The sequence below is a fragment of the Camarhynchus parvulus genome, chromosome 19 (assembly GCF_901933205.1).
Source record: "Camarhynchus parvulus chromosome 19, STF_HiC, whole genome shotgun sequence".
NCBI classification, from domain to species: domain Eukaryota; kingdom Metazoa; phylum Chordata; class Aves; order Passeriformes; family Thraupidae; genus Camarhynchus; species Camarhynchus parvulus.
In genome coordinates this window covers 9425781-9565544 of record NC_044589.1, presented here as the reverse complement: position 1 = coordinate 9565544, position 139764 = coordinate 9425781, and the positions used below count along the sequence as shown (strand labels likewise).

Sequence of the window (139764 nt, the reverse complement as noted above, 5' to 3'; positions counted from 1 at the left end):
AGTCTCGGAGTCGGTGTCATGGTAAAATATGGAAGCTCACTCAGATAATGTGCAGTTGAAAATTTTTTTCCCGAGCCTTTACAAGCGACTGCACGTTAAGATCCCGCACACCCCCTTCTGCAAACTGCCAGCTCACTCCTCTACAGAGCCTATTTTTGAGTGTAATTTGTCTTTATTGACTATCAAATAAGAATTTAAACCCATAGTGCAATCAGTGGTAGAAGCCCCAAATATTTCTTCTTCGCCTCTAGCTTCACCCCAAGACAAACTGCACATGTAGGTTTATTTTTCCTTACCCAAAAGTCCTTTTGAAATATTAGAGTGGACACTTACTTTAAAGATACCACCCCACAGTGCTTTATCTGGGTCTGAAGAACAGGTCACACGTGCCTGTTTCAGGAGAGCTCTGGGAGCCCCCCAGTGCCAGATGCTGCACCAAGTGGGTTTCCTTGCCTGTCCCCTAAAAGCTGTGCACCTCCTCTGAGACTCCTCTGCACTTCTCATTCCTCACTGCTGTACTTCCAGGTGTTGGTTTCTATTTCTAATTCTCAGTCATTTGTCAGCTAAAGGCAATGTACATCTTCAGCTGTGCAATGTTTCAGTATTCTGGATTAGCTCAGCTCCAGAATGTGCTCCTAAGAACTTTTTCAAGAATCCAGTTCCAGCACCTTTTGGGAAATGCACTATTTAAAGCCCTGTCACCAGGATGCTGCCATTGTGGCACATTTGCAATGCATCTGCAAGGCATCAGCCAAAAGATGTAATAGTCCTGCAGGTCAGAGGTCCCATCTGAGTTTTTTCAGTAATGGCTGAAGTGGTTTCATTCCTCTCTAAAGCTAAATTGAAAGTTTTACTATCCCAGCTCACATATAGAGAGGAGGAGCAGGGTAAGGGTAAAGACACAGTGCTGAGAGATCAAGAACAAAGCACTCTGTGCTGTCTGCCTTAGTTTATTCCATCTCCCACTCCCCAAAAAAGAGTAAAAGTCAGAATTCACCAATCAATGCAAAGAGACACAGGTAACACACCAAAGTGTTGGTACATGGGCACACATGCACACAGGATCATAAGGCAGTGCCAATAATTCACATTCTGACATGGACAAACAACTATCGAGCTGTGACCACAGTCCTTCCTTTCCCTTAATCCTAATTGAAAATCCAGAGCCCTGCAACATCTATTGTGTTTTTTAATATCTCAGAAATAATTGCTAATCAAAGCCTCACGCGGCGGGGCCGGTAGGAAGTGGATCCATGTCCTCAACACAAAATTTTCATGTGAGCTGGAGGAGTGGGAAGATGCAGGGACACCTAATTTCCACCTTGCAATCCAGCTCCATCTGATGAAAAAGATTGCTCAGCAGTCAAAAATCAAAGTCACACTGTCCTGGGGAGAGCCGGAACGGTGACAGGTCCGAGCATGCCGGGAGAGCAGGCATGCAGGCAAGTGAAAATTTGGTCTCCACTAGGTGTGGAAAGTCAATGTTATTTGTTTTTAAAGTTATTTTAGCAAACATGTAGCTTTTGTTCTCTTATCAAGACTGATTGGACACAGGGGGGTTCCACTATGTTATTAACCTTACCAAGTCTTTGCCATTTTATCTTATTTTTAAAAATTATTTCTGTTCATTAGTGCCAACTCCACCAAAAGAAATCCAGTTGGTTTCCCCCAATCTGTGGTGGTTACAGCAGTGCAAGATTTGTTTCCTTTTGACAGAGGAAAGAAATCCATACAGAAAGAAAACAATTTAGTGGCAACTCTTTATCACTAAAATATTTAGCATCTAAAAGCATTTTTAAAGCTAACGCAGTACACACATAATTAACAGCTTGCCTCGCTAATTAGGTGACTCCTTGCTAATGAGGTAGCAATAAGCTGAGCAGCAGTCACAGAATGTGCAGACAAGGTCTTCCCAGGCAGTTTGCGACTTCTGTCAAAACAACCAGCAACACTTTTCCTTCCCAAGCAGCTTTTTCCTCCCCCGAAGCGGCCGCAGCTCGGGATGTGCTGAACGCGGCGCTAACAGCCCCAGGCTGGGGTGTCCCTGCCCCATCCCTGGCTCAGCGCCATCGCAGCAGCCGCAGTCTCAGCCCGGGCAGCATCCCCAGGTGTGCCTGCAGAGCCTGGACCACATTTACAGCGTCCAGCACCAGCGCCTCTGCCATCCAGCCCTTGCCTCTTCCACAGGGGCAGCTCCCAGCCAGGTTTTCTCGCAAAGGAAGGACAAACTCTGGATGTTTAGGTGTCATCACACACTGGACAATGCGCGAGACTCCGGGGCTGGAAACCAGTGTAACAGGACACATTGGAAGAGAAAGCTCAGGCACACACAAACCACAGCTTCTGCTCCCTCTCATGCAGGGGTTCAGCCTTACAAGCTGCTCCTTGACTCCAGATCCAGTGCATGGACAGGGGGACAGAGGCAAGGGAGCTGTCCAGGAATCCTCTCCCAGCTCTGTTCAATCATTATTATCATTTAACTATACCACAACAGCTCTGGTGCACAGAGGCACTCCAGGGAAAAGCAGTGTTTATTTTCTGATCCAAACTGAAACCACTGAGATAAAGACCAGAAAAGATGCCTCCAAAGATCAACCTTTTCCATGTTTTGTTGTCCAAGCGCCTCCCTGCCTTCCAGAAAAGTTCCCTCACACCCCTAGCACAACAGCTTGAACCTTCCCAGTGGCCAGCCCCTGTGGTGGTGGAGGGAGCCGTTACTGCATCGAGCAGGAGCTGCAGCTGCTCCGCTCAGAGGAGCAGTTCCAGAGAGCAGCAACAATTCTCATCAGTGCCTCAGAGCATCTCACACTCACAAGAGCTCAGCTCGAGTCAATATCCAGCCTCTTGGAAATAATTGTGTTGAACAGAGAGACAGCTGATGGCGACAGTTGGTTGTTTCTTAGTGAAACAGATTTGGGGAAATTCAGATAAACTTTGTGTCTGGGGTTTAAAATAAATAAAGAAAATAGATAGATGCAGGCCAGAACAGTAGGAGTGCAAGGGGGGGGAAAAGGCAACCATGTGTTCTTCTTTCAGGAAGAACAGGTTCCTTGCTGCCACTGACAGCCACAATTTTAGCAAGCTTTGTAGCATTTAACTCTCATACATATATTTTTTGGCCAAGACTGCAAATCTTATATTGCTATTTAGGCTGGGGATAATTCCAGGACCAAAGTGATCTTGAAATAACATGTTTTAAGATAGAAATGCTGCTTCAACTGTGAAAGGTGCTGTTAACAGTAAAATTAGAGTGAGCAAGGGCAGGAGCTGGACCATTTGTGCCTTCTACTGCCAATAGCATGTTTGTGTCAAGGTAACTGATTTCCATGGAGTGCCCAATACAGAATCAATAAAATCAACCTTCAGTGGTGTTGAACTTTGCATTGTGTAACGACAATAGCTCAAATTGAATTTTAATTCTTTTAATTATAATGGCGCTCAGAGGCCACATCACGAGAGGATTTGGTTCATCAAGGAAAAAGAAGCCACAACAGCAGCTGGCAAAAGATGTCAACATTAGATATTTGCACAAGTGTACAGAGGCATTCTGGGCTTTATCCTTGACAGAATAGCCAAAACCTGTCTCTTGGCTAAAAAGCAAGGCTACACTTTCTTTTCCAGGGGTTCTTCACAAGTAATAGCTGTTTTTATAAAGAAAAAAATATAAACCCTTAAACTCCATTTATACCATCCTTAAAAAAAATAGACAAGGGAGGGAGGGAAGGAAAGGTTAAGGGATTAAACTTTGCAGATGCTTTGCACAGCCTGGCTAAAGCTCTGGAAAGACCATCTCAACCTTTGATCCCTTTGGGGAAAGAAGCAGTTATTTGAGCAGGCTTTTTAGGAACACATGCTGGGGACATCTGTGTCAGCAGACCCTAATCAAGGCAGACCCATAGCGCTGGAGCAATTTGTGTTCCAGGATTCAGACAAGAATATGAAATTCCTGATGGGATAACTAGCTACCTGTAGGGGCATGGATGAGTTTCCTGGATAGATTGTGAATGAGTGACAGTTTAATCCAGGTTTTTTCCATGTCTGTTTTTTACAGGTTTTTTCCGTTCTTTAAATCTAGGAGTCTTTAAAAGCAATAGATGTCCAGGGCATCACCCAGAAGTTCACCAGCTTCAAGAGGAAAATTACTGTTTTGTTCTCAGTATTTCCATCTCCCCCTCTCCCAACTTGAAGTAACTTTAACAGAATTTCTCCATGTTTGAACATGAGTGGTCCGACACGAGGTTGAGAAATAAGAAAGAAGAGCATGGGGTTAAAAAAAGTTTAAAAAGCTCCACAGATGACCAAACACACCCTTAGTTTTCTTTCCCTTATCCCCAAATTATCCACACAGCAAAAAATGGGAGCAGGCAGTCCAGTTGTTTCAATAGCACAGACTAACACAGGCCTGTGGCACGAGGATAAATTTTGCCCTGAATTAACAAGAGCAAGAGTAACTGGAGTCTCAGAGAGCACTGTCAATATTTGCTCCACTTGTCATTGACAGAAAGCACAAATCCTGTGGCCTGAGCACATTTCCAAGCCCTGAGCCAAGCAGGCACTGCTCAGGGTGCTAATGAGATCAGCACCCTCAGAGACCTGCCCAGGACAGCCCCAGGGGTGGGACCAGCTGGGTGAGCAGGGCAGCAAAATCCCACTGCTGTCATGGGAAGTGCCATGACTAAAGTGACACCAGGCAGCAGCAGCATCTATTCCGTGATAGAGGTAAATGCTTCATGAGGACAGGTATTCTCCTGAGAGCACCTCTGTGCTGTGAGAAACATTTAGCATCTTGCTGGCTACAGCCTTACAGGAACCTTCATAAATTATCCTAAACCCTTGTAGATTGTTTTTTCCTTCCCATTGACTCCTGCCTGAGACACTGGCACTGACAAGGAGTTCCCAGGACCTGTGCTTCTGAAAGCAGTCATAGCATGCTGATGACACTTTCTGAGCTGTGTTTGTTAGAGTATGCACTGCATTCTGAAAGGCTTTCCTTTCCTGGATGCACAGACAGCAGTATTTCCTGGGCACATTACTGAACTTCTCCTTCCTCCCCCTCTAGCAGGAAACAACAGTGGGAAACTCTTCCAGCAGGATGCAATACCAGAGGCATGAGTCTAAGGTGGCCACAGTGATGAACAGGTGGCAGCCTGCTTCTCTGGCAGGGAAGTTCCTTCTGATTTACTAAATTCACACAGCAAACTCAGTGAACTGTGGCAACACTGCCAGTCCAGGCTGGGTCACCATTTCAGCCTTTGCAGCAGGCTGGGATAAAAAGCACCAGATCTCCTCGTGTATCCCCTCACACCCACACCTGGAACAAAGATGAGCTGCTGCCTGCTCTGCTCTCCCTGCATTTCTCAGGCCTGCAGGGGGCTGTCCCAGCCAGACAAGGCATCTGCAGTCTGGAGACCATCCCTGTGCAGAAACACCACTTGAACCCCGGATGAGCAGTCCCATTTCATTAGAGCAATCCAGCTGCACCTAATTCAAACAGCAATGAGCTTGCTGTCTGCTTTCTTACATTACTTCTTCCTGAATCCTTCTGCTCCACTCTACATCAAGGGGGGAGCAAAAAAAAAAAAAATTTCTTTCCTCCAGAGCTAATTCCCATACACTGCAATGAGAGAAATGCAATGTTCTGAGCAATAAAAGCTGGAAAGTGGAATTATTTTCTGCACCATTCAGATGGAAATGAAGCCTAGCCTCAATTCTGCCACCCACCTGGAGCCATGGTATGATCCTATGGATCTTTGGATCAATACTGCATCATAGCTACAAAACTAGAAGAGGGAAAAAGAAGAGGCACAAAATCAAGGAGTGTAAATTTTAACTAAATTAGTTCAGTAAGGGTTCCCCCCTTCACTCTTTGGAATAAAGTACAGCAGTCAGCTGGGGGACAGAGGGCGGCCCGAGCGTTTTCTTCCTTCAAAGACAGCTGGTGTTTAATTCTGAGGGCCATTATCCCTCACCCCAAATAAATGCATGAGATTATATTGCATATTTTCTGTTTGACTGTGTGTGGAGAGAACAAGAGAGAGCGATACACCCCGTATTATTTCTTAATGACTCACTAAATTGCGGCATCTCCGCGGGAGGAGCGGCTCGAGCCGCCTCCCCGGCTCCCATCCACCCAGGCACTTTGTTCCAGGCCACCAGATGAGTTTCTGCCCACACAGCAGAGAGATGAGGAACGACAGGGGGTTGTGTTTGTTTGCTTGTAATTTAGGGCTGCCTTACATCACAGCACGTAGCTGAACACGCCATCGGCAGGGAGAGAGGATGCTCAGAGGATGCTGTTTTCCCAACTGCCCGCTTCCCTGCCTCTCCAGGGACAGCTCATTTGTGCCTCAGGGACTGTTATTTCACGGGCTCTGCGACATGGGCTCCAGGGAAGCACTGCTTCCACAGAAACCACCTGAGTGATAAAAGGGAATCAAATCTCCTTCCACGGATTTATTTTGAAGTCAGAGGTTTTCTATCTGGAAACTCCACCTTGTTCCTCTTCTCCAGAGGAGACTCTGGCTCCTACCCTAGAGCTGGCCCAGACACAGAGAGCACTCTGCTGCAGAGGGCACACATCCAGGCACATTTCCAGAGGCCAGAGGAGGAGGAACAAACCGTCACAGCCATAAAAACCCTTCACTTTTTACCAGGCAGAAACACAAGAAGCCAAACATAGCCTGCTCTGGATGCAGGAACATCACATTGGTACAGCCACGTCCTGACCCACCTCACCCACACCCCAGCCCCAGAGAAGAAAGCAAGAATGCCTTACCTTTCCTGGGAGATGAACCACACGTGGGAGCCAAGGCAGCAGCTTTCCAAAGCACACACCAAGCAGGTCATACTGCAGCAGCCTGGCACAAGCACCCCTCATTCTGCTGGAGAGGAAGGGCTGGGCCCTCCTAGCTCCTCTTTTATTTCCTGGGTAATCACCCACAACTGGGGGTCCCATGGCAGCGAGTGGGGGCAGATTTGCCTGGCCCCTCCCTGCTGCCCACCCAGGCCCTGGCCTCTGCTCAAAGACCCATCCCCAGGGTTTGGGCAGGTGCACCAAAGAACAAGTTGTAGTGGTCTGATGTTGTGTCCTAGTTCATATCTGGGATCAGTGTGGTAAACAGGGCTGTATTTATCACCTTCCAAATCACTGATGTCCTTCTACAGCAGGGCGGTTCTTCTCTGCAGGTTGCTTCCCTCTTTTTCTTGTTTAGTCAGGAGTTTTACAAGACCTGATCCTCTCCTCAAGTCCAAGCTCCTGAAGTCCACTGAATTCAACTGCCTTTTGCCTTAAAAAACAAAAAGAAGTCCTTAATCTTCCTACTTGATGGGAAATGCCAAGAGATGAAGATCCCTGACATCCACACTGCAGTCCAAAAGAGCCCACAATCTGGCTTTTTTAGCTCTCAGTAATTCCTGAGTTATTCCATGGCTGTGAATGCCCACAGTTACCAACAGCGTAACGCTGAGCCCAAATTCTTCACAGCTGCACCCAGGATGTTCCTGCAGGGATCAGCCCTGTCCCTCAGCGGGACACTCACAGGCAGACCCCTGTCCAAAACAGAGCACAGAAGTTCATTCTCCTGGATTTCCTTCCAGGTTCCTAATCCAGGGTAATGTTTATAACCCTGGGTTTATTTCTGTGGTATTCCCAAACATTTTAGCTGACAGAGATGAACCTTCTGGTACCAGTTTATCTTTTCTCCTTCATGCCAGTATTTAATGCCTTCTTTCACCCACTTCAGTAATGAATCATCTGTTTGTGTATGATTAGGGTTATGAGCAGCTTGGTTCTTGTACAGTGGAACATTAGGGCAGGGATAGAGATGCCCACAGGACAGAGAAAAGGATTCATAAAGGGGAGACTGGGCTGATTCAAGAGAAATGCATTTAAAATTGCATTCGTGAAGAGCAACAGAATGAAAATACTTGATGAATATTTTAAGTGGCCAAATATTAACAGTGTGTGTGTATATATATTCACAAAACCAAAGGCACTGGTTTTAATGTCCAACCAATCATTATTTGCATCACTGCTGGGATTTATCTGAATTTATCTGAAATTAGGGGATGAGTCTGTGAGGTGCTTCAGTTACCTGGCTTGACTGACAGAAAAACCCAGACACATCCACAGGTTTCTTGAACACTTCCCTGGGCACTCTGTTCCAAAGCTCTACAATCCCTTCCACGACAATCTTTCTCCTGATACCCAATCTAAGCCTCTCCTGCGCAAGTTCAGCCATTTCCTGTCATCCTCTCTCCTCTGTGGGACGAGAGACCGAGCCCCCTCATCATAACCTCCTTTCAGGAAGCTGCAAAGAGCTAAAAGGGCCTCCTAAGATCTCCTTTTCTCCAGGCTGGACAGCCCCAGCTCCTTCAGCCCTCCTTCTTGTGCTCCAGCCCCTCCACAAGGCTTCCTCCACCCACAGACAAGAGCAGCATCCTCATTACCAAAAGCATGCGAGGCTTCTGCCAGCTCAGAAACATCTCACAAACACTTTTAATTAATTTTTCCAGCATGCAGGATGAGTAAACACACTATTGTTGATGCTGTCAGCTGTCTGATATAAGTCCCAGACCTCTTTCAGTTTCACTCAGAAATACTTTGACCTCTGTCAAAAACTCATTGACAATAAGGTCTCTCCAAGTAAATGTTTGCAGCAGCAACAAAGGAGGAGGTAATAGTCTGCCTGCTCTGCATACAGGAGGCACAATACTGCCTCGGATTTTTATGGTAATTTCTTCAGATACAGTATCAAGCTTTGGCGACTTCTTAACTGCTGAATTACAGTCCTATTTCTGCCAAGGAATCCTGAAATCTGGGTTCCAGGCAGAAAAACTCTTTTGGTAGATTTTGTACCATGCAAAAACCCCAAATACTTATTTATTTACGACCACTACACACATAGGAAAGGGTGGCCAGCAGCCTGTGAAATTATTGTTTGCATCTAAATGTAGTTAGCACAGCTGAGGACTTAATACTTGGCTAATGCCTGCGATCCTTATTAACATAAATATTGTCCCAGTCAGGCGGGATGGAAGTCATACACGAGATAAGATCTTGTCTGTTGCTGGTGATATGATCTCAACACTAGTCAATTAAAACTGCTGGAGTATTTTGTAATCATTGTCATATCAAATTACTGCACTGATGCATACTTTAACTAGGAAAAGTTATTACATTGCCACGTGGGGTGAGAGAAGGGCTACAGGAATCCTGCAGTGCTGGTAGTTTATGGAGACATAAAAATTACAGTGGACAGTGTTATAGTTATTGCAAGGACCACTGTAATTGTATAATAATTCTGTTTACACTTGTCCATCCTATTTTTCTTGCAGAAAGTTATATATGAAATGATTCTATGGGACTGTTCAAGGGACTAAGATATAAACCTTTGGAGATTGTTTTTCCTCACTCTCTCCTATGGCACTTTACAATGTGCTCTCCTTTGCAGAGCCTGACTTTGGGTAGTCAATATAACATATTCCTATAAGACTGTCAGTAGGATTGGTGGGGTAATTTGCAGAGGTTTTGTGGATCTGCAAATTGAGAATCAGCCCTTGGAGGATTAAGGTTTCAAATTTAATTTTACACTAATTCTAGGCATTTTTTAAAAAAACAACAAGCTTGGCTTTACTGCCTCATATACAAGGTTATTTACTTCTCCTTGGGCAGTTTTTATGGCTTGGGGAGGATCCCAAGCTAATGTAACAGTGCCCTGACTGCTCAGAGCTGCAGCAGCGAGGCCCTGGCTGACAATTCCACTGTGGAGCTCACCTGGAGCAAAAGCAGCCCCTGGTGTGGAGGTGCTGAGGCCCAATCCTGCTCCTCTCTTGCAGGAGAAGGTGAGAGCAGGCAAAGGGCATGAGGGTCACATGGAATGATGCCCTCCAAAAAGATCTGCCATTCCTGTCAATCAATTCCTTGGTTTTCTCATGCCACTAGTACTAGCAGTTTATATTTTTAATTGGAATTATCTCCATGAAACCCCCAGTCAGGGCCTTGCTGGGAGAAACACTACAAACACAAAGTTAGAGCAAGTTCTTGCCCCAAAAATCTCCACTCTGAAATCTCTGCAGTGTCAAGCACCATGACCATAAGCAGCGCACAGAAGATTGTTTTCTGAAATAAATTGCAGATTGTTATTTTATTTAAGAGGAGGAAAAAAAAAATTGGACAGCACTTGTAGAAACAAACAAGGTTTCACCTAGTGATAAAGGTAGTTATGCTCCAGTAATGAGGAGAAAGGGAACTTGCTATCAAGAATTAATGAGATCACAAAGAACAGGCAGGGGAAGTGAACGTTTTTAAAATGTCCCTGCTGAACACCAGGAATAATAGAGTGAGAAAAAATGGAGTAGATCCCTGTGGTAAAAACTATTAGAGGCGGCGAATTATAAAACTATTAACCAGAATGTAACTCCCAATTAAAAGATGATTTAACACTGGAATCTGATGGATGAATTTTGATTAAATGGAGAACTATTAGGAGCCCTGGGAAATGGACTTCTCCTGCCAGTTCTAAAAGTTAAAAGGCAGTTTGATATAAAAATTTATAAATTAAGGTTAATTACTTTAAATAACATGGCTGGAAGCAATAAAAAGAAATTTATAATATTCTCTGGAGTTTTAGGAAAATAATATAGATATCTGCACCTCTCAATGGAAAATCGAATTAGCATCCCCAAGTACAGGTTGACAAAGACAAAGGCAAAATAAACTGGCTGACAAAGGGGCTGAAGGACTCCTGGCCTTTGATCTGCCAAGAAACTGCATCCAGTGTCACAGTGACTCTGTTCCCAGGATTTTTTGTGTGGAGGAAATGCTCTTCTTTCCTTCAGCCTCTGAACCCCGTGCTGAGCACACTGCAAATCAGAGGATGGATGCTGGAGGAGGTGTCCACAGGGGCAGGCTGATCCTCCTGCCCTTGAAGAAAGGTTTGGCTCTAGGAGCTGGCAGGGAAAGTGGATATCAGGTAACCAGATCTGGGCTAGCAGTGGGAGGCAGTAGCCTAAAGCAAGGTCAGAGTCCTTCTCTTCAGGGCTCATCGTTGTTACTTACCAGCCTTTAAATACTGAGAGGAGGGATCCAGGCTGGGTGAGGAGCAGGCTGGTCTCAGGAGCTGGTGTGGGCTATTCAGAAATGTGGGGCTGGGGAGTGAGCCCTGCCTGGCTCCCAGAGACCCCCAGGGTCTGCCCCAGCTTCCCAGTGAAGGACAGGGAGCTCAGTTGGAGGAGGGTTATGTTACATTACAGCTGTTCTCGTGGAACACCCTTTAATGTAGAGAGAGTGTTTGGATAAGGGACTTAGTTCAGCTGGAATCTCCTTTATCCTTTCAAGTGGATCCCATGGAGGAGGTGGGGACTGAGGAGGAAAAGCATGTGCCCATGTCACTCCACATTAACTGCCTGAGCTGGATTGTTCCCCAGGGAAATGCAGCAGAAGGCAGCAGAGAGGAGAAGGCTTCTCCTGTGACAGCCTCCTGGGGCTTTTACACACCCGTTGCCAAAGGGGGTCACGGATGAGGCAGAAAGCCTGAAAGGTTTCCACAGATCCCAAGGGATCCCCTGAAAACTGGAATACAGAGATATTCTTCACTAATGGAAATGTCCCTTTGTCCCCTGCTCTGCTCTGATCCAGCTGTCAGGGATGTTCCTCTGAGCATTGCAGCCAGGACAAGAGAGCATTCCCCAAATCCCCAGAGGTCAGGTCACACCAGCTTCCCTCAGCCAGGATGCTGAGGAAGCTCCCTGCTCCTCTCCAGTGTCCACACCCTGTGTCCATGAAGATTCCCACAGGAAGTGTGGAGTGTGCTGCACGCTGGCTCCAGCTCCCAATTCACTGCCTGCCCAAAGGAAGGGGCAGATCTCTGCAGCCTGACCTGGGAGTCTGGAGCAATCCCCCATGAGCTGTGCCCCTCTCTCCATCAGCACCCAGCCCTGGGGAAGCCTGAGCTAGAGGAAGCATCCCTGCACCTCCAAGGAGATGTGTGCCCTGCCTGCTCGGAGCCTGGCTCCTCTCTGTGCCCCCTGAGTGGCTGTCTGCCCACCAAACTGTCCCTTCCCCAGCTCTGCTCTCCCACTGCCCAGCATACCCGAGTCCCTCCATTTACAAACACACTGTTCCAGGCTCCTCCTGTCACCTTCCTCCCCCAGTGCCCCCCAGAAGTAATTTTGTGCCCATCCACTCGGATCTGAACCCAGAATACCCTCCCCAGCACAACACAGCCCACCCTGCTCTGAGTCACCACTGTTCCACACCGTGATCAGAAACCTCTCCGCCAAGTGAGCAATTTTTTCTATTTTTGGTTCCTTTGAGTGTTGACCCTTGAAATTTCCAGCTCCTCCCCACCCCCTTCCCCACTCCCAGCCTCAGAGTCACCCCGTGCCCCCCGTTCTTTGTCTCGCAGGCTGGCCTGCCCCAGCCAGGGTAGCGCAGAGCTGCTCCTTTAAGGCTCAGTGCCTGTAAGTGATTACTCTTGGCTATCACTTTTTCTATATCAGACGTGTCATGGTGAAGAATCTTCAACCTTGACTCTTACAGCTGCCCTAATTATAGGACATATTTTTGGTGCTGTGTCTTTATTCCTCTCCGTGCTGGCACTCTGACCCCGGTGCTTCCTCCGTCGCGCTTGTGTTAACAAGATTGTCCATTCTCCAGTTTCCTCACTCTGATTTGTAACTGGAAATTACCATATCTGGCTTTCACTCACTGACAACCGTCACTTTAAATAGGCCTTTTAAAGTTAATACCATGTCCATTCTAAAGTGGAGTATTACTTTTCAGTGATGTTAAATGAGCAATTTAAGGAGCTATAGGCTTTTCTTATAAGAAAAATTAAATTTTATCTGCCACTTAATTTATGTATAGGGCTAACCCTAAACAAATCTGTCATAAGCTGCTGCCATCCCTAAAAAAAAATAATAATACAAGAATAACTCTAGTTAATGGTAGTAAAATACTGAAGAAATATATGGATTATTCATAAAAACACATGTAGCTCACACTTTTTAGAGCCTCAGGTACATGGTGCAGCAGGCATATACTCCTTTTTGGATCTCATTCAGTAGATTTAGTGGATCCATGGCCAACAGGGACAATATGAGTGGCTGGGAAATGTTTGATCAGTCATATCAGTAAACAAAACAGTTCCCATTGTCTCTGGGAAGGATATTTAGACTAAGAAATATTTTTGCTGAGATGAACAGACTCCAGCTCCTGCTGGAGAGGGCTGTGTCCCTTTCCTTCAGCTCCACAGATGATCATTGCAGCTTTTTGTCAAAAAAGACTCCACAGCCTGCTGAAAGGAGGGGATAATGATTCCCTGCAGGAGCCAGGGGAGCAGGAGCTCCATGGTTATCCCTCACCCTGCCATGCCATGCTCCCTGCCCACGCTCTCCAGGGCAATGCCAGCTGCCCCAGCTCTTCTGAAAGTTTCTCTTTCCACCCCGCTGCCTTCCAGCTCTGCCTGAAATCTCCCAGTTCTCACTGCACTGTGAGAAAAACTTCCCTCCTGTTTGGCAAACGATTTGAGAGCAAAGCTCCCTTCCTGGAGAAAACTCCTCTCTCTAGGCAGCTCAAGCAGCTCCAAGCTGCCTGAGATTTCGGTGTTCATGTGGGATCAACATGCTGGGCCTGATGTTTTTCCCTTGGCTTCTGAAAGGTCAGAATGACAGTGTATTGAATCTCTAAACACACTGATCACACAGCTCTGCTAGCTCACTAGAATCCATTAATATCCAAGATACTGGGAGCAAAAGGGAAAAAAACCTTCCTCCATGAACTTAAATCAATTAGCTGGGACTAAAAAATGTAGATTCTTGTGGAAGAATAAAAAATGGAAAACACCGGGCCTCATTATCCTGTCCCTGAAGTGCCAGAGGGTAAAATTATCTTTCATGATGATGTTCTGCATTGATTAGTCAAACATGTAGGAAATCATATTAAAGATTTGACACCTGATGTGGGATCAGAAGAGCTGTGTGCTCCAACAACACATGCAAATGTTATGGTATGTGCTTTGGCCAAAGGAAAGGAAGACAAGAGTGTGGAAAAAGAAAACTTGGAAAATTCCCTGTGGAAGAATCTCATAGATTTTAATGCTCTGTTCAAGGAAAAAAAAAAATCTCCTTGCATAGAAAGTCCTTCAAGAAGGTGTATAATAATTTCCAGATCACTTCCTCTCTGCTGATTCCTAATTATCCTGTGGAGCCTTGTACCACAGAAGCTGACTGGATGCATTGAGCTTCAGCAGGAAGGGTAAATTCCAGCCAGCTGTATGCAAAAATCAGGCACTCTCAAAGAGACACGCTACCAACATTCGCTGCAGATTCACTAAAAATGCCTTGAAACAGGAGATGGAAATCTGGAGGGGGATTGAACAGACAAACCTCACCCAACTGCAGAGAAGCCACAGTGCCGTGCACCACCTGGGAAATCAGGAAGGGGGAAAAAACAACTTTTAGGTCTTTACTGTCACTACCATGGTGAGTGACCTTGCCTGACTCCAGACCACAGACACAGCTCTGCTACAAGGATCTGCTGTTAATATTGGAGCCTTGCAAAGCACAGCCTGCCCAGAGTGGCTTCTCCAATGGCTGGTGAGGATCAAATGTGCATCTCCATGATCAAAATGCTGACTGCCTTCAAAGCCAGGAGAACCATCACAGGAAAACATTGTATAAAATCATTATAGGCCTGTGCTCTTATCAGACACCCCTAATCAGCAGCTCTGGGATCTTCCAGCACTCCAGGGCTCATTTCTACGCCAGTGTTAAGTCAATTCCGTGGCATGGATAACCCAAATTATTTGGCAGATTAGGTTGCAGGAAGCATAGCAAACGTTACTCAGAGCGTTTTTAAGACTGCTGTACAAAGTGCACTACAGTGATAAAATAGAGCAATGCCTAATTAATATGCACCAAAAAGCCCTATAGTTAAGCAGTTTTAACCCCTTCCTCACCATGATTCTTAAGGAGGATTTGAACAGAACACACCCAGGCATGGAAGGTCCGTGCTGCCCTCAGCAAGGTTCTCACCCATGCATTCCCATTTCTCCCTGTTGTTCCATCAAAACAGATTTATTTTTTCCCTGGCTTTCCTTCCCTCTCGTCCTCTGTGTTTACACCCAGCAGTGACTACCACAATCCCCTGTGCTGATGTGGGGCAGGGGCAGAGCAGATTTCAGGGTGCTTTATGAGCCCACACAGCTGTATTCAGACTGGAATATTTGAACTCCAAACCAAGCAATTGAACTCACATACAAATTGCTGCTGACAGTGTAACTAAATAAAAGACCTACTTTTCTAATCCCTGAGGCCAGTACAAGAAACCATGGTGAAGAAATGGGTATTTTTCATCCATCTGGCTGCAGTGACCACCATTAAATTTGAACATAAAGCTCAAAAGACCCATGTAGTGTCACCAAAAATCCTGGAGTGGACTGTCAGATGGTAATAAATCACTTGGAAATGACCTTACTGGTGAATCATAAACTGATTTCAGAGCGAAATTTTTATGAAAAGTCACTGAGTTCTTGCAGAGGGGAGGAAAGTTTTGAATTTTCCATTTCCTCCACTCTTTTCTCTCAGCACCCCACCCCATCCCACCAACAAATTAATCAGGTTTGAGTTCCCAGTTTAAAATTTCCAGGGGAACATCAGTCTGATTTGTCTGTATTTGCAGAGGGACAGCATGTCCTGTTGAAACCCCTGATTCCTGATGATGTTTGTGTCACCCTGGAGCCAGGGGTGACCTAACAGTGTGAGAAAAGCAGGTGAAATCTGCAGAGGATCATTTTACGGCCCAAAGTTTCAGAGAACCACTGACAAGAAGCCAATACTGCTGATGCACTTGCCTGGACTATTTAGACAAATGGACCACACAATGTAGTCCCACTGGCAGCTCTGTGAGTAGTGAGGTAGCAGGAGGCAAGAGCAGTATCCATATATTCCCAGGTATCTCTAATGTACACAAAAATATATAATCAGCATCAGCAGTCTTCATTAGAGTGCAACCAAGAATTATGGAGATCCTAACCTTGCAAGCCAAATAAATTATTGCCAGGGGATTATTATGTATTCTAACAATATCTAATGTACCTCTTTGTCTCTCATAAATTACAGGCCATGCTCTGGCTCCTAGAACACTCTCTGTCTCATGCATAGCCACTACAGAGCCTTTTTTCCCCCCTAAACACACACAATAGGATCTCTAATCAGCATGGGCTCTTATAGGGATTTTAATAGGTGAGAAAAACGTAATCACATGTTCAGTGGCCTGGTGTAACTGTTTCAATACCAAAGCAAATGGGCACAATTGAAACGTGCTGCTAAAGGGGAAGCTCATTTGGAATGTGTGTGTGTGTGTGTCAGTGTCGTCATTGGCATTGGCAATTTTGCTATTGTGCAGATTGTCTCCACAAAGTGTCTCCACACCATGTAGGCTGTAGTGGAGTCTCCACAATCGACTTTCTGCCTTTTAGTCAAAAATTGCCAATAACACCTGCTCTGCATTGACTTCTCCAACGTGCACTCAACAGTGACTCATCCAACTCAGCTCACTCCAGCACCCACACAAAAAATATCCCTTGCATTTTAGCACCTTCCACTCACAACCAATTGCAGATGACACCTGGCAAAGCCCTGGTGCTGTGTGTGCGTCAGCACGAGCTAAACTTGCCCTCAGGTGATCTTAGAATTAGCAGAACTCCATGCATTTGTCCTTCTTTGATGAGCACTTTTGTCCTCATCCAGGCACTGGAATTGGCTGTCTATTGTTTTCCAGCAGATTTATCCAGACATTGGATACCCACTCCAAGACTGTGATAAACCAAAAGGCACCACAGAGGAAGAAAGCTCTATAGCCAGAACCAGCTCTTTCATTGTCCATTTCTGCTGGGAGAGACATGAAAAATACGTTTGGGTTTGTGCTGCATTCAAACTGCAAACAAAACCAAAATTGCTTTTAAACATCCTATTCCATTTACAAGAGCACAAGGACAATTGTTTTGCATTATTCTCTCAGTCCCTTGTGCTTCAGGTTCCTTTTACCACTCAGACTGTCACATATTCACACATTCACATCCACCTTTAATATGAAAAGTCCGAGAAGGATATTGTGTATGATCCTTCCTGGGCTGCATTTTTAATATATATTAACAAGGTGATGGATACCCTGAGCAGACTGGTCAGGGAAAGAAAACGAAGGCAAGAAATATTCTCAGGGTGTTATTGATTAACTGTTTTTCAGAACAGAGGGAATCATTTTTAACTGGTTTAAACTATGATGGACTCAAGTGGAAAATGCAAGCAGAGTTAGCAAGGAGTATAATTGACTGGGCATGGAACTAAGTAACCTCTCAGCACGCTGGAAGTGGTGGAGCGAGGGGGGTTACAGCTGGGGCTGCTCGGAACCCTGGAGCCCTTTCTTCCCAAAGTGAACTCTGCCAGCAGCCACAGACAACGACAACAAGTAAAGGGAGGGGAAAAAAAAGGAAGGGGAGAAAAAAAAAAGGGTCCAGCCACTCAGTTACATGATCTAAATTCTAATCAAACATCATTTAAAGCATGTTTTATTTCAGCCTCTGGAGAGATAGTCCCTCCTGACTCCTCACCATGGCAACCGGTGTCTCATTTCAGAAGTGTCATGCCACATTATCATCTTGCCGGCTCACACACTCCTGCCTGACAAGTTCTCTCTGCCCCTTGTGACAACCGTTCCAGGCTTATGCTGTTTATTTTTGGTGTCAGGCTGGCCCTGGCAGATTGAAAGGCAACCTCAACCCCTTGAACAACAAGCACCACACCCCACTTGGCGATAAGAGATGATTTGAGAAGATATTTGCTTACATGTGTATAAGCAATTTGCCGCACGGCGCGGCCCTGCGTGCCTGCATGAGCGCAAGCACGGCCGTGTGCGTGCAAAGGGGAAGGCGACGGACAAGCGTGAGGCTGCCTGAGAAGGCAAACAATTCATTGCAGATCCCAGGCAGCAGATCTCATCACATCCTATGATTCACATGGAGCAATACGAAACACGGGCCAAAGAGGAGTTCTAGGGATGGTCTCCTCAGAGGCAGGGATGCACAGGCAGACATTGTCTCTGCAAAACGCCCTCGCTGCGTCACCACAGAGCGCGGAGAGGGACACGGCAAAGGCACTGCACGAGGGACTGGGACAAAACCTGCTAGGAATTGCCAAAGGAACATCCCAGAGACACTCTGGGCCAGATTCATCTCTGCTTAGTGCAGCTCTTCAAACCTCTGCAGCGATTTGTCTGAGCTCTCCCAGCAGAGATGGACAGGCTGTGAGTCCTACCTGCAGAGCAGCTGGGAAAGGCTAAAAACAAACGATGGTCCCCAAGACAGCACTGTGACCCTGGTAACAGTGGCCACACCAGGGCCACAGGGAGGACATCAAGAGCAGGGCTCTGGTCACAAACTCATAGTGACCTCTGGTAGTGAGGAGTGTTTGGGGCAAAGCTGGGATCAGCCATGCCTCAGGAGTTGTTCTCACCTCTTCAAAGATGCATGGGGAGGAAGGAGCCCACGATGGAAATGAACATGGAGAAGGCCAGAAGAGGAACGGTCTGAAGCCTGGCACAGCACTGCAAAACAAGGTGGAACAGCGTTTAAAAAATGGATGTGAGAGTTTCCAAACTGAGACAGCCCAAAGCAGAGATTCTCCAGCACACACACATCATTAGGGATCTCAACAAGCAGCACACACAGTTGGTGAGCAGCATCTTGCCTCTGCCAAAGCCTGCAATGTTCACCCAGCACGTAACCCGAAGAGGAATGGCAGCTAGAGCAGGGGATAAAAATTCTCCTGAAAAAGTGAGACATGCTGGGATCAAATAACTCTACACAACTGTTGTGCTTTTAATTTAATTTACAGGCACATGTCCATGTGCTGCTCTGGTTTTAGGAAAGAGAACCAAGTATGGGTTACCATGAAGTTTATGTGGGTCACAACACAATCAAAACTTGATCCAGTTATCTCAGAGAAAGAATCATAGACTGGGCAAAAACACACAATTAATTCAGAGGCAATCTTTCATCAAATAAAGAGCTAATTGCAAAACAGCTTTCATTAAAAACAAATAAACAAAGCAACATGTTAGTTTAATTTTTAATCCATTTTCTGGTAACTGTACCAGTGAAACACAGAGACTTACAATAGCAAGGGATCTGTAGACAAAACAGAATCATCCCAAGATACACTAGTGGCATTTTACAGAGTTTGGAAGAGTAGAGCTTGTAGATTTTTAAAATCATAAAAGGAGAATTAACATTGATTATGGAGCAGCAATGAAATGTCAGAGTTGCATGTTCCATAAAAGCTATAAAACAAGTAAATGCTACAGCAGAGTTTTCCAGGCAAGAGAAAAGGAAGACAAGGGGAATATTCCACAATATCCCGAGCTGGAAGGGACACACAAGCATTGCCAAGTCCAACTCCTGCACCTGCTGAGGACCACATTAAAAAAAAAAAAAAGAAAAAACAGGGTGTGAAAAGAGGATACAATCACTTCCTCACTTCCTTCATGTTTATTTCATGTTTATTTCATGTTTATTTCTTGCCTTCCCATACACTGGGGCTAAACAAGAAATACTGTGGGCCACTGAATATGGGAATTAGAGTGAGAGAAATCCCTTCTCTAGCCTGGTCTGTGCATTGCTGTAGCTGATTTTAAATCAGTGTTCATGGCATGGCAGATACTGACAGACAGAGACTGGCTTTTCCAGGAAACAGATAGGGCTTTCCAGGTTTTTCCTTCCAGAGCAGTGTTTAAAAAAATAATAATAAAACCAACCCTGGACCAACATCACTGGTGAAAAATACAAAACTAAAATATGAGTGTTGCTGCAACGGGCCTTCCTCAGTTCAGAATTCCAGGTTTACAGCAAGGCTATAATTTTGCAAACTAATAAGATGAAGTTGGTGGCGAAAGACGGTGGTGAGGAGAACGGAAATAGAGCCTGAGCTTTGGGGGAGAGGAGGAAGGAAAATGCTGATATTTACTTACTGCAGATGCAGCGCCTATAAAACCTTCCCGGGCAGCAGCAGCCCGAGGTGCCAGGCAGACAGCGACAGCAGCACGCTTGGATGAAGTTGTGCATTGTTTTGTGAGAGCAGCAGCACCAAGATTAATAACAACCACTGCATTTTTGGTGCAAGTTACAGGAACATCCAAGGCTGATGATGCTGAGCCTGGCACAGTGAGTGCGGCACTTGCGCTGCTGCTACCTGAGTGTCACCCCTGGGCTGTTTGTTGGTTTTTTCCCAAAAGGGAATGAATTTCTGGGGTGCTACCTGACCAACACCACATGTGGCTGTTCCTGCCAGACAAAGGAACTCTCCTCGCCAATAAAACCTCTGCAAACCTCCCCGTGAGTGGGCAACGGGACCTGTGGAGACGCGTTTAGTGCAGGACTCTGCCGGGCAAAGCCACCGGGGATTGCTGAGGAGAACACCCGCTCCTCCTTTGTACATCACAAACTCCTTGCGGGGATCAGACCCTGGAGATGTCCCGCATCTTTCTGGTGTGCGGGAAGCGGGAGGTCAAAGCCTCGCCGTCCGGGACCTCGCGCGTTAATTGCTGTTTGTGTTTGTTTAATGAGGTGTGGAGCAGCCTCTAGTGGCGGCCGGCGGCCACTTCGGCTCGGCCGGCATGGCGGCTGCTCGGCTGAGGGGATGGCGGCCGCTCTGCTCGGGGACCTTCACCTTCCCCTGCTGCCCACAGAGCCGCCACTCTCCCGTCTTCCTGCCACCCCCACAGAGCCATCACCTTCCTCACAGAGCCATCACCTTCTCACAGACACATCACCTTCCCCACATACCCATCACCTTCCCCACAGACCCTCCACTTTCCCACCTTCACCTTCCTCACAGACCCATCACCTTCCCCACAGACCCATCACCTTCCCCACAGACCCATCACCTTCCGCACAGACCCATCACCTCCCTCAAAGACCCTCCACCTTCCCCTCAGACCCATCATCTTCCCCTCAGACCCTCCACTTTCCCACCTTCACCTTCCCCACAGACCTTCCACCTTCCCCACAGACGTGTCGCCTTCCCCACAGACACGTCGCCTTCCCCACAGACACGTCGCCTTCCCCACACACCTGTTCCCTTCCCGCCTTTCCCACAGACTCTCCACTTTCCCTTCTTCTCCATGTCCCTGCTTTCCCCACAGACCCTCCATCTTTCCACCTTCCCCACAGACCCTCCATCTTTCCGCCTTCCCCACAGACCTGCCGCCTTCCCCACACACCTGTTCCCTTCCCGCCTTTCCCACAGACTCTTCACTTTCCCGCCTTCCTCATTTTCCCACCTTCTCCATAGATCCGTCGTCTTCCCACCCTCACCACAGGCCTTCCATGTTTCCACCTTCCCCACAAACTCATCACATTCTTACCTTCCCCACGGACTCTGCACTTTCCCGCCTTCCCCACCATCTTCCTGCTTTCCCCGCCATCTTCCCGTCCTGCTCCCTCATTGGAAAGTCCAACTCTCCACATCTGCTGATGGCCCTTCAATGTGCACTTACCTACTTCCGCAGTGCTTGGAGTTTTATTTCATTTGGGGGTATGTCAGAAATCTCTCATGGAAACTTGTTGCAGAAACACAGAAATTTGCCCGAGTGGCGTTTGCGTTGAACTCTGGCTTGCTGCTTCCCCACCCAAGCCAGGTGCCCTCAAACCCTGATTTGGTTTGTTCCCTTCCTCTTGTCCCTGTGCTTCCCTCAGTTAAATTCACCTCAATAATCACTTTGTCCTGAAGTTCTCTGGCATCACACTATCTCCGAGCACAAGCAAGTGCATTCTTACTCAGTGGTAAGAACCCATCAGCCACTTCCATGTCCTTCACCCATCACTTTTACTCCAGATTACACTTCCCCACTGTGTTATATCCAACCTTTCCTGCCACAGCAGAAGTTATGTCTTTTGGCTTTTCCCTGGCCTGTGATTTGCATTAATTCCTCCGAAAGCTGCTGTCAGTTTTGTTCTCCCTTTATTGGCATGGATCCCAATTTTTTAAAATCCTTGATGGTTTTCCTTAATTAAGCTCATAATTTCTCTTAACTGTTTCTCCATTACAACTCCAGATTAAAACACACTTTGGCCTCCTGGCCACGCAAGGCACCTTCCTCTGAACCACCACCTTTCCTTTCTGGAAAGCTTCCTTGGACTTGACACTTGTAGGATTTCTCCATTACTGGTCTTCAAAGAGGTTCTCATTTCCCTCAACAGATTTTTCATGTGTTTTGCTGACTTGGCTCAAAATCCTGAAGGGGGTTTGACATGGACCACATGCTTTCAGGGTCTTTTAACACTCTTAATTTCTCCGTCACCTCTGCCCAGTTTCCTTCAATATTTCTTCTTTATGCAAAAGGATATTTATCTTTCACTTTGGCATCTGCCCTGCCACCCGCCTTTGTGAACATGAAGGCAAAACTGTCAGGGGTTTCTTTTTTTATGTTCTTTTCCTTACACAATGTCTATCAATAACTCTCAGCAGCTTTTAGAGTCTTCCCAGTGCTGATCTATTATTCCTTTGGCCCATGCTACATTTCTTATTATTTATTATAACCATTTTCACCGTTTTCCCTTCATTTCCCATGACGGCTCATCTCGTCACTTCTTTTGCTCCCTGCTTCATTCTGAATTTGCAGTTCCAGGACCACATGTTGGCACATCCTTGTTCCTCCTGGCAGGCAGGTCTGCAGATCTCCCAGGCAGGCAACCAGCCATGCAAGGTGGGAGAATTCAAAGGCAAAATTCAGACAGTTTTGGTTCCACACATGAGAGGGAAGGCAGCAAAGACCTTGTGCTGACTGTGAAACACAGAATCACAGAATGGTTTGGGTTGGCAGGGACCTTAAAGCCCATCTCATCCCACCCCCTGCCATGGCAGGGACACCTTCCACTATCCCAGGCTGCTCCAAGCTCTGTCCAACCTGGCCTTGGACACTGCCAGGGATCCAGGGGCAGCCACAGCTGCTCTGGGCCATTTTATACCAAATGCATATATCACATAGATAATACCATATATTGCCTCTTGGAAACCTACTCTTGTATATTTCCCCTTTCCTTCCATTTCATTCTGATTTTCTTCCAACTTGCTGCTTCTTTTTCCCTCAAGAAAAATTTCTCAGTTCCCTTTCCTGAAACTCAGTTTATTTTGTGTGGTAGCAGTCACAGACTGTGGTTGCTACCTCTAGTCATCATAAAGTACCAGCCAGAATGAAACCATAGCTGTAAGTTTTAGTTTGTATTCAATGTACACTGTGAGGGCTCTAAAAATCTGTGAACCTCCGTAACTAATGCTCCCATCCCTCTCAGCAGAGCTACATGAGGAAAAGGTTTGCCTCTGTGAATTTGCAATTAGATACCAAGAGAATAAATCACTCCTTTTCCCAAGAAGCAAATTGCCCTCGCCTATGTAAACAAAATCCCTCACCAAGGGCTATTTCAGATTTTTTTTTCCACCTGCAACTTTCAGTAAAATCTTCTTTGGAAACCCTCTTTTTTTTTTTTCTCCCCCTGTTATCCTCAGCTGAATTTCCTTGCAGCTTATCTCTAGTTTTTAATAGCTGTGACCACCTTAACTCCTACAAAAGTAAGTGCTGAAAAGCCACAGCCCTGAGGGTCAAATAGAAATGTTCTTTATTTATAGGGAGCACATTTAACTGTCACACAGTTCCTGCCCATTTTTTGTGTCACCATTATTAATAGTTTTCTCCAGCCATCCCTGCCTCTGTATGTGCTCAGCGTTTGAGGATGAGCAGCACCACCTTGGACACTTCGTGGGACAAGGAAACCAATAAAAAGACATTCATGAAAATGACCATACCTAGGGAGATAAAATATCATTATGTGAAATGGATTTGCTGGCAGTCCTCACCAAATTTACCACCTATTAAATTATAGAAACCATTATTCCTTTATAGAAGAAAGTCTGAAATTTTCCCTCAAAGATATGTTTTATTGTTTTAAGTAGGGCTTGAATGCATTTTTTTTTCCTTGTGATAAATTCCCACACATGAATTTTCTTAGCTATACAACAGGTCCTTGTCCTGCTAATAATTCTATTGATGAAACAGGGCAGTACTTCCCTTTTCTGCCAGCACAGTGCACTCCCAGGAATACTTTCTGCAGGTGCCCCAAGGGAAGCCTTGCTGCCAGTTCCCAGCGGATGCTGGAACAGACACACATCCAGGAGGTGAACGTGGAGGGGAAACACGAGAAAGGCTGATCCCCTTTGATCACCAAGCATGGAAAAACTGGATGCACCTCTGCAAACAATATTTCCCCCCCACCCTTTTCCTTTTAAAACTTTGAAACACCTGCAGTGGGAAACAAAAGGTTAATTAAAAAGAACCCCAGTCTCTGCACTAAACTGATTGCTGGGACTCCTGCCAGCCTGGGAAGGTTAAAGAGCTCAAGCATGCGTGGGCTGCGGGGGGAATGGCTAAAATTTACAGCCAGCTCCCTGGAAAGTCACAGTTCAGCTGTTCTCCCGGAGCAGGTGCTCATGGGAGCGGGCCTGTCCCTTTCAAAGCGTGAAGATTGATGAAGCCTTCGCTCTCACCAACTGTAAATATACAACCAGCCTTGTCAGAGCAGGTTTGTAACATCACTTGCTGACAGCAAGAAATTTTTTTTAACCTCCTAAACATACACACGCACGCACGCCTACCCCATACAGGCGCACACACGCGCACAAAAGTACTAAAAAAGGGGATTTTCCCAGGAAACTGATGAAAGACAATAAATAAAATGGTGGGAAAGGCATTTTGGTTTTCCCTTGTTCAGAGAAGCAATAGATAGAGGACGTATGTGGGGTGATTTCATCCTGTCCTTCAGAAAACAGGCAACATCTTCCTCAAACTGCACAGCTCATGGGCAAGTGCTGTGCGGCAGCTCTGGAACTTCTGGAGAGCTGAAATCAGCAGGGCTGTGATGGAGGACAAGAAATCACAGAGATGATACAGCTCAAATCACCATTTTACTCTGCCCAGGTGCCTGCAGGCTGAGGATTAATGGGGTACAGAGAGGAATTACCTATTCCTAACAGATACGAATTATTCCTTACCGATAGAAATTCCTTGTTCTTACACTCAATAAAGTTCTGCACATTCGTGTTTAGATTGGGATTTTCCAAGAGGGGAGTCCCACACAGAAAAAGCCCAGCAAACCCAAGATGCAGAGGGTTCTCAGCCCTGGGGTCTCTCTTTCTGCTCTTACCATCATGCAGATAATACAAACACTCCTCTCCTATAATTAGTAGTTTCATTCCCTGAAGGTGCCATGGCAGAGGTGAGTCCTCAGAGAGCGTTTTCACCCAGAGAAGATTGTCCTTCCTGATTAGCTTGGGATGGGTGTTCTGGGCCTGGATAATTGGGTAAAGGGCTGAACAACACCCTGCAGGCACAGCTGCCTCCCAGGACTGAGGGGAGATGTGATGTGTGAGGGAGTAATCCACAGCAGAGGCAGACCAGCAGGACAGAGGCGGCTGCTTCTTCAGAGAGGAAATTATTTCCACTAATAACTTTGAAGAGTTGCAGACAAATCCAGCAGGAAAGAATAGTATTGGCAAGGCCTCCCTAAAGCCTCTGGAAAGCAGACAGACTGAATTCACTCCTGACTTCAGTGACTGAATTCCTTGGATGATTGGAAGCAGAATTAATATTCCAGTATGAGTTTCTTCACTGTCCCACTCCAGGATTCATTTTTAGCATTGCAGTCAGTTTAACTAAAATAATTCCTCAGCATCCTTTACTCAATTCTTTCCCAAGGAAATTCCATCTGTGTTATCAATTCTCAAAGGCAAAATTTCAGGGTAATAGAAAACCTTCAGCCTAATTTCCTAAATTTCTTAGGTTTGATATTTCCAGTGCGGTGTGGAGGGATTAAATTGGTGATTTTAGGAAATGTCAGTACATTTCAAACACCCCAAAATTTTACTGTGGAAAACAATCAGGTTTTGCTTGATGGAGTTTTGGGGCTTGGGTTTGCTTCACTGCTTCTGTTTTACTACTTTCTCCTGCTTATGTTTAATGGATTAGTAAAGACTGCTGTGTCCTGTAGGCAAAACCTGGCAATGGGTAATTTCGTGAAATTTCCAAAAGCCCTTTGGTAATCTCAATTTCTCCACGCCCAACAAAGCCCCAGCAGTCCTCACTTGCACACAGACTTGTCCAGCACAGAATTCATTTGCATTTCCTCCAAGACACTTCCAGGATGAACACACCTACGACAAAATCATGCGGCGGAGTGTTTGCAAACTGTCACATTCTCCCTTCTGCTTTCCCTTCTCTCCAACTCCTTGACTGACGTGGCTGTTTGAATTGCTAACACTCGGTGATGAGGACTGTCACTGTCACCTCGGCTGTGTTTGCCCAGTGCTGCTCACAGCGGGGTTCCCTCCCCGGCACAGTGCCTCACACCATGGCACATGCTAATAAAGAGGAAGAGAAAAAGGTACTTCCCTCTTTGCAGCAGCAGCAGTGTAACAGCCCTGATGAATAGGCCAGCCACTGGGAATGCTTCCAGAAGCTGTAAGGAGAGAAAGAAGTAATTTATTGCGAGTGCTACAAATACATCATATACCTGTGAATACAGGTGACCATCACTTGCTCAAACAGCTGGCGCTGTCCTTGGAGGGAAAGACCTGCAAGGTCTCTCTCTACCACAGTGAGCAGCCAACAGCAAAGTCCTCCTGAGCTTCAGGAAGAGCAGGCATTGATGTGTGCGTGCCTTACACTCCTTGGCAAGGCTGAAAAGCCTGAAATATGATTACATTTCCTCAGTAAAATTACATTTGGGTCTTCCCTGAGATCCAAAATGGTTAAAGCAATTTTTCCATCAGCTTCGTTATTACCCTTCAGACAGCATTGGCACTCACCTCCAGTTTTATTTTTGCTTATCCCTTCATTAAACTCTGTCTGCTGATGTTTCAAATCCATGGTTATTTACCTGCTCTGGCCCATCTCTGTCAGGCCAGATCTCCTTCTCTCCCTTTGCCACAGGATTCTCCCTCTTCCTCTGGAGAGGGGCAGTGAGGGAAGGGGGGCACCCACCCCCTTCACACATATCTGAAACCCCCCATCCCACCAGAGATGCTCCACAGGGTCCCTGCTCTTCTTCACACCTCTGAGATGGAGCTGTCATTACCTGCTCCAGCCTGGACCTGGCTGCCCCCCTGTCAGAGCTTCTCCGAGTTTCCAAGGGGTTTTCAGCCAGCCACATTCCCAGGAGCCTAAATTAATCAAGCTTTTTAAAGCCCTACTAAGGACTGCTCCAGTTTTCATCCACTAAGGATCAGACCAAACAATCTGCTGGTTTTTACTCCCTTTTGCCAAGGAGTTGCAAGGAGACCAGCCTTGTCTCCCATCCCCCTCACCCTGTAGCTCCCTGTTCAGAAGTGGTACAGGGAGAAGGAGGAAAATGAACCCAAATCACTGCTCAGCTCCTGTTCTCCCAGCCTGCCCATCCCACCCAGTGAAACACGTGGCATTAAAACTTCTGCAGCTGAGAGGATCTGATTATTTTTATGGAAATTTGCTCCAAGTTCAGAAGTGGATCAATGACAATTTCTTGAGCTGGCTCCATTTTGAGTACCAGAATTGACTTTTGGAGAAGCTGCTTGATTTCCCAGCTTCCCCCCACCAGAAAAGAGATTATTGCATAGGCATGTGATGTAATTCAGCTCCAAATAGGGTCTGGGCCTTTTAGACCCCAATATAAAACTCACCCAGGCTCCAAGGAAAACAGCAGAGCTCCCTTCTATTCCCCTCCTTGTCACACTCAGGCCAGGCAGAGATGGGAGTGAATCCACCTGCTAATATTCCATACAGCACACAGACATAAATGGCAGCTCAGGACGTGGCACAGGAGAGACTCATTTTGGGCAATTTAGCTCAACTACTCCTTTTCCCAGTTCCCCAGTTTGCCCTGTTTCTATTACCCAGCCATGCCACTTCTTTGCTTTTATCTTGGCTTGCTGTCTGCCTGTCTCTCTGCTCATTCTCCTTTCTTTTTCCATTTGAAAATACGTTTCCTCTACTTCTACTTCTTTTACTGGAATACAAATCCCTCTGTTTTCCTCTCACCCATCACCTGCCAGGTCTCTGCATCTTCTTGTCACCACATGGGCAGCAACCCACCAACTTTTTTGACGAACACAAACACAGCCCCTTTATTCCTTCACTTAACATCTGAAAATCATCCTGGGGGCACCAGAGGTAACAAAGATTGAAGCTCTTAATGCAAATTCCTGGCTCCAGGTTAGCACAGTGCAGGGCTTTCTGCAAGGCCTCCATAAAGAGGCTTTTAATTTAGCACTAATAGGGAGGTTATTGTATGTTAAATAAATACTAATTGATTATTTAATATATATGCATTGAGGGTTAACTGCTATGTAATGAGCTCCTCTCCATTAGCAGGGCTGCTGAACATCAATTAATATGGGTTTTATAATCAATTGATATTTAACATGCCCTGTTTAGACTTAATGGGCCAGCATTTCCAAAGTGGACAATGCCAAGAGTATTTTCTTTTAAAAATTAAGAAATATTTGTCAGAAGATTTACAGTAGGGTGGGAAGTTATGAATGTACTGAAAGCTCAGCAAATCAGCTCTGCAGAACTGGACACAGCAGGGTGAGTCTGTCCAACCCTGAGAGCTGCACAGAGCAGAAACCTCTGGAAATGGGAGAGGGAAGCCACATTCCCTTAACTTCTGTGGAGCCTGGACTTGTTTTTCTGCAGAGAGTTTCCCAGAAAGTGCTCTGCCCCATTTCAAAGCTTTATACCATGGCATGAGCTGGGCCTGGCCCCCGTGTGATCCCAGCTTTGCTGTCCAGTTGCACTGACACACCCTGGAAATGGGATGTGCAATTCCTGTTTTGGAAACCACTGCAAGATAAACATGAGGGACAAGGCTTCCAAGGATGACCAGGGGATTTAGACACTCAGATTCCATTTGTTTTAATAAGCATCACGTCTCTAAGTGTCCCAACTGCCTTTTAAAACATCTCATGGCAAAGACTTTATTTCCCTTTGCCTCTCTTCCCAAGCACACACAGATAAATCATGTGCAAGCTGTTTGTGGTATACACCAGGGAGAAAACAAAGAAGTTTCTAATGAAAAGAGTGATCATAATGCATTTACAGCCATTATCTAACACTATTTCTTACTCAATCTCCTTACTGGCAGCTTTCACACGGTTTCACGATGCAGCAGTTTAGCTTAGCTTGCCAAAAATTCAGCCTGGAAGAGAACATACAAGGAAGCACATTAGGCACAGAAGCCTCAGTTCCCACCTGAGAGCATCTTTTTCAGGTTTGCACTCTGTGGTCCCCAGCTAGAGCCCTGCACCCCAGCAGCTGAATGCTCCCTGTAAATATTACAATATTCCTCGTCAGCAGGGCTGGGGCTTGAGCAGCACCCAGGCAGGGTCAGGATGCAGGTAATAAAGATTGGGAAAAGAACAAAGAGGTGCATGTGGCCAGATCAGGGTTTGAAGTCTACAGGCTGATTTATGTCATCTGAGGATCTGGCCCAGTTAGATCTAATTTTAACATCCTTGACAAATTCCCTTTAACACCAAACTGTCGAAAGGGAATCTTCTCCCCGCCCCTCATCCTTCCATCTCCAGGGCTGTTCCCTGTGACAACACTGGTCCCCAGCAGTAATTGGCAGTATCATTCTATTATCACTTATTCTTAAGGCCTGAGGATTTCGTCCCTTGCAATTTTCCTGTTGTACAAACTCCTGTCTATTAGCCCAAGACGTGTGCATGTTCGTGCATTTATTCCCTGCGTGCCTGAGGATGCAGACAGGACTAAAACCCAAAAGGGCCCTTGTCTTACCAAAAATTAAAGGAAGCAAGAGAGCTAATCACTGATAACACATCACTGGGGGCTGCAGGAGGAGGTACCTCTGGTGTCTCCAGCAAAACAGTGGCAATTCTGCTTATAAGCATTTTAAATGGATGATGATGCTAATGAACTTAATAGCATCACTATCCAAGGACAGCATCAACTCATTGCCATCCTGCATTTTGCAGAAATAGCTTCCCTTTAAACAGTGTGCCCCTGCTTTGAACAGTAATGGTTTTTAAAAGTGTCTTAGCACACAAAGGCAAAATCTTTTTTGAAACAGGGTGGAATTGGTTGGTGATTATCACTGAAAAGCTGGCAGCCACCAGCTAACCTTCTAACAATGAAATATGGGAATTTACCTTCATGCTTCAGTGCTTGCTATTCAGCTGTCTACCAGGGTCTAAATCAATGATTCTACACCCTCCACTCAAGGTTTCTCTTTCAAATGCTGCAGATATGACCTTAAGTTCATCATCTAAACAATGCAGTTCACGTTTAATTTCATTAATCTAAGATCTTCCATAAAATTGCAATATGGCACCATACCTTTCAAGTACCTTCATTAAAATCCATGTTATTTCTAAATCCTATGCATATCTATGAGGTCATACAGTGTTTTATTAAAATGGATTTCGAAAGGCTCAGCTCTTTTATCACCAATTGTCATAAGGTAGTTTACAATAAAAAAAAAAAAATTTAAAAACCCTAAATCCTTCCAATCTCTTAGGGAATGAGCAGATTTGAACATTTCTGCAAATTACCACCTAAATTTTTAGCTTTTTTTTCAAGGATTTGCAGAGGGGAAAAAAAGGAAATTATTGAGCCCTCCTCGTTTGTGCATTTTCTGCTGTTTACTATGTCTGCTGTGTTACCCTCTTGATACAAGCGCGTGGGGAGGCAGCCTGGGGAGTGCAGAGGGACCAAGGGTGCTGCTGTGAGACATTTCACAACTGACACTGTAAATTCAGTCCCTGCCCACACACTGGGGCGAGCCAGCAAAGTGGTCCTGCCTTCCCTCCCTCCTGGAGCATCCCAGATGTGCCAGGCCCGGTGGGAACAGCTCAGGGATACAGAAACAATCCCAACCTCCCAGGCTTGCTGCACTTCTGGTTTGCAGCAGTAAATTCTGCGAGTCTGGAGCCTAACAAAGCCACTGGAAAACTTCTCTGTGAGCATGGACGCCATTTAGACCTCACACATTAAATAATAGCAGGTGAGGCTGAGTTGGAGCAACCATTTCTCCCTCCTAAGTTAAACCTGAGTTCAGCACTCACCCTATTGAGCTCTTCTAGAAAAACCCGCCCCTCCTGTTAATGCCAAACAAAAATCTGGCAAAATCTAATGCAAACATTGGAGCCCTGAGATTCTTCACAAAGGTAAGGAGCACATCAATGACAACATCTGTCCAGAGATGATGTTCCATCTCTTAAGCAAAATATTACGCACCCTGAAGAGACAAAGCTGTCCGGTGGTCCTGCTCTCACCCTCTGCACTGCTCTACCGAGCCTCCAGCAAGAGGTGCTGCTATTGGGGTGTCATTTGAGACAAACCTTCCCCAGCAAATATTGCAGGGTGAACACCAGAGTCAGCCAGACAAACTTTCTGACAGTCTGGAAATTAGAAATCTCCATGTGCTGAGCGCTCAGAGCCCCTCCTCTGCTCGAGTGCCCCGTAGCGCCAGGTAACAGTGTTTTAATCATTACATATTCATGAGCCATCCCCACTTACATCATGCATATGTATTAGCCTATTTTACATAGTCACACCCCTTAGCAGAAGCCCTAATTTGGTTCTTTAGGGTGGGTTTTCACGCCCGGTGTCATTTTTAGGTCCGGTGTCCTTGTTCCTCGCCTCCTGCTTTTCAGTGAGCGCAACATCATCATTATTGTGCACAGCTCCTGCTTTGCCGGCCTTGCAGAGCTGGGCTGGCCTCCTGCTTGCGTTTTGCATGGCTTCTGTTTGCCTGACTTCCATCCTTTATCTGCTTCTGCAAGGCTGTGCTGTTCTGCTGCCCTTATCAGAGTCAGACGCTGCTCTGTTCTGTCCTTATCACTCCCAGGGAGCCGTCCCCGGCTGCAGAGCCACGCTCACGGTGTAACATTACTCTGAAGAAGCAATTACAGCCAGCAGAGCAAGGAACTAAAGACAGGTCACCTAAATGAACTGAGGGAAAAGTACATGAGAAAACAAGAAAATGTCTTCATCACTTTTCAGGCTTCAAATTGGAAAAACAGGGATCAATACAGCAGAACTTCATTTAATGGTGTGAAAAACAATCCACCCCAAGACAGGCAGGAATCACTTATTGCAAAACAAACAGGCCAATTAGGGCTGGGCAGGGCGCTGTGGGACGCCAGCACTGGGGCCATTCCTGCAGCCCTGAGAGGGCCCACAAGGGATGGATTCACCAGGGAAAGCTGCTCCGAGGCCTCAAAGCAAAATATCCCCCAAAACGGGCAGCCTGGCTGCATTTTGCTGATTTTTCTCCCCTCGTTTTCACATCCATGCTGCTTCCCACTCAGTTTGAAACACTGGGCAGCTCTGGCTGATGCAAGCACTGACGCCTGGAATGGGAGACGGGGACAGAACCTCTCCCTTGATACCCAGCCTAAACCTCTGTCAGTGTGAAGCCGTTCCCTCCTATCCTCTCACTCCAGCCTCTTGTAAAGTCTCTCTCCATCTTTTTTGGCAGCTCCTTCAGGTGCTGAAAAGTCACAGTTAGGCCACCCTGAAGCATTCATGGCCTTACAACCTTTGGTGTCAGAGTCCAGACCCCTCAGCCCGCTCCTGCAGAGTGGCTGTTTCTGCACTGGGAAGTTTTCTCTGGAGAAGCAGCAGCTCTGCTCTCAGGACACCTGAACACAGACATCTGCCACGGGAGCATTTTATTGCTTTTCCTGTCATTGCCACTGCCAGGCCCTGGAGCAGATTAAACAGATTAATAGAAGTGATGTAGAGGGAGTGTAAAACCCACCAGGCTCTGCTGTGGGCCAAGTGAAACGGGGAAAGGAGGGTGGAGCTGACATTTGCAGGAGTAACCTCATGTTATTAAAACAAATTTGGCATGAGGGGAAAATACGTTTGCTTTGCACATCATAATGGCTACAAGAGCATATTCAAAATCAAATATTTGTAAGGCAGTAAGTTAGTGGGGTTTCAGTGTTTTCTCCTCCCCTTTGTCAGTCAAACGTGGTCCCTGCATTGCTGTATCACAGGGCTGCTGCTTTAAAAGTACATGAGAATGCAGAGTGGACATCAGCTCTAAATCTTAAAATCTAACTGGGAATTTATATTTGTCTTCAGGAAAATAATCAGCCCCAAAACTCTGGATGCATTTCCAGAAAACTGCTACACACTGCAATTTTTCTCTCTTTTTTCCCCTTTCTGACGAAACATTGGTTGTATTTTCTCCTTTTATTTATTGGAGTGCTAAATGGATTATTTCAGCAATAAATCAGACCCTTTCATTACATTTTTAAGGTGTTGTCACTGTTATGAAGTACAGTGTGCCATCAAAATTAAGCTCAGATTGCATTACCACCTATTTTATAGGTAGAGAATTACTTGATGGATTTTTTTTCCAGCAGTCTAAGCACTTTGTGTCTTCCCTTCCAAGCCCAACTGTGTCCCTTGCTCCACAGGCATTTTCCTTCACAAGCTATGAAATTCCCATGCACATTCTCTCCCAAATACCTTAGGTTTTAAAACAGAGGGATGATATTTCTTTTAGCCCAGGCTATTCATGTAAAGCACAGGGAAGTCAGGGCTGGGAAGGACCTGAGCCCCTCATTACAAACCTGGAGCAAAGCAGCTCTTCTGTGAATCCCTCCTGCTGGAAGGGGCTGCTCCATTAGGACCACTGGAATCTGAGATTAAAGTTTTACAATAGCTGTCCTGAATGGCATCTTTATGATATTATACTTAATATATAATATATAATGCTGTCAGCGGTAAAGAAAGGGATCCACAATGCACCCAGGGTGCTGCTCCATGGCCACGTTGTGCTGGGAACAGGCTGAGCTGCACAGGCCAGAGCAGGTGGGCAGGATTTTGGGTCACACAGGTTAAATTCACCCCCTTCCCCCAGTGCTGCCATCCTGCTGGGTTTAAGGCGGCACTTCAGAGAAGAATTTCTTCTAAAGCTTCAAAGCAATAAACTTTTCAGCATTCCTCCTCCATGCCTTGCCTTTAAATTGACACTAACGTTTTTGCCAGGAGTTTTAGAATCCAGAATGTCCCAAAAGAAATTAATAAAGAGTGTCTCACCTGAAAATTATACAACCCTCTCCAACCTCCACCGTGCCTGTTCCTCCTGCACCCCCCTGATGTACACTGGGAGCAATCCAAAGAAATCAGTGACATTACCCTCTGGTAGCCTGGTGACACTTATGTTCCAATCTTCAGAAAAGTGACTGCAAATCTGCCTGGTGCTGCAGAAGTAATTTTAGAAAACTAGCTGCTGCACATTATGGGCGACACTTTGTGAGCTGTGTGTGTCAGTGACCCACTGCTGCATCCTCTGGCAGAGCTGCAGAGCACTTCATCCATCTTCCCTTTCTGGCAAGACAAAATCTTATGTATTATTTAAACCTTCCCTTTTTTCTCCCCCTCCTCTGATTGTCCAGTGCAGGACAATGTCCTGCAGCTCCGTGCAGGGCCTGGGGTCAGGGACTTGGCTCTGAGCTCCCTCTGAGCGAGGTGTTGTGGCTTTGCAGGCTGCAGAACTTGGCACCTGCCAGGAAAAAGAGCGATAATTTCCTTTGAGTGCTTCAGGCTGACTCTCCCCGAGTGCCAGAGGATGACGTGAGTGCTCGGAGCTGGTGGGGAAGGGCCGGGCACCAAAAATCCCAACTACTCCCAACTCCAAAGTTTTCTTCTTCATTAAAGACAGAGCGGAGGACCGAGCTGCTCAAGGAGTTAAATGTATTAAGCAATTTACAATTAATATAGAACTCATTCCAGAGATATCTACTAGAGAGTACAACAGGGCAATTAACCCACTAATACACTAGGCTATTACATCGCTATGTCTCTTATTTTAGCCTGAGGTGATTTGAAACGCATTGGATTAAAGGATATTACAGGAGATAGCATGAAAAATAGCTTAATGTAATGAGCCATCCCGTGATGTCTGCTATTAAAGATGATTTGCAGTTGAAAACTACAACATAGAGTAGTTCAGCCATTTAGAAACATGAGTGTATTTAACCCTTTTCTGGCCTGTGTGTCCCTTACTGGAGTCGGTGCAAGAGTTTCTCCCTCTCCTCCCCCTCACTTCAGATGCCTTTATCTGAGGATTATCAAATGCACCTTATTAAAGTACAATAGTATCTTTGGGAGATTGGTGCCTGAGGTTGATAGAAAACCAGTAATCTGCTAATAACTTTTAAAAATAGATCCCCGAGAGAGTAAATAGGCAATTGGACTGGAGACACGTCCCCGAAATGGGAACTTGTAACAAATTTCTCTGCTAGCCTTAGGCCTGTCATATCAGTTCCAAACGGTGACCCAGGCACAACTGGGAAACAAAAGCACCTTATCTGAAAATCTATAACTGCACAGAAGCAGCAGCACCCAGGGAGGGGAGGGCGAGCAGCTGGAAAAGTTCCTGCCGTGGAGTCTGCTGGCTCCAGTTCCCAGGAAAAATCACAGTGCTGGGAAAGCAGTTTCCACCTGGACAGTGTGCATTTCTCTTTCTCTCGTTTCTGCGCCTTCCTCTCCCACTGGAATCGCAGGGAAATCATTGAATTTGTGCTGTCAGGCGTGATGGGTTTTGTCTGTGAGGCAGGTGAGGCTCTGCATACCCCAGGCACAGGCTCTCTCTCTAACAACCCCATTTACACAGAAATAGAGGTGAACAAAACTGGCACTTATTTTCCCACCAGAAAAAGGGAAGGTTGTTTCCCCATGTCTCCTGTGAAAAAGTTTGTCTTCTACAAACAAGAAGGAAAAAAAAAAAAACATGCACCCCATTAAAGACATCCCAGGGGGACTTGGGGAAGAGCTGTACATATAAAAATATTATGAAAATATGAATTTTCTGGGCAGATTTGCAGTGAGGCATTACAGAGCTGGGTAATCTCACCTGCCTCGACAGAAACAATCCTGCAGCCACTTCTCACCTTCCCTACCTGCCATCATCTCCTTCCCCATCCCATTTTGCCACAAGGTCCTGCAGATCTGTGGCAAATATTGGATCATCCCTTTTCCTTTTGTGATGTCCTCCAGCCTTCTCAGAGCAGCACTTCCTCCCTGAAACCCAAATAAAAGTGCTTGGTTGTAAAAATAGAATATTTTAGGAGGATCAAATGAGGATTTTCACATTTGCATAAAACCAGAAAAACAATTAGCAGTGCAGAACAGCCTGAAGTGATTACACATCTCTTGGAAAGCACGGAGGTGCTCTTCACACAAGGGATAACTGCCGGGGGGGCAACAATTGGATGGGTGCTATCAATACTGCTCCTTCTCTGAAAAATCATGTGAAGAATGGAGGAAAAAAGGGGAAAACAAAAAATAAACGAACCAACCAACAAAAAGCACTTTCAGGCTGAGATTCTCCCGGACCTGAGCTGACACATTGCTGCACCAAAATGGAAAGAGAAGACAAGAAAAGAATCCATTCCCCAGCTGACCTCCCTCTGCATCCAGCATTTTAAGCAGAGGGTGGTGCTTCCCACAGACCTTTCTGCAGGGGGGAGGCGGTGCTGGGGCCCTCTTCTAATCAAAGAACTTGTCACTGTCACTTTGGTGCCAGCAGGTGCCAGGAGCAGCACCCAGGCTGCCTGTGCAGCTCCTCACGAGCGCTGGCTGCCATCCCCTGCTCCCAGGTGCCACACTAACCTGTCATTTCTCATTCCCATCCCAGGCAGGGAGTGATGTGGGGGAAAGGGAGAGGATGACCAGGGCTTTCTGACCTTTTCTCCTTCAATTTGGCTGCCGTGCTGGGCGAGGAGGGGATGGCAATCACGCTACGTGGAACCGACAGACCCATCTGGGTGTCACGGGCTGACGGCAGCAGTGGCAGTGTCACCCAGCACGGGGACACCGTGTCACTCTGGTGGGAGCAGGGCTGTGCTGGGAGCAGCTCTGAGCCTTCCCTCTGCACCCCACTGCTGGCCAGGGCAGGATTGTTTCATTGTCAGCACGTTCATCTGAAGTCTTGCTGCTCTGTCCATTCCTTTCCGAGGGGGATCGGTGTCTGCTGGCAGAACTCCTCCTGGAGGGGTAAAACTGAGATTTCTGCACCACTTTGTAACTCAAACGGAGGATCTGAGATGAGGAAACTGAGGCACAGACAGCTAGAGATTTCCCAATGCCATGCCCTGCTCCCTCCAAGGCTGTGCTGCAGCCACGGGATGGACAGATGGACGCCCAGGGACAACGCCTGCCCTGCAGTGCCACCCCCAGAGCTGGCCCAGCTGTGCCCACCCCCCCGAGGGAAGAGGAGAGGTGTCAGTGCCCCCACAGAGCTGTCCCCAGCTCCTCCTGATCCCTGCCATGAGGGGAGCAGGGCCCAGAGCAGCCAGCCCGTTCCACAAGGAGCCAGCCCAAGGCACTGCACCGTGGTGATCAGCAGAGCAATTAATTAGCACAGATTCCAGCAGTAAAAATGGCCAGACAGGCGCATTCAGAGCCAGGACTGGCATCTCTTACCAGGTCAAGCTTCCAACCCCTTCTCTGCCTTCAGGGCAGGGTCCTGGGATGCCCCTTAGGATCCTTGGTGTGGCTGATGCTGAGCACAGATTTTGGCCACAGGAGCCCAGGGGCTGAGCCTGCTGCAGGCAAAGCCCTGGAGCTGCCCTGGCACAGCTCAGCCCTGGCACCACAAACCCCCCAGGCCTGCCCAAGGCCTCTGCCCTGCCCTTGGGTGGGCACTGGCAATTCCCATCCCTCCAGGCAGCTCCTCCAGCCGGCAAACACACCTGGGTTTGGGAGGGGATGGGGTATGGTGAGCCAGACACCACAATACAGGGGATTTTTACATTTCCTCACACCCAAAGTATCAAACCCCACACAAACCAGCTGGACACGCAGCAAAGAGCAGCCATGGCATCACTGGAGTTCCAGGTGAGAGATGCAGGACTGAATATTCCTGGTTGGCATGAGGCAAAGCAGCTGAATTCCCTAATGCTTGACTGGAGAAGTGCAGGAAGGCAAAGGGGGAGAGGGGAGAGAAGTGAGGGAGAAGGGTTTGAACAGAAAACTCCCTTTTTGGAGGGTAGGAGGGATATTAGTTGGTAACAGCAAGAGCAGAGATTTTTGCACTCCTATAAATCATTATTACTGGATGTCCCTGAGGGGATGAGAAGAATGAATCAGTTACACACACACACAGTGCCAAACTTTTAGATGGAGGAAGAAAAAAAAGAGAAAGAAGAGAGGGAGGAAAAAGAGAAAAGAGGGGAGGAGAGGGAAAAAAAGGGAGGACATAAAAAGGAAAATAAAATATTAAAGATGGGGAGGAGAAAGAGAGGAAAAGCAGGAAATAGGGAAAACAGAAGAGGAAAATAGAAATAAGAGAGATAAAGAGGAGAAAAAAGTGAAAGAGAAGGAGACAAAGGCAGGAAAAAAAGGGAGGAAAAGGGAGAGAGAACAAAAGCCAAAGGAGAAGGAGGAAAAGAACGGGAAGAATGAGAAGAAGGGAATGAATGAACTTTGGAAGCAATTTATAATTCCTTTCACTTACATCATGAATTGAACATGCAAAAAAAAAATAAAAATAAGGAAAAAAAAAAAGGTAAGGAGGAAGGGAAAATATTCCGCCTAGCATGCAGATTATCATTTGAAAAGATTCTGTTGCCATGTTTTTGTCCCTGGGTGATGAAAATGAAATTGTCTGATGTGTGCGCCGTGTTAGATTTACCTTTGCAGGGTTCACCCACAATCAGTAGAGAGGGGTCATGCCACAATATGTCATCTCACAGCTCCATCACACCAACTCCAATTTATACGAGGAGGTATTATGCATTTCAAAGGAACCCCCTGCGCGTGGCTCTTGTTACTGATCTATATCACAGCTCAGCTGAGGGAAGATTAGTTCTGCTGCAAGGGCAACCAGACTTATTTGTTTATGATTATATTCTCCTTAAAGACGCACCATTCCTTTTTTTTTTAATGTCTAATTTAAAGTGTGCATTAAAAGGGCTGGGGAGGGGGTGGGATGTAAAAGGTGAGAGAATTCTGCACTCTCCCACAAGGAAACCTAATAGTCTTAGTCTCCCATGCATCCTGCTCATTAAAAAAAAAAAAAATCTCCATTTAAATGCAAATTTGAGTTTTAGCTGGGGACTCCCCCAAAAGCTTCTCTCGGAAGCACCAGGGAAATAGGATTCAGAAGCTAAAATGGCTGACAGCAGCGGAACGCCCGTGGAAAACGCTTCCCATCATCCGAATCCCCCGGTCCTCCTCGCCGCCGGTGCCCGCGGGCGCTGCTCGGGCAGGGCTGGGGCAGCAGCGCTCCCGCCGCCCTCCCGTTCCACCGAAACTCCCCGAATCAGCCTCGCAGCTCCTGCTCGCTGCTGCTTCCAGCATCGCCTTCCAGCTCCTGCTCGCTGCTGCTCCGTCAGCGCTTTCCCCGCTGAAGGCTTGCGGGGATGTGCGAGGCTGCTCCCTCCCGCATCCCCAGCGTGCCTCGGATTTTTGGGGACACCCAGGATGTCACCGAGAAGCTGGCACTGATTCGGGCTTAGGGGGAGCCTTGTAATCCTGCTGGCATTAAAAAAAAAAAAAAAATCAGCGAATTCCAGGAGGTTTTTCCCCATTTGTTTGGTGGGGAAAGACGCAGAGGGAAAGGATGGTGGTACCCACGTGCCTACGTGCACCGGGGGATGCCCAAAGCTGTCAGACACCCCTGGAGGAAAAATAACCATAAAAACTAACTCAATAACTGACTGACTAAAATAACTATAAAAACAGAATCAAGGCTTTCTAAACCAAATACAAAAGGAGCTGTGTGGGATGAGAGAGGTGTCCTTTCTCAGAGCGGGAGGGTGTTTTCCTCCCCAGCAGGGTTTGTGCCGAGCTCTGGTGCACGGATATTTGTGCTGCTCATGGCTGCTTCCACTCCTCTGCCCCGATTAAGGAATTGCTGGTCATGATACACAGGCCCAGTCCCAGCCAGGAAATAAATGGGGACAGCAGGAGCAGAGACACTGAGGTGCTGCTCTGCCCCCATCTCTCAGCACCTCCAGCCCGGGGACGAAGCAGATCCACTGGGATTCTCCAGGAGCAGAGGATGGGCACACACCTCCAGCTTTCCTTAGTGCTTTGCCAAAGAATTTTGCCAAATCGATGCAGAATCAGGAGCATTGGCTTCCAATTCTCATCAACCACGTCCATCAGGAGTGGGAGGATGGCACTGACCAATTTCCCTTTGCAGTGCTGGTGGCACACAGGGACAGCACACAAACGGATGAATGGAGGTAGAAGAAAATGAGCATGTTAATTCGGGATGAATTGGCTCATATTCCATTGGAAATGAATCCTGTATTTTTGTGGCAATTCCCCTGGCCCCAGGTGTGAGCCCTTGGTGGGACAGCAGGGTGGCTGTGGTCCCCACAGGGATCCCACCCCAAAATGCTGCTGGCCCTACAGCAGCTCCCTCTCACCCTCAGGGTCTGATCCCGCTGGGGAACACCTGGAAAAGCTCTGGCACCACCAAACCCTTCTGCACTGGCACAAACAGCCACACTGGGCAAGGAGCTCCCAGCTGCTCCAAGTGTTAAACATTTCCTGCCCGAGGGCAAAATCCTCACAGTGCAGCTCCTGGAGCTTCTCCCTGTGCCAGGCCCTCACCAGAGAAGGGGAACCCGAGATGCCAAGGGCCTGGCACTGCCATGGCATCACCTTCCAGCAGCCAGGCCAGGAGCTGAGAGCCTGGGGCAGGCAACCAGGCGCCCATCCCTGGTTTTCCAGCAGCTCCTCCTGGGAAAGGAGCCAACCTTCCCTCTCCCTGCCATTTCCTCCCTTGTTCTTCGTAAAAACCACACTCATTTCACTACTTTGAAAGCACATAATATGATGGGTGAAAACAATTAAATGAAATAGACTGGTAATACCCATGGGAAAACATTTTTAGATATGATATTACAATCTTGTTTCAAAATTGGATTTTGCCAAGAGGAAATACAGTTTATTATAAAACACATTTTCTTTTAATTTAATTATATAATCTTTGGCTTCAGAGAAGGGATGCTTAAATCAGACCCATTTAATTTTCAAGTGTATTCACCCATCACCTAGGGCAAATTGGTTTAAATTAGTAGGTGACTATATAAGTTCTAGATATATGTCAGACAAAAATTTATCTGCAAACTCCATATAAAAGACTATCTACACCAGCAGCAGAAATCACCTGGGATGAGCACACAAGCACCTGAAGAGCAGCATTTGCTCTGATTCCAGTGACACCCACTACAAAACCCGATCCAGGATTATTTTTTATCTTTGTTAATGTTTTGCCAGGCCAGTCCATCACCCTGCACGTCTGCAGTGTGCCAATAAAAGCTGATGACCTGCAGTTAGATTCCACCAGGTGCATTAAATTCCCATAAGGGGAGCAGGTCCTGCTGAGCCTCCCAGGGCTGTTCCCTGGCAGAGATTGCATTTCCAGCCTAATGACAGCCCTGGTTTGTTCCATTGCTCTGCTCCATCCCTCACACAGCCCAGCCTGGCCAGAACTAGCTCAGATCCCCTCCCATCCCACTCCTCCCGCTCACCCAGGCCGAGGTTGAGCTGGTTTGGAAGTGGTTTCAGAGCAAACCCCTCCAAACCCAGCAGCTCCCTGGGGTTTGCTGCTGCTCAGGAGGATCAGCCTGAAAGGGAAGAGAGGAAATTCCTCAGCCAAGGGAGAATGCTGCAGTGCAGGCAGGGCTGGCTGGGCAGGAACTCCATAAATAATCACCTGTGGGCTGTGCAAGGTGCTGGGCAGGGCAGGGAACCAAACTCCAGCCGTGCTGCCAGAACAGCTCCAGCACCCAGCCCAGCTCATCCCCCATCCCTGCTCCAACAGGGGGATCACCCTGCAGGATTCATCCCTATCCCTGAGCTTTGGGGCTGCTCCCATGGTGGGATCACCCTGCAGGATTCATCCCTATCCCTGAGCCTTGGGGCTGCTCCCATGGTGGGATCACCCTGCAGGATTCATCCCTATCCCTGAGCTTTGGGGCTGCTCCCATGGTGGGATCACCCTGCAGGATTCTTCCCCCATCCCTGAGCCTTGGGATGCTGTTACAGGGGATCACCCTGCAGGATTCATCCCCCCAGGTCTGTGCCCCCCCTGTGACAGCACCAGCATCAGGCACAGTGACCTCACCTCAAATAAACCACAAAAAGCAGAGTTTCTGCCCTTGCACCTGGGCCAGGAGATCAGCCAGCATCAGGAGGCAGAAAACGAAAGCAATACCAAAACTGAGTTTAGTTGTTAAATTCTCTCAGGGCTGTTTTAACAAACAACAACAAAATCTACGTGACACTTCTCATGCCAGGCAGCGAGCCTGTGGAAGCCAAAGCCAGTGAAGGCTCCTGCTGCCACAGCACATATATAAAAATAAAAATATAAATATATGCACACACCAGTAGCAGGGAAATTCTGGAAAGGCGAGTTGAAAGTGTTTGCTAAAGGCAAATTCTTACTAAATTCCACCAAAACATTATTTGCCAAAATAGTTAATTTTAATGCACAGCTCACAACCCCAGAATTGCAGGCGGCATCTCCACCCTTCACTCCACGTACTGCAAGGCAGGTGAGGAGCTGCAGGAGCCCTGCCCAGGGCAGTGGAGGAGTCCCCATTCCCAGGGGGATTTAAGGGGTAGATGTGGCACCTGGGACGTGGCTCAGTGTGGGGGGAATGGTTGGGTTTGGTGGTTTTAAACATTTTCCAACCTAAATGATCCGGGGATTTTCCATACAGGTTCAGTGGTGAACGTGGGGGTGGTGCTGGGTTGATTTTTGGATGTGATGATCTCAAAGATCTTTCCCAACCTTAACAATTCCATGATTCTATAGGCATTCCCTGAATAAATATGAATATTTCAACAGGTGCTGGACGCCCACTTCCTTCTGGCTCTTTGATGCTCTCCCCCTTGGCCACCCAATTTGGGGAGGTGCCCAATGCATCCCTCAGGTCCAAACCCCAAACCCACCGGGCCCTGGCAGCCCCAAAAATGCAGATGCACTCCAAGTGTGATGCAAACATATGATCTCAGCCATGTCTGGCAAATAAACATTACAAGGGGCTGTTTCAAATCTTTGTAGTAGCAAATCTCAGCACTTAACTAGTAATGCAATAAGTCCTATCAAGAGCAGGCTGAAAGGTGGAATAAATTTCCTGGAGAACAATGAGGGTGATGTATGCATATGACCAAGGCACAATAAAACTGTAGAATGGGAGGAAAAAAATGCGTACAGTCAATACAATAAAATCAGCACAAATATAGGTTGTGTAAGCAAATAAATCTAACAATCCAAATATTTTACAACACGCTCACACACAGAACATTTCCCCCCCCCCCCCCAGAAATCTTAGGGTGAAAAAAAAAAAAATTAGACTGTTTTGCATCTGAGTGTATTGTAAAGGCACCAGCGGCTGTCTGCACAAATTACCATTCATCTAGGCGTTGTTGTGGAAATTTTCAAGGGATTTGCAGTAATTATATGACAAAATGCTTGCAAATCTCACTCATTGCTGAATAGAAACACACGGGTCAAAGATTGAACACTCTCAGCTTGGTAATTTGTAAATGTCAATCAGACGGGGGCCACGGGAGGCACACAGGCGTAAGCACTGAAAGGCACAGCGACGCCGTAGCAACCAGAAAAAGCCTTTTCAATCCACATTATAAAAGGCACGGGATAGTTTTACTTTCCAGCTTTTTTTTTCCCTCCCTTCTCTCTCTCTCTCTTTTTTTTTTTTTTGAACAAACTGATCACCTTGCGCCCAGAGGAGGAGGAGGAAAAGGGGGGAGGCGGGAGGAGGGAGGTAAAGAAAGGAAGGAAAAACAGTTTAAATAAAACTGGTGAGATTAAATTAACTGATACATACATTCGCAGAGGTAGATCGTTTGCTCTGTAATAAATATGGACTCCTATCTCCCCTCCTCGCAGACAGCAAGGAAAGCAAAATAAAATTAAAAGATATAACAATAAAAATTATAAATGCATTGCGGGCCCGCAGACCAAGAGCCTGTAATGAAGCTGCTGCTGCTGCGAGGTGGGAAGCTCCTTATCTCTGGGGATCATAAACAGGGAGAGGCAGCAGGGTGAGGGGGCCAAAATCCCCCTCCCAAAATGCAGGGACACGGGGAAAAGTCAACTCCATCCTTTCCTGTTCTCCCGAAAGTGGAACTCAGAATTCCCAACTGTACAGGAGGGACAATCGGGACAATCCCGGCGTCTCCCACTCCCCCGGGGATGCTCTAAAGGCAGATTTGCCTCTGGGGAGAGAGAAGCATCTCCTCCTCTCCTCGAGGGCTGTTCCTGACACAAGGACAGCCCCGGCTCGGGAATTCAGGAATTGGGGAATTTGGGTGGAAGGTTTAGTGCAATACAACATTCGGGAATTGGGGAATTCAGGAATTCGGGAATTGGGGAATTCAGGAACTGAGAGATTCAGGATTTTGGGAATTCGGGATTTCAGGAGCTCAGGAGTTGGGGAATTCAGGAATTCGGGAGCTTGGGAATTGGGGAATTCAGGATTTCAGGAATTGAGGATTTCAGGAATTCCTGTGCTGTCTGCCCTCAAGGGCACGCAGATTTTCTATCCTTTGCCCTCTATTTCAGTCCCAACCAAAACGACATTTTTGTTTAAAGTCAGACACATTTGGGGGTCCCTGAGGTTGCTTCCCTTTGTTTTGTTGGATTTTTTTTTTAACACAGGGAAACCTCCTGCAGAAGATGCTGCTGGTTTTGTCTCTCTCAGATATTCCAATCTCAGGGCTCTCTCAGATATTCCAAATTCAGAGCCCCATGGCAGCAGAGCTGCCACCATCCCAAAGAGCCCCTGAGCCCTTCCCACGAGTGCCCCAAACTTTCCCCTTCCCCTGCTGTGACACCAGGGCCAGCCCAGGCTCCTGATCTCTCCCAATTTTGGTAAATTCAGCACCATTTTGGGCGAGCTCCAGGCACACAAGGAAGCACCACGGGCAGGAAGGTGCAGAGAGGATTTTCCACGTGCCCACAGCAAGGGAAAGCCTGGGCAGGGGAGAACGTGGCACCAAAACCCCTGAGAGCCCCCAGAACATTGAAATGGGGCTTTGGTACAGGAACAGAAAGGTTACAGCCAGCAAAGCACAAGGTTGGTGCAGAAATGGGAGAAACCCCACAGAATGTGTCAGTGCCCAGGGCCAGGCTGCTGGAATTCAGCTCTCAGCCCCCTCTCCATCCTTTCCCTCTATCCCAGGTTTTCCCCACAGGGTCTGAGCTCAGCCTGGAGCTGCTTCTTCATTTTTCAGGGAGAATTTGAAAATCCCAGACTGGGTCTGGGTTTGGAAGGACCTTAAAACTCCTGGGCAGGAGCACCATCCACAGAGCTCCTCCAGCCTGGCTCCAGCTCTCATGGCACTGGCACTGCCAGCAGCCCCACCCTGCGCGGGATTTAATGAATCTGAGGAAAATTATGAAGTACCATAAAGCCACAGGTCTCATAAAAAGTATAATAAAATTGAGAAAAGCTATTAAGTTATAAATACAACCAATACATGCAGCATCACTCAGATGGCAGAAACTGGCCATAAAATAAAGGCATTTTAAGCCATTATTCCACAAGTTACCAAGTGTCTTAATTCACCCGTCACACGTCCCTTTATGTCACCCAGTGCCATTGTCTGTACAAAGCTTTACAGCTTCCACCTTCCTGTACAGTGAAAAACGCTCCTGCCCTTATAGGAAATGCAGGACAAAGGATCTGGGGCCTCTTCCAGATGCTCAGGGAGAAGTTGTGCAGATCCCCTGGTGATTTCTCTCATTTAACCAACTCCCAAAGCACCTGGCACAGGCAGAAAACACCTCTGGAGTTACTGCAGGATACAGCAGAAAGAGGGAAACGGGGAAATGGAGGGACTCCTGCAGCCAAAATCCTGTGTTTTTACAGAAATCAGTGATGATATTTGAATTTTGAGTCGTGGTGCTGCAGCATCAGGCTCCAAATAAATACTTCTTATTCTAAGTTATTCTAAACACACCTAGTGTCCGTTGAAAACAAGTTATTCTCTAATAAGCAAGAGTTGTATTTGTTTCTTAAAAATATATCATATGTAAAAATAAATTAAAATGTAAATATATGCACCAAGGATTTACAGTGCAGGTGTATTTCATTTTCCTCCCTCAATTTAAATATCTGCTTATCACCCTCCCAACTGCTGTAGAACAATTTCCTCTCTTTATTTCCTCTAAGGGTCCTGTACATTATGAATATTCATTGAAATAATTAAGCACCCTGTTCACAGCTTGTTGTGTTTACTGTTAGAGCACTAAAACCCAAACAGGTTAATGATGATCTTTAATTTGGGAATTTAATATTATTTCACCTCTGTATCTGTGAAAAGTTTAACTCCCCCTTTAAGCCTCATCAATTTAGGGGAAATAAGTAACCACCATAAAAAGCCACTGCAGACTCAGAGGTATGGGCTCCTGTGGGTTTTTCTGAATTTCCCATTTCGGTTTAGCCCCAGCATTGGAGGAAAACTGAGGTGTGGTTTTTTATTTTTGTCAGAATTGTTCACATCACAGCGATTTTAGTGCAGCTGGTCAGCGGAAAGCAAAAACACCTTTGGGATGCAGCAGCCACTGGGAAAATGCATTTCCCAAAGATCCTGGTGGGGAGAACTGGAACCCGTGGGTGCAGAGGCCGGGGCAGCACCCACAGGAGCCACCCCAGGCAGGGCTGGCACTCCCTAATTAACCCTTAATCAGCCCCATCAGCTGTGCAGAGCAGGAGCCAGGGCCCTGCAGCCCGAGCAGCACAAATCAGGGGGGTTTACGAGGATTGCTTGCATTAATTTCATCCTTTATAGGCAATAAACCTTTGCTGGTTCATTACTGGCCGCTGCTGGGTTTTAGAGGAGATTTTCAGGGTGCAGGGGAGGGCAGGAGGGGACCAGGGCTGGGGCCAGTGTGGGCACAGGGACACGGCCAGCACAGCCCTGGCGCTGCTGGGGTGGCACAGGGTGGGTCCCCTCGCTGCTCACGGCCTCCTGCACCCCCCAGAAATTTGGGTTATATTTTTGGGAAGGGCGAGCTGGCCTGGTGAATCCTCTCCTCTCACACCAGAGGTGCCACTGCCCCCTGAGGGTCTGCACCATGGCCAGGCAGCCCTGGCTCGTGGCCACCCCACAGCCAAGACAAACCTCATTTTATTTAAAATTTTATTGATTTATTCATGCTCACCTGGTGCAGCCCAAGCAGCCAGGAAAAGCAGGCACTGCTAGAGCAGACAGAAATTACGGAGCAAAATCTCCAGCTGCAAAAATGATACAAAAAGGGACCAAGGTGGGAAATAAAACAGAGAGGGGAGAACCCTGCCCAGGACTGAGCAGCACCAGCCAGGCTGGTGCCTCTCCCTTGAACGCTGCAGAAATGTCATTCTCAGAACTACCTGAAGCTTTAGTTAATGCAACAAAAGCTCATTTTCGGTGGGAATTAGCCCAGAAAGAGATGGCTGTGAGGGAATGCCAGGTGATGCACAGCTCAGCCTGCTGGACCAGGGAGCTCCCAAACACCTGCACAGCTCCAGGGGGCTGATGCCTCTCTGCCAGAGTGGGGCTTGCTGGATAAACAATTAAGAAAATGTCTAATTTAGCCCTGAAATTAACAGGGGGCTCAGTATTTACACCAGCTAAGCAGCATTTCCTCCACTATTCCTGGTTAATTCTCTCCCTTTTCAGGTTTTCACACAGGCCAAAGTTCTTTGCCTTTTTCAAACCACCCCAAGGAAATGAGAAACTAAACCCAAACCAGCCCACACCCCCAGCCTGGAATAAAGCACAGAGCAGGAGAAAAGCAGAGGTGTTACCTCCCTCACAGGGCTCTACAAGGCATCTTCCATTAATAGAATTTTAATAAAGTGGAGGAATTCAGGGCAAGGAGAGCAGCTGGAGCCGGGGTCTCAGAGGTATGCCTCCAGTAAAATGGCTTTTTGCAGGAAAAGAAGAGGAAGAAAGAGAAGGGGAAGGCAGTGGAACAAATTCAGGGGAGCAGAGCCCAGCCCTGCCAGCACCAAACCTGGAATTCCCTTCAGGAGGCTCCGAGCTGAGGGCAGGAGATCAAATGCAGGATTTAATCTGAATTTCAGGGATTTATAACCTCCAGCAATCCCTACCTGGAACCTGGTGGGGAATGGGGTTCCCAAGGAAAACTCCCCACGCTGGTAACTGGGAAGCTGAGCTTCCTCAGGAGCTCTCAGGGATGGATCCAGCACCAATTCCTTTAGAAATCATTGGTTTCTCTGCAGTTTTATTTAACTTTGCAGCGGTTCCAGCACACAAACCCCCAGCAGCAGCCAGGGCAGACCTTTATAACTTCCCTGGAATATTTCTCTCTGTATAATACACAGAATATTTCTCCATATGTGATGGTGAATATCACTAACCCCACTTCCAGCAGAAAGCAGGGAAAGGGAGGAAAATGGAGTGAACCAGCTCCATGTGGAGCTGCATTTTGGGGCAGTTTGGGCTGGAATTGGGGTGGTTGGGGCTGCTGGAACATCTCCTCCCACCCAGCCCTGGTCAGGCTCCAAGCAGAAATTCAGAGATCCGGAATGGATGGTGAAAAGTGGAAGGAGCCCAGCCAGGGAGGCAGCTCCCCTGTGCCATGAAAATGCCAAATCTGCTGTGTTTGTGCTTTTGAGCTGCTGCTCCCAATAAATGAGTGAGGAAAAGCTGGGATGGGGCTGGGTGACAGGGACCAGGGCTCCTTGCAAGGACGGTGACATCAGGGCTGTGCCATCCCCTGTGCCCCAGGGGCTCTCCGCCCCTTCCCTGTCAGCTCACAGGGCTCCAAAAGGAGAAACTTCCAGCACCATTTCCAAACTCTGCACCAATGCCAGGTGTTTATTCTCTGAGTTCCCATTTTGGGAATAAAACGTTCTGTATGTGGCAAATAATAACATCTATTTACAAACAGCTGTTGCTGCACGAATAAAAATAGTCCTAAAAGGAAGAAATCCAGTATAAAATAAAATTACCTTTTTCATTTAGCAGTTGAGCTGCAATCAGGAGGAGCAATCCATTTCAGGCAGGAACAGTTTTCCTGCTTTTGAACACCAGCCAGCAGTGTCGCTGTCACCCACCCCCAAAAAATAACCCAAGGGGGCATTTCCCCATTTCCTCAGCACTGGGATGTGCCAGGACAGCCCCTGCTCCCTGTGCCCCTCACAGGAGGGATGTGCCTGCAGGGATGGGTCAGGGATGTGTGCCAGGACAGCCCTGCTCCTGTGTCCCATCCCTGCTCCCGTGTCCCATCCCTGCTCCTGTGTCCCATCCCTGCTCCCGTGTGCCATCCCTGCTCCCGTGTCCCATCCCTGCTCCTGTGTCCCATCCCTGCTCCTGTGTCCCATCCCTGCTCCTGTGTCCCATCCCTGCTCCCGTGTGCCATCCCTGCTCCCGTGTCCCATCCCTCCCTGTCCCATCCCTGCTCCGTGTCCCATCCCCTGCTCCCGTGTCCCATCCCTGCTCCCTGTGTCCCATCCCTGCTCCCGTGTCCCATCCCTGCTCCTGTGTCCCATCCCTGCTCCCGTGTCCCATCCCTGCTCCTGTGTCCCATCCCTGCTCGCCCATCCCTCTCTGTGTCCCATCCCTGCTCCCGTGTGCCATCCCTGCCCCGTGTGCCATCCCTGCTCCTGTGTCCCATCCCTGCTCCTTGTCCCATCCCTGTGTCCCATCCCCTCCCCGTGCCATCCCTGCTCCTGTGTCCCATCCCTGCTCCCGTGTGCCATCCCTGCTCCCGTGTCCCATCCCTGCTCCCGTGTCCCATCCCTGCTCCCGTGTGCCATCCCTGCTCCTGTGTCCCATCCCTGCTCCCGTGTGCCATCCCGCCTGTTCCCTGCTCCCGTGTGCCCCTGTGTCCCATCCCTGCTCCCGTGTCCCATCCCTGCTCCCGTGTCCCATCCCTGCTCCCGTGTCCCATCCCCGCCTGCACAGATGGGCACATCTGGGCCGTTTTGGACTCTCCCAGCTCCTGTGGCTCCCCCAGCCCAGCATCCCAGAGCTGCTCCCATCCCTGCCCAAGGGCTGAGCCCTCTCCCAGTCCTTGCCCAGTCCCCAGAGCCACAAACCCACAAAGCAAAGCGATTTTCCCCCCCTGCTCCCGGCTCCAATTCTGTCACTCGGCACCCAGGGTTTCCCCTCCTGCTCCTCCCATCATTTTGTCCTTCCAGGAGCAGCCCCTTCCATGGATTCGCCCCCCGTGCCCAATATCAGAGCTCCATCTAGCGCTGCTCAGCCCCTCCAGGGCCAGGGGGAAGGAGGGGGGGAAAAGGGAAAAAAAAAAAATTAAATATATTAAAGGTGTTAATAAGCGACTTATTTAAACGGAGTATCACATATTGAACATTAATCACCTTGCAGTAAAAGTGTAATTAAGGAGTCACTCTGCCTTCTGGGGAAGGCTCGCTTGGAAGGCCGAGAGAAAATGGTCTCTTTATTAACACAAATTATTTTATTTGGCTAAAGGTAATAATTCTAAGTGAGGTCAGCGGGCCCCGCGCTCACGGCGGCGGAGCCGGGCCCGGGCAGCGTTTCCATGGAGACCGAGCCAAGTTCATCCTCCCGGCGATGGCTCCGCTCTCCCACCTCCGCCGGGACGGCAAAAACACAGCCCGGGCTCCCTGGGGGGCTGCGTCCCACCGGGAGAGCCCCCGGCCCTCCTGGGGCTGTGGGGACACAATGGGAGGGGGGCGCTGTCCCCTCCCATGGCGCTGTCCCCTGCCCATGGCACTGTCCCCTGCCCATGGCACTGTCCCATCCCCATGGCACTGCACCATCCGGGGGTTCTCCGGGTGGGAATGGCTCCAGGAGCAGGAGCAGCAGCTGGGATTGGGTTTAGGACAGCTGTAGGACAGCGGTGAGGTGGTTGTAGGGTGGCTGTAAAACCCCATCCGCACACGGCCACGCTGGGGGCATTTTCCCCCATCGCCTTCCCCCAGGGCTTTGCCTCCACCTCTCCAGGAGAGCTGCACAGACCCGCCAGAAGGAGCACACCAAAAATGGAGTTTTGTGCCCAGTTTTTCCCTGCTTGCCTCCTGGTTTCTGCTCGACGCCCACACTCAGCATCCTCACGGCGGTGAAACCCCCAGAGCCATTCACTGCCAGCACTTCCAGGGGGAATGGGGAGCAGCAAATTTAAAATTCTCTCTGATGTCATCAAACCAAGCTCCAGCACTGGTGAAAAGCAGGGGGGTTTGGGCTGGAGCCCCCTTTGTCCCGAGCTCTGCTATTGGGACAGCACACAAGGAGGATGCTCTGAGCCCAGCAGTGATTTATTTATTTGCCTCCTGTGCCATGTCACCCTTTACAGGCAGCCCTGGGTGTGGAGCACAGCAGGAACATTTCACTGTTATGCCTACCTTTCAATGCAAAAGACAAGAGTGGAAATCTGCGAGACAGGGGATGTGGCTGTGGATGCTCCTCCTCCTCCTCCTCCTCCTCTCTCTGCACTCCCAGGCTCCGTGGGGACAATTCCACCACCCAAATGTGCTCTGATCCTCCTCCAAAAATGAATCCAACCCCCTTGACCAACACCTCTCATGGTCCAGGGCTGCAGCCACAAACAGCCCGGCCCCAACTGCTGGCCAGGCCCAGGGAACTTATTAACACCTAGTCAAGATTAATCAAGCAGGGAGAGCTAAAGCAGGGCCCTAATTAGTTGCTGATGATAACTATATTTGTCATCCTCTCCCCAATTAGTCTGCTGTACGTTTAGGGGTTTAATTGCACCTTGTTCTTCATTTAAATGTCATCATGTGCATATATTCTCCTCCTTCTTTAGCAAATTTGAGAAAAATTTGACATTAAATATAGATTATCTTTAGATTTTCGTAATTAACACAACTGAACTGCCCTGAGCCTAAATACATCTCCTCTGCAATAAATCTGCCCTCTCTTGGGTGGGTGCTCCAAAGAGCTGGGGGTGTGGGATGCCCCCCTGGCACTGGTGGCACTTGGGGACATGTGTGGGTGGCACTGGTGGCCGTGCCCAGGACACGGCCTCGAGGTCCCCCTCAGAAGGAAGGGGTGGAGCAATCTTTGGGATTTTCTCCCTTTTGGGGTTTCTTCTCCTGGTTGTCACAGTTTGGGAGCGTGGTGTGCAGGCACTGGGTCAGATTGTGCCTGGGGAAGGACGAGGGTGAGGAGATTGTCCCATGTCCCCTTCCCCAGGGACAGCCCTGCCCCAGGCAGCCCCCGAGCCCTCCCCTGCCCCAGCAGGGCCAGCACAGGGGGCTGGGGCTGTCCCCAAGCACAGGGGGCTGGGGCTGTCCCCACGTTCCCATGTCCCCATGTCCCCATGTCCCCTGCCCCATCAGGGCCAGCACAGGGGGCTGGGGCTGTCCCCATGTCCCCATGTCCCCACATCCCCATGTCCCCACATCCCCATGTCCCCATGTCCCCATGTCCCCTGCCCCATCAGGGCCAGCACAGGGAGCTGTGGCTGTCCCCGGGTCCTCCCCAGTGCCACTGATCCAGATTACCAAATATTCAATATATGGATGGACAGAGAGAGCTGCAGGGGGTGACCTGTGCCTCTGCATCCCTTTAACCCTTCAGCTGCTGCCCACAGCTCGCACAGGACCCTGTGCCACCCAGCAGAGCTGTCCCCAGAGCTGGGGACACCCAGCACCCATGCCAGGGAAGCTCAGGGGCAGCAAACCCTGGGGAATGGTCGATCCTGAGCCATTCCCTGCTGTCACCAGGGAGCCTGGAGCTCCTCTCCTGACACACCTGGTGCTGCCCAGCCCAGCCAGGACCAGACTCGTTCTGAGCCACCCCTGGGGCAGCTCCACAGCCCTCGCTGTGCTCGTGCCAGGGCTGGGACCAGCAGCAGCCCCCAGTGCCCAGCCCAGCCTCCCTGCCCACCCTCTGCTGCCTCCTGCCGTGGTTTTCACCCGGCTGATGCGGCCAACAGCTCTGCCCACAGCAGGGCTGGCACTGAAAACACCAGCGGAGGGGAAGGGGAAAAGCAGAGCAGAGCTGCACGGTCCTACCTGTCCCTCAGGAGGAGGCTCAGCACACAGATCATCCCCAGCACCCGTGAAAAGCCAGAGCAGCCCCTCTGCTCTCTGCTCTCTGCTCCGGCGTGTCCAGCACAGGGAATGCAGCACTCACTCCCCAGGAGGAGCTGCTGCTGCTGTGTGAGGAGAAGAGAAAGGAAAAGTGGGGGGAAAAAACTAAAAAAAAACCAAAAAAAACAAAAAAAAAACAAAGAAGAAAATCAAGGAGTAGTCAAAAAGTGTATTAGAAGCAAATTTGGAAGGAAATCAATGGGATGTAATTGGGTTTGATTTTTCTGCCTGCTCTGTGTGCTGCGGTGGTGTGGGGTCCCCCTGTGAGCACAGGGATTAGCACAGAGCAGGTGCTGGAGCCCCAGCCCGTGGGCACCAAAGTGTGGCAGCTCCATCACTGCCACGGCAGCAGGAACGTGGAAACACAGACAGGGGATCCAGGCAGGAATCTGCTCCTGCAGTGTTCTCCCTGCTGCCCCCTCCCTGGCACAACCCCACCCATGGGGGACCCAGCCAAGTCCTGCCTGCTGGAAATGTCCCTAAACCTCTGGGAGGGACTCCCGTGTCCCCACGGCTCCTCCCTTCCCTGCTCGGGACATCACCAGGCACCACCAGAGGTGCTTGGAGAGCAGAGCCCCTGCCCACAGGGATGATCCAGGGACACTCCTTGGGGAAACAGCCAAAGCTGGGGCAGGAATGGATAAACCCACGCTGGGGGTGAACCTCAGCCCTTCCCACAGCCAGCAGTGCAAGCAAAAGCTGCTTTTATGTTCTTTCATGTTGTTGCTGCGCCTGTTTCCTGAGGAACCTTCCCACAGCTGGAGAGTCCGGCTCCACGCCCCATTTCCCAGCCAAAGCTTGGGAACAGGCCCAGCCTGAAAGGAAAGAGGGTGGGAAGCACTCAGGGGTCTGTAGGCCCCGTGGGGGCATTCACAAGCACACACGGAGCTTTGGGTGCCTCAGATTTAAAACAGATTTATTTATAAACAGATTTATTTATATGTTCATCCCTCCCTGCAGTTTTCACTGTTGACTTTCCAGCCGTCTCTCCTCGCCTTCTGAAGTTGTTTGGGCTTTTTTTTTTTTTTCCCCTTTAACCTTGAAAATTAACCTAAAACACAGGGTGCTGTACACATGACTTGCTGAAATAAATTGCATCCTTAATTATGAACACCCTGGGCTGCGCTGTGCTCCGGGCCACGCTGCCCCAGCGGACACCCCCCTCCTGATGAGTGCTTATTGAACACGGGAACAACAATCAACACTAATTAAATACTCAGCTGTGGAGAGGAGACAATGTTTATCAAAAAATGCAAGAGGAGGGGAGCTCATCCTCTGTTTGCCGTAATTAGTCAGCGGCGCTCCCCAGGCGCTCTCGGAAATCGAACTCGGGTTTGTTCACATCTGCTGGGCACAGGCACACAAAGGCCAGCGTGGCCCTGTCCCCGTGTGTCCCCCGCCCCCCAGAGTGGCACCCACCCTCCTGTGCAGTAGTTTTCAGCTGGGGAAGGGTTAGGATTAGGACAGGGCTGTTCCTTTCCCTCTGTTCCTTTCCCTCTGTCTCACGTCACTCCCAGCTTAAGGGTCTCCTCAGCAGCAGAGGACAGGAGTTAAAATTCCGCTGAAGGAGGGGAATCAGGAGATCACTGGGGGCTGGGGTTGGAATGCTGGAGCCTGGGACAGCTCCAGATGAGCAAACACCAGTTCCAGCTTGTCCACGAATGAAGAACAGGAAGAAAACCCCTCTCCATCCCACTCCATGTCCCCACATCCATCCAAGCACTGCTGAAGGTCCCTGTCCTGTCCATCCACACCCACATTCCCTTCCTGTCTGCTACTGGGGGACACACCAGCCTGGTGGTGAAACCTTCATTATTCTTTCGGTGAAAAATTTCTTCCTAATACCCAACCTATACCTTGCCTAGCTTGAGGCTGTGTCCCCTCCTGGAATTAACCCAGACTGCCTCCCCAGGAGCCAGAGAAGGACTGGAAGCCTCTGCTGAGGATGGCTGGGGAGGGGGGACACCAGGAGAGGGACAGAGCAGAAGCTGCTGCTCCTTCCCAGCCCAGCTGTGGCCTCAGCACTCCAGGCTAAATAACCAGGCTCAGAAATCAGAGCACTGCCCTTACCCTCCCATCCACCCTAAATACCTACAGCATTTCTGGTAGCAAACAATCTCCAAGACTCGTTTCTTGGAGCAGCAGCAGATGGTCAAGAGCATTTCCTGAAATTGAATATTGTAATGAATTTAGGATCGAGAAAATTTACATAATAATCTGGTTTAGATTCTTATAGTGAAGAAACCTACATAGAAACTGCTGCTTTTCAGCTATTTGAATTAAAGTATAAACTTCCGAGTATTTTAATTATAAACAAACTTTTTGCTCTTCCAGATCCTTGGAAGAAATTGAAAAATTAACTACCCAGGGAGGCTGAAGGCCACACATCAGGCTCAGCTCAGGTTTGCCTCCCGTGACCCAGGGGCTGGAGGGGGATGTTTGGGAGCCTGGTGTGCCAGAGGGGACTCAGATTTGGCTGATGCTGTTGATCCCTCCTCAAACTGCACCAGCCCAGACTGGGAACCTTGGAGCTGCTCAGGGAAGTCAAAAACTCCTGGACTGGGGGCTCTGGGTGTGCCCCCACAGCCTGGGATGGGATGGGGATATCGGGATGGGGATGTGGAGATATGGGGATATGGGGGTAGGGGATTGGGGATATGGAGTTACGGGGATATGGGGATGGGAATGGGGATATGGGGATACGGGGACATGGGGATGGGATGATGCCTCCCATGGGAATCAGCCATTCCCAGATCCCAGTGAAGGATGCAGGATCCCCCATGCTGGGTGCACACATCCCACTCCCCACCCCGCTCAGGCCACACACGGTGCCACAAGGCACAGGGTGAGGCTGGGAATTCCCTTTTGGGGTCATCTCATCCTCATCCCTAGCGCAGCCCCGTGCCAATCCCATTGCCAGGACACCAGCAGCGGCACAGCCAGGGCTCCCTCCATCCTCATCCTCCCTCTGGACCCCAGGAGAATTCCCCTTCCCAGCCTCGTGCCAGGAGATGCAGAGGACCCTTTCCTCTTAGAAAAGCAAATATTTAGTCTAGATAAACCCCCCCCCCCGAGCGTTTTCCCCAGGTAATACTGGTAACTAAAATAATCACATTCACTTTGCTGGTTTAATTTTATATTTCCATTCCTACCTTACCTTTTTTCTGCAAGCATCATTAAACCACACCATAACAAAAATACATGAACTGTTATTCTTTCCAGAGAAGCCATAAACCACCTCAAAGCTTTTCAAGTTTATTCTTATCTCGTACATCTTCCTCTGGTTGGGTTTTTTTTTCCCCTTCATGCATTTCAGAAAGGTAGTTTTCCCTAATGTTAAGAATAGTTGCATTCAAAATGAGATGCTGGCTCTGAAAAGCCCCTCTGGAGGATTAAATAAGTAAAATATAGCCAGAAAATAAACTGGAACCTCATTAAAATAATTTTGCAAGGAGAAATCCTACTCTACGATAGGTTTTCAATATCACTTAGAAAATTCTTCGAGTCATATATATATGTTCTTAATTCAGGACCTTCCATTAAAAAAGACATTACAGAGGGAAGTGAAAGGCCATTTAGCACCCTTGTTTATATAAAAATGCATATTAGGCACGGATGCAATCTCCAGCAGAAGGTTGGGATGCAGTTGGAATGAGCTGTGCCTGGCTGGGAGGTGCTAATGAGGCTGTGCCAGAGCTGGAGCAGGGACGAAAACTGCTCAATTCACCCCAAAATGCTGCCCTGGGAATGGAGCTGGGGTGCCAGGAATGATCACTGGGGAAAAGGGTGACTGTCAGTCCCAAACCTTGCCATAAGTGTGCCCTGCCTGGGGGACAGGGTGCACCCAGGGGATGGGCACATCACTGCTCAGCTCCTAAACCAGCCAGGTTTAGCTTCCCATCAATTCCCAGCACTGTGTTACAGTTTTAAAGTGTAAAACTCCTGATCAGGGGTGAGGCAATCGCTGCTGCTCTGCTGAAAGAAGTGCCAAGGAGCCATCACTGACCTGGCAGGGAAAAACTCCTGAGGAGGCTCCTCCAAGTGAGGCCCCAGGGCTGGAAATTAAATCATGGAAATTGCCCAGCTGGGAACAGTTTTGGATGTCCTGTTTAACAAGAAGGTAAAATACAGGTGACCCACAGAGGTATCCCCAGTGTACTGAGAAATATTTAATCTCTGAAGGCTCCAAAAATCTCCATAAATCTTCATGTAATGAAAATAGAAAAAGGCTATCATCTTGTGTTACTGTGTGTGTTGTATTGCTCTGCATTGCAGGGTGAGCACAGGGTGAGCTCTCTCCTCCCTGCTGTGACACCCGGGCTGGCAGGGGTGACACAGTGACCTCGGCCAGCCGACACTGCCTGTGCCATCCCCTGGCACTGACGTGTTTGATGGAAATCCTTTCGCTGGGATTTGTCTCCTGAGAAGCCTCAGAACAGAAAAGGAACCAACAACGATCTGCTGGCTGTGGAGCGTGGGCTGGAGATGGTTCAGCAACAGGGGCAGCTTGGATTGGTCTCCTGTGCATTGTTTCTGCTTGGTGACCAATCATGGTCCAGCTGTGTTGGGGCTGTGAGCAGTCCCAGGTTTTTATTATTCATTCCTTTCCAGCGTTCTGATGTCTCCTTGCTCTTTTAGTATAGTTGTAATATCTCATTTTCTTTTAATATAATAGAGACCATAAATTAATAAATCAGCCTTCTGAAAGGTGGAGTCAAGATTCTCATCTCTCCCCTCGTCCTGGGGACCCTCAAACACCACCACAATCACTGGCTTGGGCTGGTCTGGGCAGCACCAAATAAAATAAAATAAAAAGCTTTAAAAATAGGAAAATTGAAAATAAAAATTAAATTAAAAATTACTTAAAATTTAAAAAATTAATTTAAAAAAATGAAAAACAAAATAAAAAACATAAAATGCTGTAAAGTGCCGTAAAGTGACGAAAAAGTTCAATAAAAGGAAGTGCTGTAAAGCGCAACTGTCGTAAAAGGTGCCGTAAAGCGCGAGTGCCATGAAACTGCCGCAAAGCAACACTGTCGTAAAAGCTGCCGTAAAGTAATGCTGTCATAAGAGGTGTCGTAAAGCATGACTGTCGTAAAAGGTGCCGTAAAGCACGATTGTCGTGAAGGGTGCCGTAAAGCGCAACTGTCGTAAAAGGTACAGTAAAGCACGACTGTCATAAAAGGTGCCGTAAAACGCGACTGTCGTAAAAGGTGCAGTAAATTGCCACTGTCGTAAAAAGGTGCCGTAAAGCGCAACTGTCCTAAAGGTGCCGTAAATCACGACTGTCGTGAAAGGTGCCACAAAGCGCAACTGTCGTAAAAGGTACAGTAAAGCACGACTGTCGTAAAAGGTGCCGTAAAGCGCGACTGTCGTAAAAGGTGCCATAAAGTGCAACTGTCGTAAAAGGTGCCACGAATCGCGACTGTCGTGAAAGGTGCCGTAAAGCGCAACTGTCGTAAAATGTGCCGTACATCACGCCTGTCGTAAAAGGTGTCGTAAAGCGCGACTGTCGTGAAAGGTGTCGTAAAGCGCAGCTGTCATAAATGGTGACGTAAAGCACGACTGATGTAAAAGGTGCCGTAAAGCGCGACTGTCGTGAAGAGTGTCGTAATGGACTGACGTAAAAGGTGTCGTAAAGCGACACTGTCGTAAAAGGTGCAGTGAAGCAACACTGTCGTAAAATGTGTCGTAAAGCACGACCGTCGTAAAAGGTGCCGTGAAGCGCAGCTGTCGTAAAAGGTGCTGTATGAAGCGCGACTGTCGTAAAGAGCCTTTCGGGACACCGTTTGAACACAGCACTTTAACAGCCTCTCCCGCGGGGCCGTGGCTGCCGCGGGGCCGGGCCCAGCTCCCAGGGCGCTGCCTGAGCTCGTTGCCGCACGGCGCATGCGCGCAGCAGCCGCCCCGCCCAGCTCCGCTCGGGCCGCGAGTCTCGTGCGGGACACGGCCCCGCCTCCCCGCCGGACCGCACGGCTCCGGTTCCCGCAGCGCTGCTCACTCTGCCGCCCCGCCCTCCGTGCCCCCGGCCCCTCCCACCGCTGCCGCCATCCCCGCCTTTGCCGCCCGCGGTCCCTGCTGTCCCGGTACCGCCGTTCCCGCCCCCGCCCCTCACTCCCGCCGCTTTCCCCCGCTACCCGCGAGCGCGGCCGCTCCTGCCGCCTCCCAATTCCCCCTCGCCCCGTTTGCCGACACGGCGCCGGTGCTGGCCCAAGCCCCGTCGCTGCTGCTCCGTCTTTGCAGTCCCCGCGGCTCCCGGTTTTGCGGTGCCGAGCGCGCCTGGCGCGGCCGCGCCGCGTCCCCAGCGCCGCCGCCTGTGCACGCTGCGGCGGGAAGCCCGCCCGCCCCCCAGCCCGGCCTCGCCCGCCGGTACGGCCCGAGCGGCTCGCGGCCCGCCCGCCCAGCCGCCCCCGGCCAGCGGCTGCGCCGCTCGCCTGCCCCCGCCTGCCCCCCGCAGCAGCCTCCCGCCGCTCCCCCGGGATCATCTCCCGCTGCCGAGGCCGCCCCGCCGCCGCCCGTGGTCGCTTTCCCGCTCCCGCCGCTGCGTGGCGGGCCGAGAGCGGCTGCGTGCCGCGGTTCCGCCGCCTCGTGCAACCACGGCCGCCCCGCCGCCCCCTTCCGCGGCCGTAGCCCGGTCCCGCCCCCGTTTCCGCCGCTTCTGCCGCCGCCGGGTTTATACACAGCCCCTCCGCAGGCTTCTGGCGATATGACTTCTTCTTGGCGTAATCAAACTGAGCTTCTTACGTATGACGAACCTCACGTGTCATTACTGCTCCCTGCCCGCTGAAAACATGAGAGCTTCAAGCTCCCGTCATGTTGCGCTGAGCCTTGACACAGCTGTAATAATTAGAGGGTTATTTTATTTTTATTATTGTTGTTGTTGTTATTTCTAATCTATATATATTAGATTATTAATAGCTGTCATTTAGATGGAATACTGGGAAGAAATCCTCCCCTGGCAGGGTGGGGAGCCTGGCACAGGTGCCCAGAGCAGCTGTGGCTGCCCCTGCATCCCTGGCAGTGCCCAAGGCCAGGCTGGAGCTCCTGGGACAGTGGGAGATGGGATGAGATGATCTCTGAGCTCCCTTCCCAACCCAAACCATTCCAGGATTATTTAGGGTGGGTAACCCTGAGGCTGAGGCCCAAGGAGGTTAAAGGATCCTGCAGGAACTCCTCTGCACTGACCGCCAGATCCCACACAGCGTTTGGGCAGGCAGTTTTGTAGGGAATAAATATCACACTCCAATTTCATGGTAACTTAGGAGGGTTTACTGGCAGATACCATGGCTTTTACATGGTTCTACCAATTACTGAGCAATTACATGTAACCTAGATCTGGAGGACACACGGCAGCCTTGTAATGTATTCCTCTCTCCTAGACAAGAAGAAGGCAGTTAATAGAAAACACTCTCTTTTTTTTATTATTATTATTTTAAACTATAAACCCCTCCACAATATTCCTGTGTGACATTATTAAAACTCCACGTCAATATCAAACCCAAAGCAAAGGCTGCCATCCCATTAACACATCAGTTGTGGGATGATCGATAAAAATTCGCTTTAAACTGCACCATATGTTGCTCCCCACAAAGTTTTATTATTCAGATTCATCAGTTTGTACCTCAACCCCCATGCAATTAAATCTCATTTAGCAGCACTGACCTTCTGATTTGAACCCTTCATTCCTGCAGCTGGTTTGGAGTTTTAAGAGCACTTTTAAATAAGGAAAATGCAAAATGTCTGGGAATTAATGGAGGGGTGGGGGGAGCATTCCATGGGGCAATCCCTCCTGTGCTGGAGCAGGGAGGGGAAAAAAACAAAGGGAAAAAAGCCCCAAAGAGTGCCAGCCCATTTTCCCGTGCTGTAGCCTATTTGTAAACATCGTTAATCACGGATTAGCAGATGGTGATGTTAATTGCACCTGTGGAAGTAACGAGACCTCAAGGTTGATTACATTTACAAACCGGGATCGGGGCTGCGCGTTCCGGAGGTGCCCCGTGGGCAGCAAACCCATCCTCGGCAGCATTCCCATTCCCATCCTCAGCAGCATTCCCAGCCTCAGCAGCATTCCCATTCCCATCCTCGGCAGGATTCCCATTCCCAGCCCCGGCAGCATTCCCATTCCCATCCTCGGCAGCATTCCCATTTCCATCCTCAGCAGCATTCCCAGGCTTCTCCCTTCCCCTGCCACCAGCCTGGCCTTTGCAGAGGGAAAGGTGTCCCCTGTCCCAGAGCCATTCCAGCCTCCAAAACATCACTGGGACCCAGCAGTGAATTGGGTGGAATGGGATTTCTCCAGCTGCTTTGGGTGGAATGGGATTTCTCCAGCAGTGGGGACACCCTGAGCACAAAAGGGAAACGTGGGGCAGGAGCTGAGCTGCTCTCCCAGCCACAGCTCCCTGGGTGGATTTTGGGAGATGGGACATTGGGGTTCTCCTCTGGCTGAGATAAGGCAGTGCTGGTGCTGAACTCATCTTGTGAATCAAGGAGGACAAATATTTTGCCGCTGTGCTTAGAGACACTTTGATTATTGAGAAATCATTCTGGAAGGGCAATTAGTAAATTTTAAAATCAATTTGGTAAATAAGCCTCTGAAAGGAATCCATGACAAGCAGCAGGGAGGGAAGAATTGACTTTCAAATTACAAACACACACTTTATTCATATCTAAATATCAAAGAGACTCTATGTACAAACAGAAGTAATCAGGAAACGTTTTGATCTTGCTGATGTACACAAAAAATGACAATTAATGTCCCCCTTTATGATATAAAGCTGGGAGTTTTTTACAGTTACATTACAGGCACGATTATAGTCAAGCTTAAGGCTAAAAATAATGAAAGACTATAAAAACTACATTTTAACATTTAAAAATATCCAGGAAATTAACTAGAGAAGCAGGCAATGATCCAATTAATGGATTGCATTTATTAGATCAGGGCAAATGGCACAGCACAAAGCTCCAGCACCAAAGGTGGGAGAGAGCAGAGGTCCCCGTGCTCCTCAGAGCCTCAGGATGGGGCTGGGGCAGGAGGACAAAACATCAGCTCCATCCAAAAGTCACTGCAGGTGGGGAAAATGGGGCTAAAACTTACCAGAGAGGGAAATGGGATCAGAGGGAACAGCAGAGCCATGCAGAGTGGGATTCAGTGCCCTCACAAGCAGCAAAGTCCAAGTTATGGACTCAAATTCTAAAATTCAAGCTCAAGCAACTCCCAAAAAGCCTTGTCTGATGCCCCAGTGCCAAAGCAAGGTGCTCCATGGATACAGGAGTGGGGAGTTCACAGGAGAGTGGAGATGGCTGCTGGAGTGGTGGCCAAGCAGGAGCTCCTCCTCCCACTGCAGTGGACACAGAGGTCCCAAAGCTCTTTGGGAGCCTTCCAGGAGTAAAGGAGCTGCTGCAGGGTTCCCCAGCTGCCTCCTGCACAGAGGGGCTGAGCAGATGGCCAAGCACAGCCTGACAGAGCCCGGCTTTGCCAGGCACACAAAGCCAGGAAGTGCCTCCCCACTGCTGAGACGAACTTAAAAAAATGGAAACAAAAAGGGAGAAACAGCAGTTCTATGAGATGGGAAATAAACGTGCTTAGCTGTAGGTGAAGGATGAAGAAATGGCTTTACCCTGATCCCTGCTGCTCCAGAGGAAGGATTCAGTCAGCCAAGCGCTGAATCCTGGAATCTTTGCTCTGGAAAATGAGCAAATCTGAGCCACGGGCACCCTCTGCTGGGGCACCCTGGGCTGCTGAGCAGCTCCACGGGGCTGCCAGAGGCCTCTGGGCCTGCAGCCTTTTCCTCTCAGCTTTAAACCAGAAAAAAGGGCAAATTCAGCCCCCAAAATGCACCAGCTCTCAGCCCACAAGGCACCAGCTCAGGGTTCTCCTGCTCCCTGTGGATTTGGGTCACACAGCCCTGTCTGTATGATGGTGTCACTTCAGAGGGATTTGGGGTTTGTCCTTTTCCTCAGGACACACCCCAGGCACCCTCCTCTCCCTCACAGCCACAGAAGGGAGCCCTGCACACCTTTCAGGAGCTCCATGCCCTGTCCTCCATCCCAGACACCGGGAGTGTCCCCAGTGCCTGGGACACACAGGGAACACCCCCACAGACCAGGGCTTACAGACTTCATTGAGCTCAGAAAAAACTCCTAATTAGTCACTCAGAGTGATTTACTTATTCATTTGGAAGTGGGGAGGGGGCAGACTGAACGGAATTGTTTGAAATTATCCCTAAAGGGCACTGTAAATTAAGTGTTAATGAAGAATCCTATGCAAAGGGCCACGGTAGCTAAATAAAATAATTAAGGTGCTGAGTGATAACGTTCTTTTGGCTCTCAATAATTTAACCAGCCTGGTTTTTCAAGCAGGACAGCTGCAAATGGAGCCACCCCGGTGCCACCAGCAGGACAGTGGTCCTGGGGCACCTCAGCCTCCAGTAGGATCAGCCCAGCTTGGAAAGGAAACTTCCCCAGAAGGAAACGAGCTCCAGATCCCTCTTCCCACCTAAAGGACTAATCACACTCTGGATTTACATGACACAAAATTGATTAATTGGAGTCTACAACCAATCTTTACAAAAGCTTTATTTCCACGGGCTCCATTTCCCCCCCCCACTCCAGATGTTTGCCAGCCCTTGGCAGGGCTGCACACCTGGTTTACAACCAAACACAGAAAATCCAGCTCCAGAGGTTCCCAGGCACAGCTGGCACTCAGCAGCTGCTGCCCAGGGGCACAGGGCACTTTCACCCACAGCCCAAATTGTCCCCAGAGCTCAAGTGATGCACAAAGTCCCCAGTGCAGAGGTGCTGGCAGCCATCCCTGGGTGTTCTCCTGCCAAAAGTGGCTGCTGCCAGACCTGCCTGCCTTCCCACAGCTGCTCCTCCCAGGTGTTACCTACAACGTCAGGGGTCTGCCTTTGGTGTTAAGTCAGGGATCTGGTGGCTTCTGCAGCAGCCAAAATGCAGCTCAGGTCTCTGGGGTCTCCCTGGAACTCAGAGTGATGGTGGAGACCCTGGGAAGAGCATTTCCATATCCACCCTGAGCAGCTTCCCCCACCACAGAAAGAGGACTTCAATCTCCATGCCTCCGTTTCTGGCTGCAGATGGAGTGCAGGAGGATACCTGTAGGCAAGCAAAAATACATAAATATTAAGGGATTTTATTTTTTTCCAAACCACAAGAAAAGCATTCAGTGTGCCTGGATGTCTGGCTGTTAAGTGCAGAAGCTGCGGGGTTGGTGCCCAGAACTGCTCTCACCTGCAGCCACGGAGACGTTGAGGGAGTCGATGCCGGGGTGCAGCGCCCTGCCGGGGGGGATGGCCAACATCTGCTGGCACTGCAGCTGGGTCTGCAGGGAAAGGCCCTCCCCTTCAGTGCCTGCAGGACACACACACTGCTCAGCTCAGCCAGCACTGCCACTCCCTTCCCCTCCTCAGGGCACTTCTGGGTGGTGCTCTGTCTCTGTGACACTCCCCAAGCTCAGCCACCTCACCAGCTCCCACAGAACAACCGAGCCCCAGAGGGGAGCCTGGCACCTTCCTCCCTGCCCTCCCTATGTAGCCCCACATTTCACAGAGAAAAGCAAGGCACAATTCTTCCCAAGAACATTTCTGGGTTTCACAATCTCTGAACATCAGAGGAAGAAAACACAATTCTTACCATTTGCCGTGCCTGTGTTTGTGCCAGAGCAGAATGCAATGTGGAGATTGTGTACCCACAGTGATGGTGTTTTGTTTCCTTGGCCTCTCAGGGCCAGGTGTGTGTGTGTGTCAGGACTGTTGGGTGACAGTCATGAGATCAGTGCAGTGTGTGCAGGGTTGAGTGCTTGGCAGATTCAGTTTAGATGTACAGAATAATACAGTATAAAAAAGTAATTAATCAGCCTTTTGATATCAATGGAGTCCTGCTCCTCATTCCTCCTTTGCCAGGGCCTTCTCAGTGCAGCCATACCCTGCATCTGCCCCCCATCATCTGAAGTGGTTTTGAGGAATATCCACACAGCACATGAGCACAGAGACCCCGCGGGGAGCAGAGCGCCAGCAGAGAGCTCCCCGTGGGCACAGGCTGCTGGCACTGGCACGGGGCAGCTCTGCCCCAGCACACCCCACATTGCCAGGGACAGCTCCAGCCTTCCCAGCACACACACACACCCCCCAAGGGCTGGGTGCAACTTGTGCATGCAGACAGTTTAACCAGAGGCTTCAATTGATTAGTTGTTAAACCAGGCAGCAGCCCTGATATGTTTGGGCTGATACACTGGTGAAACAGAGTTGAAATCTATCCCAGGTCATTAGTAGTTGTTTGACTCACACTGTCACAAAGGGAAATGGAAAGGGAGAGGCTTTAAACAATGCTGTGTGCAGACAGGTGAAAATGCAGAGGGCCCTGGACCTCCCAGCCTGCCTGGCTCCCCAAAGAATCCTTTATTCTTGTTATTTACAGCAGCACAGGCAGCTCCAGGGCTGCAAGGATGGCCAGCTCATCCCAAACACCCCTGGCAAACAGGCCCAGCATGTGGCACAGTGCAACAGCCATGCCCTGAGCTGGCTGAGCCCCACACCAGTGTGGGGGCACGTAGGCCCCCTGATCGCACTGCCAGGCCCGCCATCATTCCCAGGTGGGTTTTATACCCTGAGCACACAGGGATGGAACTGCCATCATTCCCAGGTGGGTTTTTCCCCCTCATGTTTTACTGGGCTGCACTTTGGGTAGGAAGAGGATGCTTTGGGTGATGCATCCTGCATCACTTTCCCAGATGGAATCAGTCCTGGCCAAATTCCCAGAGGAATCAGTCCTCCCTGTGGCTGGGGTCAGGGAGCCCTCAGAAGCCCCTGACCCCACCCTGACCAATCCCTCCCTCCTGCTGTAACAGCCAGCAGAGCACACAAGGCCTGGGGGACTCAGCCAAGGTCACAGGCTGACACCAGGAATGAGAGCCAGGCCTCCCATGGCCCTGCCTGTCTCCTCACTACTCCAGGGATGCTTACAAAAGCCAGAAATAGTCTCCTGGAAAGGTTTTACACCTTACAGTGGTATTTGCCTCCTGAGCCTCTCAAACCACACTCCCACAGGACTCTCCAACTGGGACAGCAGCAATGGCTCCTGCAGAAATCCTCTCCTGCCTCTCATAAGGGTCTTACAATTCCCAATAAAGGCACCAATTTTGCCTCCAGCTTTTACAAAGCCCTGGCTGCTTAAAATAATTAGGAGAGATAAATTCGGAGCAAAAAGACTTGCACAGTGTGACACAAGGGAGGGAGTATTGACTGAATCAGACGAAATCCTCGTTTAGACTGGTGAACAAAACGCTTCCCACTTCAGATCTTTAACTTGCACCTCTCAGCTTCGTCCCTCACTGACAGAGCTCAAAGACCAGAGCTTGGAGAAACAACAAACCACATTTCCTGCCCCACTTACAATTAACACCACTCACAATTGTAGATCCCACTGCAGGAAATTCAGATCCAGCAGCAGAAAAATATGCAAAATTAACATCTCCATAAAACCAGCAGCTCTGTGAAGATCCTTAAACCCCAAGCTAAAGACTGAAGGTCTAAAAAGAACAAATTACCCAGAAACTCTTCTTACTCAGCCATCTAAGTGCTCCCAATCTGTTCCTGTGTGCACCAGGCTCCCAGCCTGAGCTGTCTGTCGCCTCCAGCAATGACTCCAGTGCAGACAACATTAAGCTGGACTGTCCAAATCACTCTCTGCCAAGCCAGCGAGGATGCCAGGAGGGGGAACTGCAGCCTGCAAATGCTTAACTTACAAGACAATCTGTGTGGTGCCAGGGAGCTCAATCCCAGGCTGAATTATCTCTGCTGCTCCCTGCAGCTGCAGGAATGCTCCATATTCACATCCAGGATGTTTCTCCCAACCAGCCCAGCATCAGGCGACCGTAATGTTCAATTTTCTTTTCAGCCAAGAGTTAGTGCTCAGCAGAGAGTTGAAATCATTACTGCTGCAAGGTCCGGGAGCTCTCCTCATGCATCTACCAATCAGCCTCCAATCTCCCCTGACAAAAGGATATTTGGACTTTTTCCTGGAGAAATCTCTCATAACTCAAGGTAACGACGCCGCTGCCGCTCCCAGCCCCTGCCTGTCTGCGGGTGCTGCCGCCGTTTGTGGGATGCATTTCTTCGTGGGCAATCAGCAGAGCTGCCAGCCTCCCTGCTCCCCCTGGAATACAGCTCCACACATCTTGTAGAGATGCCAGATTTGCAGCGTTGTCTTGTCAGTGTTTCCAGGAGTTCAATAAACATTTTAATTAAAGGAATATCCTCCGAGCCAAGCCAGCCCCAGCACGGGGCAGGATGACAGCCCCTCCCTGGCTCCTGGCCAGCAGGACTCTGTGTGAAAGCTCCAGCCAGCTCCTGTGCCAGGTGACAGAAGCAGGGGACATGGCACGGCCACACACAGGTGCCTGGAGCTGCATTCCTGGGGGAATTTCTTTCTCCAGCTGCCACAAAGCGGCTACTCCCCTTCACCTTCTGGGAGGCTGCACAAGTCCAAACTGTGCCTACAAAAGGTGAGAGAGCGGGCAGAATTCCCTGCAGGAATTGCCCAGTTCAGTGCTCAGGGAAGTGGCAGCCACTGCTCCAACAGGGAGGAGATTCCTCTGCTCCTGCTCCACAGCCAGCACGTCCTGCCCTCTCCCAGGTGTGCCCTGACTGCTCTCAGGGGTGGCTGCAAAGCCCAGCTGTGTACCAGACCATGCCCAGCTTTGTACCAGACCATGCCCGTCTGTGTACCAGACCATGCCCATGCCCGTCTGTGTACCAGACCATGCCCAGCTTTGTACCCAGACCGTGCCCAGCAACAGCCCCTGGTGGTTTTTCCCAGACCAGACATTCCAGGTTTTTAAGGGGAAATGTGGCACAGCTCTCCCCGAGCAGCTCTGTGCAGGAAGAGCAAACACCTCCAGGGCTCTCCCTCAGCTTGGGGCTCAGAAAATCCACACCTGGGGCTCCAGCACAGATCAAAATACAGAACACAAAGCAAACACCACCCTGCGACTGCCCTGGCACCAAAACTGCCCCCCAGACCCTCCTCAGCTGCTGAACTCTGGGTGCATCCACAAACTGCTCCTGCTGGGAGCCCCCTCAGCTCCCCCCATTCCTGCCAGCCCCTGCTTCACTCACAGCCACACCATTCCATCATTCCCTCTCAGCTTTTCTTTCCCAGACCTGGAACAAGCCCTGGAGTGAAGCCCAGCCCCCAGCTCTGGAAATGGCAGTACCTATCACTACAATAAGGGGTTTGTCCCACCGGAATTCTGAGCAGCTGATGACAGGGACACCTTCCACATCCTCAGGCCTGCTGGCTGTTCCCACCACTTCCCAGCCTTCTGCACTTTTAGCCTAGAAAAGGAAAGAAATCAAGAACTGCCAATTACTCAAGCTTAAAAAGAACTCGTGTATGCAAGCACTCTATATTTTACATTTTCAGTTAAGCTGTCTAGGAGTTTTTATTGGCATGCCTTCAATTTTTACCTGCAAAGGGCTCCCTCTCACACCTCACTGCACAGGGAGAAAAGATTCCCAGCAGCTCCCCCCAGCCCTGGTTCCTCCTCCATTCCCTGCTCCAAAGGCTGCCCAATGCTGCCACCGTGTGCCTGGGCCCTGGGAAGCTGCTCTGCCACACATCCCGAGGAGAAGGGAGACAAATCCCAGCACCCCCAGAGCTGCAGGATTGTCCTGGTACCTCCAGCTCCCAGAAAAAACAGCCACCCTCTCCCCCTACCTGCTGGAATGGGGCTGGGGCTGTCCCAGCACAGACACTGCAAATAACTCAGGGCTTCCCCTGTGCCTCCCCTCCATGTCATACCTGCGGTGTTTGAGTTTTCTTGAAAAAAAGGAAAAAAAAATTCAAGTGGCTCACTGTACCTTCAGGAAGCCCTGCAGATCATCTGTGCTGTACACATCAAAGACCTCCATGGCTCCAGCGCTGGCTTTGCTCACTATGGGAGTCAAGGGGCAACTGCAAGGGGAAAAGAATGGACAAGTGTCACACGAGAGGAAATGCAGGGGAATTTTTAGATCCCGCTCACTACACGGATGTGTTGTCCTATGGAGAATAGGAGGGCTCAGGAATTAACCCAGGAAACGGGTCACAGGAGGGACAACAGCAACACAGAATAGGTTAAACAAGGAGAGCCCAGGGAGAGCCTGGAACCCCACATCCCACAGCCTTCCTGTGGAGCAGCAACATCCCAAATCCCGCTCTACACAGATCAGCCCCAGAAATCTCCCTAAACAACAGCTGAGTGATGCAGGCTGGAAACCTGTCTGTGAGGAAAAGGGGCTGGAGGAGCCCATACTTTCTGTGGCCTGTACCCATTTCTTGTGTGTCTTGTACCTATTTCTGTGGCTCGTTACCTTTTGCTGTGTCTCATGATCTGTTTCTGTGTCTCGTACGTGTTTGAGTGGCCCGTACCTGTTGCTGTGGGTCGCCACCACTCTGTCCACCCCCAGGAAGTACGCGGAGCGCAGCAGGGCTCCCAGGTTCATGGGGTCCTGGATGTGCTCCAGCACCAGCCACAGCAGCTGCCGGTCCCCGCTCTCTCCATCTCTCTCCTCAGCGTCCCGCAGGCTCCTGAAGGGCAGCGGGGCCGCCTCCAGACACACTCCCTGGTGGGGCCGGCCCCGGCACAGCGTGTCCAGCGCCCGGCCCGGGACGTGCAGCACGGGCACCCCGCGGGCCGCGGCCTGCAGGGCGAGCTCGGCCCTCAGGGGCCGCCCGGGGCCGCCGCGCTGCTCCTTCAGGAACAGCCGGAACAGCGCCCTGCGCGCCCGGGCCAGCGCCAGCCAGCACGGGGCCACCCCGAACAGGATCTCCGAGCCTTTGGTCCTCTCCAGGGACGGCGCCCTTCGCTCCAGCCCCTTCCCCGTGCCGGCCCGGGGCGGGTCCTGCTGTGCCCGCCACAGCTCCCGCCCGGTGCGCGACCCCCGCCCGGCCCCCGAAGCCTCCGGGGGATCGCGGCCTCGGGGCGCTCCTTGCTCAGCCCCGCGGCTGGAGCGGAACCGGAGCCCGGCCCGGCACAGCCGCAGGGCCCGCGGGCACAGGAGGGGCAGCAGCGCCCGCTCCATGGCGTGGGGGGAAACAGCCAGCCCCGCTCCGCAGCCCGGGCACGGACGGGGCTCGAGGGGATCCCGGCGGGGCACCGGGAGCGGCGGACGCGCGGTTCCGGCGGCCCCGGCACGCCCCGCGCGGCAGCGCCCCCTGGCGGCCGGCGGGGATACCGGGAACGGGAACGGAGCATCCCGGAGCCCCGGGAACGGCATACCCCGGATATCGGGAATAGCAGGGAGATCCGGCCGGAACCCCCAGTGACCCCGGATATCGGGAATACGGGATCCCGAGCCCCGGGAACGGGGAACACCAGGGAACGGAGCATCCCGGAGCCCCGGGAACGGGGAACCCCAGTGACCCCGGATATCGGGAATAGCCAGGGAACGGAGCATCCCGGAGCCCCGGGAACGGGAACGAGAAAACCCAGTGACCCCGGGAACGGGAACGGAGCATCCCAGAGCCCCAGACAGACCCCGGGTACCGGGAATGGAGAACCCCAGAATGCCTGAACAGACCCCAGGTACTGGGATAGGGGAGCCCCATTGACCCCAGACAGACACCAGGAGCGGGGAACCGCAGTGACCCCGGGCACCAGGAACAGCCCAGGAACGGAGCATCCCAGCACTGTCCCCAGCCAAACCCCACAAGTTACCCCAGATCCCCACAGGTCACCCCCAACACAACTGGATGATGCCCAGCTCTGGAAAGAAACCCTGTTTTTCCTCATAAAGACCCCAAAGGAAAGGATTCTGTTTGGGTCGTTCCCCAAACAAAACTTTGGGTGTGAACAGCAAAAAAGTTTGTTCCGTTTTAACACAAAAATAACAAAACCCACCACAGACGAGCCACAGTGTGCCTCTCTTTTTATTCTTTATTTTACAGTTCACAATAGAAACCTACTGATAAATTACACAGGTCACTTATCCTGGCGTTTGAGGGGTGTCACTGCCTCGGAGTGGGGTCCCATCTCATCCCAGGGAGGTGGCAGGAGGTGCCACCAAAGCCACCCGAGGAGCCCTCCTTATGGGGGAGGTTAACAGGCAGCAGGGATGATCGCCTAAAACCACACTTCAAATGGAAAAATACACTGCACATCACCTCGAGGTGACTTTAGAGACTTACAAATGTTCTTGGGGGAAAAGAAAAACAACTTGCAGGGCTGCAGGGCCGCCAGGTTGTATTTGCAGGGAGCAACTACCTGGACAAACCCTTTGTCAAGGTTCTGCATCTTGAGCAATTCTCTCCAAATCCTCCTTGTACAGCACAGGGAGATGTAAAGGCCCTCCTCAGCCACACATTTCAACATCTGTGAACTTTGCACACAGTTGCTGCCACAATTCCATGTTTCACCACTGCTGCCCACATCCCTGCTCAGAAGTTCCTAATTTCTCTATTTTTTCCTTTTTTTCTTGGCCTCTTTAGTAGCTCAACCACCTTCTCCTAAAGATGGCACACACTGCCCAGGGCACCTGCAGGGAATCCACACGCAGGCAGCACCTTGGCATCCTGGAGCAGGGCAGTGCAAGGGGGCAGGGATTTCACTCACAATAAATTAAAAAAGCCAAATCCAGGTGCACTTGTCAGTAAAAACTGGTGAATGGACAGAATGAACAGAACACAACATGTGTTAATAAAGAGGAAAAAAAGGGGCAAATTGCCTTTTGTTTTTGCCATCATGAAAGGAACATTTTGCCAGTTTTCTCCTTGTATCCTCCTACAGCTGCTCACCTTTGGCACAAGGAATTCTAGGTATCACAAGGTTTAATTCATAACAATACTTCAATATCAACACTCAGCACTTACACAGCGCCTGTCAAAGTGCTTTACAAAAGCTTGTGAGTCCTCACAACACCCCTGTGAGGTAGGTGAGTGTTATTATCCCCATTTTCCAGACGAGGAAACTGAGGCAGAGAGGTAAAGTGACTTGCCCAAGGCTGTACAGGGAGCTGAACTCGTGTCTTGGTGGCCCAGCTCTGCTCTCTCCTGTGCAGGGCTGACACAGATGAACTCCCAGGGCTCTCCTGGTGTAAGCCACACAATCCAACCCCAATTTCCCAGCTCTGTCCTCTGCTCTGACCATCCCTGACCTCCTGGAGCCCAGCAGGAGCCGGACAGGGTCTGCAATCTTAAGGCAACGTGCCCAGGAGCTCCCTGGAGAGCTGGGCACACACAGACCTCCCTGCAGAGAGTCTCCAGACAACTCCAGCTCTGCTTTGGGGCCAATTCTCTTCTCCCTCAACTCAGAGTAAACCCAGAGCCAAACACCGGGGCTGCACCAGCACGAGATCTCAGCCAGACCCTTCCCCTGCTGCTTTCTGTGGCCAAAATGCCCCTGCAAATCTGCAAATCTCTCCTCATTCCAGACACCTTCAGCACGGCTCATTCCACTCTATCTCTCTCTCTCTCTCTCTGAGTTTGTGTCTCTACATAAAAATAAACTTCCACCATTGCCAGCTCCTCAGCACCAGCATTTCAACAGCACCAGAGCAATCCACATTTCCAGAAAAGTGTCGATGCATGCAAATATCACACACAGAACATCGAGAGTGCTGGGAGATGATACCAAGGATAGAGGTGCTCACAAGACAGCACACGTTTAGTTTTTATTAAAAATACCAAACAACTCACTCTTACTGTAACTATGCCACTTAGATTATCATCCTAACCTGCACAGGGACAGGTGCTTTTCCTCCAACTATTTACCTACCTAGAAAAAAAGAGAAATATCAAGCACACACTTTTATACTTCCTCAAACTTGGCAGGCATGAGCCATGTGAAGGGGAAAGGAGGGCTGGGGAAGGTTGTACACTGGGGTTAGGGCAGTGGAGTACAAAAGAAACGGAAAATATCACATGCATCACCACCATCAGTAATCAACCTGATGAAAATAAACTCAGAGTATTAGATGGATTCATGTATCATGTCCACTGAAAATCTCAAACCCTAAGCACACTGAAGCTGGCAAACATCTTGTGCCACTTCACCTAGGTCCACACACAGCATCAGCAACTAAGATCAAACAAACCTTGAAAAGAAAGCAAAATGAAGAATAAACCAGCCTGGAGACAAACAGTCTTCCACAAACCACTTCCCTGCATTATTCTCAAATACATTTTTACTCTCAAGCAGTTCCAGAAAGGAGTGGGGGAGAAAGAGACCCACTACGAGTTTGTGGCTCTTTTTTTTCTTTTCAAACTGGCTCAGCACCAGCACCAGCTCAGAGAGAGGGAGAGAAAAACAATTCTTCAGACATGATCCTTGGTACTTGATTAAAACGCTGCCAGCCAGCTGAGGGAAGCCTGGGCTGCCAGAGGGCTCCAGGTGGAGTGGGCACAGTGCTGCTCATGGTGCTCCTCATCCTCCTGCCCTGCTACGAGATCTGCTCCGTGGGCCTCATCTGTATATCCCCAATCTGCAAGAGAGCAGTGTGGCATGGAACAGGAATTCTGCACTGGAATCCTGGAATCCTGCACTGGAATCCTGGAATCCTGCACTGGAGCCCTGCACTGGGCAGTTCTCTGTTGCAGCAGGCTGTGACCACGGCTGAGCCTGATGAGCTGAGCAATCCCACACCCTGAGCAGTGCCAGAGCCCCAGCAGTGCCATCCCAGAGCCCCAGCAGTGCCATCCCACACCCTGAGCAGTGCCAGAGCCCCAGCAGTGCCATCCCAGAGCCCCAGCAGTGCCATCCCACACCCTGAGCATTGCCAGCAGAGCCCCAGCAGTGCCATCCCACACCCTGAGCAATGCCAGAGCCCCAGCAGTGCCATCCCAGAGCCCCAGCAGTGCCATCCCACACCCTGAGCAGTGCCAGAGCCCCAGCAGTGCCATCCCAGAGCTGGAAGTGTAAACAAACGTGATCCCTGCTAATCCCCAGCACAGGCTCCCTAAGCTCCCAGCTGATCCAGCAGCAGATCAGCCAGGCCAGGGCCGCCCTGAGCCCCTCCCCAGCCCCAGCCCCAGCCTACCTGGACATGAGGAGGGGCACTGAGGACATAGATGACAGCATTGGCCATGTCTTCAGCCTTGAGACACTGCAAGGACAGCAAAGGGGTTCTGGGTCAGAGGGCACCCCCAGAGCTCCCCAGGAGACCCCTCCTCTCCTGCCCATCCCTGATGAGGTCTGACAGTGTCACTGGGGCATGGCCAGGACATGCAAGCAAGCAGGAAATACCCAGTGCATTGGAAATGTAACAAAGGATGGGTCTGGTGCTGATAATCTGCTGTGGATAATCTCACTGCTGGCACAGGGATCCTGCCATCCTTGTCAGGAATTCCCACAGGAAATCCCCTGCCACCTGCAAAACACTTCTCCTTGTGCTGGCACCTCTGCTTGTCCCATCTCCTCTGCAATGAAGAAGTCTCAGCCTGCAGAATGGCAAAGCTGACTGACATTTATTTACAGAAGCATCAAAATAAAAGGAAAAATAGAAGGAGCTGGAAACTGAACCCAAATGAAAACCTACACAGTGTGTAAATACCAGTGGAAAATCTGAGGTTTGAGGGCTGAGCTTGGAGAGCACTGGGCACTCCCTGGAACCACTGGCCAGGAGAAATGTTCAGTTATAACCAGAGCCACTTCCCTCTGCTCCCACTCCCCCAAGTCCTACCCGAATGCTCTCATAGGTGGCAGCAGCTCTCTCGGGGTCATTATCATGGAGTTTAAAAGCAAATCCTGTTTCCACTAGTCCTGGAGATATACACTGGAAAAAAGCAGAGCACATCCTAATAGGATTTGTAATTCCCCTTCAGTAAAAGAGTTAAAAAAAACCCCAAACCATTCTTCTGTTATTCTTCTTTCCCACTCATTTCTAAGGGACCAGTTGAAGCGAGCAAACCTTACTGTTCATGTGACCCCTCCAACAAGCAAGCTCCCACTCTGTGCGACCCAAAAATCCCTTCCCAGACTTTCTGTGCCCCATCCTGCCTGGGACAGTTCCCTACAGGATTTCCTGACCATCCCCAGTGTGCTGAGCCCCATTTTTACACCCCCTTGGCTGCTCCCCACACGGCAGAGCCGTGCCCATGGCTGGCAGGAGGGCAGGAGCAGCCTCGGATGTGGGTCCTGGCCTCGCGCAGCTCCTGATCCTGCCTGGGACAGTTCCCCAGAGGATTTCCTGACCATCCCCAGGGTGCTGAGCCCCATTTTTGCACCCCCTGGGCTGCTCCCCGCAGGGCAGGGCCCTGGCACTCACCGTGGCTCGGATGTGCGTCCTGGCCTCGCGCAGCTCCTGCCGCAGCCCCTCGGTCAGCGCTGTCACCGCGTACTTGGTGGCACTGTAGAAATGCACCACGGACTGGGGCACCACGCTGTGCCCGTTCATGCTGGGGACAGAGCACAGGGGACGCTGCTGGCAGCTGGGAGGGACCCCAGGGCACCACAATGAACCCACTGGGGGCTGGCACGGGGCTGCAGCGGGGGAAGGCACCACCTCTGACACAGCCAAACCTCCCTGAGCAGCTCCAGAAACCAAATGTCAGCCCTGCCCCATCAGCAGGGGTTGGTATCTCCCTTTTCTCCCTGGTTTGGGGTATCATTTTCTCCTTGGTTTGGTTTTCCTCCCTTTAGACCAGCAAAGATTGAAGCATCAACCCCCACAATCCTCAGGAATCCCCACCAGCATCACAGCAAGCTTGAAGCTCCAGTGCTGAAACCCTTCCTGAGGCAGGGAGGAGGAGAAAGCCCCCAAGGCTGACCCCACCCGGTGCTTAAATCCTCTCTGTGCTGCAGGGAGGAGCAGGAAGGCCCCACAATCCCCTTTGTTCACCTGTTAATGTTAATTATGTGCCCATCGTCGATGTTTCTCTCCTTCATGGACTGATAGGCCTCCCGGGTGCAGATGCTCACGGCCATCACATTGACCTGAGGGTGGAGAAAAGAGGAAGAAATGAAGGCCAGCAGCCCTGCCTGGCACCCCTTGTGTGCCCAAAATCTGGGATATCAGCTCCAGTCCCTGTCGCCAGGCAATTCCCAGGAAAACCCAAAGAGGGAATGGCTCACCCTCACACCCCACAGCTGAGCTGGGGGCTGCAGCCACAGGGGCAGGGGGTGCACAGACACCCAGAGGGAGCAGAAATAAACGGAATTGGTTGTTTTAGGGGCAGGGGTGAGGGTAAAGCCCAAGGAAGGAGAGCAAAGCCCTCCCCACAGCAGCACTGCAGGCAGGAGCCCGAGGATCACTGAGCACTCTGGGCTCTGGGCAGCTGGCAGGGCACTCACAGCAGGTAATTAGGTCAGCTCGTTAACGAGGAAATCCCCAGCTCCTGCCTGTCAGAGCGCCAGCAGCTCACAGGAGGCACCAGGCACAGGGAGCAAAGCTCACCTTGTGCCACAGGGACCCCCAGAGTGGGCAACTCAGCCTGGGGCTGTGCGAGCCACCGACCTGTCCCTGTCACTGTCACCGCCTGCTGACATTGCCCCAGCCCAAACTGGCAATTTCCCCAGCCCTGCAGGACCCAGAGCGTTCCAGGCTCCTGCTCTTTGCACCAGCACTGCCCTGGCTTGGTTAAACTCGGTCCTGTCACCTCCACAAGCATTAGTGCACAGCATTCCAGCCTGTCCTGACCATAAACACAGAGCCAAAGCTGCTGGGAAGATAAAGATGAGGAAATTCTCCCAGCTGGAATCCAAAGGGCCCAGAGGTGCTGCAGCAGTGATGAGCAGCAATCTCAGCAGCAGTGCTAATTGCTCAGGGGGCTCAGATTTGGAAGGGGTTTTGCTGAAGGCCTCCAGAAAGGATGTGACCATCCCCTGACAGGTCCTGTCTAACACTGTGTCACTCTGCCAGCTAAATGAGCAGCCCAGAAGGGTCTGAACACACTGCAATCTGCAGGAAGAAGTGATTTTCTGATGAATCAGAAGGCAGGTGGAGCAGCAAGAAATGAGACAATGTGGACAGTGAGGGATGGAGATGGGAGAGGGCTGAGGATCATCACTGGGAAAAAAAAGAACAAGAATGGGCAGAATAACTGGGATTTGCTGGCACAAAAGGAGAGGCAGGAGAGGGGCACTGTTTGGAAAGGGATGGAGCTGGGAGATGCAGTTACTGAGCAGCACAAAGAGGAGCAGGGTCAGATCTTTGTCACTGCTTTTGTCTGGTCTTTATTCCCCATTCACTGCCACAGGCCATCCCTGAGGGGCTTGTCTTAGAGATAAACAGAGATAAGCAGGGCTTTCATGTGACCCTGGGAGTGCCCAGGCAGCTCCAGTGGAGCCACCAGCCCCAGCCCAGTGCACTTTGGTCAGGCAGAGGCACTGCTGGCTCCTCACCATCACACCTGGGGCTGCAGAGATAAATCTTTAACCTGGGAATCCACCTGGGCTGTGCCAGGAGGAAAAGGAGCAGAGAGGAGACACAAGGGCCCCTCAGCACTGGGGTGGAGCCCAGAGCAGGCAGGGCATGGGCAGGCTGGGGATTGCACACAGGGTGCTCAGGAAAAGCAGGAGTCACCCTGCAGCCTGACCCTGAGCTTTGGGATATGGACCTGGGCAGCTGCGGGTGTAAAACCCTCCATGAGAAACAAATCCTGCCTCCCCCAGCCCACCAGGCACCTCCTTCTTCGAGCAGCCACTCCCAGATCCCTCTCCAAAGGCCACTAGAGGGTAACATCACCCCAAAGTGACTCACAGAGCAGCCTGGGCAAGGTTACAGCATTCTGACAGCTCCTGCAGAGCCAGATCCCAATCAACAGCACATGGGAAAGTCCAGAGCCCTGTGATAAAACCCCACGGTGCAACAAAACAACTGCCTGGAAGGCAGCTGAGCTGGGATGGCCTTTTCCCACCAGCACAGACTGGTTTTGGGGGTGAAATCCCATTTCAAAAGGTGCAACAGGCACTGAGGAGCCTATGAGGGAAATGAGCAAGTCTGTGTGACCCCGAGGCTGTTGTTACAAATACCCACAGACACACTTCATTCACACTTCATATTTTTCTGCCTCGTTCCTATTTTAAGGAGAAAAGGCTCAGAGGATGCCCAGCACACCTGAGTGCTCAGCAGCAGCTCTGTGACAGCCACCACGGTGCCACATTTCCCAGCAATTATCCAGCCCCAGAGAACACAAAGGATCCTGTTCCTAGAAGTGCTCAGCGTTTCCCTTTCCCAAGGCATCCAAAGGGGTGCCCCAGCTCCAGAGCACACATGGAAGCACAGCTTACAGCAGGCATATCCCTGCACAGATGGTTGGGAAAAGCAAGAAGAACAGAGCCTGGCTTGTCAGTGAACAATGCCAAGAATCAAACCCATTCTGTGTCTAGAGGAGTCAGGGGATGTGCCCTGAGCAGGGAAAATGGGAAGTTCACCTTGAATTCCTGTCTGGAAAGGTCAGTGGGTGAGAAGTGAAGGAGCTGCTGCAGCCCCAGAGGCTCAGAGTGTGCACAGCAGCTCCTCCTGCACATCAGGACTTTGCTCCAGCCTCAGAAACCAGGGAGAAAATGGGGGAAGCTGGGAGCCAAGGGAGGATGGGCTCAGAACCTGCCTGAGGTGACACCATCCCTCCTGCACCCACAGCAGATCTTGGCAGGGCTGTGTGCTGCTGTAAACCAGCACATCCCTCCTTCCAAACTGCCTGGGGAGAAGCAACTCCCACCCTGGAAATAAATACCAGACAATAAAGGACCAGAACATCAGAAAAGGAGAGGAAGAAGTAAATTATAACGTGGTTTTGACTGTTAGATGGATAGCAAAGAGGATACTGAGAGTGGAATCTGGAAGGACACAGAGCCTCTAAGCTCATAAAAAATGCATGGAAGCAAAAATCAATTTACCAAAAAGAGGGGGAAAAAAAGCCTTTAATTTAAGGCCCTAATGCCTCCTAAATCGATGGGTTGATGGCTGTTGGGAAACTTTTCCCATCCTGCAGCCCAGAGGTGCCCTGGAATTCTCCCACAGCATTTCCCAGCTCTCCAGGGAAGCTGGGGAAGAAGCTCCCTGCTGCCTGCAAAGCCCAGAAGGCCCTGGAAGGTGCTGGCAGCCTTCCCTGTGAGGGACAGGGGCCTGGCCAGGACTGCTCTGGGGCTGGGCTGCCCTGGCAGGGGGGGATGGCCCTGCAGAGCCCCCCAGCCCTGCCACGGCGCCTGGACAGAGAGACACTGCCAGGGACACTGCCATGGGGACACTGCCATGGGGACATTGCCAGGGGCACAGGACAAAAGGGAAAACTCCACTGAGCTGTCCCCAGCCCTGAGCAGCAGCATGGAAAGCAAAGCCCAGCCCTGTCAGGCTGCCCAGGCCAGGCTGGGTGAAGCTCTGGGCTCTGGAGCATCCCCAGGGCTTTGCCTTTATGCTGCAGGGTTGTTCCACGAGCACAGAAATCAGGAGCCAAGCCAGCAGCTGCTGGAGGATGGGGAGAGGGAAATGTCTGCTGGGCTGGCTCAGGCTGCTGCAGCAGCATCTCTGCCAGGCAGTGAGAGCAGAGAGAGCCCACAGCCCATTTCTGGGAATGAAACATCCCCCCAGCCTGCTTTCCTGACACGGCCCTTGTGGGGTCACCACCCTGCCTGTCCTCACCACCATCCCACCCCAAAGCAGCCCCCACAACAGGGGGACCCCAAACTTTGAGCCACAGCAAACACCAACAGTGGAGAGTCCCATACAGGACAATACCACCCCAAAATCTTTCTCCCTAAAAGTGGTGGAAGGTGAGATAAAGGGAGCACTTCCAGCTGAGCAGCCAGGGAAGGGAATATGGATTGGGGGAGCTGGAAAAGCCACAGGTCCCCCCAGGCCTGCCCAACTGATAAAAACAAAGGACATGCAGCATCCCTGAGGGACCCACACACCACACTGCCCCAGGGACCAGCACAGGGAATTTCCAAGGTCCAGGTGACCCCCAGGGCCTGGCAGTACCCTGCTGGACAGCAGCTCAGCTCAGCTCCACTTCTTTCTTTAAAGCCTCCATAGCAACAGGGCCGGGAGATGTGGCTGTGCAGTGACCCGGGCTGGGAGCCCACAAAAGCCTCTCTGGGCACACAAAGCTGGGCTCAGCTGGCCTTGGCTGCAGCCACAGCAGCCAGCAGGCAGGCCAAAATCCTAACAAGAACTTAATTAGGCAGGATATGGCAGCTCTTGGCCTGGCAGCAGGAGCCTGAAGTCTCAGAGTGCTTCTCTTTTACACAGAGCACAGAACAGCCAGGGGAGCTGACAGCTCCCAGCTGACTCCACTGCTGTGGCCCTGAGCCTTCACACAGCTTCTCAGACATCTCCTCCCCTTCACCAGGACAGGCTCCCAGAGCTGCTGGAGGTGCCACAAGGGCTGCTGCCAGCCATGAGTTCCACTCCTGCTCCTGCGAGGAAAACGTTCCCGTGCACAAGGGAAGGTGGCACAGGAGGGGAAATCACACCAAAATTCAGCACCTCACTGGCCACAGGAGGGGAAATCACACCAAAATTCAGCACCTCACTGGCCAGAGACACTGCAAGGACACCCAAAGCATCCTGAGGTCCCACAGCTGTGGCTGCCACTGCTGTGTGCAGAAAAGGGTCCCCACATAATGATAAAAAATGGTGAAGTCACAGAAGATACCCAGCAGCAGCTCAAGACAGGAGAAGTTGTAAATGGGATGGGCCATGTGCACAACTCCCATTTCAGCACATGAAACACTCTCATTCACATCCAGCCCTAACCAGATTATGGGCAGAAAATGAAGCTATAAAGACAAAAAGCATGACAGCTTTTTAAGCCAAAAAGAATCTGCCCATTTCTACAAACCACTGCCACAACTAACAGGATTAGCTGCAAACCCCAGTGCCTGGCATTTGATTTCCTGTTTTATTGAAGGAAAAAAAAAAAAAAAAAGGAAAAAAAAAGGGAAAAAAAAGGAAAAAAAAAAAAAAAAAAAAAAAAAAAAAAAAAAAAAAAAAAAGGGAAAAAGAAAAGGAAAAAACCAAGGAAAACCAAGGAAAAACAAGGAAAAAAGGAAAAAAGAAAAAAAGGAAAAAAAAAGGGGAAAAAAAGGAAAATAAAAGGGAAAAAAAAGGAAAAAAAAGGGGAAAAAAAAGGAAAAAAGGGAGGCTCTTCACCCTTCAGAAAGCCAGTGAGCTGAAGGGCTGAAGGAAAAACGCTGCTGTGTTTCCATCCTCCAAGGTGAAGGCCCAGCAAGGCAGGATGCCCTTCCACTCCCCAAGCAGCACAACTGGGCTTTGTCAGAGCAGGCTGGGGAGCAAATCCTCAGCTCTGGAATGAGGAGAGGGTGGCCAGGAGAGACAGAAAAGTGGCCCAGGAATACTCACATCGATCATGGTCCTCCAGCCCTCTGTCTTCCCCGAGAGCAGGGGCTCGGGCCGGGCCAGGCCAGCGTTGTTGATGCAGACATCCACCCCCTGGTGAAGGGTCTTGATGGCAGAGAACATGGACAGGATCTCCTCCTCGTTGGACAGGTCACACTTGTAGGGGATCAGCGTGCCCGGGTAGCCAGCACTCTGGCACTCAGCTGCCAGCTTCTAGGGGAGACAGAGGAAGGGGGGAAAAAACAGCCATCAGGAGGGGAGAAACAGCCAGCAGGACGGGGGAAAACAGCCAGAAGGAAGGGGGGAAACAGCCAGAAGGAAGGATGGAAACAGCCAGCAGGAAGGGGGAAAACAGCCAGCAGGATGGGGAAAAAAAATCAGTCAGCAGGAAGGATGGAAACAGCTAGAAGGAAGGGAAAAAACAGCCAGCAGAGAGGGGGAAAATAGCCAGCAGGAAGGATGGAAACAGCCAGCAGAAGGGAAAAAGCCAGCCAGCAGGAAGGGGAAAAACAGCCAGCAGGAAAGGGGAAAACAGGCAGCAGGAAAGGGGAAAACAGCCAGCAGAGAAGGGGAAAACAGGCAGCAGAGAAGGGGAAAACAGGCAGCAGAGAAGGGGAAATACAGCCAGCATGATGGGAAAAAACAGCCAGCAGGAAGGATGGAAAGAGCCATCAGCCCCCTCTCTCCACAGAGCAGCTCATCCAGCCACTTCCAGAAAACCACACCTCAGGGCTAACACAGCCTGCAAAGCAGGCACTGGGGAAGAATCAGTGTGATGCTAATTAAGAAAAAGGAGATATCAATATCCAGGAGAAGCTGAGAGCTCCAGCCTCTCACTTCTGGAGCTGAGGACATGCTCAGTGCTGTGCTGCTCCTGCTCAAGGTGAGCAGCACACGCAAAATACAAATCAAAAATACAAATCGGTGCTGCCCTGGCACCAGCCTGCCAGTCTGCCACACTGGCAAAGGACAATTCCTCGTTAGCCATGGCCAAGGATGACTCCAAATACCCCCAGCTTTTGTCAGGCTGGGTGACACACAGCCAAGGCAGGGCCAGGAGCTGCTGCCAGCACAGCTCTGAGGGTGCCCTTTACCCCTGACACTAATGAGGAGCAGCATCTCCTCCCCAGTGTGTCACAGCAGTGACAGTGACAGTGACAGCTCCCAGCGCCAGGCAGGAGCCACATGATGTCTGGCTCCTGAGGGGAGAAGGATTCTGGCTACAAATGCCCACCAAATCCCCGGGACACGCGGCCGTGGCGGTGTCACTGATGGTGACATCTCAGTGGGTGCAGCACAGCCCTGCCCCTGCCACCACGGGCAGCTTCCCACTGCTCCCAGCTCCTCCTGCATTCCAGGCACTGCCATTCCCAGCCTTTCAGAAAGGGAGGAGCGAGGGCCAGTGCAGGAATCTCCTGGAAGTGATGGCACATGGAGGCAGCTCCTCCCCAGCCCTCCCTGTACCCCAAACACGTTCACTTGAAGCACTCTGGGGCTGTTTGGTAAATGATTTTCAGCCTTTCCCAGTAGCTGAGCTCACAGAGCTGGACCAAAGCCCTGAGCAGGGAGTTGCAGCTTTGCTGCTTTACCTTCCCCAGACCCCAGCAGCTTTCATGGACCACAAGCCAGAAGCAGCCCAGGGCAGAGCTGTGGTGCAGGAGCTGCTCTCCTGCCTGGCTCCCAGCTCAGGGAAGGCCCTGCAGAACACAAGAATGATTATTATTGCTCTCACAGCACAGGCAGGGAGGGCAGGGACGTGCTGAGCTGAGTTGGAATCGATCCCTGCCAGCAGCATCCCCAGAGAGCCCTGCTGGGGCTGGCTGACAGCAGCCCTGTCTGAACAAAGTGCCCCTGGCACTGAATCCCACCTCTGTGTGCCCTGCCTGAACAAAGCTGCTCCTGGCACTGAATCCCACCCCTCTGTGCCCTCCTGGGGCTGCCTGCACCTTGCCATGCAGGGAACCTCGTTGGTGATGTGCTGATAGGAGTGGGAGAATATATTCCTTTTCACCATCGGAGCACACACTTGAAAAAACAGTGGAGGGGAGGGGAAATCCCTGCATCCCTGCAAGAGCAGCATTTAGGAAATTCACAGCACCAGGGAGGGCTGCTGGAAGGTTCTAAACTGCTCCAGGGATGGGGCCTTGTTCCTGCAAAATACAGGAGGGGAAAAGGGGCAAAAGGACCATGAACTGGTGCGAGAGTGAGAATCAAGCAACGCCAAAGATGTCCAAAAATGAGAAACACGAGCACAGGGGGTTGGGAGGAATCTCCCAGAGCAGGAGGCGTGCCAGGAGAGATGGGTGGAGGGAACAGGGGGCCCATCAATATGGACAGGGAAGGACAGACAAGCTCACTGACAGCCCAGAGGGACACAGGGCTCTGTGTCCATCTCCAGCTGCCACTTCCACCTTTCCCTGCTCAGTCCAGACAGGTGAAGGAGCAGAGGGAACAAGGGCTGGGATTTGCTCTGGGATGAGCCTGCTGGAGCAGGGAGGCTGCAGCAGACGCCCCACTGTGGTCCCTCCAAGCTGAGCATTCTGGCTGGAGCTGCCCCTCCTCTGCTCCAGCTACACCAGGAGAAAGCACTTCCACTTCTCTTTTCAGCTTCTCTGCCACAAGTGACCAGGGAAATCAAATCTCCCTCAAAACCTTTCCTTCCCTGCCTGGTGTCTGGCTGCCTCCAACACAGATCCTTTCATCTCTCAGGCTGCACTTGTGCTAACAAATTCTCTTTGAAAAGCAAGTGCTGAACACTGCTGACATCCAGGCAGGGCTGAATTGTGCTCCAACCATCTACAGATAAAGAGTCATCACAGGCTCTTCAAAGAAACATCAACTGCAGGCAAGTTTGCAAGAGACTTTTGAAAAGCAGCTCTGAGCGAGAGCTCGTGGAGTTTTTTTTTCAGAGCATCCATTAAGTCACTCAAGTGATGCTCACTCCACTTCGAGCACACCTCATGCACGAGGAGGAAAGAAAAAAAGAGAAAAAAGCTGATTTTTCAGATTTCATGAACAATTTGAGTGTGACCAGGTGATGGAACAGCAACACAGACAAGGCCAGTGCTGGAGAACCACACCAAGAAACCAACTGGAAAAGCACCAAAATCACCCCAATCACTTTTGCTATCTGAAGGAAATGAAGGAGAAAAACTGTAACAAACAGCACCACAGCTGTGAAAGAAAGCTGGGGGCACACAAACCCTCTCATTCCACTGACTGGCAAGTCTGAAGCTGCTTTTAACTAAGATTTAATAACAGTACAACAGAATAATAGAGCTGTACAGTGAATAAAGCACCAGGGTGAGGTTTATTTATTTATTTATTTATTTATTTCCACAGTGCTGTGTGACCATGAGAGAGATTCAGAGCTGTGTCACATGGAGAGACTCACACTCAGAGCTCTGGGTACCTTTTGGCCCATATGATCCAAGGATAAATACCATTCCCCATTTCCTCCCAGGCTCCTGCTAAGCTGGGTCTGGCTGAGCCAGAGCTGGGAGCTGTGCTCCCAGAGCCACGCTGCTCTTTCCCAAGCCTCCTCTGCTCCCTGCACTTTCCCAGCAGTCCATCATCCCAGGAGATGTTTTCCATAGCTCACTCAATGTCCAATTTCCATTGTCACACACAGCCAAAGGCCCCAGAGGTCCCGGCCACCTTCAGGCACTCACCCAGCCCCGCCTCACTCACGTCGAGGCACTTTGGAGTTTGTCACTCCTTGCTCCAGGCTGGCGTGGGGAGGAGGTGACACTGCTGTCACCGTGACAGCTCATTAGAGCAATATCCCTGCCTTCCTCTGAGCCTTCCTGCCTGCCCTAAACCCAGCCCCACAGAGCTCAGCCTGCCCCAAACCCAGCCTCACAGAGCTCAGCCTGCCCTAAACCCAGCCTCACAGAGCTCAGCCTGCCCTAAACCCAGCCCCACAGAGCTCAGCCTGCCCTAAACCCAGCCTTACAGAGCTCAGCCTGCCCTAAACCCAGCCCCACAAAGCCTGCTGGGACTGGGATCACTGTCAGGACTGGGATCACAGCTGGGACTGGGATCACTGCTGGGATCACTGATGGGACTGGGATCACTGTCAGTGGGATCAGCCGTGCCACAGGCACTCACAGCTGCAGCTGCTGCCCAACATCTGCAGCCACTCCAGCCTAACCCCAGCTGAGCTCAGGCTGAGCCCCAGGGCCTGGCAGGGACAGGAATCCAGCATTTCACAGAGCCAGGGTGCCACAAACCCACCTGGGCTGCCCCAGGAATTGCTGTCAGCCAGGAAATCTCCCCGGCACTGCCCACCAGGACGTGGGAGAGAGGTAAAAACTCCACTGCATTTTTTTCACAGCTCTTTCCACATCTCACTGCCCTGAGCACTCTCCTTAATCCCAAACCCAGCCAGAAAGTCCCCTCTGTGTTCAGCTCTGCTCCTGCACAGCCCTCCCACCCTCCCAGGACAGCTGCCAGGTTTTACACGGGGAAACTGAGGCACGGCACAGCCACCTGACACAGCACACCCCCATCCCAGCTCCCAAATCCCAGGAAAGGCTCAGCTATTGTTTTCTTTTGGGGCTCTGAGCGTGGAATTGCTGCTCTATTGCAAACCCCAAGAACAGAAGGGCAGCAGAGAAGGGGGGGTTGCTGCAAAGTCACATTCTTAAAGCAGATTTTGGGGGGAAAGAGGAGGAATCCAACCTGGCTTAAACCCCCTGAGTTTCAAGGCTGAGGGAATCCATGAGGACAGAGAAGTATTTGTTCCCAGCAATTATGGGATCTCTGCTGTTTATCAGACAGGATCTGGTCAGGGACAAGTGGCAATAAAAGCCCTTCAGAGGCCTTGAGCCCACCATCCCCAAGCACAGAACAATCCCTGCCAGGGGCCAAGGAGACTCTGAAGGTCACTCACACTCCACAGGCACTATGCCTTGGGATTATCCTGCCTCAGGATGGGGGAAACCTGTGGAACAGCCCAGGAAACCCATCCCAGCTGCTGGGCAGAGGGACAGACCCACCAGGGACAGACAAAATGCCAAAATGGAGCCAGGTGACTCTAAACCAGCATCTGATCTGCCTGCAGGGAATTAAACACCACACTCAGCAATCAGCTGTTAATTACCCTCCTAGGAGCACCTGAGGGCTCCTGGAAGTGACCAGAGAGCCCAAAACTGGATGCTCAGATCCCACGAGGAAGACTCAGCTCCTTCCTCCTCCTCCTCCCAACAGCCTCCTCAGAGCCTGGGCTGCTCCAAGCTGCAATCAATTGCTCACCTTATCAAAGGCTGTTCCGTGAGCAAGATCTAACCTTGACAAAGCAGGCCCTGGTTATAAATGTTACCTTTGATCAATACCTGTCACAAATGCATCGGAATTAATTGGTTAAACCTTGTATCTTAAGTCACATTTATTGCTTCCTGCACGGCTCTGCTCTCGGCACGCCAACAAAGACAGGGGGAAAAATGGATTTCTTTTGGAGCACGGCATCCATGGTGTCCCTGGGCACAGCAGAGCAAGGCAACCAAGCTGCTGGAGGATTTCCAGTGAGCTGGAGCAGGGGGGAGTGTCCCACCTGGAGCATCTCCCTCCAGTGACAGCCCCAGCCACGCTGCAGATCAGGGCTCTGACACCATGCATGGAGGGGGAGCACCTGCCAGCACTTCTGCCATTCTCTAGAAATGGAAAATAAATCAATTTTCATTATAAAAAAGCATAGTACCAGCATCACTGCAAACTCCTTGGAAACAGCTCCCTGTCTCCTGCCTCCCTGTGCTGCAAGAGAAAAGCTGCAGAGCCCCTCTGAGCGAGGAAAACCTTCCCAACCTGGGGGAAAACCCTGCAGAACAAAACTCACATATCTCACTGAATAAAAGACCAGAGAGGGCTTTGCCAGCTGGGAGGGCAGGAACATTTTGTCCCATGCATGTGCAAATTCTCCCCTTTCCTGTGCTGCTTGCAAGGAGCCAGACACCAAACACAAACTCCTGGAAAACGCGAGGAGGAGCAGAGGAGCACCTGAGTGGCTGTGGCTGTAAAGCTCAGCGAATCTCTGCACCCAAGGAGCATTTTCCCCCCAAAAACCTGCTCTTCCAAGCTGCTAAAAACACTTGGCTGCTTGATGAGAGCTGCTGCCTTGGAACGCGTGGCGGTGTCTGGAGAGCAGCAAAGGCTCTCTGAGCACACGCCAAGAAGTCCTTGACAGCTGTTAGTACCTCCAGGCTCTGCATTTAAAACAAGCCTTCAACCTGAATTACCTCCTGGCATGCACAAGGAAAATACAGCCAGTTTAATTATATTTTATTCCTCGATGTCTGACTGTCTGAGCTCCTGTTTGATGACCCACACGAAGAGGCTGCAGCAGGGAGCCACTGGAAGGGAAAAAAAAAAAAAAGATCCTCCTGCAGTTTTGCATTTTTTATTTTTTTGGGGGCTTTTTTTGTGAGCCATTAACAGTTTTGATTTCAAAAGGCAAATAAAGACCACTGGAGTTGTGACAGGGGTTTAATGCCAAACACGCAACTTTGCAAATCCTTCGTTATCTTGCCTCAAGCCCTTATCTGATTTTCCAAGAGATTAAGAAATCTTGACATAGCATTTATTGCCCCAGCTAAATCCCCACTAGACAACCTGCTCTTTCAGTTAGCTGGAGGTTACAAAACCACCTTACACAAGGGTTCCAGCATTTCACCTTAAAACCAGTGACCTTCCTGAACTTTGATGAAATGTGATGTTTTTGTGCTGCAGAGCGAGCTCTGTATTCCAGGTTTTACACCCTGCTGTTTGCCCTCTTTCCATGTCAAGCTTCCCTGGAGCCCCCTGGGATAGTGGAGGGTGTCCCTGCCCATGGGGGTTGCAATGGGATGGTTTATAAGGTCCCTTCCAACCCAAACCACCCAGGATTCCATAATTCTGTTAACCATGGATGTGATGCTCTGGCATCACCAAACCCTCAGCTCCTTCACATTCCCCTTCCCTCCTCCCTCCATCACTGCATTCCAGCCCTCAGAGCATCCCTCAAATTCCCCCAAATCAAATCCTCAGCTCAACACTTCCAAGTCTGGACATCTTCCTATTTTATTTAATCTTTTTTTAAAAGCAAAAGTTTCAAGGTGAATCTCCTGGAGGACAGCTCCATGAACAGCCCTGCTCTGAAGCAGGATTGGGCACAAAGTTCCCACAGCATCCCTGGCAGCCAGGAGGTGACAGCTGTTCCCACAGTGACCCTGGATCCCCCCACACTCCAGCACCTTCCCTTCCTGGGATTTTCTTCCTCGTTAAGGAAACATGCTCGACAATAAATAAACCCAGAATAGCAGCGGAGCAAAACACAGTCCAGACACCCAGCAAAACAAATGACAGCCCTGCAGACACACTCGGGTCCCAGCGAGGGGACAAACATCAGCTGCTGTGGGAACACGTGTCTGACACAGCACAGGACACCGGGGAGCAGCCCCACACATCTGCAAACCCAATCAATCAATCAATCAATCAATCATCAATACAGGAGTGATCGCCCTGGGGCACACTCAAATCAAAACACAAAGCCTCACAGCACTGCTCGTTTTTAAACCCACGCTGCGTTTTGGCCAGGAAAGGCTGGGAAAGGAAGGAAATTCACGTGAACGCCGAAGGAAAACACAAGTTGCATTGATTTCTTTCCCAAATGAAAAGAGTCCAGAACAAAATCCAAGATAAGGGCGCTGCTGGAAACGGCAATATTGGAAATAACTTTCTGGAGGGGAATGGGAAGCGACAACATCCTTTGCAGCATCCTTTGCCAGGCACCCCAAGCACATCCAACAGCTGCAGGTGGGAAAGGCTTTGGAGAGCTCAGCCTTCCCTGCAAACCACAGCACCAAAACGCTGGCAAATCCCAAATTAGCAGCAGCCCCAGAGGACGGTTCACTAAGTCACGTTGCTGCTCTCTCCTCTCTGCAAGCAGAGCCTCCGTGATATGCAATGAAAAAGGGGGAAAGTTTGGCTTTTCCCGAGCATTTCTTTATCAACCCCGCTTAGCAATGCCACCGATGTCAAGCCTTGGTTTCCATGAATTTTGGGCCATTTATTCCCAGCGCAGTCAGCTGTGCACAGCCCTTATCACCCTGGCTAGGGAAACACAACCCTGGATATTGCACAGGTCTCCTTTAGCTCCTAACACCCACGACGGCGATATTTAAGATGACTCAAACTTATTTCCTCCCTCAGAGGAAACTTCCTAAATGTCAACGAAGCCCCTGCGAGGCACAGCTGACCGACGCACAACAGGGATCCCGAGAAAACACTTCTTTTGAGCATCTTTATCCCCAACCCAGCGCCATCAGGTTTCCGAGGGGGCTGCGGAGATGCTCCCAGCAGGACCGAATCTTGTTTTAACATTTTAACACCAATTCCCAGGAACGCTCAACCTCCCGAGCAACCCCATCCCCGAGCAGCCCGCAGTCCCCATCCCGCTCCCGGGGAGAGAGATGCTATTTTTAACCTCGATAAGAAGCGGCTCAAAAAAAAAAAAAAAAAAACAAAACCCCAAAACCGACCCCGCTCGGGCACCTTCCCCCCGCTCCAGGGGCTCGGTGGGCAGGAGCAGCCGGGGCCGGGCATCCCCCGGGCGGTGTCAGCGCCCGGCCGGGCCGGCAGCGGCCTCGTGAGGGGAGAGGCGGCGTCGTGAGGGGAGGCGGCCCCCGCCCCGCCGCCGGTACCGCCGGTACCTCGATCTTGTCGACGCTGCGGGCACATCCCACCACCTTCATGCCGTGCTGCACCAGCGCCCTCGCCACGGCCGCGCCGATGCCCACGGAGGCGCCGGTGACCAGCGCGACGCGGCCGGACCAGCGCTCCATGGCCCCGGCCCGGCCCCGCCACAGCCGCCGCCGCCGCGCACAAAGCACCGCCCGCCCGCCGGCCCCGCCCAGGACACGCCCAGGACACGCCCCTGGCCCCCGGGGACACGGCACGCCCATGGGGACACGCCCGCCGTGCGCTGGGTTGGAGCAGCTCCGCTCCAGGTGGGAGCGGGGTTTGGGGGTTTCGTTCCCCAGCGTGGAAAGGCACGGGAGGGATGAGTGGAGCAGGATCCAGGAACCACGGGAGGAATGCGTGGAGCAGGATCCAGCAGCCAAGCAGGGTTTGGAGAAGGATGAAATGGGTGTGGAGAGAGCAGAGGGTGAGCAGAGGGAGGAAGGGAGTGTTATCCCCCTCCCGAGGGCCAAGGATGCTCAAATAATTGCCAGAAATGTGTGAGGAAATCCATTAGTTGGAACAGAAGAGTGACAGGTATTGAATTGATGAAAGAAAAGGGTGGGATTTAACAATGCCCCCAAAATGGCCCAAGCTGCACCCTGCAAATCCAACCCCCTCCCCAAAGTGTGCTGCCCTTGGGCACAGCCCTCAGGCCAGGATTTCCAGTTCCTGGCCATCCCTTATCCCAGCTCCTGGAAGCAGAACAGGCACCTGATGCTGAGCAGTGCCAGGTTGGGATCATGCCACGGACAGAGCAGGGACCTCACAGTCCTTGCTGGGCTGGCAGCAACTCCACATCCCCAAACCATCCCTGAAGGAGCAGAGTCTGGTTTTCAAGGCTCTGTCCTTTCCCAGCCCAGCTTTCTTCACCTTATCCCCACCTCCACCCACCTGACCCGCAGGAATAGAGCACTCAAAAGTACAAACATAGACACTCACCTTTACTATGCATATTAATAAATATTCTTTATTTAAATTTTTGCACATTGCGCTTTAACATATTACATCCAAAACATTTTGCAAATGGATGTCTACTTTGTAAAATCTTATATTCAGCTCCTTGTCATTCTGTACAGAATTATAGGTACAACATTACTTTGCCACTAGTTTGCTTTTTGTAAGTCTCACAGGAAGAGAAACATTGAATGAAAAGAGATGGCTTAAATTAGAAGAGAGGCTTGCACAGCTACTCAACTAAAGATACAAGCCTGGAGAAAGAACAAAATTAAGGAAATCACCTCCACCAGCCTCCCCCTGGAAAAAAAAAAACAAGAAAAAAAAATAATCACATTAATTTAAGATAAAATTTTGCCGTAAGTCACTAAATTAAGTTTGGAAGGAGAAGGCGCAGTAGTCATCTCGAGTTTCAGTGACAGACAGAGTTGGATTGGGTTCAGTTGGCTCCAGCTGTTGCCAGCCAGCTGTTGCAGACGGGCCCCTTGTGGTCGTTGAGGCGACAGTACTTGTTGAACTTCTCCTTCAGGTGCTGCCGGTACTGCTCCCGGTTGCTGTAGAAAGACTTGTTGTTTGCCATGAATGATTGGATTTCATCCTGGGAGATGAACAGTTCCTCATCAGAAGTGCACTCTGACTCATCCTGCAATGAGAAGGGGAATTTCAGAGCTCCAGCACTGCCCTCCTGTGCAGCACATCTGAGCCCAGCCCAAAGCCCAGCTGGCTGATCCAGACACCCTGCTCACACACTGCTTTGGGGTGAGAAGCAGCCAATTGAGTCATTAAATGGATCCAAATATGCTTCAGTAGTAGCACATTCCCATCGGAAGAAGATGGAATTTATTACAGAGTTTTGAGGAAAAGGTGGGAAAAGAAAGGGAAAAAAAGGAGGGGGGCAAGAGAGAAAATTGAGGGGAAGGAAGATAAAAAGAAAGGAAAGAAAAGGAAAAAGCAGGGAAAGAGAGCAAACAGTCTAAGTAAGTGGAAGGAGAAGGAAAGGAGAGAGATGAAAGCTGCCCAAGGAGCCTGCAGTGGGAAGCCACATTTGAGGCCTGAAGGCAGCAATAATGCCCACTTCATGTTACGGAATAATGCAACCCTTGACAATGAGCACTTGCAACACAAGTTCTGTCACCGCATTCCAGCAACCATTTCTCCTCCTCTGCAAAGCATTCAATTACAAACTTCTCAGGGAATGTGCACAAGGAACTGAACTGAACACTGGGACTCAACTCCTTGCTGGGAGCTGAGTTCTCAGCCCCAAAGATTAAAGCGAGATGCTACAACCCAAAACTCAAATGCAGCGGTTACTTACAAGGAGTTCCACTAAGCTTTTGGCACCTTTTCCAGTATCAGGGACAAGTGACATTTCTGTAGGTTCTGCAAACTGTGACACATTTTTCATATGCTCAAACCAAGGCAACTGCTGGCCGCTTTTGTCTGCGCTACAGCAGCTCTCAGCGTGTGTGTCTTTGGTCTTGTCGCGGTGAAACTCTGTGTGCGTGAGATTTCCTGAGCTCTCTCTGCTACCTGCATCTGCCAGACAGCTCCCAAGCTTCTGAATCTGGAATGGAAAAGAGCCTGCAATCAACTGCCAGCAGTGTTTCACGTGGAATATTCGAGTTTGAGACGGAAGCAGAGGGAAAAGGGAAGGTTCAAAGGTGAGCGAGGGTAGATATTTACACTTAAACACATGCCTGGGGAGCTGGGGGGTGGCACATTCACTGAGAGTGAGTAAAATGCACGTGCTTAGGAACACAGAAGAGACTCCACCACAACCTACTCTAGAGGAAGGACCTCAGTTCCAAAACTTGGGATGACAAGGGAACAGGAGATCCCTGCTGTCCCATTTTCAGCACAAGTCTCAATCGGAATTGAAAATCCTACTGTAACTACTGTCAAATGTAAGCACTTAGAGAAGCATCTGGCAGAGCCATGTTCCTTACATGGTCATTCTCACACTTCAAAGCTTTACTTTTCTTTTTCTTCTTTTTGTTTTTGCCTTTTGTGTTGCTCTCCTCTGCATTAGCCCAGCACTCCACACAGCTGTCTCCATCCTCCTCCTTGTCATCGCAGCGATGGACACAGGCATCATCCCCTGTAAAACACAGCCAAGTTTCTTTTGAGATGCTGCAGCTCTGGGAGCATCAAAGCATCACTATCTTCTTCCCAAACCTACCATTTTCATCATGGTTGCAGATGCCCTCAGTGCAGGCCACGTCCGAGCCCTCCCGGGACCCCGTTTCGCTGCCCTCCATGCTCGAGGAATAGCCACAGTCGCTGCCAGTACAGTGTGGAGATAAACCTGAGACAGAGGCCAAAATTACTGCCATCTGTAGGAACTGCTGCACATCCTTGAGTTATGCCTCTAACAAGAGAGAATTCAGAGAACCCCAGACAGGTTTGGGTTGGAAGTGTCCTTAAAAATCCCCTCATTTCACCTCCCTGCCACGGGCAGGGACTCCCTTTTAAAAACAGGTGACCACTGTTCACCCCAAAAATGGCAAATGCTTTTTAAAATAGAAAAATACTGACATTTAACATACCTTTCTTGATTTTAGGTGAGCCTAACAGGGTACCACTACTAGGACAAGTGCAAGAAGTGCTTTCATTAGTAACAATTACTTCTACACAGTTGTTGGCTTCTTCGGTGCTACCACAGGCTTTGCAGCTGCTTTCCGTGAAGTTTGAGTTCTCCTTCAAACAGAAACAAAAAACATTGCAGGCACTGAAAGCAGCTCAGCCAGCACTTCTGTAAAGGATACTCTCTCCATGAGAAAAACCAGCTGACACTGACTGATAACAGCATTGCCTAGAATTCTTCACAAGTACAACACAACTAAACAAAACCCCAACCAAGTTACCTTGACCTACAGTCACAGTCCATTAAGGCCAGCCAAGAGATCCTGAATAATAATTGCACTTAAAGGCTCCCCCTCTCCAAAATCCCATGGTGATTGTCTACAAGCAGCACTTGAATCCACAGGTCCTAGCATAACCTGAACCTCAGATTTATGATTTTAAAAAAACCCCACAAGCTGAGGAGTCCCAGGTTTACAAAGACTTTACAAAGACTCTGCTCATCTGAAAGAGCATTAAATTCCACCAAGGACCAAAATACAAAAAAATCCCTCAAGAATTCTACCATGGAACAGGGAGCTGATGGATGAAGCCCCAAAAAGCCACAGGTATCCATGTTTACCTTTGCCTGATTGATTTCCTTCTCTTCTGCTGCCTGCAGAGGAGCAGGGATCTCACACACACATTTATTTTTCCTTCTGTTCTTCCGCTTTTGGCGTTTCTTCTCTTGTTTAAGCTCTCTCACTCTCTCTTCTTCTGAAAACTCTTCACAGAGCTGCTCCAATCGACTAATGCCCTGCACTTTTTCCACAGCCATCTGTTTACAAGAGGTTAGATCCAGTCACAGAAGTCATCACCATTCAAGCTTTTTCATTTATAAAACAGGAGGAGGAAAACAGCCAGGAATAAAATCCCAGTAAGCACCACTATTGACTACAGGAGAAAAATGCCCACCAAGATGCAGCCACTTGGTTTAGATTGTGGAAACTCTCATGTGGGGAAGCTCTGGCTTGCACCTATGGCCAAGATTCACATTTTTCAGTGAAGAGCCCTAGATTTTAATGCATTGCTGGATCTGTGATCTCTGATCCTATGGGAGTAAAAAAACTCCAAGAACTAACCAGCTAAAGGTTCCACTATGATCTTTCCCAAACTGATTTTCCTTCTCCTTCTCTGGTGTTTCAGAGAGAACAGTTATTATGAATGGAAGATGAACATCACAAAAAAGACACCCATGTCATATAACCTGGTGATTAATATTAAGTACTGAGAGTTATGTCAATATTAAGTAAAGGAGTTCTGTCTGAAGCTCAGGATCCCATAGGATCAGAGTGCATTTGGAACAAGCTGAACACAGAAGTTTGCAATCACTTTTGTAATTCAAAACCACATCCTCCATTTTTACTCATAAACCAACCAAAAACTGTTGTAGCCTGAGCTACTTTATATGCAATCAAGTAGAAAAACAGAATTAATAACACAGAAGGTTCAGTGTACTGGAATGGGCAGCTTGAAAGTAAAAGCAAGCCTCAATCTTTTCTATTCCAGTTTATTCCACATGGGAACACACTCCAGTATTGCTGTGCATGGATGCCACACAACTCAACAAGGGATTGACTGCAACACCCTTGACACTCCTTCCAGCCCAGTGCTGAAAAGCAGAAAATGAATTACAGTGACAACAGGCCCAGCAGCTCAGACACAAGTTGGACAGAACTGGATGTTTTTACCTCAAAGCTCTTGCGTAAAGCATCCACCCCCAGGTAAAAGAGCATCTGCCACGTCTGCTCCTCAGCCCGCAGCTTCTGCCAGATGCGGTGCAGCCTCTCGTAGAGGTGGATGCCCAGGCAGGTGAGAACCTCCTCCTGGGCTATGTCTATTGTCTTGGCGTGCCTCTCTCTCCGTCTGGGGGAAAGGGGAACCAAAGCGCTGTTAGAGCAGCTAGGAGCCAACCAAGGGATCAAAGCAGGGCTGACGTGTTCTCTGAGGCACAGCTGCAGCTGTGTTTGCAGGAGCAGCCTGGCAGGGCTCTGCTGTGCTGCATGCAGATGCAAAATAGAAAGGAACAGGTCAAAGCCACCACTGTGAAGCAGTACTGTGCATTGCCACCTCTGGCTTTAGGTGCCATATCCTGCTCTTTCTAGGATGGATCAAGAGTTTAAGTGCCAGAGATGCATTCTTTTGTGTCCTAAAATTTGCTGGAATTCACAGCAATTATTTCACCATCAGTCAGCTCAAGTTGAATAAACACACAGGGAATTTTGTACATTACTTACCGTGCAGAGTAAAAACATTTCAGTATTCATCTGTTATTATTCATCTATTATCTATCAATCTGGCCAATCTGTTAAAGTAAAACTACTATGAAAGGATTTACCCTCCTAATTAAACAGTTATGACTGAACTTTAAAGGTACTGAGGTTGGAACTAGATGATCTTTAATGTCACTTCCAACTCATTCTACGATTCTCCAATACTGAGCTCAGAACTTTTCACTGGATGGTTTTAAGATGCTTAAAAAAAGGCTCAGAAATACACAAATGGCAACAAAACTAACTTGAATACTTGGCATTTGGCAAAACTCAACCAAGGCTCTCTTTCTATTTCGCATATTTGAACACCTCAGTGGACAAGCAGGCAGCTCTAGGGAGCGAACAACCAACTGGAAGACATTTGGTCACTCCTTCCTTCCAAAGCACAGCCGAAACCTTCAAGCGCTCTCTCCGAGCCTACACCACTACAGATATCCACAACCACGAGGTCATCACACAGCAAAGAGGCAAAAAGCCGCTTTGGGCAAAGACATTGGAGAGTCAAATAAAGAAGCAAAGCGCTAGATAGCCCACTCTAGCCAATTACATACTCATACCCTCCTGCGAACTCGGGCTCGGCCCGGCCCAAGAGGTGCGCGATGAAGTCGGTCTCGCAGCACACGTGGATGTGGCGCTCGTGGGGGCAGCAGCGCAGCCCCTCGTAAAGGGCAGCACAGTAACCCTTCTCCTTGCTGCAGTCCAGCTCCCCAATCAGGATGTTGTAGGCACGCAGCACTTTGTTCTTGCAGTCGGTGCAAAATCTGGGGGGAAAGAACAGGATCAGGCTCGGTTCGCCCCAACACGCTGGGTGAGCGGTGAGGTGTCTGAGCTGGGCTGTGCTGCTTCAAAAATGTAATTATTATAGTATTCTTATTATAGTAATTAATAGAGTATCTTCTGGCTATGATCCACCTAAATTAACCATTAATTTTCCCATTTATTCTACATTACTAACCTCAATATCAAACTTCTGTCCTCCAACCCATGGAGCAGAGCCCACCGAGAGAATCCTTGATTTGAAGAAATTCCCACATGGAATTCAACTCAAAGATCAGAAATCTCAGCAGTGAGCAAGTACTGCAAACCAGGGCAAAATCCCTCTCCCAAGTAACACATACCACATCACCTTCTAGCAGTTCTTTCAAGTATACTCAAGTGAATGATAAGAAACAAAGCAAAGTATCCTCTGGTGCCTGCTGTACAAGAATGATCCTTGTTTCCACTACAAACATATTTTGAATTATTAGACTGCTGTGCTGATGGCCAAATGAGGGTTATTTATAACACAACGTACTCATTTTAAACATGTGACAGCTCATGTGTGACAGGAGTATACTTATAATTAAAATACAAGCAAATTAAGCTCATTCTGTGTCATAAGAGGAGTAACCTTCAAGAGGCTACAAGATCTCTTGCTGGATGACTCTAAAAATGCAAGTCAGACAAGCTGCTCACATTTCAGCTCAAAGCTGGCTCCCCATGCCAGCTCTGGATGGCGTTTTTCCCTTTCCTAGTGTCTCCAGCCATTTGACAGCACTAAATCAAACGCATTTTGTTGTTAGACCTACGATACCTGCCTGCTTTCTGTGGTGGAAGGAGAGAAAACAGCAGTATTATTGCAGGTTAGCACCAGGAAGGCAGCCAAGGCAGTGTTTAATGTCACAGGAGATTAAAGTTATTTTGTTTCCAAAGTGTTATTTCCACAGCACCGCCGCCCCCGCGCCCATCTGTGCCCCCACAGTTGATATCAGAACCTTGAGACTGATGGAAATTAAAACTTTTCAATCAGCACGGCAGGTCCTGTGCATATGCAACTATAATTTAATGGTTTATTTCTGCCCTGCAAGAGAGATTTAACAGCACCAGGCACAAATAAGTGGTTTAAAACAGTGTTTTAAAGGCAACACCAAGCTCAAAATCTGCTTGCACTAGTGCAGTTTGCAGGATTCTGAAATGGCACACAATCCCTGAAAGCCTGAAAACAGGCATAGCCCAAGAGCAGTGAAAGAGTGAATGAGAACACACAGTTTCTAAACATTGAACTGTAAATCATCATTTAATCCCAGTCAAAAAAATTAAGACAAGCAGCTATGACTTCAGCAGAGGTCTCCACATCTTCCCTTTCATTAAACACAAAGAATATTCCACCATCTTTGTGACATCAACCATCCCAGTGCAGCCTGGCAAAGTCCCCCATCACCACCAAGCTGAAATCTACAGTTTCACAAGAAAAAGCCCTCTACATTTTGAGCATTCTGGCCTCACAAAAGCCATGTATTTCCCCCCAGGAAGGTGCTTGCTCCCCTCACATACCTGTGTTTCCGTAGGTAGGTTTCTAAGGTTTCTAGGAGGCAGCTGGAGTCGATCAGAACCACTTCATCCCTGCACTCCTGGGACATCAGCTCCCACACATCCATCCAGCAACCCCTGCAAGGAAATGACACCAAACTCTTCCTCATGCTGCTGGGGGGCAGCAAAGAAGCCCAGCAGAGCCTCATTCTTTACCTGACTGCTCCCTGAGAAGGTCCATAGCAGAAAATGATGCTACACTTGTTCTCTTTCCTCTTCCTGTCTTCTCTACTTTTCTTAACTGCTCTTAATTTCTTTGAACTGAGTCTGCTACTGCTCCTTTCACTGTCACATAGTATTACCAAACATTTTTCAGACCTATAACATATATATTATCAGCTAGTTATTCTTCCTAAACAAGTCCTATGGAAAATGCTGCTCTGTTCCTTAATTTTATTTGAATTCTTTATAGGTTAAGCCTTAATATCTATGAAAGTTTGGGTCAGAACTGAGATACAAATTCTGCTGTCCATGTTTATAACCCAGACGCACCATGACTTTCTAATGTTACAGCTGTGAACCAGTTATGATTTTCAGAATATTACTTTAAATATAAACAAATACAAGTTTTAATACTTGTCAGGTGAAGACAATTTGGTCTTGGACAAAAGAAAAAACCCCAAACAACTTTCACCACAAAACATCCTACCTCAAATTTCAAAAATCTGTTAGAATATCAAATAACTTTACAATTCACATTTGGATGTGCTAAAAGTGACAAAAAATGGACTTTAGATAACAAGTCATGGCTACTTACAGGCTTGTCTACACTTGACACTTATCAGAATGGTCATTTCTGTCTTATGGACACAACAGAGCAGGAAAATGGGAAGCATCAGCCCTGTTTCCTAATTAGAGGAGCTCTGTGTGCCATTTCCCAGTTTGCCAGGTCATAGGGCTTGCATTTAGGAGAGTTTCAAATGCTCCTGAGCCCCAAACAGAGCTGAGGAGCCAAAAGCCAGGCACAGACTGAGGACATCAAGTAACCCTGGAGTGGCATTAGCTGCTTACATAACTCCTCTAATTAAACACACAGCTCCAGCTCAAAGCCTTTTTGTGTGGAGGGAATGCTCAACAGATGCAACTCATCTGAGGAGTTTCTTGTGAAGATGTGGAGCAGCAGCTCTGTGTTGGTAAATGAAGTTTATTCTGTGACTGCTGAGTGCCTCCACAGCCCCGCCAGAGCCTGTGTCCACTGCAGGCAGATTTATTTGAATTCATATCAATGCTGATACACTCTGGGTTTCAGCTGAGGAGGGGAGTGCAAGTCCTGCTCCTTTAGCAAACTGCACTGCTTGTCCACAGGCCATGTTCTCTGATAACCCCAAGGTTTTACCTGTAGAGTATAAAATATTGCTCTTCCTCATATTCCCTATTAACCTGCCAACATCCAAAGGGGGTTTATTCCAGCATGAACTGAGGAAATAAAAGCAGCATTCTCCTCTCTATTCATTCAGCTTCAGAATTGTTCTACCTTGCCCAAGTGCTAACTGCAGGTTACACAGCATCTGTTCTCACACAGAAAAGATCAAGCTTACTAAATATAAAAAAACCCAAAACCCACTTTCATGATGCTATGAATTTGCTTTATTTAAAAAAGAAATACATATATCTACACCCCTATACTCTCAGGATCTTGTGTAACACAAGCTTTAAACTAATTTTGTGAAAGGCCTGTAACCAAAATATAATAGAAGATAATGATTAGTTCCCAGTATCCTCAAGCAGCACAAGCAAAAGTCAAGTGTCAAATTCCACATGCCTGGTATCCCAGGGGATTTAACTAAACCCAGAGAGACTCCAATCTGCATAGAAAAATACATGTCCTGTAACTGGAAACCACGAGCAAGCTTTCACAGGTTGGAGGCTTAAGCAGCAGCAGAACACAGCTGAGTAAAAATGGTCCAGACACTCCAATTAAGCCCAAGAGACTAATTTATTGGTCATCATATGAAAAAAAAAAATAAAAGGAGCCACCCCACAAACAAGAAACCTCCCCAGAATTCACAATAGATTTACAGGGAGTGTTCTTCTGCTTAACCAGCTGGAATAAATCATTTCAACTTCAAGACAGAGGCATATATGCATATTGTTCAGTGGTGTATTCAAAACATGCTGTCACTTTTGAGAAAATACATTTTATGGAGTTCCAGTTTTAACCCTGCATCCAACCACAATAAAGCCCTTGGTTAACAGTTGTGCAAGGCATTTTTAATAATCCCGAGCAAAATGATGTATATTTATTTAGCGTGTACCCTTTGACCTCAATGTGAGAAAATCTGCTGAGCAACCATTTTGGTCTAGAGCACAGAAACCAGTTTGTCTTTCTAATAGCATTGTTTATATCACAGTGCAGAAGCCACCCATGCCCTGAGCATGCCCAAAACTCCTGGTGCTTCTCTTCCTCTCCCCAACAACTATTTAGGTCTGCTACAATCCAACTGCTACTCTGGCAAGCAGATCAGAGCATAAAAATTGATCTCAATGCTTAAAAATAAATTAGTCTCAATACTTTGCTTCCTTAAAATATTTCAATTGTGCATGTTAAACACAGACTTACCCCAAAGGTTTTGGTTTGTGTGTGTCCAGGGAGTGTAGCTGACACCTTTTGTTCTTCTTACTTTTGGGAATTGCATCGATCATGTCATTCAGTTTGGACCTATGGGGAAAAAAAAAAAGTGAGGAACTTTGTATTCTGAAAACCACTGGATCAGGTTACAATACCTCACTCTCCCATCTCAATCTCAACTCTGCACTAACCTTCCCTACTTTTCCTGCTAACTGGAGCAAGAAGAACAAGCTGAAGCCAACTGGAAGGCCAAGACACACTGTGCTAAGCACTCCCTGTTTGCTCTGCTGACAGCTCAGGAACTAATGGCACTGGGGTATTTATTGTGCTCACCAAGCCCAGAAAGTTTCACTTTCTCAGTGTTACCTTTCTACCCAAGTGCAGCAAACTTTGGTGGAAAAAATTAACGCTTTTTATTTTTTTACAGGCCAACTAGTGAGCCAAACACTCAGGAAGAAGAGACCACGAAAAGCCAGTAGTGCCTGCATCAGATTAAGGACCAAGCATTAAACACTGGCATCTTCCAACTGCAATCATGGCACTGCAACTGGTGCTATCAAAGATTAGGTTTGTTTTTCCCCCAGTTTAGGCAACAAGCAGCTGTAATTATGGATATTGAAGAGAAGAATGTGCTGTGACAACTCAGCATCACCACGAAGGCGACGCAGAGAGCGGGGATGGCGCGAGCAGCTGGCAGACACTGACCCATGCACGTAGAAGAGCGTGTAGAGCTTCTTGGCATCAGTCATGCAGCTGCGGGTGACTGAGAGCACCCCCTTGGGCCCCACGGTGAGGGGCTCCAGGGCAGGGTTCCCTGACTCCACCAGCTGGGAGAAGAGGCGCTCCACGCTGCGCCGGCAGCCCACGCACGGCACCAGCTGCGACAGCGCGCTCAGCACCTCCCGCGACGTCACCATCATGGCAATGTTCAGGTCCTGCTGCTTCAGCATGCTGTGTCTCTGCAAAAAAAACCACCACAAAAATCGAATCATTCCACGCTTATTCTCTGGTTTTTTTCTCCTCTTCATTGCCGCCTTTCACCGCAAATGCTGCTTCAGAATAACTGTCCCAAGAACGGGATGGTCCCACAATAACCATCCTGTCCCAACTGGGAGATTCTTTGTCTCCACCTCAGCACAGATGTTTAGGAAAAGGTCTCACACGCACCAACTCTAAGTTTTCAACTTCTTCTCACACTCTTTTTGTCTCTGGCACACAGAAATTCACAAACTCTCATTGGCATTTATGGAAATCTCATTTACAACCAGCTCGTTCTGCCCAGACCATGACAATTTAGCAGTATTTTTCCTGGAAGGCTAAAAGCCATTTCCCATTACAATCCTACTAGCTGGAATTTAAGAAAGCACACATTACTACTCAGAGTGAAGCCTTTGACTTCAGTAGTGAACATCCAATGTGTGCTATGAATAGAACATTAATGAGAACACCTTCTAATGTTGCTGACGTCAATAAACAATTGTAGATGTGTCTCCTGGCCCCTGTGTCAAACACATGCAGGCACACGTCCTCACAAAAAGCACATACCCTTCTAGTCCTCACTGCTGAATTATGGCCTTGGCTTTCAGCAGCACTGGAGTGCCACCAGCAGAGCTGTGCAGAGCAGAGAGTCCCTTCCTCACACCCCAACACACAAACTCACACTTGAGTTGTATTTGTACAGGGAATGTCTCAGAGAATTCTCTGTTTTATTGTCACATAACACCACTCAAACACTCTCCATGCACAAAGGACTTGCCACAACTTCTGAGGAAAGGAAGAAAAGGCCACACAATACAGGAGAACTCCCACCCACTGAAAAGAGCAAGTGCTCTCAGCTCCTTCTATGCAATATGGAAAGCAGAGGTACCATCAGGTAACATTTAAGGTTTGTGCTCTTAGAGGAAGGCCCATTAAATCACCTGCCAAGCACTATCACTCTGCAATAACCCTGTTTCCTGTAATTAATTGCAGAAGCCACAGCAAAGCAGGAACGAGCTATTTTCACAACCCAGCTGCACTTGGCATGCAGCACGTGTCTGCACTGCTGCTGTCAGCCCTGAGAGAGGCAGCCCTGCAACTGCAGAGCAGCAGCCTCTGCCCCCCTGCACATCAAGGTGCACCACCCTGCAGCTGCTACAGGTGTCACAGGACTACAGTATTTGCCAGAATTTGACAGGTCTCTTTCCAGGGTTAAAGTTTCTGGGGTAGCACAAAACCAATTCTCACTACTTATCTCTATAAAATCTACAAACTGGCACACAAATTCTACCCTGGTATGGGCATTAATCATAAGAACCCAACCTCGAGCAATCCACACTTCTACTTGAAAGGGTGGTTCAAAACTGCTCAGAAAAATAAAAATCAGGATGTATTTAGAAGCTGTAGCTCCCACAGTGAGTTCTGAGCTCTCAGACTTGCAGCAATTACCTCCTGACAAGACAACATGCAATAAATGCTGAGGAATCCAGAGCACAACTGAGCCCAGTGCACTTTGGTACCAAGGTGTGATTGCTCCCAGGTGCTGACGTGTCTGAGGCATTCCAGGAGTCACAACCTCCTGGAGAAGCAAAAAACACAAACCTGAGGAAAGCAAAAGTCTCACTTCTTAGGAAACATGATTTACCTGGATGAACTGCTTCAGTTGTGTGCTGTTATTCTGATGCCCATCGAGGTTCAGCACATTATCAGGAAATTCCATCACCATCTATACAAGAGAGGAAAAACAATTTAAAGAGCAGCTTTCAGACAAAACGAACAAATGAAAAAAAAAAACCAAACAGAGCATTAGTTGCTTTACTTTCTTGGGGGAAATAAGACTGAAATTATGTTAAATGCTCACTCTTTTCACATAATTACTGGAGCTTAGGAAAGGATAAAAGTAGCTGTTTCAGATAGTGAATGTCTCAGCAAAGCAATAAATGCTTCATTAATATAATGTTCTAGAGGCAGTTTATAAATGACAACTCTTAAATAGCTGTTAGAAAGCAAAAGTTGCTAAACAAACCATCAGTGTTTATATCATCATCTACACGACTTGAGACCCTGCTTCAGGTAAAGAAAAAAAAACCAAAAAAACAACTTCAACACACTGAGAACCAAATGGACCCAACAGCTTAACTCAATTTATAAAGCTCTGAGGAAACAGTCACAACAGTTTAATGACAGACTCGACTCCTCCAAAGGCTAATTTCAAACCATATTAACCCAACAAGGTACTCCAAGGCATAGTTTGCTTTGTGTGATTGCAGCTGCAACTCTCAAGAGGCTCAAAGCAAAATGTTAAGCCTACAGAACAATGTGATTACTTGTAAGTAATTAATACGTTTCTTATCAAATTACTGAGAAACAAAGAGGGCAATTTCTTGGGAGGAGGCAGAAATCGGGAAAGTAACTTCCAGTCAAAAATCCAACTGTGCAACCGTGGAATAAAATGAAAGCAACTAGAAAAATGTGTAAAGCCTGGCTGAGTTCTCTTCCCTGTCCAAACTGAAAAACAGGGAATTTGTCAATATGAACACTGAAAGTTCATTTTAAAATCTGAAAGGCAAAATAACAACCTTGGTTAATAACCCCAATGCAAATGAACACCAAATAAAACTGTCTGATTCAGCCCTTCTCCTGCTTCCACCTCCCCTCAGCTGTCTGGGGAAGGCAGAATTCCCTGCTGCCTGCCTGATCACCAGCACTACCTCCAGAGCACTCACGCACTCACTCCTGCGGGCACTGAGCACCACTCCAAAATAAACAGCGATTCTCTGAGAACAAGGCACTGTTTTGCTGCCCCGTGTGCCCCAATCTGAGCGTTGGCACAGCTGCCTTATCTCTGTGCAGAGCAGAGCCAATCCTAACCCCAGCTCCTTTCCAGCCTCCCTCACCCCTGAGCCATCCCCACCAGTTTCTGCTGCAGATCTGGAGGCTTCCTACACCACTGATGTGGTGTTTCTGCGGGCCAGGAGCTACAAGCAAAAGTAAAAGCTTTATCTGCTAATAACAGAGATAAATCTACCTATTTCTCCCCCTGCACCTTCATCTCCCACTATCAGACAACACCCTGAGGTATTTTGTACGACAGAGCAAAAGAATCAAAGACTAAATTAATTCATGTGTCTGATGAGATTTTATTAAGTGGTTAAACATCAACCACCATCACACCCTGAACTGGAAGGAAAAAAAAAATCCTGTAATACCACATCAAATGGAATGCCTTCTAGAAACCATAAAAGCTGCTTAAGAAATGAAAAGGGTTCAATACTGAAACCTCCTTTAATTTCTGGCTGAGCCAGGAGGAACAGGGAAGTGAGGAGGTGAAGAATCCACCCAGGGCAGCAGCATCTCCCTGCACCTGAGCTGCTTGCCGGGCTACTACAAAGCAAATTCCACATGAGGAGCACATGGGCCATTCACTCCTCATTTGCAATCACTAATCACTGATTCCACATTTAAGGCACAGATTAACTCTCTCAGCTGGCTGGTCCCACTATTTTTAAAATTTGAGTTTTCAGAGAGGTAACAGAAGCCAGTCACTATCAATAACCACCATTAGTTTTTAAAGATAGTGCCGCAGATGTAAAATTCTGTTTCAAAGACAGCTGCATGTCTTGTAATAGCGCTCATTAAGTATTTAAAAAATAAATTATAGATGACAGACAAGGAAGCTCAGAGTTCATTCACTTGCTGCTGCAGAATTTTTTAATAAAATCCTCCAGAAACCACCTAGAAATCCAAATACTTTGTAACAACAGCAACAGAATGACCAAAAAAAAATGGACACAAGGTAAGATTTCTTCATGGTGAGGATGACTTGCACTTGCATAAATGCCTTTTCTCCAGATGGATATAAAACTGATTTACAGCTAGAGGACCCTTTCAATCGTGAGGATGGTGTACAAAGCAGAAGGGCAGCAACAACACAGTGCAATTACACGAAGTTTGGGCCTGGTATTAAATTCTGGGACTAAACCACAAATGGCATTTCAGGTTTGCTGAAGTCATCCACCTGGTAGAGCTGAATTTTCACTCTCAACCTATTACACACAACAAAAATAACAAGAGCGTGGCAAGTCTACATGACACAAACTAATGGGTAATTTTTATAAGGAGTCCAGGAAGGATCAAAAAAAAAATTAAAACAGAGAGAGAGAAATCCAAGAGCTTAAAAACACATGGAAAATGAATGGGCAAAACAACTTTCAAGGTGTGGCCAAGATACCAAAAATCTCAAACTTGCACTATTCCTGCACAGTCTGGGTTTTCCAGGTCATCAGCCCACTAGGAGGGACAGATCCTGCTTTGGACAGCTTGAGGGGAAACTCTGCCTAATACCTGAACACAGCTCACCAGAGAGAAGCCAAAACCAGGGATTACATTTGGTAAATTAATAATATGCCACCGTTCACATTGATCAAAACTAAAATACAGCAAAAGGAGTTCCTTCAAATGCTGCAAAACCAGATGGGGCCTGTCTGAGGACATTCAACACTTTTGTTCTGGAAGGTTGGAAGAATGGTTTGGGTTGGAAGGGACCTTGAAGATCATCCAGTTCCACCCCTCTGCCATGTGCAGGGACACCTTCCTTAGCTGATAAAACTCAGGGATTCTTCCATCCTAAACATTAGATTAGGAATTTAAATCACTTAAATTTCACATCACTTAAAGTAACAACAGTTACTCTTCCACTATCATGAGAAATCAAATATGAACCATTAAGATACCAAATTACGCTAAGTGCAATATTATTTTCAACACATTTTCCTGCTTTAAGAATTAAAACAAAGAGCAACTGGCTAGTTAGAGATTTTTTTTTCCATTTGCTCCGTGTTTTCCTACAATGCAATTTTTGTGTTCTCCTACAATGCAATTTTTGAACCTTCCTCTAAACTCACGAGGAGAAGGACCAGAGAACCTCCGAGCTGCATTTAGCTGATTTTTCCACTGAATCTTCTGGAAACGGCCAAACCACGTTTTCCAATTCCCAGCAACACCCTGAAATGGGAACTCTCAGATTTGTTACATTTCTGCAGGCTCGATAAGCCTGACTTCAAGCCAAAGCTCTGGAAAACGCCTTTAGCCTTTTCTTGCCTGTGTGAGAGCAGAACAATCAGGCGGTTTTAAGCCGGGTTTAACGTTAACATGGCTCCCTTCCTTCCCAGCAGAAAAATGGCTTTGCTCCACCCTTGAGCACCGAGCCACGCTCGTGGCTCCGGCACAACTTGTGCACAGGCCCCGGCACGGCGATAACTCCCTCATTATGCGGCTCGCCCGCTTTCAGAGCCGGCCATCAGATAAAAAAAGTTGCCACATTCAGCTCTGTTAACCCCAAGTGTTGCAAAGTCCCAAAGATTAACGCCGCGGGAGCCCGAGGAGGAGCCAGCGAGGCCCGGCGAGGAGGAAAGGCCCGGCCTGGGCAATTGCAACACGCGGGAGGCGCGGGCGCAGCGGGACGGGCGGCGGGGACTCACCGTGAGGGTGTCATCGATGTAGAGGGGGATCTGCCTCTTCTCGAAGGGGAACTCCTCCTCGCCGTCCCGGCACACCGCCACCAGCCGCGCCATCGCTGCTGCTGCTGCTGCTGCCGCTTCCTCCCCGCTCCAGCCTGCGGGCGGCCCCGGCCGGAGGTAAACACCCACCGCGCTTCCCCGCCACACTTTCACCAGCAGCCGGCACCCAGCCTGCGCTCCCCATCGCCTGATTCACCACGCCGAGCCCGGCCCACCCACCCCGCCGGGAGGGGACCCGCGCGGGCCGGCAACGGGCCGGGAATGCGGCAGCACACGGGCACGGCGCGGGGGGAGCGCGGGCAGAGCCGCGGAGAGCCCCGGGGAGAGGGGGAGGTGGAGATCAGAACGGGGAGACGGAGCCCCGGGCGGGGATGGAGATGGAGCCCGCGGGGGAAAATGGAGCCGCCACGGGGAGATGGAGCCGCCGCCACCCCCCGCCCGCCACCGGCCCAGCGCGGCCGCCGGGACCCGCCCAGCCCGGCGCGGCTCTGCGGCTCCTCCGCCGCCCCCGGCCCGCGCGGGGCGAGCCCAGCCCGGCCCGGCGCTGCCCCGGGCGCCCCGCGGAGCGGCCCCAGCGCCCGCCCCGCCGCCTCCCCCGCGGGCTGCAGCCCGGCTGCCCCGGCAGACCCACCCCTTCCTCCCGTTGCTGCGCGGCCTCGCCCGGCTCCCCCACGCGGAGCTGCGCTGGCGGGGAGCCGCCCGGCGCGGCGGGGAGAACCCCATGCTGCCGTCCGTACCCTCGCCCCCGGGAGCGCTGCCCCGCGGCCGGCGGGCCTTACCGGCTGCTGGCGGCGCTGGGCGGCCCGGGCGCTGTGACAGGCGGGCGGCACCGCGGGTCCCGGAGCCGCCTCCCTCCCTGCCCGCCCCGGGGCCGCCCCGCCCCGCTCGCGAGAGCCGCGGGCACCGCCCGGGCCCGCCCCGGGCACCGGCCTGGCCTCGAGGCCGCGGGGCGCTGCGGCCGCTCCGGGCGGCCGGGAGGGACGCGGGGCTCTGCCCGGGGGCGTCGGGAACGGCTCCCGGCGGTGCCAGGAACGGCCCCCGGGCCGGCGGTTGGGCCGGGAGCGGGTGCCGACCCCGGGGCGTTGGGGGTTGCAACGAGCGGGGCCGGGCCGGGCGTTACCGCGGGCGCGAACGGCCCCGCCGGGAGCGCGGGCTGATAAAACCGCGCTGAGCTCAACGCTCTGAGGCACGGGCAGGGGCGGATTTTGGGCTGTCCTGTGCAGGGATAAGCGCTGGACTCGCTGTCCTTGGGGCTCGCTAAATTCTCCTCCGCCTCAGACGCTGCCCCGGCATCAAACGCAGCTCAGGCCTCGGTGCGCTGGTGCGGAGCCAGGCCGGGCAGGATTGAACAGCTCTGCTTGGCGCCTGCAGCACCCCAGTGCAGCCTGCCCGAAATCCTGTGGCTGCCTAAATTAAACAGCCCCAAAAAAATTACAAAAACAACAGCGAACCCAAAGTCTTTCTTGAACTACGGAATAATACAGCTGACCTGTTCGTTCTTGTTGTGTATGGATATAGGCACTAAAGCCCTCACAGGAAAATGCAGGGGAGGTAATAAAGGAGCAGGATTCTTTCTTGTGTCTGCATAAAAGGGATGTTTAGCGGAGGAGCTCATTTACTCAAGCTCCTCGTGCAGCAGCTGTATCGGGAACAGCAATTCGGTGTGTTCGTGGTTTTCTGCAGCAGGAAAGCTGGGGGTTTGTTACGAGGGAGAGTTTTTCACACCAGAGCACTCTGAACCACGATGAATTTAGGTCTTTGCAGGGCTATGCTTTCCTGTGTCACTCCTCCCTCCCACAACAGCAGCATTGTCCCAGGTTCTGTGTTCTTGAAGCGCCAAGATACAAAAAGCACCATTACATTAACACCATTTTTATCAATGGATTTTTAATGTTTTTTTAAGTCGTTGGAACACGTGGCTTGTTTTGTTGTCTCCAAGGCGGTGGAAAGGCAGCCAGCTCCTTCCCGTGCTCATTTGCATGGGCCTCTTTGCCTGGAAGAAATACCTGTTCTCTGGGACAGGGCTTTGAAATAGGATACTGCCTGGAATCTTCGGGGGAACGTCTGACTTCAAAAGAGACACCACTGCAGCCGGGAGAGGAGGCATGCTGGAGTTGGTCCTTAAAAATAATGAGATGTGTTAAGGAGTTAGTGATGTTTAATAAAAAGTTAAGGATAAATGTAATCAGCTCCACTCTCCCACCATATCCCAGCATTTTTCTACCCTGCAGCCCTACAGAAAGGTCATTTGGTGGAATTATGGTAGCAAAGGCAAAACAATTTCTATTTTCCTCTGCTTTATTATTGCTGAAGTAGGGGACACATAATGGTTGAACCATAAGTCTTCCTACTTGAAATATCTTGAACTTTTACTCATTCTGTAACAACAAAATAAAAGTTTCTGGTTTTAAAAGTTATACCTTTAATCTGCACAAAGGGTTCTTTGTCTAAAACAGGCCAGAGTGAAGTGAAATGCAGAGTTCCTGTTCCTTCAGCTGTGGAGATGTGTGGAGAGCAGCAGTGTCCTGGTGTTCACTTTCCACATCTTTTCAAACCCAAACAGAGCTGTTTGCTCCTCCTGTGATCAAAGGATGCCCAATTGCATCTCTGGGTTCTCTTGTGTTCACAGGCTGAACACTCAGCATTCAGAAATGCACCAGTGGCTTCAGGGCACAGCTCCCTGCATTTGTTATCCACAACAGGCAATGAGAATTGTCTCTCATTAACTCACTGGTGAGCAGCCACAGAATTCCAGAATCATTTAGGTTGGAAAAGACCTCTGAGACCATCAAGCCAAACCTTTGATCCACACTTTGTGAGCCAGCCCAGAGCACTGAGTGCCACATCCAGTCATTCCTTGGACACCTTCCAGTGCCTGACCATGCTTCCCATGGAGAAATTCCTCCTGATGTCCAGCCTGGACCTCCCCTGGTGCAGCTTGAGGCCATGTCCTCTGTTTGTGTCGCTTGCTGCCTGGGAGAAGAGACCAAAGCCACCTGGCTACAACCTCCAACTTACTCCTCAGGCCAGGAGAAGTCTCAGGATGAGAAGCTGCCCTTGGTGAGAGGTTTGTTCTTGCTGCAGCCCTGAACTGGCACCACCAGCCCGTGTGGAGCTCGCCCACCAGGCCTCCCACGTCCTCCCTGCTCCAGCCAGTGCAGCTGGCACCTGGATGCCCTGTGCTTGCCCAGACACAGCTCTGCCTGTCACACCCAACCCCTTCTGAATCACACCACAGGCTTGTGCTCACAGGCAGAACTCGCTGCAGGTCCCGCGCTTTAAATATTTCAAAAAGAAATATCCATGAGTAATTTTGCATAAATGAGCAGTGCCAGTTGGTTCACGAGGGAGACCTTTCTTCCCTAGGCAAGTCTAGGAAGTGTTTTAAAATAAACACATCCACCAGTTACCAGAAAACTCTGCTATAAACTGACAACTGTTTCTAAGAGGTTGTTGCCAGTTCTTGCATCTGTCCCCAGGATAATACAGGCTGCTTTGCTTTCATTCTCAAGACTACTTGGCTTTAAGTTGGAAGCAAACAAGCATGAACTCAGCGTGGCCACAGCCTGCAATCCTCAGACTTCACCTTTCTGCTGGCCAGGGGCTTGGAGAACTTAATAAATTTATGACTCTTCCACAGCATGTCTGTCTTAAGGAATCTGATTTAGAGGCTTATTCTCCAAAGGTCTGATGATTCATCACCTGTGATAGACAAGGAGAAATATGAAATGTGGCCCATGTGTACTGCTGTAACTCCACTGACACTGGACATCTATCATCAACTACCATTGGTATTCCACTCCTAAAGTATTTATATCCCATTATTGAATTCCTCACAGTCTTTAAGTGTATTTCTCTTCCCAACAACTTTATGAGGTCAGGAAGAACTGTCACAGTCAGGAAAGGGAACACAGAGGGTGTTCTGCTCTGGCCTTGCAAGAAGACTGAGAAACCGAGCAGTTCCCTTCTGAAGCCATTGCCAGAACCCTGACCCAGTGCACTGCACTTCTTTCCATCTGCACCCTGTTTGTTTGCTAATAAAAAATGTCCCCCCTTGGAGACATCTGAGCTGGCAAAATACAGTATTCAATGTGCTGGTCTGCAGGTTGGAGCTGAATTCATTTGGTATCTTTAAATTTTCTTATGAAGTGTTGCTCTTATTATCTGCACCACAACCTCCAACAACTGTTTTATGAATTCATCTGCAGTTGAGTTTATCCTTCAGAGCATCACACTTTATCTCAGGTCTTCATTTATATTCATCAGTGGGGACAGAAGTAAAATTTAGCTTTAATTCAAAGGCTAATTTAGGTTTCAGTATATGATTAACATTCCACAATTACTACCATCAAAGTCAAGCATATGCATAAGTCTCTGCAGGACTGGGGCCAAAACATTTTCAAGTATCCACTTATTCAATACATTTTATATAAAGAATTATTCTTATCTATTATTTATGCAAGGGCCTTAACTAGGTAAATCTTGACACAGCTAGGCCTCTCTCTCCATATAATTACTCCTCATCTTACTTTTCATCTGGTTTCTGCTCTACCTTGTTATCTAATTCCTTGGGTATGAGCACAGTTCACTAACAATTTACTCTCAGAAGCAGCAGGAATATTCAGCAATCTCCACATCTAAATTTTCAGGATAATGGGCAACAACTCCCAACAGGTAAGATCATCAACTGTATAATTTGGTAAAATGAACAATTAAAGAGTAATCAACACTAAATAATAAAAAGCTCTGCTAAATTATAAAATATTGCAACACATCCAGGAAAAATACTAATTTTTCCATTAAATATCATCATACAACTATAGCAAACAAAGTCCATCTAATCCACTCAGCCAAAGTGGAATCACCAAAACTTTAATACTATATTTCTGGCGTGCAATATATACATAATTAAACAGTTTAAAAACATGTACAAGTGCAGTATGCATAATGTAAAGGCAGCCTTGCTGTGGATTGTGTCTATCAGGATGTTCACAGCACCAGTCATAACATTCGCTAGCAGGAAAAACAGTAATTGATTTTTGTTAATAGCACTAATCAGGCATGGCTGTGACAGCTTGTCCTGCCTTCCCACCGGCACGGCCTCCATTCCTTGCTTTTTCCCAGAATCAGGGGCCTGCACAACCTTCCAGCAGCAGGGCACGCTGGAGCCCTTGACCAGCAGCTTTGTGAACACCAGGCTGAGGTCAGTGAGCACAAAGAAGGCCAGCAGCAGCAGGCAGTGGGCGAGAACCCAGGTGCAGAAGGGCAGGTTGGCCATGCGGCGGGACACGGGCTCCGTGCACGCCTGGCACAGCTGCAGCAGCACCCACAGCAGCAGCACGGCCAGGGCCAGCCCCCCGAGGGCTTCCAGCCAGCCCCTGACTGAGCTCCTGTGCTGCAGCAGCCACAGCCCCACCTGCACGCTCACCAGGTAGATGGCCAGGTAGCCAAAGAGGGAGAAGAGCCCTTCCCGGTTGGCATCGAGGAAGCCGAGCCGGGAGCCCCGGCCGTCGCTGCCGTGCAGGATGAACATCTTCAGAGAGGTCGTGCTGAGGAGCAGCTGGTAGAGCACAGCCACAGCCAGAGCCACAAGCCAAGCCTTGTGTTTGGGGAATATGGCTAAAAGCAGGGAGGCTGCAAGTCTCACCAGCGCCAAGGTGAAGAAGAAGTTCCAGTGCACGCCGTACTCCGAGGTGTGCTCGTGGTACTCGATGGATTTAACGCTGAGCAGCCGCCCGACACCGAGGGCAATCAGCGGCCACACAGAGAACACCTGCCTGGCCAGACTGGAGAATCTGGGCTGAGTCCTGTGAGGCTTCTGGCGAACCTCAGGGCAAACAAGAGCATTTCCAAAGATGAAGGCTCCCACCCCCAAATCCATGGCACCGGTGCCATAGGTCTCAGCCTTGGCGTATCGCCGGGGGTACTGCGGGAAATCCACGGCCAAAATGCTGATGGATGTCAGCACGTTGACATAAACACGGAACACAGTTATTGCTGGAATGCACTCGGGGTCCAAGCGTGCCTTCTGAAATTCTTTTACAATTTGCCCAAAGGGCACTCTGGCCTCCCATTTTGTCTGGCTGTATATTTTGGAAAATATTCCGGCACAGAAGGCAGCAAGGATAACTGGTATGAAAAAGATGATTGGAGACAAGACAGTGCAGGAGAACACGAGAGGAGACACGAGCACCAGGAAGTCCAGCAGCAGGCTGTACTTCCTTGAGCTTAGAGGTTTTCCATGGTGCAGGTAGTACAGGATCAGGAGGAGCCCTCTGCAGAGCAGGCACAGTGGAGGCAGGGACAAGCCTGCAGAAATTTCCAGCAAACTCGTTCCATTCAGGTTGCTGATAAAGGCTTCTTTCAGCTGTTTTTGGGACATTCTTCTTCCCTCCTCTGAAAACACAAAACTTGAACTTGAGGTAGCTTTGTAAAACGGGTCTCCGAACTCCTTAAAAATGAATCAGTTCATCAAAACAACATTGATTGCAGAAGTTACTGAGTTGCTTTTCAATTGAAAGAACACAGAGCAGCACTGGAGCTGGCCCGGGAAGCCAAGGACAGGCACAGGCTTGAGGAAACTCCAGCATTTTTCATCCTGCTGCGTTCCAACAAGCTGCTTCGTACATTTCTGAGGGAGATCTCCAACGCATCAAATCCTCCACTGAACATTCACATGGTGAATAATCTTACTGCTCTGTAGAACACACTTTGCCATATCCTCTGTGGTGCACAGATAGGTAAAAACGTGATCCTACACAACTTTGTGCTGCCTGGTCAGTACCACCACCAGCTGCAGCCCCCAGGTGCCTTTTTACAGCAGGAGAACCCTGCGGGATGGAAAAAGCGTGAATTAATGCGGGGTTCTGTTCAGCCGCGGGGCGGAGCGGGCGCTTACCGGGAGCGGGGCACGGATGGCGCTGAGGGGCCGGAGCCGGCGGGGCCCGCGGCCGGGCCGGGCCGGGGCCGTGAGGGCGGGACAGGCGGCCGCGGCTGAAGCGGGGCCGGGGTAAAGCCGGGCCCGGGTAAAGCGGGGCCGGGGTGGAGCCGGGCCCAGTAAAGCCGGGCCGCGTTCCCCGCCCGCACTTTCGCCGCTTCCGCAGCGCCCGAGCCCCTCCCCGGTTCCGCCTCCCCAGCCCGCCCGCCCCGCTCCGCTCCCGCTCCCGGCCCCGGCCCCGCTGCCGCCCGCGGTAAGTCCTGAGCCGGCCCTGCCCTCCCGTCCTGCCCGGTACCGCCTCAGCCGCGGCCCTGAGGGGACACCGCGCCCGCCACCCTGGGGTCCCGCCCGCCCGGGTCCCCGCGTGTCCCCGGCGTGTCCTCTATGTCACCCGCGTGTCCTCTGTGTCCCCCGGGATCTGCTGGCGCAAAAGGCTCTGCAGGGATGGATCTGACAGAGCTTTGGGGATGCGATCGCGCCCCGGACTCCAAACTGACTCCGAGTGCCGGGTTAGGAAGGAAATTAGGGATGGAGTAGGAATAACAATGGAAGAGGAACTGAATAGGAATGGAATCGAGTGGAATTAGAATAGAATTAAAACAGTTAGAGTATAATAGAACAAAATTAGAATAGAATTAGAGTGGAATAGAATAGAATTAGAATAGAAAAGGAATGGAAGTAATGGCAGGCTCAGCTGCAGGAAGGAGGGAATTCTTCCTGGCGGTGTGACTGGAACCTCAGCGTTTATCACAGAAATTCAAAGGGCCTGACTCACCTTGGGTTCGCTCCCAGAGATTTTCAGAGGAAACAGGAAGGGAACAACACAAACCTCTCCGAGTCACTCCCCTTCCCAAAGCTCTGGCTTCTCTGGCACTGTCAGACCCTCAGATGTGCCCTGTTTCTCCAAACAGGAGGAATTTAACAAGTAGTTGCAGCTTCTTGCCAATAAAACTTGATTTATTAAAGAAAAGCAAAGTATTTTAGTCCTGATGGAAGGGAAGATACACAATTCCCTCCAAAAAAAAAGCTTTATTTGCAGGGCAGCAGCACTTGGCCATCACTCTGGTTAGGATTTCCAGCTGCAGTGTTACTTGTGCTCCACTGGGATCAGTAATTCTGTCTGAAGTCTTTGGGATTTGCTTGTGGAACCCACTGGAGAATGACATGCCCAGAGTTGTTTTTATCTAAACTCCTTTTTGTTTTCTTTATTTAAGCATTCTCCAGTGTGATTTGAATGAAGTTCCCCAAAGTAAAGGCCCTCTCCAGTGTTCCCGTCCACAGGCCTGGACAAGATGCCAAAGCAGGTAAAAAGCAGGAATTGTGTGTGCTAATTAAATGTAACTGCCAGGAGAGAATTCTTGGCTTATTTCCACGCAGTCAAGATTAGGTAACTACTAATGAATATTCACCCCTGCTTCATGAATTGACTGGACCTGTTTACTGTGGGTTTGAGCTGAATTAGAGACACCAGGCAGTGATTTTTGCTGTGCCCTGGGCTCTAACAGGGCAGGTGTTCATGCAGGCAGCAAGCGCATCCTAAGGGTGTTTGTTCAGGAAGCTGAATGGACACGAGAGTTGGGATTTATTGTCAAATATTCTTTTACTTTTGGCTGAGCAGGGCAGCAGAACCAAGCCCTTCCTCAGGCCGTGCAGTCTCTCAGTGGGTTTAACTTGCCTGGTGTGACACAGGGGCACGGGGGGAAAGGGGAATGGGCAGGAACTCCTCAGCCCATGCAGTGTTTCCTAATTGTGGTGTCTGTTCTCTGACAGCAGCAAGCTGCTTAATGCTCATTCAGAGGAGAATAACAGAAATCACTTGGGTGGCAGGGCTTTACTGCATTGCTAAGCTTTTTTTTTTCCCTTACTGTGTAAAATTCTGTATCACTGGAAATGAAGTATTTATACTGTCTGCAAAAGATAAAAATGCTCCTAAATGAGTAGCTTTTTTTTTTTTTTTTGGAACATGCTAAGTGGGATTTGCAGTGCATTTCCCTTATATTAATGAGCTCAGCTCACATAGTAGGAATGCTGCTGACTAAATTTAGCATTTTCTGTATAAACAAGGTGATGCTGCCCATGGGTTAGCTTGTGGTGCAGGTGAGCAGGGATAGCTTGGAGAACTTTCTGTCAAAGAGAAGGACATAACAAGAGGAGTGTACAGAGTGCAGAAATCAGGACTGGCGTCTTTTCCATTCTTCACTTTCTCTTCTAGCCTCTCCTTTCCCCAGCAATGGCAAACAGGTCCTGGAATCTCTCTTCTGGCTGGTTTTCCATTACATACAACAAGTGTGCCCTTCCAAATAATGTTGTCAAGGACATCGGAGCCCAGAGGCTGGGATTTGAATATTTTAAGTGATTGAAAGGGGACAGAACTTCAGCTAAGGCAGGGCAGCTCCTCTCCCAGCACCATTCCTGTGCCCTGGCTGTGATGTGTGCACTCTGCAGGTTTCACCCTGAAAATGAGAGCCTCTGCTAGGAAAGCTGCATTTGTTTTGGCCTGCAGGGGCTTCCAGCTGTACCTGCAGCCAGCCCTTCCTGCCTCCCTGAGCCCAGGGCACTGCTTGGATTGAATGCATGACATGCAGAGGCTTAGAAATGAGCCAGTTGCAAGAGCATGGGGTGTGTGTGTGTGTGTGTGTGCAGAGCTGCAGTGTGAGCCCAAGGCCACGTGCTCTGAGTGCCTCTGTCACAGCCAGAACCCTTTTCTAACATCAGAGCAGCTGGGAGGAGGAGTAGCTCTCACATCCTGGGGTCTGGCTCCTGCTGAGACTGAAACTCAGTGACATGGAAGCAGCAGAAGAGCTGGAGCAGGAGATGAGGTGAAAGTCCAGCTCTTCACCTTTCACTGGTGCTGATCTGACATCCCCTCCAGGAAAATGGCCAAAGGGAAGATTCTCTCATGCAGAATGACCTCAGTGAATCATTTGAAGAAGAATTTAGAGCCTTCCTCGGTGATGAAGAGAAACTGCATCTTTTTGATGACCTCACCAAGGTGAACCCGGTGACAACCAGGACAGGTGAGCAGCCAGGGAGTGTCTGCTGAGGGATCCCTTGCCCTGTTCTCACTGCATTAACACCATCAGCATAGGAGTTATGTATATTACACCTACAGTTGTGTATAGTACACCTACAGTTACATATATTACACCTACAGTTATATATATTACACCTGCAGCACTCTCTTGGTCACCTCATTCTCTGTTAAACCTGACAGGTAACACACCTGAGACTCTTGTTACCAACAGGCACAGCAAGGGTCAAACACACTTTGCAAAAGATGCTGACAGAAGGTGTTGCTTTTCAGTTCTGAAATGTCTTCAAGCAAGATACAGAGTCAACCTGTTCTACACAAATGCTGGCTGCAGCCTGGTGGCTTTAAATCCTTTCCAGCCTTTCTCCTGCCTCTACTCACCTGAGCTCATGAGGGAGTACCACGTTGCACTTTGTCCTCAGGTAACCCTTGTGTTTGAGATCACTGTCCTTCTGCAGAGCCCAGGTGTCAAACTGCTCCAAATTTATCTGAGAAAATACTCCCACGGGATAAACCCCATTTCTTGTGAAATATTAGTTCTGTTAAAAGAGCAATGCTGTCTTCAGGTGAATTTGAGATGACCCTTGCTATCCATTGCTGTTGATTACTGTACTCTTAAAGATGACTATTCTCTTTCACTGCCAGGATTTAAAACCTCACATCTTTGCAGTGGCCGAGCAAACCTACAGGAACGTCCAAAAACAGATGGACCCTGTGAACCAGTCCATCATTGTGAGTGGAGAAAGTGGTGCTGGGAAGGTAAGGAAATGTTTTTCTGTGACATTGCTCTCAAGTTTTGAGCTCTGCCAGTGATTTGTAGCACAGAGTAGTGCAGTGAATGAGCAAAGATGAATTAAAACCCCTCTGACACAGCACGTAGCCAATCTGCCCAGCACGACTCTCTTGAAATGTGTGTGAAGCATTAAGTGATTGCTGCAGTTAAACACACTCTGCTTAATATAGCAGCTCTTCAGGTGACATCTGTCATTTCTGGAGGGCTGGCTTTGAATCGTTCAGCAGGAATTGCACCTGAGTTCGTGCCTCAGCCTGGTCTGTCAGGCAGCTCTGGGTGTCTCAGCAAACCCTCTGTACAGACCTGGAGCAGTGGGTGCAGCTCCTGCCCTGGCCCCTGTGATGGTCCATCCCTGCTAGGACAATGCTGAGGGTATTTTAGAGCCCAAGAATAAGATGTTTTGCTGAATGTTAATGACTCAAAATCCATTCACATTCACTCCATCCCAAGGCAGTAGCTGTTCGTTCTGGCTGAGCCTCCAGATGGTGACACCTCCATGGAGCACTCCCACTGCAGCAGCTCTGAAATGTGTGTCTGTGGCACAGAGTTCCCACTGAACCAGAGCTCCAAACCTGACACAGTTCCTCTCCTTAGCCTCCCCTCCACCTGCACCCTGTGTTTCCAGAAGGCAGCACTGCTCCACTGCCATCACTGATAACATGTTAAAGACAAAGAGCTACTGTCACATCTCTCCCTTGCAGACCTGGACCTCTCGCTGCCTTATGAAGTTCTATGCCTCTGTTGCTGCCTCAGTTATCTCCCCAAAAGGCAATGAAACTGTGGAGAGGATAGAGAAGAGAGTGCTGGATTCCAACCCTGTCATGGAAGCATTTGGTAAATGTGGCTTTTTTAACAGCAAAGTAAAGTAATGGCCACTGTGGGAATTTCCTTTGTTCCCACACGAGTCTAAGCTATCTCTTGGTCCTCTCCTTACAAACAAACTCTTCAAATACTGGAGCTGCTTACAGAGCACCCCAAATACCTGTATGTGCTGCCTGGCAGAGTGGGACCACTCTGATTGTCTGTGTCTGCCACTGGCAATTTCACAGGGAACGCCTGCACCCTGCGGAACAGCAACAGCAGCAGGTTTGGGAAATACATCCAGCTCCAGCTAGACAGGTAGGAATCACTGGGTAAAACCTTACCTCTTGTCTTGGTCCTTTAAATCTTTATAATTTTGTTCCTCTAAAGCTTATTTCTGAAATCTGCCATAGAATATTGTATGTCTTTAGAGCATATTTTGGTTTGCTGGCAGTTTAAACTGTTATTATTTTCCTTTCTGGGTTTGTTTTCTTTTCCTGCAACCTTTCACCCTAAAGGTCTCTAAAAGAGTGCAATGGAAAAACAGAGATGTAGTTAAGAACTCTGAATAAAATATGAACAAAACTGAAGGTGAACTGCAAAGCATTCACAGTCAGTTGGTCTCAGAACAACACAACCCTCTTGGATTCTGTGAAGAGGTTTTGTTGAAATCTTTGCTCTTTTTCCCTCTCTAGATTTCATCATCTGACTGGTGCTTCCATCCAGACTTTCCTTCTGGAGAAAACAAGAGTTGCCTATCAGGCCCCCAACGAAAGAAACTTCCATATTTTTTATCAGGTTTGCCTACAGTTAATTTTGCTGAGTACTTCTGACACACAGCAGGGATGGAATCACCAGATTTAGCACAATTGCAACTTTTAATAATTACCAGTTTCCCTGTCTCCCAGGCTTCCAAATTAAATCATCCTTCCAGTATGTTATTCTTCACTGTCTGGGAGCTGTAAACACCAAAGGCAGAATTCAATTTTTACCTTGTTTTCTGCCTCCAGATCACAAAAGGTGCTACTGCAGAGGAGAGGCTGGAGTGGAACCTTCCAGAAGGGGCTGAGTACCGCTGGCTGCCAAACTCTGAAAGAAACTTAGATGGTAAAGATTAGCTTCACTAACTAATTAATCAATCTGTTAAGAATGGTTGGAACTTTAAAGGGAGGCAGGCAGAAATAGATCCTGTTCCATCCCCTGCTCAGCCAACAGCAGATGTTTTGCAAAGCCACCTGCATTAATGGGGCTCTTTCTAAGTTTCACTTGGCACTATTAAGTCTTAAAGCTTAAAATCAGTCACCTGGCTTAAACCAGCTGGTTCTGGCCTGGCAAATTTGCATCTTTGTGGCTTTGTTTAGAATCTGTCTTGTCTTTGCTTGTGCTTCGCCTGACAGAAAAAAACAATGGGTTGGTTCTGCAGCTTGTGTGTGGGATTTACCCAGACAGCTTCCCTGCTCTGCACTGACCATTCCAGCTGGATGGGATGTGCTGAGATGTTCTGCTTGCCCCTGTTTGTGTGCCTGGCTTGTTGAAGAGCATTGTTTGGCTTTTCAGAGGACTGCTTCGAGGTGACCAGAGGGGCAATGTTCCACCTGGGCATCGGCCGTGCCACGCAGAGCAATATTTTCAAGGTCAGCCACCCAGCAGGGACAGCAGGAGGCTGCTGAGGGTGTTGGGAATGTGTTCCCAGGGTGGGATTGCTGCTGGGATAAATCCCTGTCCCTGGGCACAGCTGCTGCTCCTCACTGGAGAGCCCTCAGCCCCACATCAGGCTGCGCAGCCAAAGGTTAGGTCAGAGCTAGAAGTGTGCACCTCTGAATTTCAGTTTGCCTTCAGGAGCTGCAGCATTAGGGAAACACACAGAGGTCTGGGATCTGCCTTCTGTGCAAGGATGTGCAGGAGCTGCCCTGTTCCAGGATAAAGGAAGGCTCAGGGGAGCCTGCCTTGGGGGGAGCTGTCCTGAAAAACTCCCTGATTGTATTGCAGGTGTTATCAGGCCTTCTGCACCTCGGGAATGTTCAATTCTCCAATCCACTGGATGAATCTCAGCCTTGTGAACTGGAAGACAAAACCAAAGGTGAGGCAACAACCATGCCATGTTCCAGAGCCTTGTTAGTTCAGTGCAGATGCCCAAGGGGAAGGATTAGAGAAAGGAAAGAATGGAAAGAATTCTTTCCTTTATTTAGTTAGTTAATTTAGATTTACTTATTATGTTTATTTCATTATTAACATTTCTTAAAATTTATTAAATCTACCAAATTTTCACTTGAGTAATTTTAACTATTATTACTTTTCATTATTAATTCCTTTTAACTACTAATAAATCTAATTACTTTATTAATAACTTAATTTTGAAAATTAATAAATTTGTTTAAACTGTATTGGATTTATTGTATTTAAAATTATTAAATCGAATTTGTTTAATTTAAATTCATTTAATTTCTTCATTTAATTCAGAAAGAATTCCTTATTAAAGAAAAGAATTTGAACAATAACTCTCCTGCTGATAGGAGACAATTAAAGCCGTGAGCAACCCAAAATTTAGGTGTGTTTTTGTGAACAAACAAAAACCTAATGCTCCCCTGCCCTGAGAGATAATATCCTTCCCTGACAGGTCAGGGCAACTGCAGCACTACCCAGTGATTTCAGGAGGATTATTGGCAGAACTGTGGCTCTTGTCTGTAATCTTACTCTGCCATCACAGGGCTGGCAGAAATCTGACCCAGAGGGAGAGCAGGGCTTTTCACAGGAAAGCTTGGAAGTTTTCATGATAAAGACCAAAAGGCAGTGACAACAAATCTGTTGAATTGCAGCAGAAACAGATTAAATTGCAAGCCTCCTGTCTTCAGGAGGCTTGTGGATCTGGATTTTCTTCAGAGATAAAACTGCCCTGAATAGGGAAGGTTCCTGCTGCAATTTCACATGCTCTGAACTCAAACCACTTAATATTCAAATAATTTTGAATACAGCTCAGCTGAGAAAGATCTTAAATGCTTTGTCAGCAAATATTCTTCTACACTTCATTTCTATCCCCAAATCCCTGCTTTTTCCTGGTCATGACTGTTTGATTTGTCTGTCTGGATTTTGAGGTCCCTGCTCAAAAAAGTAACAAAGACACATCTAGAGAGAAAATCAATTTCAGTGTGGCACACTTCAGCTTTTTCTGGTACTCATTTTAAAGAGAGGACCCAGAATTCTAGGGGCACTCTGCATCCAAATTAAGAGTCTGGTTTTGCAAAACTTACTCCCAAGTTTGGGTAGAAAGATCCAAAATTCCCATTTAATTTGGAGAGCTGATGGAAATGGCATTTTCCTACACAATCTCTAGACCTTCCTTACCTTCAGAGGTATGAGCACAGCAGGTGACCTTGCACTGTTTGTTCTCCTGAACAAGAGTTTATGAAGACCACGGGGGAGCTGCTCCAGATTCCCATTGAGGAGCTCCTGGAATCTTTAAGGATTCGAACAATCACTGCTGGAAAACAGCAGCAGGTGTTCAAGAAGCCATGCTCCAGGGCTGAGTGTGAGACCAGGAGGGACTGCCTGGCCAAAGTCATCTATGCCAGGTAAGGATGGCTTCATCCAGGTGATTTTTGGGAGGGAATGGGGAGGCCAGAGGGATTCACTTGCTGCTGTTTCGTGGCAGCACATCAGAAATTCCTCTTCCTTCCAAGTGACACTGATGGAAACAGCAGTAAAAGAAACAATTCTGATTATTGCAAGCAAGCAGCTTCCAGCTAATCCCACTGTTGCTGTCTGCAGGTTGTTTGAGTGGCTGGTTTTGGTCATAAATGAAAACATCTACACAGACCCCTCAGTGTGGACCAGCTTCATAGGTATGGCTATCCCACCCTGCTTTAACTCAGGGGCCAGCAGCTCTCCAGGCTGCTCCTAAACTAAAGCTCCCTGTCCTCCCACGTTGCTTCCAGGTTTGTTGGATGTTTATGGGTTTGAAGCCTTCCCTGAAAACAACTTGGAGCAGCTCTGCATTAATTATGCCAATGAGAAACTGCAGCAGCACTTTGTAGCTCACTACCTGAAGGCACAGCAGGTAATACCCCAAACTGAAGATCAAATCTTCAATGTCTGATTTAAAACGGCATCTTTTTGTCACTTTAATTGCTGTGCCCGTGGTCAGATGGAACCTTCAGTCAGTAATGGCACAGAGAGCAGTGGGAGGGAGCAGTGCCTTTGTAAAGAGGGGGGTGTGGGGCAGTTGGAATGGCCCAGCTTTGTCTCCTGGGGGCTGGAAATCTGTTCCCAGCCCCACTGGATCTCTGCTTGCTTCTCCTCAAAGAGCTGAACACCTGAGACTCAATTCTTGAGCTAAGTGCAGCCTGAATTGAGATTCTCTTGGAAGTTTCCGCTTACAGCCATGAAGCATGAAGTCCCTAAAGAGTGGAGCTTCTGGGCTGAGCTTGGTGTGAAGGCAGAGCCCACCAGACCCCTGTCACCCACACCTGAGCACGTGGGACCTGTGGAACCCTCCTGCCCCAGGGGCACAGCTGCTTGACCCCAGCCATGCTGGTGCCTTTAAAACAGACCCCAGTGTGCTCCAGCTTTATCCTTGAGCAAGGAGGGACACAAATGCTGTTGTTTCACAGCAGAGAAGGTTTTTTTGCACTGTGCAGTCCCTCACTGGTCACACACTGCTAATTCCAGCTCTCTTCTGAGTGCCTACAAGGTGCAGAGTCCCTGCCAGGGCTGCTGCTCTGCCCCTCCCCACTGCAGATCCATTACCAAAATGCTCTTTGCCATTAACTGGAATCAGGGAAATTATTTTCTTTATGGCAGCAGTGTGCTGGCACCTCCTGCCTCACAGCAGGGTTTTGTCAATTTATTCAGGATCAAGTATTTCTTTGGCTGCCATTTGTGCTTTGCTGTTGCCAGGCTGCTTTCCCTGCCTGCCCTGGTCAGCATGCCAGGGGTTAATGGTCAGGGAAGATGGGAAGCAAGTTCAGGCACACAATTGCTTTGCTTGAAATGGCTCCATGACCTCTGGTTATAGCACCCCTCCCACTCACTGCCTGCCCTCTTACCTCTGGATCTGGCTGTCCCCCAAACCACTTAAATGCCATTAGTGGCTGTGCTGAGCAAGCTTTTGGCAGGAGGCTTTTCAAATAACTGCCCAGAGCTTGTGCTTGTTAAACACTGCTGACAGTTTGTCCTGTAATTCAGCATAAATATTGTACCAATTATTCCAACCAGCATCTCCCTGCACTTCCTTTCAGATCAGGCTTTGCTTTAAGTGGAGCTCAGGCAGTAAAGCCTGGCACACAAAGGTTGGGCTGGGGCTGTGTCCCAGTCCAGGGAAGGAGTTCTGCTTGTTCCTTGTCCTTCAGGGAAAATCCCAGCACAGCCAGGAGAGGCTTTGTGTGACTGTGGCTTTTGTTTGCTCTCTAAAGCAGCCTTGCAGCTCACTTGGATAAATCCATGGCGTTCCCAGATCCTCAGATAAATTGTTCCAGCAGGTTCTGATCCACACCCAAAAGCTACCTGGGGTGGGATATCCTCATGTGGGTTGTTTTTTTTTCTCAAGCTTGGTGTTGACCTGGAGCTGAGCTGGGATTAACTCCTCAAACAGGACCTGGATCAGCTGCCCAAGGCACAGAGCTCTGAGCTCTGGTGCCCTCTGCTGCAGAATAACCCCTTCCCTCTTCCTTCAGGAAGAATATGCAGCTGAGGGCCTGCAGTGGTCATTCATCAACTACCAGGATAACCAGAACTGCCTTGACCTGATAGAGGGAAATCCTCTCAGCATTTTTTCCTTGCTGAATGAGGTAAGTGTGATCCAAACCCTTCAATTTTGGGTCCAGGTTCCTGCCTTTGTCCCGTGCCACCAAATAAAACACAAATAGTAAATTAATAGAAAACCTGTCAGCTATAATATTTCTGCAGGGCTTCAGTTTCACAAAATCTGCTTCCTCCTATTCTGAGCTGTCTTTTTCCCTCTGATCCTGGATGTTCTGATTCAAATATGAAGCCTCAATTACTTCTTTCCCCCTCTTCCTTCCCAGTATTTCAGGCCTTGCATTCTCAAAGCAGCTCTGAAGGTAAAATTGCTACCATTTGAATGTTAAATGTTGTAGCTTTTAGAGTCAGGTCTTTGTGCCAAACAAGAGGTGCTGCAGTTGTGTGTCCTTTGCAGGAGTGTCGCCTGAACAGAGCCTCCAACACTGACCTGTTCCAGACCAGGATTGAGAAAGCCTTGTCCACTAATCAGTGTTTAAGTCGAGATAAATTCAGTAAGAAGCCCAACTTCATCATTTCACACTATGCTGGCAAAGTCTGCTATCAGCTGGCAGCAATGGTGGAGAAAAATAAGGTAGGTGTTTGCAGAAAAAGCTGTTTAAAAAATCTTAAAAGTATCCTACAGGCCTAAAGTGATTTAAATCAAAACAAATACACTCAGTGCTGGGTACTGGACATACCTTGCTGCAAATAAATCCTTCAGGCCCTGTGAAACTGGGTGATGTCCTTGGTGGGATTCTCTGAACCACCACTGGCACAAGCAGATGCTTTGTTAAACCTTTGAGCTGGGGTTGAAGTGAACCATCACCAAATCAGGGCTTCTTCCATTCCTGGGGGATGCAGAATTGTTAATGGCATCAGGGCATTTTTATAACTTCAAATACAGCACTTAATTCCCAAAAATATTCATATAAATTTATGAGAAACAAGAGCTGGGCTTAACTGCTGAAAGTGCTCAAAGTACTCAAATTTTGGCCATCAGGGAATAAGTGAAATGTGAAATAGTCTGCAGAGAGCAGGGTCCCTTCTCAGCTCTGACATCCCCAGCAATTATGGCAAGTGCTGTTATTTATTTATTCAGCAATAAAACTCCATCTCTTAATTCAAAGGAATGTTTCTAATGCCTGCTGCAGTCTGTCCTTCAGGGATTAAACCACTCCTGAGAGCTGGAGCTCACTTAGGCTGTGTAACAAGAGCAGTGATGGGAGCAGTCGTACATTTGCCTGGATTTGCTGAATGTTCAGCCAAACATTGTTTTCTGTTCCTAAATCTGACTGTGAATGAATGCACATCATCAGATTTGATACTGCAGCTGTGGTCACATCAAATCTGGCATCAGAAATACTGTTCTATCTCTATATGTGCAATTCTTAGTTATTTTCAGAGGTGCAGGTGCCTGCCAGGTCCAGATACTGACAGGTCATGTCTGTTTGCAGGATGCTGTTCCACCAGAGCTGGTCCACGTTTTGCAGAACTCAAAGGATCCTTTGCTTCAAAAATTATTTCCTGTGACAGAAAAGAACCAAAATAACACCAAAACCCAGAACAGAGCAGCTGTTGTTACAGTGGTGTCCAAGTTCAAGGTACATCCCATTCAGGTTTCTGCTGTAATTTTGGAAACTTCTGGGATTTACCATCAACAATTTGATGAAATGCATCCACAGAGTGGATTTTGTGCTCTAACACTGAGCCTGTAAAGCCATCCTTGCCCAGAGCAGCTCCATGGGGTGGGTGGGAGATCCCTGAGGAGGAGGAGGAGCCCTGCTGAGCCCTGTGTTTGTTCCTGCAGAGCTCCCTGGAGCACCTGATGGAGATTTTGAGCAGAACCACACCCCATTACATCCGCTGCATCAAGCCCAACGCTGACTGCAAGGCCATGACTTTCAGGAGAGAAGAGGTAACTCCTCCAGAGCCTTCCCCAGGGCTCTGCACTGAGTTTCTTAGGATCTTGAGTCACTTGCAAAGCTCTTTGCACAGCACATTTTGAAACAGCTCCTTCTCCTTTGAGATAAGCACCCTTCCAGGGTCACTGAGGTGCTTGTCCAACACAGCTCCCAAGCACAGCAGCTCTTCCAGCTGCACCTTGCCTGTGGCTGGGGTGATTTGGGTGCTGCCCTCACAGCCCTTCCAACAGCAGCTCTGGGCACACAAATACCTTCCAAACAAAACTGTGCTCGTTCCTGGAGTCCAGGAAGCTGAGAAGCTTTGGGAGCAGAGCAGCAGATGCTAAAGCTGTAACTAGAGAGCCTCATCTGATGGGCAGTGAGGCTTTAAACACCCATGGAATCTGCTGAGCATGGAAATACCAGCACTGAGCCTGGAAATACCAACACTGGCTGTGGATGCCCAGGACAGGGCACACAAGGAGCAGCTTCCACCAAAGCATCAGCTTTGCCTAAACCATCTCAATTTGTGCCTCAGGTTCTCAGCCAGCTGCAGGCCTGTGGGATAGTGGAAGCCATCACCATCAGTGCAGCAGGTTTCCCAGTCAGGTAAGTCCAGCTTCTTCAGCATTTTTAATCCATTTCTATAGCAATTAGTGGCCTTTAGTTATTCAGAAGAGCTTATAAACAGGAAACCCAAATATTTTGCACCGTCAGCATATCCAAGCACAATTACTGCCCTGGCTTTGCTACTGTTACTGGGAAATCTGAATTTCTTCACAAGTTCTGAACTTTCTGGCCTGTTTGACCATTCAGGCATCAGTCTGTTAGCATCCCATGCACTGGATCCACAAAGCCATTCTGGAATTTTCTCCCTTCAGAGGATGAGTTATTACCATTCAGCAAAAAGGAACAGTTATTTACAGTAATGGTTCTTGCCTGGAATTCACTGCACATTTTGTCTGCCAGGATCCCTTTCCAAAGTTTCACTGAGCGCTACGAACTGCTGAGGAAATCCTGGGGCTCCAGCAAAAAAAGAGTGTGGGATAAAAGCAACTCTCATCCTGCTGAGAAAACAGGTAAGTTTCTTCAGGTAATCCCTCTGCCATCAAGTAAAATTGTCACTGCAGCCATTTGATATCACACAGATCAGGTAATTACTGTATTCACCACTATTCTCAAAATATTTCTTTAACCTATCACCAACCTGAGTTTCTAATTTGCTTAACACTTAAAATCTTACCCCTCACTGCTGGTTTTCTGTGCTCCTCCTGGGTGGAACAGTTTCAGAGGTGTCTGGGGTTCCCCTCACCCAATATAATTTGGAGTTGATTCTTTAGTAGACTTGAAAACCACTTACCTTTTGCTTTATTTTCCTTCTCCTTCCTTTCTTTCCCCCCTCCTTGTTTCCTTGCTGAATCACTGACCTTCCAGCTTACCTGGACTCTGCTGCTTCTTGCACCTTTTGCAAACTTCTCTTTTTCTAAGCAAGAGTGAGGATGGACTTTAACAAACACAATCCAGCCCACAGGTAATGCCTTTGCTTTGAGCTCCTGAAAGGAGGAGCTCATCAGGGGGTTACATTTCATATTAAAGGTTATTGCAGCCCCTTTCTGTGCCCCAAATTCACCCCGTGGGTCAGTTCAATGAGCAGCAGCTGTGGGAAGCAGGACCAGCCTGTTCAGATGAGTAAAACTGGTGGAAATCTGTTCACCCTGTGGAAATGGGGTGAAGCAAGGAAGTGCAGGCTGGAAAATTACTTACACAGTGGATCTTTCCCCCTCAATTACAAACCCATTAACTGCAGAGCCTCTTTGTGATGGGTTTTTAGTCCTTTTTATCTTGAGGGGGTAATAAGCTGCAAACAAAGCAAAACAATTGCCCAAACACAGGGATAAGCTTTTGGTTCCCTTATCAGCCCAGCCCCATGAACACCATCAGAGCCACCAGATGTCTTCCTGTAAGCAAGAATTGCTTCTATTTGTTTTCAGGACCTTAAAATGCTCTCATCTCCTTAGAAATATTTATAGCAGAAAAACAAACAGTATCCAGGATGGAATGATGCAAAACCCATCCAGCCCTGTGCATGCAGGAGCTCCTGCAACAATCTCTTGTTCCAGGTCTGAATTAAATCTGTCTCTATTTCCAAAGAGATTCATGTGGCTGAACTGTTTGTAATGTAAAAAATTGTGCACTGTGTCCCAGAAATGGCTTTAATAACCTGTGATTGCTGCCATAAATTCCTGCTCAGTGCAGGACCCCATAGCTGCTCCCAGTGCCCTGTGACAACTGTACAATTGTGCAGAATTTGCTTCCCCTTCCTGCACTTTTCAGTACATTAAGGCTACAATTCCCTGCCTTTTGTTCTTTGCTCCCACAGCTTTGAGTTTTGAGTATTTAATGGGATTTTCTTAGGACTGAGCTGCTCAGTCTATTCTTAATGGCATTGCTGCTGCTTTCTCCTGCTTCCATGTGGGATGTTTGGGGTGGGAGAACACCTGAGCCTCCCTGGTTCAGCCTGGATCTGCCCCAAATGACAGTTTTACCTGTGGAGAACAGAGGTGATGACAGATGAGAAGGCAGCACCCAGCCACAGCCCAGTTTAAACACCCACACTGGTTTGCTGCTGGCTGGCACCTGGTGCAATCTGTGCTGCCACATCTTAGCCTTAAACACAGCAGCATCAAGTGCTCTCAGCCACCCCCTCTTGCTGCAGGTATTTCCCCTCTAAGTGGCCAGGAAATCTCAGTGCAAAGACAATGTCCTGGCCCCATTTCCAAATTTTGTGGTGCCTTCTCCTCAATGTTTCATTTCCAGGTGAGAGTGCAGCGATGGGTGATGACAAAGCACCACGTGCTGCTGTTCTGGAGATCCTCCAGGATGCTCTCAGGGGACAAAGCCCTGCTCAGGCAGCAGGGAATGGAGCAGGAATCCCCTCAGTCTTCTGTGGCAAAACCAAAGTGTTCCTGGCCAATTCCCTGGTAAGTGCTGTTCCTTGGCTGATGCCTCTGGAGTGCTCCTGCCTCAGGGCCATTCTGGCACAGACAGAGGCAAAACTCCTGCCAAGCCAGTGTGACCAGAACTGGCCATTTTCCATCCAATTATTAAGCTCAATCAAGCACCCATCAGAATCCAGCTCTGCAGAGCACTTTGTGTAATGGCCTCTGTGTTGGACAAGGAGCTGCACTTGTGTCAGAATTCCAGTAAGGATGGCAGCTTTCCTCAGCTCCACAGGACAGATTTGGCTGGGAAAGAGAGGAAGGAGTCAAAGGCAGTTCTGCCAAGCTTGCTGCCTTGAAGCAGCCCCTTCAGTGGAGCTGGGTATGAACCTGCTGCTGCTGGCTCCACCTTCCTCCCCAAGAGCTTCCATTTTCATTTCCATGTTACCTGAAAAGCACCAATGAAGTGAGGACACTTCCCAAACCTAATCCAGCAGTCACAGGACACTGGAATGAAGCTGTGGTCCCCTGGGCAAACACCAAGAGGCTGTAAAAGAGGGAAGAGCTGTGAGCACAATTCCATCCCTAACTCCAGGCTCCTGTTCTCCACTGCAGCTGGAGCTCCTGGAAGCCAGGAGAGCAGAGGTGTTAAATGAGAAGGCATTTTGCATCCAGTGCTGCTGGAGAAGATTTAAAGAGAAGAAACCAGCAAAGGAGAAACGCTCTGCAACTCTCATCCAAGCAGGTGACTTGTGGGGTGGGGCTGAAATAACAGAGCAAGGGACATTTCCAGTCACTCTGGGGCATTGCAGTGGCCAAGTGCCATCTCCCAGTGTGTGCAGGAGCTGCTGAGATCCTGTCCACTCAGGTTTCTCTCTTTGCATCCCCAGCTGTTCGTTCCTGGCTGGCCAAGAGTCGCTTCCAGAGGCTGCGCAGGGCTGCCCGCGCCATCCAGCGGGGCTGGAGGAGGTGGAAGGTGAGTCTGGGGGACAGGACAGCACTGAAAGGAGCCTGAGGCTTCTTGGGGTCTGAAAAGAGAGTAATAACTGTGAGAACTGCAAACCCAGTGCTCCAGAAAACTCTTCTCCAGCTGAAGAGCAGATGCCAGTCCTGTACAGCTGTTTCTGGCTCATCCTGTAGAATAAACTCACTCCCTACCTGCAAGGAAACTGGGGTGTGCTGCTTCTGGCTCATCCTGCAGCATAAATTCATTTCTCACCTGCATGGAAACTGGAGTGTGCTGTCCTTCCAGACTCCCTCTTAACAGAGTCACTTTTTCAGTCCTGAGTTGTGCCCAGGACATGTGAGAACATTGCTGTTGCCGTTGTTGTGTCTTTCAGGCAAAAGCGGCCGCGCTGGCAGCAGCGGAGCTGGACGAGGGGGAAGGAGAGGAGCTGGCAGGCCCTGGAGCTGCCCTGGCCCCTGGAGCTCCCTGTTCCCTGGGCACAGCGTGGTCCCTGCAGGCAGCTGTGCAGCTCTGGCCCCTGGGGCTGGTGCTGGCTGCAGCCCCTGGCAGTGCCACGGGGCCACGGCGGGCGCTGGCGCTGCTGGGCTGCCTCAGGGGGCTGCAGGAGGGCCCCAGGGGACACCTGGGCTGTGGCATCGCCTCCATCAGAGCCCTCCCGCAGGTACCTACCCCTCCCTCCTGTCTGCAGCTTGGGAGCAGGCTGGGGTGGCATCTCCCACTGCCTGGCACTGCCTTCCCTCAGAAACTGCACTTACAAATCAGCCTCGGGTCTGGGGGGGGGGAACATTTTTGTGTTGGCATCAAATTCTGTGTGCAGGAACTGCCACAGCTGCTGCAAACGGTGCCAGGGCAGTGCTGAGCACACCAACCTCCAGAGTCTGAGCTGATCTCAGTCCAGTTCAGTGCTGGCATTTCTGTAGTGACCATTTCTCTTCAGTCCATTTGTGGGGACTCCTCTGGAGGAGGAGTTCCTCTGTCCCCAGTGGTTCCCACACTCCAGAGTTAAATGTGAGTAACAAAATCAGCTGCACATCTGGCTGAACTCTTCCCCTCTTGTCCCTGCAGGGCCCTGTCAAGTTCCACTGCAGGAGGTCCCCCCTGCACTTTGCCAACGTCAGCCCCCACACGGAGGCGTTTTCCATCACGGGACTCAACCAGATCCTGCTGGACAGACAGGAGCTCCTGCCCACATAGCCCTGCCCTGGCCTTGGCCTCCAGGGGGGCTCCCTGCAAGCTGCTGCTTCCAAATCACTCAGTGTCCACTTCTGCTGCTACCTCAGAGCTTCCACAGCGCTGCCTTGTACGTACAACGTGAGGGAGAGGGACTCACCTCATAATGCACATTATAATAACCTTAGAATAACATTAAATTACATTTACTGTGGGTGGGGGCAGCTCCTGCTCCCCCCCACTTACAGGAAATATCAACACTATGGGAACAAATCAATTCCAACAGATCAGGTGCTTGAAGCAATGAATACTTGAACTGAACTGCCTGCAGCAGGCAGAGTGAGCAAATAATAATGCCAATAAATATTCCTGATTCCTGCAACCGTCCTGACTGAGCACCAGTGTCCCCAGGGGGGTGAGCAGCAGCCAGCTGCAGCACCAGGGGCAGATGTCTCAGGGAAAAGCAGGGCTGGGCTCTTGCTTTTATCTACAGAACCAAAATCTATGAGCTCTCGCAGCTGCCAGGTGTGTGCAGAGCTCCCCAGACAGCACCACCCTGCCCAGGAGGGCTCTGAACCCTCCTTTTGTTGCTTGTGGATCTTGAAAATGTTTGGCTGCTCTGTGTATGTCATTTAAAATAAACTGCTCCATGCCTTGTCAAGGTGTCTGACCTTTCCCAAAAACCTCCAGCAAACAAAAACATTTCAGAATACTCATGGATTAAAATCAATGCAAATATATTTAATATTGTCACTGTGAAGCAACATTTCCTGTGGCTGCCCAAGAATTCCATAGAATACCAAGGTCAAGCCCCAGGATGTAAAAAAGAAAGTCCCAGCACAGCTCTGCACTGACATCCACGGGCACAGTGGCCAAGGCACACAGCAGAGTGCACCCAAACCTCGCCAAACAAAAATCTCAGGGACGAAGGAAACAATCCCCACTCCCCCAGCAGCAAAGCTCACTCGGGGAGGATGGGGAGGACGTTCTCCTTCTCCTCGGGAGGCTCCACGATGCTCAGGCAGCAGTCGGCGAACTCCAGGAACAGCGGCTCCTGCATCAGCCGCCTCAGGAGGGAGCTTTTGTCCCGAGCCTGCTCCAGGGCCAGCAGCAGCTGCCGCAGGTGCGGGTTCCGCAGCAAATCCCGCAGCTCCGCCGATTCCCCTGGGGCAGGGAGGGGAAAAAACAGAGTTACAGCCGAGTTACAGCCCAGCCTGGGGCCAGCAAACCTTCCCGGGGACACAGCAACTGACGGTGCTGTCAGGGAAAGCTCAGCTCCCTGAAAAACGCCAGGCACCGGTGTTAAAGTGTTAGAAGTTGGAAAAGAGTCAGGAAAATTAGGACAATAAGAATTTAGACAACCAAAGCTTGGACAATAAAAAACAAAGAATTTCAGACTCCCACTCTCCCCCAAAGCACCCCTTGCTAACAAAGGATTAACCCTTAAATGCAACACCTTATTGCACAATTATATATCTCATACACGAATCAAACATTTCTTTCAAACCAGGGTGTTCCTGCTCAATTTCAGCTTCCCCCCTTCATCTTGTAAATCAATTTTCTTGGTTCCTCCAAGTCTGAGCTTTCCTGATAAGGAAGCAATAATTCTTCTCTTGGGATCATGGTGTGTTTGTTGTTATCTCCATCCAGAGAGGATAATGGGAAGAGATTCTTGATTACCTTTTCCATTCCTGGTGCTAGTTACAAAAAGCATCTCACAGCACATCGTTTCTATTTTAATATTATGTTAGAGCCTAAAAACTGTATTACCACACCACTTAAAGGGGATTAATGCCAAAGGAGATGAACACAGCATCACTTTCCCACACAGCACACGCCGTACTTATTTCAGTGTTTGCCAGGAGCGGGATTTGTTACCCAGGAGCTGCAGTTTCTGCGGCGGGACGCGGTCCTGCTCCTCCTCCTCGCCCAGGATGTCCTCCGGGGCCCCGGGGCTGCCCGCGGGGGCAGGGGGGGATCCGGGCCCGGCCGCCTCCTCCTCCCGCCGGGCACCGGGCGCGCAGCGCTCTGCGGACAGAGCCGGTTAGCTCCGGTCAGCCCCGGTGAGCCCCGGCTAACCCCGGCTAGCCCGGCACTCACCGCGGTGGGTCCGGCAGCACGGCACGGAGCAGCTGCGGGGAGAACGGCGTGAGAAACGAGCCCGGGACCGCCGGCCGCCCCCTCAGCCGGTACCGGCCGGGCCCCCCGCTCCCCCCAGCCCGTCCCTCGCTCACTAGGCGGTGCCGCAGCGCGGACAGCGATACCGGGCCGCGGCCCCCGCCCCGCACTCCGCGCACGGCCCCGGTGCCCTCATGGCCGCTCCCGCCGCTTCCGCTTCCACTTCCGCTTCCGCTCCACCGGCCAGGGCTGCCAATCGAGCGCCGCGAGCCAGGCGTGTTTAATCGACCGCCGAGCGCAGCCTGGGCGTTTTATCGAGTTATTTCTATAAATAGATAAATATAGAGAGATATGTGGATTTAGATATAGAGAGAGAGCGCGCTGTGAATGGGGGAAGAAAGAAGGAGAAGTGGATATGGATATGGACATATATAAACAGAATAAATAAATAAATAAACAGACAAATAAATAGGGAAATATGGAGAGTTACAGAGGAATATAGATAAAGATGAGGAAACAACAACAAAGCAAAGAAACTGGAAAGAAGTCCCTGAAAACTCCAAGCGGCTGGGGTTGTGTGTGATGAATGTGAGAACATCCTCACTTGTGGGTGTCCATGGGATTTTATTGCTGTGCGTTGATGAAATACCACAGAGCAGCAGTGAGCAGTGCGGAGCCAGAAGCATGAGTGAAAAACGCCAACTGCTTGTTTTTAAAATTTTCAAAGTTTAATAGTAACAAAATTATTATAAAAAATAGTAATATAATTAGAGTAATAATAATTTGGACAATTTAGATTAGGACAATATGAGACAATAAAAACAAAGAGTTACAGACAGTCTGGGTACCTCTTTCTGGGTAGAAGTCAGCTTCTTCTGATAATGGGGCAATAAATTATTTTTCTCTGAAAGACTGAGGTGTCCTGTGGCTGCTATCTCTCTGTGAGTACCTCATTCCTTTCTTAAAAAAATATCCCACACACATAGTTCCTATTTTAACTACAAAAGTTACCTTTTAACTACGAAACTACATTTACCATACTACTGAACTGTTAATACAGCACCACTAATCAATACAACAAACTACAAATAGTAAATATCTGCGTGGAGCCACAGCATGTGCACCTTTCACACTCTGTTATCAGTGCCTGTGGCACTGGGAAGGGCTGCTGCCCACAGGAGCCCTGAGGCCACCAAGAGCAAGCTCTCGGTGCTCCCCAGGTCCCAGACCAGAGCAGGTTTGAACAGTTGGAAGAAAAGGGAAAGAAAAATAAACAGTGCAGGGAAAACTGTGCCTCAGCCAGCTAAACCAACTGAAAAGCAAAGCAGCACTCTGTTCTGCTCCGTCAGTGCCCGGACAACAGAGTGCAGCACAGAATGTGGAGCAGTGCTGCTGTTAGAGCAGTGAGTGCAGCCTCTGGTAACAAACTCTGTGCTGCTTCTTCTCCGCACCTTGGCTCTCAGAGCCAGCACTGAAGGCACAAACACAATGTCCAGCATTAACAGAACACACAGCTGGGGACACAAGCATCACAATGTGAGAAACAGCTACTCACTTTTCATAATTTAGGAAGGTTTCTTAAACCTCATCAAAAATACAACAGAAGGCTGAATAAAGAGAAGAGGTTATGGTGCCAGGAGCAAAGGATTTTCCCCGCCATGTGCTCAGCCCCCTCACAATGGAGGTTTTTTTCCTTTTTAACCCTTTAACCCCTCCCAAAGTTCTGTCCATCAACCTCTTCTATTCTGCCCAGTGGTGGAGACCTCTCAAACCCTGACTGGAGCTCAGGTGTCACCACAGTGACAAGCCAGCCCTCCCAGCTGTCCCTTGACAACCACACGAGGGGGTACAGCACAATCATAAACCTATACAACTTTTCTCAACCCACACATGCTGTTTGTCTGTTAATTGGGAGAGTCCACCACGGCATTCCTCATTTATCACAACACAACACCCCGGGATGGGGTGGGTTTGGTCAGACATGGCCAATGGCGGCACAGACCTGCACGCACGCGAGGCCCAGAGGCCGTGCACAACACAACTATAAACCTGTACAACTTTTCTCAACCTATACACACGCTATTTGTCTATTAATTGTGAGAGTCCACCACGACACTCCTCATTTATCACAATACATCACCCCGGGGCAGGGGTAGATGGGCCAGACATGGCCGACGGCGCAGGCCCTCACGCATGAGGCCTAGAGGCCGCACACAACACAACCATAAACCTATACAACTTTTCTCAACCTATACACATGATACTTGTCTATTAATTGTGGAGTCAACCACGGCATTCCTCATTTATCACAATACACCACCCTGGGATGGGGTGGGTTTGGTCAGACGTGGCCGATGGCGGCACAGGCCCTCACGCGCGAGGCCCAGAGGCCGCACGGCGCCTTCAGCCAGGCCCCCAGCGCCCGGAGCCTCAGCGTGTACAGCAGGGGGTTGCCCAGGCAGGTGAGGGTGATCAGCATGGCTGTGCAGTTCCTGAAGATGTACACCCCCGGGTACAGCTCGCCGTGGCAGCGCTGGTTGGCCGCGTCGAAGATGACGCCGGCCAGGAATGGCGCGTAGGACACCAGGGCCAGCAGCCAGATGGAGATGCTGGTTCTGGCCACCTGCGTCTCTGCCGACCTGTAGGTGCCCGTGGCTTGGCCGCACGCCTGCATCCTCAGCTTCCTCTTCCTCAGGATGATGATGATCCTCAGGTAGGTGAAGAGGGGCACGAGGAAGGCCACGGCCACGTTGGGCATGGCGATGAAGACCAGGTAGTTGACGCAGAAGGGGCTGTAGAGCACCGAGATGTTGCTCTGTGCGTGCAGGCAGTTCCAGCCCATCAGGGGCAGGCAGCCCAGGAAGAAGGCCAGGACCCAGTTGATGAAGACCACGGCGATGGAGTGGTTCCTGGCCACCCTGAATCTCGTCCTCATGCTCTTGGCGACAGCCAGGTAGCGCTCAATGCCGATGCTCACCAGGTTGTAGATGGTGGACAGGATGGACGTGGTGTACAGGGAGTAGGGAGCCAGCATGTCCCGGGAGCCAAAGATGGTGATGTCGGGGTTGGTGATGAACAGCATGGAAATCCAGAAGCCAGAGAAGCTGGTGAAGAGGTCAGAGATGGCCAGGTTGCAGAAGAGGATGGAGATGGGCTTGTGCAGGTCCCTGGTGGCCAGGCGGGTGAAGATGACGGTGCAGTTGAAGATGATGGAGATGACGTTGATGGTCAGCTGGGGGATGCCCAGGGCCAGCACCAAGTAGTGACTCCAGATCTTGGTGTGGTTGGCAGAGCAGTTCAGGAACCCGTTCATGGTGGGAAATGCTCCTTTGGGCCGGCTCTGCTCATCCCATTCTCCCCAGGAGCTCCCACCCCGATCCCCGGGCGCGGATCCTCTCCTGACACACAGCTCCTGCTGCCACATCATCGTCGTCACGGGGGTTAAACTTTAACCAGGTGTGTTTTTTAATATTTGGGCTGCCAGCTGGGGGCTGTGCCGATCCCTGGGAGTTGCTAGGATAGCCCAAACTGCAGAGCACATTTCCCGCACGGATGAGCTGCTGGAAGCAACCTTTGACAAGAGCAAAACCTGCCCAGGGCTTGGGGAGACGGGTGGTGACACCTGCAGTTTAAAAATTCTTCAGGGATGTTCTCAAATGGAGTGAAGTGAATCCAGCTGTAACTCACAAATGAATTAGATCATAAAGGATTTGAGAGGCAGGAAAGGGGGAGCAGAGTTTTGTGGGTTTGGAGGGCTGAGGGGGCTGAAATAAAACATCAGTGCTGTGTCTCCAGCCTGGACCCCAACAGCCCAGAAAATGCCTTTTCCCACTTAATCCTTCCATGATAGCACAGCTAAAACCCAGCCAACACCACTACCATGGCTTTGCCACAGGATATTTTGTGTTTATTTCATGTGGCTTGGTCATTAATAAACCACTACCAACACCAGTGCAGCTTCTCTTTCTCCATCTTTTTAAATGCAAATGGTTTTTTGAGATCTTAGATTGAAACTACTTGAGACCTGGGGGGAAAACAAGCTCTGGGGACACAAATTCCATGCTCTCAGCAGAGGGCACTGCTGGAATAAAATACAGGTACAGAGGCAGCAGGGAGATTTTAAACAGCTGAGCAAGACAATTATCCAGGTAAATTATCCATTTATCCACGGTATTTATTCTGATTCAATTCGTATTTTATTGTTACCTTAGCAAAGGATTCACCTTCGTTGGTCACAATTTTCTACCACGGCCTTCCCAAGCAGCTCAGCTGAATTGATGGGCTCCCACATTCAGCACTGATCATTACAGCAGCAATTCCAGCCCCACAGGTGGGAATCTGTGAACTCTGATAGCTCTGCCAAAGTTAAAATGTCAGAAATTTAGGCTATAATTTTGAGTTTAAAAAGGGGAATTCTAGGGCTTTTTTTTTTCTATTGAAGTGTATGAAAGTATATTCAGTTTAATGTGCACCCAGCACCCACAATTTTTTGTGTACCAGGAATACTTTATAATTAATTAATACACTTTTTAATTGTGATTATTATACTTTATACAAATCTAAGTAAGCAATAAGCATTTCAGATGGTCACAAGGGAATGATAACATAGAAATAAGGGCTGAGAATTGACCAATCAAGCCTGGGGCTGTATTAACACCCTATAAAATATTCCTCTCCCAGTGTCCCAGATAAAAGTCCCTTTGTAATCCCAGCCCTGGCAGCCTCACCTCGGGTGTGAGGTTGCTGCTGAACAAGGGCCCCACTATTTCTGCCACCCCTGAGCCAGCCCAGCAAATCCTTTCCCTCCCAGCAGCAGTGGCAGCACGGCCCAGGTGGGCACAGGACACCTGTGATGAGCACAACATCCACAGAGCAAAACGGTTTTGAAAATACCCCGGTGGCTAAAAATAATTTATCTGTGAATTTGGGCTCCAAAGGGCTCTAGATATTCCTGAAAATGCTCCTTGAAGTTGCTCTAATTTGAAAATTTGGTGCTCGAGCACAAAATGCTAAACGTTGTGAGATCAGAATGTAATTAAAGTAATATCAAGTGGTATAAATAGCTCTCCACAAAAGATTTGTAATCTGATTTCCCTAATAGAATTGCATACAAATTACCATCATGTTGCAGGATTAGGGGAGACAATAGTGCGGAAGCTGCTTTTTTAGTGGGCTTTAACACACAGAAACCCCCAGATTTGTATATTCCAGCCCTCTGTGATGCAGCTGGGGCTCCCAAAACCAGATGAAAAATATTTTAAATTTAAAGCCCAACCTCTTCATGGAACAACCTCAATCCAAGGGTGTTTCTCTACTCCTGTATTCCAGGAACTGTGCAGCATTCCCTGTGCTTACCTCACCATACCCTTGTGAGGAATTGTTATCTGCATCCTATAAATGGGGAAAGAGCAATCCCATTGTTTGTTTAAGGTGACACAGGATTCCAGGCAACTCAATCTAATCTCCAGGATCTCGGGCTGACACCTCAGGCACTGACTGCACCTTGCTGTGGGCAGCCTTAGATTTATATTTACCCAGATTTCACCTTCTGCAGCACTTGTTTTTAGTTCTGTGATTGCTTTCCTTTGAGCTCTGTGATTGTATTGACACGTATTTATCTGGATGCCCAATTTATTTTGATGTATGTGTAAGAAATGGCCTCATTTTGTGGAATTATCTGTTGATCGTGCCTGTGGGGAAGACAATAACCACTGACCACACTGGAGAGGCTTCAGGCTGAATTTTTAGTGATGGTTCAGGTGTGGAAAATCCAAGTTCACCCAGCTGAGCTCACAGCCTCAGAACTGCCCCCAGCTGCAGCTCTCAGCCTCCAGTGGGACCTACAAGGGCTCAGAAGGACAGGGCCCAGCTGGGACACACCAAAATCGATCCCAAAACAGGGAATTCCTGCAGGAGCTGAGGCCAGCCCTGCCCAGG

The 139764-nt window shown here is 49.4% G+C and overlaps 7 protein-coding genes across 11 annotated transcripts; 1 reads left to right on the top strand and 6 right to left on the bottom strand.

The window, feature by feature from the left end:
- Nucleotides 1–63476: 63476 nt before the first annotated feature.
- On the bottom strand, nt 63477–70341 carry MRM1 (mitochondrial rRNA methyltransferase 1). Its single transcript, XM_030962677.1, has 5 exons — nt 69592–70341; nt 69042–69135; nt 68396–68516; nt 64414–64533; nt 63477–64278 (listed from the first exon to the last, which is right to left on the bottom strand). Exons 1-5 carry the CDS (start codon nt 70242–70244, stop codon nt 64229–64231), a joined length of 1038 nt encoding a protein of 345 aa, XP_030818537.1. The 5' UTR covers nt 70245–70341; the 3' UTR covers nt 63477–64228.
- A 732-nt stretch (nt 70342–71073) lies between these two features.
- Nucleotides 71074–90314, bottom strand: DHRS11 (dehydrogenase/reductase 11). 2 transcript variants are annotated; one of them, XM_030962594.1, is made up of 7 exons: nt 90143–90314; nt 81459–81668; nt 75996–76090; nt 75423–75552; nt 74838–74930; nt 74196–74261; nt 71074–73640 (listed from the first exon to the last, which is right to left on the bottom strand). In XM_030962594.1, exons 1-7 carry the CDS (start codon nt 90272–90274, stop codon nt 73599–73601), a joined length of 768 nt encoding a protein of 255 aa, XP_030818454.1. In that variant the 5' UTR covers nt 90275–90314; the 3' UTR covers nt 71074–73598. The 2 variants fall into 2 exon arrangements, with proteins under 2 accessions (XP_030818454.1, XP_030818455.1); XM_030962595.1 differs by having other exon boundaries at nt 81459–81665; nt 90143–90286.
- Nucleotides 90315–91120: 806 nt separating this feature from the next.
- GGNBP2 (gametogenetin binding protein 2) lies at nt 91121–108296 on the bottom strand. 2 transcript variants are annotated; one of them, XM_030962852.1, is made up of 14 exons: nt 108214–108296; nt 107396–107529; nt 103561–103641; nt 101643–101896; nt 100929–101027; nt 98333–98446; nt 96571–96780; nt 95438–95612; nt 94330–94524; nt 93674–93824; nt 93307–93432; nt 93074–93225; nt 92443–92691; nt 91121–91770 (listed from the first exon to the last, which is right to left on the bottom strand). In XM_030962852.1, exons 2-14 carry the CDS (start codon nt 107486–107488, stop codon nt 91567–91569), a joined length of 2103 nt encoding a protein of 700 aa, XP_030818712.1. In that variant the 5' UTR covers nt 107489–107529; nt 108214–108296; the 3' UTR covers nt 91121–91566. The 2 variants fall into 2 exon arrangements, with proteins under 2 accessions (XP_030818712.1, XP_030818713.1); XM_030962853.1 differs by having other exon boundaries at nt 91535–91770; nt 96577–96780.
- Nucleotides 108297–112290: 3994 nt separating this feature from the next.
- PIGW (phosphatidylinositol glycan anchor biosynthesis class W) lies at nt 112291–114386 on the bottom strand. The gene has a single exon (XM_030962691.1). It carries the CDS (start codon nt 113814–113816, stop codon nt 112296–112298), a length of 1521 nt encoding a protein of 506 aa, XP_030818551.1. The 5' UTR covers nt 113817–114386; the 3' UTR covers nt 112291–112295.
- Nucleotides 114387–114574: 188 nt separating this feature from the next.
- On the top strand, nt 114575–132360 carry MYO19 (myosin XIX). Of its 3 annotated transcripts, XM_030962552.1 has the most exons (25): nt 114575–114624; nt 115586–115675; nt 117244–117388; nt 117676–117824; nt 118048–118161; nt 118897–119029; nt 119245–119314; nt 119692–119794; nt 120007–120103; nt 120554–120630; nt 120986–121076; nt 122394–122565; nt 122762–122835; nt 122929–123050; nt 124666–124779; nt 125148–125324; nt 126187–126333; nt 126540–126647; nt 127172–127242; nt 127603–127712; nt 129451–129614; nt 130188–130317; nt 130463–130548; nt 130913–131200; nt 131605–132360. In XM_030962552.1, exons 2-25 carry the CDS (start codon nt 115664–115666, stop codon nt 131731–131733), a joined length of 2883 nt encoding a protein of 960 aa, XP_030818412.1. In that variant the 5' UTR covers nt 114575–114624; nt 115586–115663; the 3' UTR covers nt 131734–132360. The 3 variants fall into 3 exon arrangements, 2 of the variants coding, with proteins under 2 accessions (XP_030818412.1, XP_030818413.1); XM_030962553.1 differs by lacking the exons at nt 126187–126333; nt 126540–126647; nt 127172–127242; ... (4 more) ...; nt 130913–131200; nt 131605–132360 and having other exon boundaries at nt 124670–124779; nt 125148–125282; XR_004061273.1 differs by lacking the exons at nt 122762–122835; nt 125148–125324; nt 126187–126333; ... (6 more) ...; nt 130913–131200; nt 131605–132360 and having other exon boundaries at nt 124666–124777.
- Nucleotides 132361–132429: 69 nt separating this feature from the next.
- ZNHIT3 (zinc finger HIT-type containing 3) lies at nt 132430–134043 on the bottom strand. Its single transcript, XM_030962758.1, has 4 exons — nt 133944–134043; nt 133810–133841; nt 133588–133737; nt 132430–132873 (listed from the first exon to the last, which is right to left on the bottom strand). The coding sequence occupies exons 1-4, from the start codon at nt 134021–134023 to the stop codon at nt 132671–132673; spliced, it is 465 nt and encodes a 154-aa protein (XP_030818618.1). The 5' UTR covers nt 134024–134043; the 3' UTR covers nt 132430–132670.
- Nucleotides 134044–136168: 2125 nt separating this feature from the next.
- On the bottom strand, nt 136169–137140 carry LOC115911446 (lysophosphatidic acid receptor 1-like). The gene has a single exon (XM_030962389.1). The coding sequence runs from the start codon at nt 137138–137140 to the stop codon at nt 136169–136171; it is 972 nt and encodes a 323-aa protein (XP_030818249.1).
- Nucleotides 137141–139764: the final 2624 nt, after the last annotated feature.

Excerpts from the sequence above, each read along its gene's own strand:
- PIGW (XM_030962691.1), bottom strand. The coding sequence starts at position 113,816 with ATGTCCCAAAAACAGCTGAAAGAAGCCTTTATCAGCAACCTGAATGGA.
- DHRS11 (XM_030962594.1), bottom strand. The coding sequence starts at position 90,274 with ATGGAGCGCTGGTCCGGCCGCGTCGCGCTGGTCACCGGCGCCTCCGTG. Across the intron at positions 74,262-74,837 it reads CCACCTATGAGAGCATTCGG|TGTCTCAAGGCTGAAGACAT; the intron begins GTAGGACTTGGG and ends CTGTCCTTGCAG. Across the intron at positions 73,641-74,195 it reads GTGCCCCTCCTCATGTCCAG|ATTGGGGATATACAGATGAG; the intron begins GTAGGCTGGGGC and ends GCTCTCTTGCAG.
- ZNHIT3 (XM_030962758.1), bottom strand. The coding sequence starts at position 134,023 with ATGAGGGCACCGGGGCCGTGCGCGGAGTGCGGGGCGGGGGCCGCGGCC. Across the intron at positions 133,842-133,943 it reads CCGCGCTGCGGCACCGCCTA|CTGCTCCGTGCCGTGCTGCC; the intron begins GTGAGCGAGGGA and ends TTCTCCCCGCAG. Across the intron at positions 133,738-133,809 it reads GTGCTGCCGGACCCACCGCG|AGCGCTGCGCGCCCGGTGCC; the intron begins GTGAGTGCCGGG and ends CTCTGTCCGCAG.
- MYO19 (XM_030962552.1), top strand. Across the intron at positions 122,566-122,761 it reads GCCAAAGTCATCTATGCCAG|GTTGTTTGAGTGGCTGGTTT; the intron begins GTAAGGATGGCT and ends TGCTGTCTGCAG. Across the intron at positions 125,325-126,186 it reads CAATGGTGGAGAAAAATAAG|GATGCTGTTCCACCAGAGCT; the intron begins GTAGGTGTTTGC and ends GTCTGTTTGCAG.
- MRM1 (XM_030962677.1), bottom strand. The coding sequence starts at position 70,244 with ATGGAGCGGGCGCTGCTGCCCCTCCTGTGCCCGCGGGCCCTGCGGCTG. Across the intron at positions 64,534-68,395 it reads ACCCCTTATTGTAGTGATAG|GCACTGAAGGGGAGGGCCTT; the intron begins GTACTGCCATTT and ends TGTGTCCTGCAG. Across the intron at positions 64,279-64,413 it reads CAACGTCTCCGTGGCTGCAG|GTATCCTCCTGCACTCCATC; the intron begins GTGAGAGCAGTT and ends GCTTGCCTACAG.
- GGNBP2 (XM_030962852.1), bottom strand. The coding sequence starts at position 107,488 with ATGGCGCGGCTGGTGGCGGTGTGCCGGGACGGCGAGGAGGAGTTCCCC. Across the intron at positions 98,447-100,928 it reads CACAAACCAAAACCTTTGGG|GGGTTGCTGGATGGATGTGT; the intron begins GTAAGTCTGTGT and ends ATTTCCTTGCAG. Across the intron at positions 93,433-93,673 it reads CTCACCTAAAATCAAGAAAG|GTTTATCTCCACACTGTACT; the intron begins GTATGTTAAATG and ends CCTCTGTCTCAG.
- LOC115911446 (XM_030962389.1), bottom strand. The coding sequence starts at position 137,140 with ATGAACGGGTTCCTGAACTGCTCTGCCAACCACACCAAGATCTGGAGT.